A 118,546-nucleotide genomic window follows, 5' to 3' on the forward strand; every position below is an offset into this window, starting at 1 on the left:
AGTAAGCATTGTTTGTATCTCCCTCTAAATTTCTTCTGTCCCTAGATCTCTGCCATAAGGCAGTCTCTTCTTTTTCCCAAATATCATCAAGCTCTTTTGACATTTTTCATCCTCTCCAAATCATCAGCAGAGAGTAGAGCTGCAAACGAGTCGAGTTCGAGCGAGTTGGACTAGGCTCAGCTCAGATTATACTAAAATTTGAGCGAGCTCAAACTAAGTGAAGCTCAAGGTCGAGCCGTAAAAAGTGGCCCGTGCTTAGCTTGTATCGATCTCGAGCCGATCTCGAGCTATTTTCGAGATAAATAATAAGATGATTTTATGAATAGTCTAAGGCAATTTTTCAAACATTATAGCCAACAACACAATATAGAAAGCCACTATAAAATTTGACTTATTCTCTCTCAACCGACGACTAGCACTTGATAAGTAGGGACCAATGAAGTAGAAAGATAGAAAAATGAAGGTGCATCCGCTCTTAAACTTTGGCTGAGAATAATAGGATATTTGACACACGACTGACCACGCACTATATTGAGGCTAAGTTTCTCATGCTTAATTAGGCCTCCATGTTTCCTACTAGGTAAAATTGAGAAAAACTGTGCACGACATATAAGAAAATAAATTATCTTTTTAAATAAATATCAAGATTATTTAATATAATTATATAACATCGAGCTATCAATCTAAAATCGAGCGAGCCAGTGTTAGCTCAAGATTAACTCGTTTCTCTATCGAGCTACATAAAGTGTTCATACTCAACTCATTTCTTTTTGAGCCGATCTCGAGTCGTCAAAATACGAGTCGATCTCGAGCGGCCCACGAGCCTCGAGCTTTTCTTGCAGCCCTAGCAAAGAGCTGCTGAGATTCAGAGAGGACATCAAGAGCATCAAACTCCATAAGGAGTGCCTTATTTTTCTTTTTCAAAGCAACTTCTCTGTTAATACTCCACCCCTTGATTTTCTTTTTAAGAACCCTAGCTTTATTCATCCAGTTGTCAGCAGAAGAATTAGAAGAGGCCACAGAGTTCCAAGCTTCTGCAACCATCTGGTGGAACCCAGGCTGAGACAACCACCATTTTTCAAACCTAAATGGTTTGGGGTTAGTTGGAGCTCTAGCACCAGTGTCAAGGACTAAAGGTGTGTGATCACCCCCAACCCTGGGTAGCGCAGTCAGAGTTGAAAAGAGAAAATGTGCATCCCAGTCCACAGAAGTGAACACTCTATCAAGAACGGCAAAAATTGGGGAACTCTGGTTACTAGACAAGGTAAAGACTCTATTGGAAATAGAAATCTCCATCAGGGCCCATCTATTGATCCAATCATTAAAGAAAAAAGTAGTTTGTTGGTTAATTTGCCCACTACCTTTCTCAACTTCACTTCTAACCAAATTGAAATCCCCACAAACCATAATAGGATAAGAAGCATTATCCAAAGTATCATGAAGTTCAGCCACAAAATCCATTTTGAATTCCAAATAAGCAGCACCATAAACCAACACCATCTGCCAAACAAAGCCATCACTTTTATTTTTGATAGTAGCCACAATAGAAAATCATTGGTTAATAAAGCCAATAACCTCAAAAACACTTTCCTTAAAAGCCAAAAGGATCCCACCAGCAGTATTATCAGCAGGCAAGAAGTGCCAAACAAAATTATTAAATTTATCAATAGTTTTGAGGAAACCCTCAGAAATAATCTCTCTTTTACTCTCTTGAAAACCCAATAAAGTCAGGATTAGCTTTGGCAATAGTATCACAAAGGCACTGTATTTGTCCAGGTTGTCCAATGCCCCTAATATTCCATATAAGACCTATCATAACTAAGCAATTTTAAAAGGATGGGATAAGCCACAAGGCTTGGCCTTAGTTAGAACAGTGGGTGTTTTCCTGCAAGCACCAGCAGTTTCAACTGGCTTACAGGAAGAATCACTCACAGGTGTGCTAACTAATTCATTGACTTCAATATCAAGGTTCTCATGAAGAACTATTTCAGGATTATTACTGGCAAAAACCAGACATCTCTCTCTCTCCTCAGCCACCATCTCATCAATAATGTTATTCTTTTGAGATTCACCACCACCAATAGTTAAGTTCATTTGTCCCAATTGGTCAGCAAGAGTAGATTTATCAACACTGGAAAAAGATTTACCTTTAAAATTTTCAGGAATCTCCAGATTTTTCTTCCTTTTGTATGCAGCAGCTTTCTCCATAATGTTGATGTTTCCATGCCCTCTAGTGTTAGGTTTTTGAGCAAGAACAGGTCCCCATTTAGATCTTTTCTCTTCGTTAAGTGAATCTAACAAGGATCTCTTCAGTATCTCACTTTGCAGGATATGAATGGCCTTAGGGGGGAGAACCCCCAACTCCTCCTCCTTAGGTTCCTCATTTTCAGAATCAGGTAGGTCCAAAGACCTAAGCAGGTCCTCACAGTAGTCCATGTTGCCAGATCTCTCCCCATCTGTTATTGCATTCCCATTTTCCCAAAAGTGGCAGGGGTTTTTTTGGATCAGATTCTCTCCCACCACTGTATCATCCTTGCCTACACATAGATCATCACTTTTTTGTTTCACCAGAAGTTGGTTTTGGTGATTGTTCTGTCCTTCAACACCATCAGAAGATGTAATAGTATTATCAGCTTTAGATAAAGCACATTCCAGGACAATGTTCTCCTGGTCAGAGTCAGGATAAAGATCCATTGGTGAGAACACCAAACCCCATGTCACATGTTTGTTGGCAGTCCCATGTTTTGTTGAAAAGTTGGCTTTGTCCAGCTCATCAATAGCCAAACCACCATCTCCTGATCCATCAGAAGTATGTTCTCCATGAGCCTCTCTATCCTCTTCCGTTTGATCCTCTTCAGTTTTTTCTTCTTCCTCATCACCATCCTCATCATCCTCAATATCAATGACAGAATCTACTCCACCCACATGTTTAAAGCCCTCAACAGTAAAACCCAGCAGGAAGAGTTTCTTCTTCATCTCAATCAGCCTCTCAAAGGGTATCTTAGTGGGATCTCTATAGGCAATCTTAATCCTGACATTTTCAAAGAAAGTCCTGAACATACCATTCCAATCAACATCAGTTAACACCCCAAAAGTGAAGCAATTTGAGCAAAAACTTTCCATGTGCACCACTTGAGAGGAATGCCCTCAATTAGAACCCAAGCTTCAATCAGTTCCCCAAAAGGCTCACACCCACCCTTCCATTCAGTCAGGGTGACATTCAAATCTTGAGGCAAGGAGAACCCAGGCAACTCAATGAGATCTTCCACTTTCTTCCAAGGGGGAAACCTGACCAAAAAAGTTTTGCTAGATAGCCCCCTAATTTGCCATGGCCACTGCCTAGTCTTGCAGAATGTTGCAGTCAAGAGTTCCATCAGCTTGGGACAATCCACTTCTCCTTTCAATATGTTCACCACAGCACAGTTTTGGAAATTCAACCATTTTGACTCATTAGCTATGGGTACATCAACATGGTAAAAACCAAAGAAAACAGCAGTGGGTTGTACCTTTGACCAGGCTGCACAGTTGTTAACGTTGTGATCTTGTTGGCAGATAAAACAGGCCTTTGGCTTCACACAATTTCCAACATAGTGACCCGGACCCCCACAGTTGAAACAAATCATATCTTTATACCTTGGATCAAGGACTTGCTCCACTTCTATTTCACCAGATTGAGACGACTGTACCTGAGCTGATCCCTCAGTCGAGGTTGTGGATCTGGTAGGTTTCGGGGCAGGGGCCTGCTCTTTCGCCGGCGGAGCAGATGGCTGCTTGCGCCCAGTGAACGAGGCAGCCTTCTGCCCAGGCACCTTGGGCTGACCAGCACCAAGGTTGCCGCTACCTCCAGCCCGGCGCTCAGCCATCTGTGCACCTTGCTTCACTACCTCCACAAACGAAAGAGACCCTGGGCCAATTCCTTCTCTAGAAACCTTGATATTCTTCGGCGGTGGGTCGAAAGGCCGGATTGAAGCGGGGAAGCAGTCGGCAACCGTGAACGAATTGTTACCAATTAAGTCTTTCCGGATCCAGCAGATGAATCCGGAATTGGTTTCGTACTGAGGCTGGGAAAGGTGGGCTTTATGGTTGCGGCGGCGCGGGGGGGGGGGAGGGATAAGCCATAGCTGGCCAAAGTACTCCTCCACACTTTCTAGGTTTTCCACTTTACGTAATCTACCCCCACTCCCCGCTTTCTCACCCTGGACACGCACTCTGAAGGTGGGCCCAGTCAACGCTGGATTTGAAGGGGAAGAACGGCAGGGGTTCGCCGCCCCTGGCACGGTACCCATGTCAGTTTTATGATTGAGCACCTCGCCGGAGCCCAACTCCAACAAGGCCTCACCAGCTGTACAAACAGCGGCTCGTTCCTTAGTAGGTACAGATTGACGAGGGAGAACCCCCAAATTCACTACCAAATCCTCATTCAAAGACCTATCATCTGAAACACTATGAATCGCACCCCTCCTCTGACGCAATCATAAATCCCTCAATCGAGCCTTCAACGATAAATTAGCATGAATAAGATTCATACCTATCTCACCTGGCCAGGGCGGAGGCTTGATGGGTCGTTGCTTGAAAGATCATGGATGTCGCCTAGAGGGGGGGTGAATAGGCGCTTTAAAATAATTATGGTTTAGGCTTGAAAAAATGCGGAATAAACCTAGCGGATAATTTGTCAAGCACAAAACCTACAACAACTAGGCTCACCTATGTGCACCAACAACTTATGCTAAGCAAGATAAACAACTAGGTGATAGCAAGATATATGACAAGAAACAATATGGCTATCACAAAGTAAAGTGCATAAGTAAAGGGCTCGGGTAAGAGATAACCGAGGCACGCGGAGACAATGATGTATCCCGAAGTTCACACCCTTGCGGATGCTAATCTCCGTTTGGAGCGGTGTGGAGGCACAATGCTCCCCAAGAAGCCACTAGGGCCACCGTAATCTCCTCACGCCCTCGCACAATGCAAGATGCCGTGATTCCACTAAGGGACCCTTGAGGGCGGTCACCGAACCCGTACAAATGGCAACCCTTGGGGGCGGTCACCGAACCCGTACACTTTGGCAACCCTTGGGGGCGGTCACCGGTACCCGTCAAATTGCTCGGGGCGATCTCCACAACCTAATTGGAGACCCCGACGCTTGCCCAGAGCTTTACACCACAATGATTGAGCTCCGAACACCACCAACCGTCTAGGGCGCCCAAGCACCCAAGAGGAACAAGCTCAAGGGCACCAAGCACCCAAGAGTAATAAGCTTCTCAACTTGTAACTTCCACGTACCACCGTGGAGAACTCAAACCGATGCACCGAATGCAATGGAAAGGGCACACGGAGTGCCCAAGTCCTTCTCTCTCAAATCCCACCGAAGCAACTAATGCTAAGGAGGAAATTGAGAGGAAGAACAAGAAGGAGAACACCAAGAACTCCAAGATCTAGATCCAAGGGGTTCCCCTCACATAGAGGAGAAAGTGATTGGTGGAAATGTGGATCTAGATCTCCTCTCTCTTTTCTCTCAAAAACTAGCAAGAATCCATGGAGGGATTGAGAGATAGCAAGCTCGAAGAAGGTCAACAATGGGGGAAGAACATGAGCTCAAAGGATAAGGTTCATTGGGGAAGAAGACCCCCTTTTATAGGAGGGGGAAAATCCAACCGTTATGTGCTCAGCCCGCACACGAGCGGTACTACCGCTCCACGAGCGATACTACCGCTCGGGCGGAAGAAGCAGGGAAACGGATCAACAAAACATGAACCTTGGGGCGGTAGTACCGCTTATAAGCGGTACTACCGCTCGACCGGAGCGGTACTACCGCTCGCCCCAGCGGTACTACCGTGCCTTACTGCCGCATGACTACCGCTGAACCCGACACGAAAAGAGCAGACCCAAAATCGAGGCGGTAGTAGAGCGGTACTGGAGCGGTACTACCGCTTGACGCTACAAGCGGTCCTACCGCTGCCACCGCGGTACTACCGCTTGACGCTACAAGCGGTACTACCGCTGCCACCGCGGTACTACCGCAGGGAGAAAAACAGAACTGCCAAAACTTCTTCATATGAGCTCCGAATTGAGCAAACTCAAGCTTGTTGGATAGAGGAAGACGAGTAGCATCAAAACAGCGACTGGTTATAGTAAGAAGAGGCAGGGGAGGTATGCCAACAAATAGAGGAGTGAAACCTCCAACCGAGAAGAACCGGCATAACCTCCAACATCGAAAACATCATAGAAGATGTGAGTGAACTCTGTTTTCGATGAACTCGAGCTTGTCATCAAGATGACCATAAGCTCCAAAACTCACAAAGAGAAGAACCAAACAATAACCAATAAAGATGATGCAAGGATGCAATGGTTTGAGCTCTCTATGAACGATACGATCAAGCTACTCATCGAGAGCCCCCCTTGATAGTGCGGCAATCGATCCTATAACCCGGTCTCCCAACTACCATCATGAGACCGGTAAAATAGAAAACCTATCAAGAGCAAACCTTTGCCTTGCACATGGTCCACTTGAGCTAGATGATGACGATCTTGACTCCCTAAAGATGGACCACCTTTCTTGATTGCGTTGGCTCGATGAAGACTAGTTGATTGCTCCCCCATACTCCACTATGGGTGAGCCACCCTTCCGCACATCTTCACAAGTCCATTGTCACCACAATGGACGGCAAGCTTCAAGCATTTGATCTCTTCATGATGCTTCACTTGAACTTGCATACCGCATAATCTTCACAAGTCCATTGTCACCACAATGGACGGCAAGCTTCAAGCATTTGATCTCTTCATGATGCTTCACTTGAACTTGCGCACCGCAACCTAACCCCACAAAGAACTCTCACGAAGATCATGGGTTAGTACACAAAGCGTAATTGACAATGCTTACCACACCATGGGATCGCTTGATCCCTCTCGGTACATCTTCTACACATTGTGAGTTGATCAAGTTGATTCACTCTTGACTTAGTCTTGATCAACCTTGAATCTTTTCAACTCTCTTCATTTGGATGATGTCTTGAAGATATACATGAATGATCACACAATCTTCTTCTCCAAGACATGCTTGCAATAAGCTCAACTCTCACATGACCAATCTTTGGATAATTCCTTAATAACACCTTGGTCACCACATAAACTCCTTGAAACCAACACATGGACTTCAAGAAATGCATATGGACAAATCCTTCAAATATAACTCAAGGCAACCATTAGTCCATAGAGATTGTCATCAATTACCAAAACCAAACATGGGGGCACCGCATGTTCTTTCATCGCTGAGCTTGAATCGGTCGGGGCAGACGATCTACTGGCGGCGCTGCAGCCAAACGGTGCCCGGCGGAAGGAATTTCGGCGGGATGTTGGCGATGCCCTCCCACGAAGGTGGCCTGATGTTGAGCCTGGATGGGTTCGCCGTCCTGAAGTTCTCCCACCGCGCGGCCTGACGCGGATCCGACGACTCCGCCTCCTGGATCACCCAGAAGAGGAGCTCCAAATCCTCGCAGTCGTCGTCTCCGATGAAGCGCGCGCGCTCGACGAAGTTCGCATGGCGGAGGATGTGGAGGTGGATCTCCCCCCACTCGTCCTGGTCGAGGAAGCGTTCCATCACCACCCGATGCATCTCACAGCGAGCCTCCGGCGAGTGCGGGTCGATCTCGGGCAGCGGCGCCGCCGCAGGCGGTGGAAGCTCCCGCGGTTCCACTACCCTCGCCACCGGCGCAAGCCAGCGAACCCACACGCCGCGGCGACGCGCTCCAGCCATGCGGGATCTGAGATGGGGATTCGGGGCGGGGAGAGCTCGGTGAGCTGCAGGGGTGGGTGGGAGGCTGGGGTTGGGGCGCTTTAATGGCGCCGTAGTTGCTTCGCTCGAGGGGGAGGGGAGGGGAGGGGAAGGAGAGCGAGCCATCCTTCTAGTTTTAGTGCTTGCAGACAACTTCTCACATGCAATGATGCACTCGAATCAGAACTGCTCGGGAGGGTTTTTCGCTGGCCTTGCAGTAGAGCAATCATCCGATTGTCGCCAAATGTGATAGCTTGGAGGCAGTCATGATGGTTAAGAGCAGAGATGGGAACAAATCGCTTTCTTGATAGATGACATCAAAAGAAGTTTGGAGGAACGTAATTCTTGTATTACTCATGTACGTCACTTCATGGCTAATTTTGGGAGAACTCAATGCCACACTGTTGTTTGGCTTGGGTCTGTCCCTGTAGGCGTTCTACGGATTGTCAAACACGATTGTAATTCCAGAGTTTATCTAATACAAGAGTTATTTCATAAAAAAATCATTTTTTTAATTCCGAGAACATTTTTTGAAATCCACAAATGTGTCCAAAGTTCGTGAACACTTTTTTTTGCAATCTTATATCATTTTTCACATCTATGAACATTTTTTGTTTACATGAAAAAAATTTAAAATTCATTTTTAAAATTAATAAAAACTTGTAATTCAGGAACAAAAATTCCGAACATTTTAAACTTTGGAGAAACTGTTTGAAATCTGAGAACATATTTTAAATGTATGAATATTTTATGAAGTTGTGAAGATATTGTACATTATTGAAATTTATGAACAATTTTATAAATTCATGAACATCTATTAATTTCTAGGAAATTACATAAATATCTGCACATTTTTATTTTGGAAAACCGACAGAAAAAACGAACAGCTGAAATATAATGTTTGTAGCATACCGAGGGAAAACTTTTTTAATGGATCGTAGAAGCCATGCAGGATGGTAATGGACTGGCCCACATAACCAGGGCAGATGCGCGAGTGTTATCTACCCAACGCTACGAGCGCGGTGTTGGTGCTCCCCCATGATACGGGTACCCGCTGCCAGCACTATATCTCGGAATCCACACGCGTTGGGCTTCGCATTTCCGCTTGATTGGCCCTCCAAGCAGCCTGCTCGACGCACCCTGGCCCACCATACAGATCGATATATCCATTCTGACTCCTATTTGGCGCCTTCAGCGCCGGTTAAAAGGCTATTTCGCCAACCGGCGCAACCCCCCCGCGTTGGGTTGGCCCATTTACTTTTTTCTGTTAAACTTTTAAAAAAGTAGATTTCTCAGAAGAAAACTTAAAAAAAAGTGCGAGCAACATGATTTGAACTCATGACCTCTTCATTGAGAGAGAACCACAGTAACCAACTAGGACACCTTAGTCATCAATCTTCTTTCTACGGAGAATGTATACATCTTTTGACAAATACATGTATATTTGAATAATAGATGGTGAACATTTTTTAACGAATGACCATTTCCATGAAACCGTGATGAAGAATTTAAATGCACAATGAACATTTCTTTAATACATGATCAACTTTTTTAGCACAGAATAAAAATTTAAATACATGAGAACATTTTCTAAATATATGTTGAACATTCTTTATACACGGTGAATATCTTTTAGTACATGATAGTCAATTTTGGTATTACACGATTAATATTTTCTAAAATATAGGAATAATACCTTTCAAATACACAATTACAATTCTGAGTACATGATGAACATTTTATAGATAAAAAATAGTACATGCAATACACGACGAACATTTTAAATTCATTGTGAATACTTTTTAAATATGCAATGATTATTTTTGGATAACATGGTGAACCTTTTATAAAGTACATGGCAAATAGTTTTTTATTGTGTACTCTTTCTAGATACACAATAGTCAATTTAAATACATGACTAATAATTTTGATACCCGAAGAACATTTTTTAAATACACGATGAACATTTTCTAGGTACTCGGAGACCAATTTCTTATAACCGGATGAGTATTTTTGAAATATCGTATGCATTTTAATTTCCTTGGATACATTCTGGAGATTTGCTAAAATTAGCTCCGACACTTGACGTTATGATTCGCTAAAATTGCTCCACCACCAACCGACATGGAACTTTTAATACACTGCTAAAATTTTAATAAATTATTAGGTCAAAATATTTTTCCAAACATATAAATCAGGAGAAATTGTAGATCCTTTCAGGTCAGCAAACTGCATGTAGCCTACAAAATAACAGCGATCAATTCTTCAAAAAAAAATAGTGGGATCAGACGGGATAATAGGGCAGCCCATCTACGCACACGGGATAATAGGGCAGCCCATCTACGCACATCCGGCTCGCACAAAGCAAGGTATAGATGGGATTTTCCTATTTGTCGCTCTCTGTGACAAACTGTCGCTAATTCGCACAGAGCTAGCGATTAGCGAGCAAGATGGGCCGGCCCAATGAAAGATAACGCACTCGCTACAGTTTAAGGTTTTGGGAACCTCCTAGAAGGTTTCTAATCGATTTCGGGAAGCTTTTAGAAGGATCCCGAACTGGTTTTCTGTGGTTTTCAGTTTTTCATTTGCGGCCTTTTCTTTTTCTTTTCTTCCTTTTTCTCTTTTTCTGTATAATTTTGCTCTTGAGTTAAGCTTGCGGGAGTTGATACGTCTCCGTCGTATCTACTTTTCCAAATACTTTTGCTCTTATTTTGGGCTCTAATTTTCATGATTTGAATGAAACTAATCCGGAGTAACGCTGTTTTCAGCAAAACTACCACGGTGTTGTTTTTTGTGCAGAAATAAAACTTCTCAGAATTGGACGAACCTTTTTTGAGATTTTTTATGAAATATATAAAACATTACTTGAGCGAAGATCCATCGGAGGGAGCCACCTGTTGCCCACAAGGCACCTAGGCGCAGCCACCCCCGGGCATGCCATGTTACCTTGTGGGGCCCATGAGGCTCCACCGGCCCTAATCTCAAGTCTATAAATTCTGTCTTCCCGAGAAAAAAAAATAAGAAAAGAAGTTTCATCGCGTTTTAAGATACGGAGCCGCAGGCACCTCATGTTCTTCATCGGGAGGGCTGATCTCGAGTCTGTTCGAGGCTCCGGAGAGGGGGATTCATCGCCATCATCATCATCAACCATCCTCCATCAACAATTCCATGATGCTCACTACCGGGAGTGAGTAAGTCCTTCGTAGGCTTGCTGGACGGTGATGGAGTTGGATGAGATTTGTCATGTAATCGAGTCAATTTGTTAGGTTTGATCCCTAGTATCCACTATGTTCTAAGATTGATGTTGCTATGACTTTGCTATGCTTAATCCTTGTCACTAGGGCTCGGATGTCATGATTTCAGATCTGAACCATCTATGTTTTCATGAATATATTTGAGTTCTTGATCATATCTGCTAGTTGTATGCACTTGTTATTGTTCTGATCCATAGACCCCCAAAGTGACAATAAGTGGGATACTCTCCGAGGATGACTATAATTCGAGAAGTTCATGAATTCACCAAGCATTAATGTTTTGTTCCGTCTCTCTATTAAAAGGAGACATTAATATCCCTTAGTTTTCTTTTGGACCCCGATGCCACGGGAGGGTAGGACAAAAGATGACATGCAAGTTTTTATTACAAGCATGTATGACTATATACGGAATATATGGGTACATTAAATTGATGAATTGGAGCTATTGTGTGTCGCTCTAGGTTGTGACTGTATATGATGAAAATCACCCAACACAAATATCCATCACTGGTCCAATGCCCATGCTTTTCATATATTGATATTTGCTAAGTTACTTTCGTTGCTGTTGCTGTTACAATCACTACAAAACTGCTTCTGTTACCGTTACTACTGCTACTCGGTTTTTTCTTTCTATTTTTATTATTCAGAATTACAATGTTTGGGCGAAATTTCAAAAAAATGTTTGGAACTTCAAAAAATGTTCTTGTTTTTATATTTTATTAAAAATTTACAAAAACAATGGTGATTTTAAAAAAATATTCACATATTTAAAAATATGTACAACTTTCAAAATAGTCATAAGTTCAGAACATTGTTCCTGCTCCAAATTTTGTTGAGACTTTATAAAAATTCATGATTTTCAAAAAATGTTCATAAGTTCAAAAACGTTCCCTGTTTACAAATTTTGTCCACAAATTCAACAAGTGCTCATCATATTCACATTTTTCAATTTTGTTCAGAGTTTCAAATTTCGTTCACAGATGCAAATAATGTTCCCTTTTTTTTTCCAAAATTTTCATGTTTTCAAAAAAGGTCCTTTTTCCAACATTTGTCCCAAGTTCAAAAAAATTATGTTTATAAATTTGTTCGCGAATTCAAAAGTTGTTCATTATGGTCAAATAAATTGGAACAAAATGCTCCTGTTTTTCATTTTTTTCACAAATTATTTCCATTTGAAAATTGGGTTACAAATTTAAATATTAGGTAAAAACAATTATACTTGTTTGGGTTTTTGAAAAAAATTAAGATTTTTTTAAAAAAGTATTCGGAATTTTCATTAGTTGTTTGAAAATGGAGAAAATATTTGGATCTACCGATATGGTTAGTTCTAAAGGTTTTTGCTCTGCATGTTTAACACTAGCGCTGATTAGCTCCACTACTTAGGTAGGTGTCTCTACTAGCGCCGACTCACGAGTTCAAATCCTTTGGCTGCTCTTGCGTGGGCCGGCCGGGGCGAAGACTGCCCTGTGCGAAGCCCCGTCAGTCTGCCGCATTTTTCTGCGTTGTTTTTTTACACCACTGGCTGCTGCTGCGTGGGCCGGCCCAGGTGAAGACTGCCATGTGCGAAGCCCCGCCAGTCTGCAGCAGCTAGGAGATCCCTATAGATGCTGCCTATGAATATTTGCGAAAATGTGACCCGTGGAAGCTTGCTGGTCGCCCACATGGAGCCTAAATGGGACATGATTATTACAAAAACGACAATATTTCTTCATTTTCAATTTTTTATGAGAAATATACAATATTACCTGTTAGTAAACAAAGAAGTAATAAAGATATTAATTTTAAAAATAATACCCAACCATATTAAAAATAAATATTCATTTACTCCTAAAAATATTGATGTACATTTCAAAAAGTGTACATGTATTTTTAGAAATGTCTGTGTAACTAAATAAAATTTTCATATGGTTTATCATATTCATGGAATGTCAAAGGAGTGTTCATGCATTTCAAAAGTATTCATGTAATTAAAAGAAATCTTCATGTAATTTTTTTAAAAAGCCATATTCTTTTCTAAAGTGTTCACGACCTTTAAAAATATAGTCATGAAACTATAAAAAAATCCATGCATTTTAGAAAAATCTTCATATAATATTCCAAAAAAGTGTTCACCTATTTAAAAAAAATCATGTAACTTTAAAATGTGTTTACATACTTTTTCAGCATGTATTTATATTAGTTTGCTTTTAAAAATGTTAACTTGTTTTTCAGCATATATTTATATTACTTGTAAAAAATAAGAAAATTTGAAATAGAAATGAACAAAACAAAATAAATGGAAAAACTAAAAAGAAAAAAGAAAAAATAAGTAAAAAGTAAAAAGTAGAATTGAAAACGGAAAACCGACGACATAAAAAATCAAGGGAAGAAAAAGGAAGCAAAACCGGCAAAGCCAGATGCAAAAGATAAAATAAAATAAATGGAATGCACATTATCCAGTCCTATGCTATTGGGCATTGGCCCACACCGAGTACCAACAGCTGATTCCCGTGCTAGATACTACTATAGGCGGTATATAACATTTAGGAAAAAACAATATATCATTTTTGGCAACGAAGAAGCTACTGCATGATCTACATGATCTACATTTTGGAAGAAGCTTTACTTTGAGGCCAACTACATGTCATACTTGGGTGCACAACTTGGCCTTCTTTTGTGAAATAGTAAGTTGACTGTATTTTCCCTAACAGAGCTAATCCTCTTTCCATTAGTTGTTCAATGGAAATACTACAGGTCTTACAAGTAGCAGAAAAAACGGACATGAAAGAGAATTGTGAGTTGAGAACATCATTTGAAGCTTCAGCCCCGAGCAACATCACAAAGATGGCGTTCCACATGGTAAAGTAGGGGGCGCGATGAAGATGATGTGTGTCATTGTGAGGAGTGAGAGACGGGGAAGGAGCCAACACCATTTGCGAGGAGGTATTTGTTAGCAATGATCACAAACTAGGATGTGGCTTAGCCAGGGACGGAGCCAAGGGAGGGGGATACATACTACTAAAATTTAGACGGGCCCAAGTAGAAATTGTTTCCTTTTTACATATACAATTGAAGGGTATATGTAAAAAAAATCAATCTTAGTGGGCACAATGACCACACGCTCAATGGCACCCTCTCAAAATGAACCACTCATTGATTGACAATGACTATTTTTTAGGGATCATATTGACCGATACCTGGTTTTCTCGATGGAATCCTACACAGGCGGTCTTGGGTTTTTACTACGGCACAACAATGGACATCATGTATTTTTCTCGATGGAAATCTAGATCTAGTGGTCCTCCTTTTACTTTAAAGATCGGTGTGTCCACCGAGCGCCACACATATGGAGACCAGTGAGTTAATTGGCTTCTTGCGATGGAGAGAGGCTTAGTTAACCTATGGGCTATAATTTTTCCTATGTAATATGCAAGTCGTGGCTGGAGCCCAAGGGGAGACAAGATATTAGAATGCTCTACGAGGGTAAGACCATAAAATCCGACAGCCGAAAGTGCACAGCTTGTAAGAGGGTTAGGACGGTGCTCAGTATTGATGTCATCAAAATATATGTGCAAAATACCAAACCAGCCCACAGGTTTTGCAAAATCTAGGGGTGGCTTCTCTACCCAACCAGAAACTGAAATTACAAACACTTTCGTCTAGAAGTGAAATTACGATATACCAACATCGGATATGGCTGCACTATATGGAAGCTTCCTAGTGTTTTTTCTTTGCGAAGAGGGAAGCTTCCTAGTTGAGCTCAAACCATATAAAGTAGGTTGCAATGCTTACATAGGCTCAGCCTTGACGATCCTGGAACAACCAACGTCATATATGGCAAAACCTTTTGTTGTCTCCTTTTCTTTTCCTCGATCCTTTTTTTTTGTTCCTTTTTCTATCTGGATTAATAGTGAGGGCGTTGTGATTGCAAATATTGCTGCCTGTTATATTGAAAAAGCTAGCTAGCGGTGCGGGTTCTCTTCAAAAAAAAATGTGATTGGCTTTGTTGTACTTGAACTAATTTTGCAGGTTTGACTTTAGCCAAACATTTATAATTATTTAAGAGGGGAATTTTTTATAAGGTTATTGTCTATTAGGTAAAAATCAGCTCTGAGACTTGATGGTATGAGAGGGTAAGGGGAATACGAACTGAAAAAAGACTACAAGTAAACAAACTATTTCTCTCTTTCCAGATGTTTCATATATAGGCAAAGTTTTAAATAGCGCGCTAAGCCTCTTAGCGTCGGACCTCTTCTAAATGCTATAGCGTGCTATTTAAAATGTTTGCTCAAGTGTTTGAACAAAAGACTCTTAGCGCAGGACCTTTTCTAAATGCTATAGCGTGCTCGTGCTATAGCGGGCTATTTAAAGCCATGTATGTCAAACACACATAAATAGGATGGCACCTGCACTCACTGCACATATATAGATTAATAAAAGGGAAATGTTTCTTAGAAAAGCTTAGTCTCCTCACCGGTGACACTAATATAGATTAATAAAGACCACATAGAACTAGATAAACAGATACTCTAAGTACTAGTACATTGATAGATGGTGCTGCGGCGGTGCGGCCCACCTACTCAGCAGTCCCAAGCCGCTATATATGCACAAATACACAGTGCATCTAGAGTGTCCCTACACAAAGACAGAAACGGCAGCCACAACCCACAACATGCTCAACGGATCGAGCTCCCAAGTGTTCATCATGCCCGCCGCCGGCCATGTCGACTACCTCGTCGCGGGAGGCTCCGGAGGAGGCGACGACCCCAGGTACCCCTGGACCTTCAAGTCCCTGCACGAGGTGGACGCCGTCGTCCCTGCCATCGCCCGTGGCAGCAAGAGGCCGGCCGCCGTCCCCGGTGGAGCACAGGTAGAGCCCTACGGGTGCCCCATCTGCTTCCGCATGTTCGCCACTTCCAAGGCCGTCCATGGCCACATGCGCAGCCACACGGACCGCACCTGGCGCGGCATGGAGCCGCCCCGGCCGCCGCCCCTGGACGGGCCACGTTACCCGTATGCGTGCGATCGCTGCAAGATGCCGTTCCAGACGCGGCAGGCGCTCGGCGGCCACCGCGCCAGCCACAATGGTAAGAAAGGCTGCTCCGGGCTCGAAAGAGAGGAGCTCGCCGCCGCCGAAGAAGCTCGGAGGCCCGTCGTGTTCGACGTTGATCTGAACCTTCCGGCTCCCGAGGCAGATCAGGAACAGGGGGAGTAGTAGGAGTGATCAACAGATCGATCGAGCAGCTTGCTAGTGTTCTCAGTTGACAGTTGTTCGAGCTGTGCTTGCGTGTGCTATATTTGGTGTTTAGCTTCTCCGATATTATATTCTGCCTTCCCTCTCTTTGACTTTGTGTTTCGAGACTTGGGTTGCAAATAGCTCTCGATCGATCGATCCCCGCTTAATAGATAAATAAATGAAGACTACAATTAAGCTGCTATATATATGTGTGTCAGATTGTGTTGGATACTTTGATGCAGCTAGAACTAATGTTTCAGGTTATTTCATGTGATACTTTGTTTCTTGATCTGATTTAGTGCTGTTTTACTTGAAATTAGCCGATCTAAAATTAGATCTATAGGTTAACGACCTTGTGTCCAGCTCCAGCAATTTTGTATGGTGAACGAAATTATTTAACGACCTCGTGTCCAGCTCAATTTTGCACGCATATATCTTATTTCTAAACAGTTCCAAAGAGAATCACATGAGTTTTTTTCCCAGGTGTTGTGCCTATATTATATAGAGATGGGAAAAGGAGGAAAAGGGTCACAATGTATATGCATGCGATTAATGGATGATAAAAGGGTCGAACCAGTCCTAGTATGATATACTCTCATTAATTGCACTGTGATTTCCAAATATTTTCTTCCTTAGCAGAAAAAAAGTGGCTTTGCGAAAAACAACAGAATTAGTTTGAGTATTTATGTCTTCTAGTGAAACATGAAGTGTGTCGTGTGCTTTACATACCATTTCCCAAGTTAATGATTTTGCTTCACAATGTATATATTGGAGGTATATATATTGGCATCATTGGAGTAATTAATGCACTCTATTTCGAATCTATATGCTATAAGAGTGTCCCTGTTCCTATATAGGAAATCAGAAGAACAATGGGGCCAAAAAATATTTTTGAAAAACAAAATCCATATTTTCATGAAACAAAACCATGTATGTCAAACACATTGTTACTCAAAACCAATGTTTCATTTACAATGTAGCGCACAACAGAGCATTACACACAGGCACAACTGTCCGAATCCGAGTCGGATTCGGATGTCTAATTTGGCCATCAGATATTTCCGCATAGTGGAAGACAATTGGACCTGGATATGTCTGTTTAATCCATCGCATTCCTAGAGGATTGGGTATGACTGAGTTTGACATGAAAATTATCAGTCGGACATGGATACAACTGTACACATTAGACTTAATGATGTTGCTTCACATTGTATATATTCAGGATATATTTGCATCATTTGAGTAATTAATGCATTGTATTTCGACTCTATATATGTTATAGGAGTCTCATTGTTTCTATATAGGAAATCGGAAGAACAAAGGGGCCAACAAATATTTTTTAAACAAAAAAATCATATTTTCATGAAACAAAACCATTATGCTGAATACAGTGTTAGTCAAAACCAATGTTCCATTTTCAGCAGCATGGATATACATTTATAATGCTAGTGCACTGCACAACATCATACACAAACACAACTGTCCGTATCAGACTCGGATTCGGGTGTCTAATTCGACCATTAGAGATCTCCACGTAGCCGAAGACAATCTGACATGGATATGTGTGTTGAATGTATGGCAATCCTAGAGGATTGGGTATGACTGAAAGGCTGACATGACAATTACCAGTCAGAACTGGATACAAGTGTAACCACCGGACTTATATTTATTTGATCATCTGACTTTTTTTTGAGAAACTATGTCATAAAGCCTATATTGGTTTTATATAAATTTATGCCTTATAGATTTTTTTGTAATAATTACCCAAGAAAATTAAGAATTATATCACACTTGCAACTTAAAACAAAACAGAATAAATAATTGCTCGCTATTACAGAATACTATTACAGAAATGCTAGTTAGATAGTATGTAACCCTCACCTACCATTCCCTAATCACGTCTATAGCTATATAGTCCTAGTACCACCGAGGTGTGTCAAGCATCGGGTGCCTTGCATGGATAGAAAGACATAAACCACAACCCATGATGATGAGGAGGTCAACGTCACAGGCCTTCATAGGTCACATGGAAATGTAATTAGCTCAATAACGCCAAATGGAGGCTTTAATTTTGTAAATTCAAATTCATACTTTTACATTTCAAAAATTATTTGAAATAATAGACATATACCAAAAGAGATATTGTACATGTGTGCAAATTTTCATGATGACCTAGGTTAAAATGAGAGCTAAATTAAAAAATGTGGCTTTTCAGAACATGTATTGTTCATCCCCAAAATTCATGATTTGTTTTGTGCAACTAACAATTCAATATATCTCATCATAAAATTTTACACACATATACATTACATCCTTGTGTCCTTGACCATATGCAAATACATTTCCAATGCAATATTAACCAGACTGCAGTGTCACATTCATGCAAGATTCCACATTTTACATGCCCATGTTGATGAGGTTCCCAATATTATATAAGATCATGTTGAATAACCTATAAGTGTCCTGTTGTAATCTTCCTAGCTTTGCTGAGAATACATTCTCCCTTTTGATGTATGCAAAAATTCCGCAATGGAAAAGGTAGTGTGCATCAATTGATGCAGTAGCTGAGGGTGTACCTGCGTTTTCAAAAAGGAAATATCAAATGGGGGCAGATTCTGTATTAGGAATCAAATTTGAATTCATGTACCGTACACAGAGTGTTACGATTTTTTATGTTTCCAAAATAGTCTTTCTAGAATGGACACCTAAATCCGAAAAGGATCGCAAGACAAGAATGGGTGTCGATACAATGTAATCTTCATGTTTTTTAAGGATATGTTCTTCATAGTGATCTCATTCAAAAGATACTAACACGTGCCATGGGGAGGATGTGGTTAGACTGGGCACCATATGAAAAACAATTGGTCTAATATCTCGCCAGGCTCAACAGCCTCATGTTTAGTGAAGGCATGAACACCCCCCCCCCCCCCCCCATCGCCCGTCCTTGCACCTTGCCAGCATGCCATTGGTGTTGAAGTTGTGTCGAAAGATCTATTTCCCAAAGGTGGCATTCAGACATGTTGGACGAGGAACCAAGGTCGTTTTGCAACACAACATTAAATGCATCAAGCATTACTTGATACCAATTCAGATCCTATAGAGTGCTACCTTATAAGAAGTAATAGACGAAATGGCCAAGAAAATATACATTGGAATTTTTTTCTATGGCATAAAATAGCCCGATATTTCCCATAGGTACTGTTCATCTCATGTGCATTGTGTGGTGTATCTAGTAGGATGGAATTGAGTACGAAACAGGGTTGAGGTGGCACGTACGGATAAGCTAGCATAGACCGACGGGAAGATGCGGTCAAAGACACAAAAGACAAAACGAGTTGGTGTGGTGCCGGAGCCAAGGGTGATGTTGCCGAGCGGGAAACAAGTGATGTTTGACTGAGTCCAGCCGACGTGCCCGGAAGGGAGTGGCGCATGCATGTCAGAGTTAGAGGCAATCCTGGAGTGGACGTGGGTGTCATACACAAGGGTACGAGGTAGATCACGGTCAGAGCTCGAAGTAGACTAGGAGAAAGGACTCAAGAGGCACATGATTCGCTACAGGAGGCATGTGTGTAGGTTATTGTGTTGTATAAACATATAAACAATGTTAATAAACAATTAACATGGGAGGACACTAACTTTATGAGTTTTAAGATAAAGACACCGATACCCTTGTGCATGATATCGCTAGTGGACCGAATGAGATTCTCGGCTTTGCCATTTTGAAGGGAGGTGCTGGGCACACAATGCAAAGAACTCATCCATGGAGTCCTCCATGTCGCAGTCATGGAAATTTTCCTACGAAAGAACTCGTCTTGGTTACATGTTATTGCGTGTCAAAAGATTATACATATATATTTCACATGTTCTTGTGTGTGAGAATATTTCACGATTTTGAAAAGTGTGTGCATGTATCTCAAAAATGAAAAGGAAACAAAGAAACAAACGAAAAAGGAAAGAAAAAAGAAAACCAAACTTTAATACATTGATAAATAGATAATAAAATTAACTAATATTGAATAATAGAACCATAAAACCTAAAAACAATGGAAAAAGTAAAGAAAAAGAGGATCATATATAATGAAAATGAAACAAATAAAAAAGGAACGGAAGAAAAGAACTAGTGTTACTGGCCTCCGCCTACACTAGACGAGAGGTCCCGTATGACGCCCACGTGTGTAAAACAGCTGCACCTTCGCCGTGGTGCGAAACATCTGGGCGGTCCATTTAGCAACATTGTAGCTTTCGATACACTTTAACTTTAACATGCCAGTTTTAAATACGATTTTCCAAATAATTTCTTAAAATATGAATATTCTTTAAAAATACTAAAACAATTCCTAAAATGTAATTTTTTTCGAAATTTTAAACAACTTCCAAAAGTATCAACAAGTTTCTAAAACTATTTTAGAAATTTGAATAAAAAATTATTATTTGTTTAAAAAAATTAGTGTATATTAAAAATGTTCACGGTATATTGAAAAGGAATCCGCCATATATAAGAAAATATGATCAGTGCGTATTAAGAAATGTTCATCATATATCTTAAAAAGGTTGGTCTGATATTAAATTGTTCAATGTATATTACATAAAAGTTAAGTGTGTATTCAAAATATTTACATCATATATTAATGATTTTTTGCCATGTATTAAATATATTGTTCCCATGTATTAAAACGGTTTAAAAATTAAATGTTCACTATTCTATTTTGAAAAAAATGTTTAACATATGTTGCAAAAACTCTAAAAATTAAATGTGCAAAAATAAACCGAAAACCAGAAGAAAAACCAAATCTCAAAAGAGAAATAGAAAAACATAAATAAAAATAAAAATAAAATTGAAACAAAAAACCACACATAGAAAAAAGAAAATAATACAGCCGAAAAATGACAGAAGAAAAAGGGCGGCCCAGCTGGAGGCTCGGCCACTAGAATGCATCAGGACATCAATATCACGAAATCTGAGAGCCGAAAAGCACACATGTCATGAGATGGGTTGGAGAGTGCTCAGTATTGATGTGCATAAAATATATTTGCAGAATGCCAAACTAGCCCATGGTTTTAGCAAAACCAGGGGTGGCTTATCCTCAATGAGAAACTGAAATTATAGCCCGGCAAAAAAAACTGAAATTATAGAGTTTTATCTCCATGTGAAATTACAAGAATTGTATTGTGCTACTTTTGCAGTCAAATCTATTTTCTTTTATTTTCATCCATTTAAGATGTTAGGGATATACCAACGTCAGACAAGAATGTACTATGTGTCATGGGAAGCTTCCTAGTTGAGATCAAACCATATAAACTAGGTTGCAATGCTTACATAGGCGCACCCTTGACGATCTTGGTAGAACCAACGTCAGATTTGACAAAACCTTTTTGTTGTCTCCTTTTCTTCCTCGATTCTTTTTTGTTCCTTTTCCTATCTTCATTAATTATTAGGGCGTTGGATCGGCATCGTCTCAAAAAGAACCGGTCGTCGATTGAACACGGCTCTTTTCTTGACAGAGCACAACAAAGGGTACTAGGTTCCATCCAGAACTTTTGGCCTGCGAATCTACAGACGGTGGCCGGATGGCCCGTGTGAAAGTGGACCCCATATTAGAAACCTTCACGACGGCAAGATTACAAAATCCGACCGCCCAAAGCGTGCTGGTTGTGAGAGGGTTAGGAGAGTGCCTAGTTTTAGTAAACAGCCCACTGTTTTTGCAAAAACCAGGGGTGGCTTCTCTTCTCAAACAGAAACTGAAATTGTAATTTTTTTTGTCTCCATGTGAAATTACGCAAAGGTTTGTTAGCAAAGCTTACAGTCTCCCCACCGGTGACACCAGTATGAATGAATTATTAAAGACAAGACCGAACTAGATAAACAGATACTGTACTCACCACGCCTACCGCCCATCTACTCACAGTACTCTCCACGCCTACTGCAGCAGTCCCAAGCCACTATATATACACAAATACAAAATGCAGCTAGAGTGTGTTGTCATCTTCGTCTACATACACAAATACAGAAACGGCAGCCACAACCCAGAACCCACAACATGATGACCGGATCGAGCTCCCGAGTGTTCATCATGCCCGGCGCCAGCCATGTCCACTACCTCGTCGCGGGAGGCTCCGGAGGAGGCGACGACCCCAGGTACCCCTGGAGCTTCAAGTCCCTGCACGAGGTGGACGCCGTCGTCCCTGCCATCGCCCGTGGAGCACCGGTAGAGCCTTACCGGTGCCCCATCTGCTTCCGCACATTCGCCAGTGCCAAGGCCGTCCATGGCCACATGCGCAGCCACACGGACCGCAGCTGGAACCTCTCGGTGACCTCGGGCCGGACCTCTCTTTGACTTTGTGTTTCCAGACTTGGTGTGCAAATACCTCTCGATCGATCGATCCCCGCTCAATAGATAAATAAATGAGGACTGCAATCTGCAATTAAGCTGGTTTGCTATGTATGTGTGTCACTTTGTGTTTGATACTTTGATGCATCTAGAACATATTCTTCAGGCTATTTCATGTGATTCTTAGTTTCTTGAGCTGATTTATTTGGTGATGTTTTATTTCACATTAGCCGATCTAAAATTAGATCTATACGTTAACTATACCATGTGTCCAGCACCAGCAATTTTATATCGTGACTTCAAATTATTTAATGAGTTGCATTAATACACAGCTAGCTCAATATTGCAAGCATCTACTATCTGATTTCTCAACAGTTCAAAAGAGAATAACATGTACCTTGCTTTATACTCCAAGCAGATCATGTACTCACTATATATACGCCCACGAGGCTCAAGCAATACAACGAACTATTCCATCAATCCCCCTCTATCCTTTCTAACATTTTGAAGGAAGAACCTACCAATTAAAATATATATTTGTTACATATAAATTTACCTCTTATAGATATTGTGAAATAAATACCCAAGAAAAAATTAGAATTATGTCACACTTGCTACTTAAAATAAACACACAATTAATAATTGCTCGCTGTTAGAGAATACTGCTACACTAATGCTAGTTAGAGAATATCCACGTAACCCTCACCTACCATTTCCACACACTCATAACATCTCCAGCTATAGAGTCCTAGTACCACCGAGGTGTGTCAGGCGTCATTGCCTTGCATGGATATAGAGATATAAACCACAGCCCATGATGATGAGGGGATCAACGTCACAGGCCTTCACAAGTCACTTGGATATGTAATTAGGTCGATCAACTGACAAATAAACAGTGCTAGCTTGAGCAACAAATTACAAATGGAGGCCTTAATTTTGAAATTTTCAAACCATGCTTTTACGTTTCAAAAAATACACATATACCCAGAGACATAGTGTACATGTGTCCAAATTTTCATGATGAAATACAATAAAATGACGGCTAAATAAAAGAACAAATTTGTGCTTTTCAGCACATGTTCTGTTCATCCCCAAAGTCCATGATTTTTATTTTTTGTGCAGCTCACAATTCAAGCTATTTCATCATGAAATTTTACGCACATACCCCAAAAGGAGTGTGTGTGTGTGTGTGTGTGTGTGTGTGTGTGTGTGTGTGTGTGTGTGTGTGTGTGTGTGTGTGCGTGTGTGTGTGTGTAAAATAAGGTAAATAATCTTATTTTTGTGCAGCTCACAATTCAAGGTATTTCATCATGAAAATAAAGTACACAAAAATTCCGCAAGAAAGGTTGTGTGCATCAATTGATTGAGCAGCCAGAGAAGTACCTGTCTTTTCAAAAAGGAAAAAGGTATTTTACCAAATGGGCAGCTTATGTGTTAGGATTCAAATTTTAATGCATGTACCGGACCCGGAGTGTTATGATTTTTTATGTTTCCAAAAAGTCTTTCTAGAGCGGACACCTCAATCCGAAAAGAATCCCTACACTAGTATGTGGGTCGATACAGTGTAGTTTCACTTTTTTTTAAGAATGTGTTTCCAAAACAATCCTTCTAGAGCGGACACCTCAATTCGAAAAGAATCCCTACACTAGTATGTTGGTCGATACAGTGATCTCATTCAAAAGATACTGCCACGGGGAGGATGTGGCAAGACTGAGCACCATATGAATAATGGTCAATTTGATAATCGGACTAATATGTAGGTATGCTCAACACCCTCACATTTATTGAATCCACGAACACCCCCTGCCCCTCCTTACCTTGTACCTCGCCAACATACCATGTTGGTGTTGAATTTAGGTCGAAAGATGCATTTCCCAAAGATGGCATTCACACATGTTGGACGAGGAATCAAATACCAAGTGTTATTCTACAACAAAGCATTAAATACATCACATACTGCATGATAGCATTTCTGACCATGGAGTGATATTTTATATGAACAATTAATAGAAGAAATGGGTGAGAAAATACACAATGAAATTTTCCTTTCAGTCATGAAATAACTAGATATTTCCCATGTGTCCATCTCGTGTGCATTGTGGGGTGGCTCTACTAGGATGGAGCTAAGGGGGAAACAAGGCTAAGGTCGTGCATAGAGAGAGGGTGCATAGGTCGACAGAAAGATGCGATCAACGGTACAAAAGACAAAGTGAGCTGAGTGTGATGTTGTCGAGCAGGAAATTGGTGATTTTGGGCTGGGTCCAGGCGACGTGCTGGGGGGGGGGGGGGGGGGGTGCGGGTGTGTTAAGAGTGAGAGGCGGTTTCGCAGTGGTTGTGGTTCTCAGGCACAAGGGTACAAGATAGGTTGTGGTCAGAGCTGGAATTAGACCAGACGAAAGGGCTCAAGAAGCACGGATTCATTGCGGGAGGTATGTGTGGTTTGTGTGTGATATAAACACAAGATAACAATCTTAATAAAAATTAACATGGGAGGTAACTCAACTTTTGAGTTTGAAGATCAAGACACTGATACCCAAGAAAAAATAAGAATTATGTCACACTTGAAAAATTAAAAATTATGTCATCACAACTAGAGAATTCTGCTACATTGATGCTAGTTAGCAAATATCCATGTAACCCTCACATACCATTTCCTACACACTCATCTTGTCTCTAGCTATATAGTTCTAATATCACCGTGGTGTGTCAAGCGTCCGTGCCTTGCATGGATATAGAAACATAAACCACAGCCCATGATGATCAGAGTAGGTGCATGCGGTGCAACTTCGTAGAACCCCCAAATCGCAGTGCACCTCCTAGGTTTTTAATTATCGAAATTACTATTAAGGAGTATTCTTTGCAAAAATGAGTATTCTTTGCAAAAATCACTCTCACCTCCCCAGGTTGCAACAAGTGTCACACTGCATATACGCCACTTTTCGTAACCCGGGAGTTTTTTCCTTTTTTCCATATATTTATTTATTCAAAACATTTTATCTCTCAAACGGCACATCCAGATCTCGAACCGTTTTCACTGGTGGATTCCTCGCGTCGAGATCTTCAAAACTAGATCCCATGTTGATAAGTTTCAACGAACTTTTTTCCACGAAAAAACCAGACGAAAAAACCCGAATAGGAAGCACGTGCCTCTCGCGGAAGCAAATCCGTGCCTTCACGAGAAGTAAATCCGTGCCTCTTACAGAAGGAGAAAAGAAGATGCCTTTTTTTTCTTTATGTGAGGCACGGTCGTGCCTCTTGCAGAAGCAAATATGTACCTCTCGTGAAAAAACGCGTTTTTTTCCTTTTCCGAGAGACACGGCGGAACAAAAAACATCTATTTTTCTTTTTCGAGAAGCACCACGGAAGCAAATCCGTGCCTCCAGGAGAAGTAAATCCGTGCCTCTCACAAGAAAAAACATGTTTTTCCCTTTTGCGAGGCACGAGAAGTAAATTTATGCCTCTCGCAGAAGGGAAAAATGCATTTTTTTTTCTTTACCAAGAGGCACGACCGCGCCTCTCCCCGAAGAAAATCCGTGCCTTCACGAGAAGTGCATCATGCCTCTCATGGAAGAAAAAAGAAAAATGAAAACCCATTTTTCCCTTTTGCGAGAGTCACGGTCCTGCCTCACGCGTAAGCAAATCTGTGCCTCCACGAGAAGTAAATTTGTGCCTCTCTCGGAATAAAAAAAATCACATTTTTTCGCAGATTTTTTTGGGTCCAAAAGCTAAAAAAACAGGAGGAAAAACTATAAGCCGAGATGAACCAGCCGAAAGCGCGCATAGAGAAAACACCCAAAGAGAACGCCCAAAGCGCAATATGTGACGGCGACTGAGAGCGTGCCACTTGGCATCCTCCAGCTCACCCCAAGTCATTCTTGAGAGGGCTCCAAAAAGAGTACTCCTTAATTAGTTAATGCCATTTATTATACCATGGGACATATAGATTGGCTAGCAGTAGTAGGCCTAACCTGTTAGAAAAAACAAACTCGGACTGAAAATCTCATAGTAAGCTAGCGGCTTTAGAGCATCAACAGCCGGGCACCCCAAACCCTCCTCAAACACCCGTGCGGCCCGTCCGGTAACTGATCAATCACGAAATTTCGACCCAGTCGGGCGCTTTAAACGGGCCTCAAACGTCCGGGTTGACCGGTACCACTCATATTCAGCCCAAATATGGGGCGGATATGGGGCACCCGAGCACGCCCGCCACGTCGGACCCGGCCCACGCTAGCCCAACCAACCCCACATATATTCCTCCCCGTCCGCTCACCAGACAAAACCCTAGCCACTTCACTCCACTCCCCTCCGCTACCCAAGCTTGTCTCCGGCGCCATACGGCCGTCTCTGGCATGGCGGGCAGCGGATACGAGTCCTTCACCTCTAGCTTAGTCGAACCTGAGCTCATCCCACGCGGCCTCCGAAGAGGAGATGGTCCTCCGGCTTGCGCTCCGCCGCTCCCGACAGGAGGCCCGTGCACGGCATCGCTCGACTCCTTCCGTCGGGAATCCATTGCATCCACCCAAATGGCGCATGAATCCAGCGCTAGGGCAGCTGTCGTTGCCTCACCGGAGGCGGTGCGGTCTGTCAGGCGTCTGAACACGATGACGGACGCGCAACCCCTCCGTTGGCGCGTCAAGGTCATACACGCACCGTGAGCGTCGTCTGACGCAACCATGGTGCGGCGTGCCCGCCTTGCGAGGCAGCGGGCGTGGGAGGCGGCGGCAGCGCTCGAGGCAGTAAACGTCGGCGAGGCGGAGTCGCATTCTCCGGTGCCCCTTATGGTGCAACACTCCGGGCACCACAACCGCGTCATGCTGGATATCGCCGCTCATCCCAAAACGGATCCATCATCGATCTGGCGTCCACCAGCACCCAACGGGTTCCGGCCTCCGACGAGAAGGAGTAGGGCATGGAGACAGCGGCGCCTTGAGTCCCGTGAGCCGGCTCGTGTCCCATGCCCTACTCTACATTGCCGGCGACCGGACCAACACTCTGGGGAGCACAGCCAGCCGCCGGACATGGCCACGGCGACCGGACGAGCTTCGCTTAAAAATCGCTCGCTCCATTGCATGTAATAATATGGATTTGAGATATCTAATTTAAGGTATCCAAATGTGGATTGCATTATTTAAGGCGTGACCGGTCAGTGTCGGCGAACGCGTCCGGACACGCCCGCGGGCGTTTAGGGACACCGGATTTGTCCATCACGGCTGTAGATGCTCTTAGGCCCTTGACTTGTTGGTGTGTGCAACCAATTTTAATCGAGAGACCAGCGAGGCCGTCGCGCGTCGCCTCTGTCCTCTACTCCTCTCAGCTTCTCATTCCATACTCCCGTTGCCCGATGAAAACAGTATCGCCGACGACGGCGTGCTCGCTGCCGTTTCCACCAGTTAATGGGGACGAAATTTCCCATTCGTTGCTTTCCAACAATTCACATCTCAATTTGCAATGGTTAGTACAATTCTCTTCTATTTCACCCATAGATTCTTTTGTTTTTCTTCATCAGATCCTATTTGGTTCCATCGTGGCATGTTCCTGTGCATTCTAGTGCTCACCGTGATCCCTATTCCGGTATTCCCAATAGGATTGAGAGAGCGCGAAGAAGTATACTAGTGTACTTCTCGAGTACGACACTGAACCTTTTTTTTTTTAGACAACGTACGACACTGAACTAGATGCGGATGTGCTTCGTGCTCGTAGAGACATCACCGGGCTGGACATCAGGCTGAAAATAGTGATGCTCATTTTTTTTCCCTGCGCCTGCTTTCTGTTACTTTCGAAGGCAGAGCAACTAATTGCGATGCTGATAGGTTAGCCAAGTATTCACATTCGCTACATCCGCAAAAAAAAAAGTATTCACATTCGCTAGATCGAGGCCCATACATCTGGTTGGTCGAACCTCATGATCCTTTTTGTATACCACTCCATGTGGATTTCGATCAATAAAGCTTGACTTAACCCCTCAAAAAAAAGTGCAGACGTGCAGTGCAACATGTTTTGTTCTCTTTCTCTACTCTTTTTAATTCTTCATCTTTTTCTGTTTATTTTCCTTTGTCAAGAATAGTCTCTAAATTAACAAAGAATGTGTAAATACTTTCTTCAAATCTCGTAAACCTTTTCTTTAATGCATGAACACTTTTCAAAACAAACATTAACGGACTTTTTTCAAACACATTATGACAACTTTTAGTATGCCATAATCCTCTTTTGTATTACGCGGTAAACACATATTTGATAAATGTTTCTTGCATATTTGGAAAATATTCCTCATTTATTTGGAAAATGCTCGTTGCATTTCAAAAATGTTTTCATGTATTTAGAAAATGTACATCCAGTTTTTTTTTAAATGTGAACCACATATTCAAAGCATGTTCTTCCTGTATTCCAAAAATCTTCGTCGCGTATTCAAAAAACTATTCACAACATATTAGTAGAAGTCTTCTTTGCATATTTTTAAAAAAATGTTGTGTATTTAAGAATTTTTCACCGTGTGTTCAAAAAAATATTCACCGCGTATTTAATGAAATTTCACCGTATATTGTGAAAAGTTTCATGATGTATTTATTAAATATTTCATCGTGTATTTTATAAATGGTCATCACATATTTATTATTCATCACATATTCAAAAAATGTTCATCGCGTACTTAGAAAGACGTCCACCCAATATGGATAAATGTGCATCACGTCATTCAAAATTATTCTTATATTAAAAAATATTTGAACATATTTTAAATATTTATGTATCCTAAATAATATTTAGAAAAAGGAAATGGAAACAAAAATAGTACAAAGGGAAAAAGACAAAACAAAACAGATAAATGGAAAGATGAGAATAAAACATAAAACTAAATTAGAAAACCAGAAAAAAAGAAAAGATATAATCAAACCAAAAGAAGAAACAAAAAGCAAAATAAGCAGTACACAATAAAGGGGAAAAAAAAGAAAACTGGAAGTTTGTCCCGGAGCCCGACATCCGGGCCAGGCTCGGGCCTCCCTTTATCGCCCATGGCCCTGCCCAAAGTCAGGGAAAAGCCCAATGAAACATGTTTTTTTGAGGTATATTAACAAATATAGGTATAATATAGTTTATATAGCACCGAAATTTGGTATTTTATTAATCTGAAATGAGAAAACAGCCATTTACCTGGGCTACGAACTAGGCATAGCGAGGCCCAGGCGTGTGCAATTTAGGTCGGGCTTTGTACAGCCCGGTCTGAACCCAGCTCATCCCGGAGAATGCCCAACTTTTTATCTGAAAACAAGTGTTCAGGATGTCCGCCCATGCGCAACATGAGCCCTGCATGCGTGAAGGAACACGGGCCCATGTTGTGATTTTCACTTCATATTTTTGGGAGACTGTTCCAACGTGTTCAAAAAAAGTGCATCTTGTATTTAATAAAAATTCACCACATATTGAAAAACGTTTCATCTCTTTTTTATGAAATATTCACTGTGCATTTTGTAAATGTTCATCACAAGTTTTAAAATTATTTACCACATGTTCGAAAAATGTTCGTCATGTACTTAGAACAATGTCCACCCCATATGAAAACAAATGTGCATCACGTAATTCAAAGTATTCTTGTTTTAAAGAAATCTTGTATCCTTTCCTAAGTAATTATTTATCGTAAACAGTATTCAGAAAAGGAAATGGAAGCAAAAATAGTGTTTAGTAAAAAAGACAAAACAAAAGAGATAAATGGAAAGAGATAAAAAAATGGAGAGAAGGGAATAAAAGATGAACCTAAATTAGAGAACAAGACAAATGAAAAGTAAAAAAATCAAAGAATAAACAAAAAAGGTAAAAACACAAAAAGGAAAACTGAAAACAAAACAAGAAAAGAAACAAAAAAACTGCACAAAGAAATAAAGCAGAAAAAATGCGTTAATAGGCCTGGTCCGTGGGTGGAACCACAGGGGTGGTCACTCATTGTACATCGCAGTAAGTGAGATATATCTTTTGTGTGGTAAATCAACAGGTTGAGGGACCATGTGTCCCCGTAAACTTTAGCCCAATCAGGCATATGAGTCTTAACCCCTAGTTTTAGTAACATTTATAGCCCAAGAAAATAATGTACTTGTTGCCAATCGTGACCCCGACAAGTATAAGTTCAAGCCAATTAATTAGGCAGCTAGAAACAGCCATCCCTCGTTGTATTGAAAAGGAAGGCAGCTCAAGATCATCATTTAATTTTTCAAAAAAGATCACCGTTTACCGTTAAAAAATACAAAACCAAAGAGGGCCAAACATAAATACTGATCGACCCTTTGTATTCAAAATTAAACGGGTTACATGTATTTCTAGCTCATCAATTCCCTCTTTCTCCGACTCACATATCACAGTGAGTTTCATGCGCCCAGCAATAAACCCCATCAAAAAAGCTCAGGTGATGGAATTTGGTGTGAATGCCCAATCTATTATGCATGTAGTCATGTACTTGATCGGATATGTAAACACACCTTGCACCGATCATGCATCCATCAAATCTATGAATTCTGGACAAACTCCATTGAACTAGTAATTAATAGAGCAGTGAAAATTTGGCTCCTCTATCTGTACTATAAATGGTGAAATTTCACCATTCTTTTTCTCTAGTTGTGTCACATATTGAGTATCATTTGACAACCAGTAGACTCCATTCCAAGAGCGCCTGTTGCCAGATTCGACGACCGCTACACACTCCTGCTGGCTGATGTATTTTATCTCTGAATTTTGGGATGGCTCCATGGATTACTGGACTAGTGATTAGTAATAATTTTTGGTTCATGCTAGAAGTTGAGGACGCTGGCGTAGTAGGGAGACAAGCAGAGGCCCTCCATCCATGGGCTCCTCAGCTGCGTCAGGAACGGGTCCTGCATCCACTCCAGCCCGCCGTTGGCCTTCGCGGTCTCCAGCTGCGGCAGCCGCATGGCCGGCGGCCTCGCCACCGCCACGGCCTCCTCCTTCTTCACCCCGTGGTGGACATGGTGGAGGGCGGCCTCGTGGGCGAGCTCGGACGCGGACGAGACGTCGGGCGAGCCAGCGCTGCAGTGGGAGTGGGAGTGGGAGTGGGAGGCCGTGGTGGGCGGGGAGGACCGCGCGCGCGCGAGCTCCTCCATGGCGACCCGCTGCTCCAGCTCCTTGAGCGACACGGCCTTGCGGTACACCTTGCAGAGCACCACGTCCTGCTGCTCGCCGGCGCCGGCGCCGGAGAGGTCGGGCAGGCGGTACTCGTTCATGACCCAGTCCGTCTTGGTGCCCCGGGGCGCGCGGCCCTGGTAGTAGACGAGCGTCTTCTTGAGGCCGACGAGGCGCTTGGGGTCGGCGGCGCACCGCACGGCGCGGTCGGACCCCGTGGCCTTCCAGAACCCGCGCTCCGTGGTGCGGCTGGGGCGCCCGCCGCCGGCAACGCCGGACGCGTGCTTCCGGGCGCCGTCGCGGGGCACGAAGAAGTACCACTCGCGCTCGCTGGCGATGGCGGCGAGCCCCGGGAGGTCCCAGGGGTCGTGCCGGTACAGGTGCACCGTGGGGATGATGTCGAACGGCGCCGCCTTGAGGTGCTGCTGCTTGTTGTTTCGGGTGACATGGTGCTTGAGGTAGAACTCCAGCAGCTCCTCCTCCGTGGGGTGGAAGCGGAACCCCGGCAGCTCCAGCGACGGCGCCGCCGCTCCTCCTCGCCGCTCCATGGCTCAGATCAGCTAGCTAGCTTGAGTAGATAGATTCCAGTGTGGTGAGCAAAGCTAGCAGAGGATGAATGTGTTGGGAAAGAGCAGAGGAGGTTTGCAGCATATATAGGCCGGCGGCGAAGCTCAAGAGGGAAATGGGGTCGCTTTCTGTCCAAATTCCAAGTCTTGGCACGACTTTTACTGGCCAAACTGCAGACAGTGAGTGAGTGTGAGTGTGTGTGGACTTGGAATTTTAAGTGGTAATTTGTGTTGATTAATTGACCGGGGGTTAATCTTGGATAGCTACAAGGTGTGAGTGTGGTTTGTATGTGATTAAATAACTGCCAACTTGGGGTAATGGTGATTTGTTTAGTGGTGGTAACCTAGGAATCAATGGTCTGCATCTACTGTTGTGGATGTACCTTCTAGTACTTCCTGTGTGATCTCATCTCAAGTTGATGATGGCAAGGCTTTAAAAAATGGATTAATTAAGAAAGGAAACTGGTAGGAAGTTATGTTTGTGTGTAGTGGTTCCTTATTAAAATCCACCAAGTTTTACATGATGAAGTTTCCCCTTCACTAGTCCAAGTTAATGGGAGAATCATGATTGGTCAACCACTGGAGAGCAATCCGCACAGTAAATTTGACTTTGAATCAGAAACTTGCGATATTTTTTTTACTTTTGGACATTGTGAATACATTTTAGCTTCATAACTTTACCTGAATAAATCAAAGAATATGTAATAGAAGTTGGTTACCCCGCAGCAAAACCGCCCAAAAGGCAGGCTGGCAAGTTGTCATAGAAACATACTCCCTCCGTCCCATAATATAAGAGCGTTTTTGGCACATCAAAAACGCTCTTATATTATGGGACGGAGGGAGTAGCAAAGATTGGGCTCAATGAGAATTTTCATTCCATGCAAAGTAGATCATAGGAAAATTTATATAGTTTTTTATCCTACAAATCAAACAAGGCCTATAGATAATAAAGATCTAAAGAATGGGCTCAATTTGTATTTTTTTCATGACAAAAAGATACCTTTAAAGGCTGGCGTAGCAATGCTAAAGGTACCCGGCGCTCCTAAGATATTGTCACACGTAATGCCTTAGCATTGCCATGTAGGAAGAAATACATTTGTTGTCATAATGGAGCCATGCCTTGTCACAAGATGCATATGTAGGAAGAAATACATTTGTTGCAAGGAAAAGGGCACAAATCCATTATAAAAGTTCACTAGAAGTAAAACGCACACTAACATATAATGAGCTGCCGACATGCCGATGTAGACGTTCCCTTGCCAGAGTCGGCTTGACCTTGCCACTGATCGCCGGGAAATCATCATGCACATGTCTCTAAGGACAAGTGCCCTAGAGCCCTAATCCTTGTTGAACCCTTGAATTGACATAAATCTCGCCGTCACGTACGCCTTGACGAGAAACCCTAACCTCGTTGCCAAGGAGACGACAATGATCTATGCTGGAGCTCCATCGACTCCGTCCTGGCAGATGTACTCGAGGAGGGATCGGAGCCCGTAAGACCATTTTGAAGATGAAGCATCACCATCCACCCGAGTGCCGGACTTGCTAGGACTAAAAAACCTAACCTAAACTACAAGCCGGAGCTGAGACACCGGGATTCCCTTCACGCCATCAACCGCTGGAGCGGCGGGAAGAGGGGACATGAATCCACGGGCTGGCCGATGGAGTGTGAAGGGGATGTGGTCTTCACCAGCCAAGGGTAGGAAATAACATGGAAATGCCTACATCATCAATGAAACAAATGTGTTTTAAACACAAGTATGTCAATGTACAAACTACGAAGCACGTTGTAATTTAAAGCAAAATCATTCATAATTAAACAATTGTTAATACTTAAACACCTTAAGCACACACAGAAACAATATATATATTGGCAAAAAAGAATCATATCCTGGCAACTACCCCACACACACACGCAAAACATTTCCTGACAGCTAGGTTGCAGTCCAAATAAAGTTTTTTTGTATTTCAGATATCTTTTACTATATCCTATGCCGCTTTAGCCGAGAACGGCTTTGGTTGGTAGTTATTTAACCGTGTTCACCCTAGCTAGTGAGGATTTTCTTTTTGAGAAACACAACACTAACGGACATTCACGTGCGTGCCGGCACAATCCCCCCTATGAATGCATGCATGTACACCCTTCCCTGTGAACACCTTCAAGAGATTGAGTCGGCATGCATGCCATAAACAAATATCATCGAAAAGCCTGAAATAAATTTAGAATAATGTGACCACTCGTGTTAACCCGATTGGGCACATTCCACCACAAGGAACCTAGGCATATCAGTTTTCTTAATGGTGGTGATTAAAATGATAAATAGAAAGGAAACAAATTTTTTTTGAGCATCAGTACAGACACAGACGCTCATATACACGCGCATACACTCACCTATATGAACGCACACACGCACACCCTACCCCTATGAGCACCTCCGAGAGACCGAGCCGGCATATCATCTTGAGATTTACGAAGCCACCGCAGGCGCCTCGTCGTCGACGGGAACGTCTCCTCCCACTGAAAGCGCATCGCCGGAAATCCTGAAATAAATCCAGAAATAATGCGAGCACCAGGATCTGAACCCTGGTGGGTTGGGGATACCACTATCCACCTAACCATCTCAATTACAGGTGGTTCGCAGAAAGGAAACAAATTAGAAGGTGTAGGTTGTGTTTTATGTAGTGCTCCCCTGTTGATGCCCGCTATGGTAGCCTTTGAGGTCGATTATGCCAAAAAAAGGGAGCATTAAGGAACAAGTTTCGCAGCCTCCCTGACAGCAACCATCAGGGAGTAGAATAATTAAATACTCCCTCCGTCCCATAATATAAAAGCGTTTTTGACACTAGTATGGGACGGAGGGAGTATTTAGAAAAAAACTATGTGTACGGAGCAGCATCCATAAACAGAGTTTTGCAGGAGCCGCCCTGACAGCTCAAGGTCGTGGAAGAATCTAGAAATCAATCAAGAATGGTTAAATTTGCCTGCTATGCTCACAATTAAATAAAACTTTGTAGAGTCACCATTCCAAAAAAAATTAAAAAAATCAGGCGAGTGTGTGATTGGATAATTAGAAGATTAGCGTAGCTAATCTGATTGGGCTGACGTCGCTCTCAAGAGGCATCGGCAGAATAATCTCTGACCAGCAAAGTTCATATATAGTAACATTCCAAGAAGCCACTCACTCTTGACCCTGGGTCAATCCTTTCGCAGCCATACTTATTTTATGAAAAAAGATGCGGTTAGGCAAAAATAAATAAGCTGTTGAACACAAATCTTTGACCTGTTTTATCTTGAACTAGGGCAGTGCTAATCTCAGGAAACCCATTAAAAAGCACAACTTGTATATGTAATTTGACTGAATTTACAATTTGGATAAATCAATTTTGTAGGAGAAGGAACGGTTGGAAAGAGAAGAAAGCTAAAGGAAGAAGAAAGAAGGAGAAATGCTAGATCATTTAATCTAATAGCCCAGATAATTGACTTACCCAAAATAAAATTTTCAGGTGACTTGCGTATAGCCTATCCCATTTAAAAGAGCCGAATAATCCAACAAGATGAATCAGATTACCATTTGTGAATAACATATCCTAACTCTCAAATGTATAACATATCCTATACCGTCTGATTACAAAGGGCTTATGTTCGGGGGTTTTTTTATCGGAATCACCTGACGTTTCGTAGGAGTGGTTTTTGAGGGAATGCTCTCTGGTATGTTCAATTCCGGTATGTGAAACTCAAAGTGACACACATGACACCTATGTTCGGGGTTTTTTTTTATCGGAATCACCTGACGTATGTTCAATTCCGGTATGTGAAACTCAAAGTGACACACATGGCAATCTCTGCTAGCTCGCATGTAGCCTCTCGAGGAAATGACGCGAATGTTCGCTTCCATACACCATTGAGAGGGAACGGCTTCATGTATAACAATGACACCTATGTATGGCAACTCCTCCATGCAACATGGCAGTCCGGCCTATTGCAGCACGACATATTCCCAGACATGTGGTCGAATGTTTTGCTTTTAGCCTGGCAGTTCTCTATGTGGTATCATGGCAAATCCCTTAACCACATGGCGATTTACTCTGCCGCGGGGTGGCAAAGTCGTGAGAATTCTTTCTGCTAGCATGCAATCTTTTTTCTTTTCAACATGGCAGATATCTCTGTTATAGAATGACAAATATTTCTGTTATACCATGACAATTCATGAACGCTCGTCGAGAGTGGTTTTCTGAGGTAACGCTCTCCAATAGCGCGTTCGCTCAAACAAGGGAACGTCATCTCGTTGGTGGCCGTCTTCTTTATTCACTTCCACCCGTAGTACAGCTAAGCAGGAGAGGCTTTTTTTCTTAAGGATGTGAGGCGAGTTTGTGATTGGATAATTAGAAGATTGGCACAGATAACCAGATTGGGCCAAGGTCGCTCTCAAGAGGCATGAGGAGCAGAATAATGTCTGACCAGCAACTCCAAAGCACACATACTTTAAAAAGAAATGAAGCCACTCTTGACCCCCACGGTCAATCCTTTCGCAGCCACACATACTTTACAAAATAAATATGGATGCGGTTGAGGAAAAAGAAAACAAATTGCTGTGCTCAACACAAATCTTTGACCAGTTTATATATCTTGAACTCGAGCCAGGCCGGTGCTAATCAAGCCCATGAAAAATATTTCGTCCCAAATGAAAATGCCGGAATTTCGCGCCAGCATTTCCCCACTGTTCCAAGCAGAAATCCATCCATGCGTTCAAATCAGGGAGATCCAGACGATTGATCCAGCAGGCAAAGTGAGCAGTGAAGGTGAAGCATTGCCTCGGTCGCAGGTAAACTAAGCTCCACTGAAGCTGACGTCGTCCCTCGGCTTTGAAACGGTAAAAGGTTAAGTGATGTGGATCGTCACAGGCTCAACAAAATTCACCAAGATTTTCCAAGGAAGTCGCTCTGCGTGCGTGTCCACTAGCGGCGAGCGGCCGTGACTTTCCACAGCAAATTCCAAAAGGGGGTGACACACCGCACCACATATCTCCAAATATCCTTTTCCGTCCGTCCCTCCGGCCGTCGGTGTCGCTGAATGCAGAAAACCGTGTTGAATTGTTCCAAAGCCTTGAACTTCCTTCCTCCTTTTCTTTTTTTCCCTGTGTTGACGAGAGGGAATTCAAGGTGGAAAATCATTACACAAAGACTAATACTAAAACAAAATAAAATAACATAAAATATACTGTAATAATAATGGTTTTGATGAAAGTGGTTCCACCTTTTTAGGCGCGTTGCATTTGCATTTGGGCCACTATCTCTGGCCAAATCTAGTGCTCCATGTTGGTTGACACCATAGAGGAAAAAAGGGTAAAGGAAGTTGCCTTCGGCTTCAACGTCTTCGTGTGCCTCTTCGCCGGGAAGCACCCTCGGAACCCTCCCAGAAAACAGCTCGAACAGAATTAATTCTCTCCTGCAAAAGGTGAAGCGATTAGGCTGCTGAAATGCACATTATTTTCTGTGCTGCAGAATAAAACATGTAGGGACTAGTGTGTGTGTGTGTCACTGTCACAACAAGCCACAGCCATAGACTGGAGACTGGACCGTCCGCTGCTGAAAATCAAGAGAGGGACGCCCTGCAGCAGCTTGAACACCAGCAAGCACCCATCCGTCCATCCAATCCACATCACGTAGAATCTAGACCGTTTCCCCTTCCATCCGGCCCAGGCCGCTGTCGACCTCATCTCGGCCGGTCAAGTCCATGCCCCTGCGTCGCCTCTGTTCATGCCAAAGGTGCAGTGCAGCCTTTGGCAGAAGATGGCCATGGCAGCTTGTGATACTTTGAAACGGTCCAAGTCTTGGGCGATGCGCACTTCTCATGCCCACCGTGGCTTCGATGGTCAGTGCTGTGAGCGATGATGACGACGATGGTCGCCTTTTGGTTGTGGAGGAACCAACACCTGGAACAAGTTAGTGATGGGTTTCTTTCAACCAGAGAATTTTGGGACTTGATAAGATGATGGCTTACCTTTGTGCGCCAAACATGACGCCTTGTCTCGAGAACGGAAACAAGGACTGAAGCTTCCCCAGCACTGCAGTTATTAGCAAAAAAAGATACAATCTAGGCTTTCTTGGCCCTGCAGTTATTAGCAAAAGAAGATGCAATCCAGGCTTATAGCAATATGCATCAATTATCATGTAACTATGCAAGACAAAAAGAAATTGCAAACAGACAACTGTTTTTATTCTGGGATGGAAGCCCGAAACTTTCTTTATGACAGAGGACTCGGGATGGCGCATATTTGGCACATATAGCTGGACTCGACCCGCACCATCACCGCTTATTTATCTTTCTATATAGTAGGTAACCTCAGCAAAGTCCAAGCCAGAATCTCAAGTCTGCACAGTTTGACAGTATTGCTACTACTAGCAATAGCAGGAGTATTACAAGGACGTCGGCACACGGTCCTGATCAAGCGTTGATATGGTGCTTATTTGTTGTCTTTGTCGGGTGACAGAAAGACAAAGTTAATTCCCTTCTTGCTGGAGTCACCTCCTGTAGACGCCTTTTCGGAACCAGAAGTCGCCTCACCATCTGCTGCGTCTTTGACGCCAGTGGCTTCAACATCGATGTACCCGAGAGCAGTTTTCCCCCAAGAAGCAGCTCCTTCATCCTTGGGCTTTTCCGCTTTCTCCTCGACGCGATAGTAAGCCTGGCAAGAGAGCATTTTGTGAGATCGTACTGCAGATATCTTTTGCTGTTATTTATTTATTGTTACTAAATCCTCCTAGTAATTAGCATTACCACACAAGTGCGGGATGGAGACAGGATTTTGAATGAGTTAGGGCGGTTGTTGAAGTTTGTTTCAGGTACTCCTGGTACTCCTTCAGGTGACGTAAAGTGATCGTTGTCATGGGCCACCTGCGATGCAGCACAGATCAACACTGCAAATAAGATTATCTGATGCAGCCTTGATGGCCCCTTCTATAGAAGAACATAGGTGTGCAAAACAGATCTTGAACATCATTAACATTGCTTACTCTTCCATGTCCACCAAACATCAGAGCATCAGAGTCCAGAGCTACCTTGTACTTCCCAGGCAAGTCACATCCGACTTTGTAACTGCGTGTTTTAAAAGTGGAAACGAGATTAAGCACATTAGTCATTAAGCAGAAGAAATATTGAAAGGCAAAGCTTGCAAGAGATCAGTTACCCATCATAAGTTTTACTGGGATGAAAATTGAAGACGAAGACCAGATCTCCACGTTCAAATACAATAATCTGGAAAGGAAGTTGGATTGAGTCCATAGCCCATTTTGAGACAACAATGGTTCATATCAAACAGATACGGTTTCAACTTATTTGGTAACATAAAACGCACAAGTCAGAGTTGCTATTCTTAAGAGTAGGAGTGAATCAAATGATGCAACAGCTGCCCTGACTAAACATTGTATAGTTAACTACCTTCTTTTCCTCATTCATGTCGCTGACAATCTGCTTTGATGATGATAGGAAGGAAAATTTGTCGTCGAGCGCATTCATTGCTTGATCAAATGCGTTCATGTACTGTTCAAATTATATATGTTAGGCGAGAAACAAAAAATGCTTGAATGCAGAAAAGTTGGATAAAATATGAGAAAAATCGTGAAAGGCTATTATTATTTATCAGATGCAGAGAAAATAACTTCCTGTTAACAAAAGAACACAGCCTTCAAATAATATTTGGGAAATTGCAATGTCAATTTATATGGATAATGTATGCACTGCATATCACTAATGTGTAAGAATCAAGAAAATTACTAGGTTACCACAGGCAAGATTTGGTCATCGTACTGAGCAACTAGTAGTAGATCAGCAATTTAGTTTAGTTTGAAAGGCTTAATATGAAACGTTAGAAGGGAGAATTTATCCACAAGACAGAAGTTGGAACACAGTGTAAATAAGCTACAGTCAGAGATGAAGGAACTAAGTGAGGTCAAGATCCCAAGAGAGCTACCAGACCAGAAACTGTAAAAATATACATAGGCATAACCTTGTATCGTAGGTGATCAATGTCTGCGAGGCTCCACTGGCGTCTGCATTTATCATAACTCCAGTTGTTGCCTTCTCTTGGAAAGTCAATCCATTCTGGGTGGCCAAACTAAAAGGAAATTGCACCGTCAGTATGAGTTAGAAAACAGATATAAACGTTGTCAGGTTGCAGCAATTTGCCATATACTGCTGATTTTCTGCAAGAAGCTTGTCGTGATATGTAAAACATGAGTAGGTTAAGAAAGACATGCTAACATCTCTATCATGTTTGCATCATTTACGGAGAAACATTGGTATAAAATAAAAATCTTTTAAACAGGGAATATTCATAAGTGTGTGATGTCGGCATATATGTAATTGGAATAAGAGGATCCAACAATAGACTGCCACGCTAAAAAACAACAATGAATTAGAATAAAGATTAACTACCGGCACAGCTAAATGATACGTGATAACATGGAAATAGCTGGGGAGTACTTGGCTATCATAGAAAACAGATGTTTAAACTTTTCGCCCTGCCCAAAGGATTTTTTTCGAGGAATCCCGAAACATATTGATCAGAAATAAGTTTTGACAGATAACCAGATATTACCTCATTACCCATAAAATTCAAGTAGCCATCACCTCCAAGGGCCATGGTGATGAAGTGAATCATCTGAAATATTTGTAACAAAATAAGCCAAATGTACCAAAAGGGACTGGAATACATTATCTTCAAGGACTAAGCAGAACTCTGAGTAACAACGAACATTACAATACTCGTCTGGAACTAGAACATCAAATTCAGGAATACTTAAAACGAATCGAACCTTTTGAAGTGCAATTCCACGATCAATTGTAGGCGAAGCAGGCTGCAAGTCTGACATGCCAGTATACATTTCCTTGTCCATCAAGAGAAATGCCATAGTCTTGTCGCCAACAATAGACTGAAAATTTGCGTGAAAGTTAACTACTAAGTTGTTTCAATAGATGAACACAAAGTCAACGATATATAACTGCAGTCTTCGGACATTCTTACATGGTCCGTAATAGCTGGTTAGTGGGTACTATCACTAGTTATCAGAATATAACTAACTTAATTCGAACTTGTGAAGCAACTAAAAGTCATCAAGCGAAATGTTTATTTCTCAAATTTGTCTACCAGGCAAAGAAAGTGTCTCACCTTTGAACTGTATGTTCTTAGACCAGTGCCCCATAAAAAAAGAACACATACTCACGCACAGCGACAAAGGAGGGAAAACATACCTGATCATGGCTCTCAGCATATGCAATGCACTTTTCCGTATATCTCCTGTTGGTCAGAGTATGTGCTATTCCACTCATTGACCATTCAAGGTCATCTTTGTTCTTCAAGTAGTCGATCCATCTATCAGGAATAGCCATAGCCAGGCGATAGTCAAACCCTACTCCACCTTCATCAACTGACCGACAAAGCACTGGCATGCCTGAAACATCTTCTGCAACAACAGTTGCTTCTGGCAAGAGTTTGTGCATTAAATGGTTCGCAAGCATCAGGTAAACAACTGCATCTACATCAGTATCCAAACCAAAATATTCCTTGTAACTTCCAGCGAATGACATATTGATACCATGGTGATTATATAGCATGGATGTTACCCCATCAAATCGGAAGCCATCAAACATGAATTCGTCCATCCAATATCTCAGATTAGAAAGAAGAAATCGTAAGACCTCCCAATTGGCATAGTTGAACAGGCGGCTATCCCACAGTTTATGATAGCCCCTTTCTCCTGTGTGGAAATAGGACTCCTGTGTGTTTTGCCCAACATCATAGCCATTAAGACCATCTGTCTTATTACTGCTCGCATGGCTATGGACAACATCCATCAGAACACGCAACCCTAAACTATGTGCCTTGTCAACAAGATATTTGAGGTCCTCTGGCGTTCCTGATCTGCTGCTAACTGCGAAGAAATTCGTCACATGGTACCCAAAAGAAGCATAATATGAATGTTCCATGATTGCCATCAGCTGAACTGTGTTGTAGTTGTTTGCCTTTATGCGCGGTAACACATTGTCTGCAAATTCTCTGTATGTGCTTACTTCAGGCTTTTCACCACTCATCCCCACATGAGCCTCGTAAATACGTGGAGCGTCAGGCTTTCGAGGCCGAGGATGCTTAAACACATACCTGCAAAACGAGCAATAAAAGTATCATGTCTCCACATTAATGTAAGTTAATTGTGTGGGTTTTACTTAGATTTCTTGCTCTCGAGCCACTAAAAGTAGACCTTTCACCAGAAGGTGGATCCCAGTGAACACCGTCATATGGAGCTCCAAATTTAGAGGCATCAAAAGTTGCATAACGAATCCATGCAGGAACCCGATCGACCCATAGTCCATCTCCACGGTGAAATCGAAATTTAACCTTGGAATTATGGGGGATGGCAGGTTTCCCATTGACATGGGAAATCCTGATTGACCAAACACCATAATTATCCTTTGTCATCCTGTGCCCAGAGCCATTCCAGTTGTTGAAGTCACCAATAAGTTGTGCATCCCTACACCCATAAAGTAATGACTCACAAGTAAATACATGAATCTACTAAAGATAGTTAGAAGCAAGTATTGCCATAAAAGAAATGAATACCAGCCAACCATGACCATAACTAGAAAAGGGAAAACATATTTCATATTTATCTACTCTTTACTAGCTAGAATCAGAAAAGACAAGCCATAAACTCTTAAGACAGTTTCATCAGCACTTCATAAGTTAACCAACGACCATTGCAATTAGTTGCGTGACAACACTAGAACTTACATTGCTGCAGGGGCCCATTCCCGGTACACAGTTGCGTCATTTTCTGTGTTGATCCCAAACTTCAAATAGCCTACAAAACAGAGTCGCATTATGTCTTTTGTGCTGCGGACGCCACAAGATGTAACTATTGTTTCAAACACATGAACAAAAGCTAACCTTTAGAGAACTCTTCAAGGCCTCCCTCGTGCTTCTCAATCGAATGTTTCTGGTCAAGGTACTTTTTCATCCTATAACTGAAGTGTTCCTTGAAGCCGGCAAACTTCGGATCCAGATCGTATATCGGAAGGTCGCCAACACCATCTTCAGCTGTTGCCATGGTGTAGTCTCTTGGCGCAGACACGGGAACAGAGAACTTGCTCTTGGCCTTCCATAAATGAACAAAAGTTAGGATAAGCGGCAGATCAGGACTGAACAAGTAGTAGAGACACAACACAGGATTATGTTTTCACAATGCAGCAATTATTTGGTTGATACATTCAGCACAGATTATACACATTTGGGTTGTACATCCAGTAATACGGTTGAGACACTGCAGGAGGGGATATTCTGCGTACGGATCGCATAAAGGCAGAGAAATCCAATCGAAATCGCATCCACTTGTTCCTCAGTGGACGAATCCCAGCCTCAAGTTTATTAGTAGTATATACTATTTCCAATAACCACCGTGGATCAGATTCCGTTTGCCCGGCGACAACAGGGGATCACGGTCGCAAATCTGGGTAGACAGGGGAGAGGGCTCACCTTCCGCGGCCACGACCAGCGGAGCGAAGAGGGCGCGGGCACCGCGCTCAGCCGCACATTGCCGCCGCCCTGCGCGCGCGCGGCATCGCATCAGGGAACCCCGGCAGAACGGAGGCCGGAAACGAAAGAAAAGAAAAGAAATGAAGATCCCGACTGACTCACCGAGATCCCCGGTCCGGGCCGGTCAGCAGCGGGACGGGAGGGGCGCGGCGGGAGAGATGGCGAGCAGGAGGGGGCGGTGAGGCAGAGCATCTTCGTCGATGGCGGCGGACGGGAGTCCCATTTTGCGCGGGGCCCGTGGCCCGGCGCGCTTTATAGCGGCCGGAGGAGGAGTGTGGCGCCGGAGACGCAACGGAAAGGCGTGATTTTTTTCCGGTCCGTGGCCGCTTTGGACAGGAGAGGAGAACAGTGGAGTGGAAGCAACGAGAGGGAGGGAGGGGGAAACGGGGGCGAGGGAGAAGCGGATCTGCGGGCCCGGGAGGGCCGGGGTGCACGTGGACGGTCGTGCGCCGCTGGGCCGGACGAAAGCTATGGGCCCTCACGTGTCTCGCCACTTTCAGCCTTCGTCAGTTTTGTGAAAAGTGGAAGATATTTGCTCTTTTCCCTAAAAAAAAAAGAAGATATTTGCTCTAAAAGAACATCCCAATCACTATAAAAGCATTACTTTCACAAAAGAACTATAAAAGGATTGCTTTTTCTAGAAATGAAAACTAACAAAAGTTTACTCTTTGCGCTGTCCAGCAAGAACAATTACTTTTTGCAAAGACCAGAGGGACATGTGGGACTGCGATGGTTGGTTGTTGCTTGTCAGGGTGGGGGAATGAAATGAGGTTTTCGTAGGGCAGAAAACTGGTGTACCATGTTTTGCAGGCTACTCCTCTTCTTCCTCCCCCGGTCCTTCCCCCTCCCCCCTACCTGCCAGCCCGACGTCCGCCTCGCCACATGTTGCCGCACACGCATCGCAGCCCCTCACCGCTCTCGTGTCAACTGCAATGTCCCCATCTCCGGTGAGGTCTCTGTAGGGACGTTGTGGTCATCCCCATCTCAGCGTCGAAGCATCGCGTCACCTCGACTCTCCTTCTTCTTTGAATAGAAAAACGGCTAACATTACTTTCGGTTTCAGGCAACTGCCCAATAGCAAACATGGTTTCATATGGAGCAAGTGTATAGCATGTGGTTTGGCTGGGTTGGAGTTATTTCTTATATTTTTTCTAAAAAAACAATTGTTCACATTTTAAATGGTTGCGTTGCTCATATTGATATATTCAAAACTATATCTCATATTGGCAGGTTTTGATGATGTTTTTTTGACCACGCAAACATACTTCTCAAGTTAGTATTTATACTTTATATGTTTGTGTGTGCACCTCCATATGCAAGTCTGGACTTCTCATAAGAGACACAAATTAATAATAGAAAAATATGAAACTAGAATATAACAACAAAAAATAGCGAGAAACAGAAAAATGGTATATAAATTTGGGAAACCTACAAAAGAGAAAAAAAATAAAATAGATTTCAAAGAAATGAAAAAAGGGGAAACGAACAGTCCAACTACCCTCACTCCCTATGGGCACCACTGCACGAAAGGCGCTAAAAGCGGCCTTAGAGAACCTCTAGTAGAGTCTTCATATGTATGGTTGTCGTATGTCATATGGAGTACGCTTCATATGTACTTGGCAGCTGCGGCTCAAACACATAGTCGCGATATGCGGCTTTCATATTTGTGGTCTTACTTGTTTCTTTTTTCATTTGCTAAAAATTTGTATGTTCAATTTATGGTACATTTAGTTGAACCACACCGGTTCAAATCATTATCAAATGTGATAAACTTATATTGCTGGCCAAAAGTAGTCACACTACATTTTATTTGCGACTTCAAAAGTCGTTGAGCGACATTTTCAAAATATGCAATGTCGCCATTCGACATTGCTATGTTCTACTACCTGCAGTACCTTCGCCGCCGCCGCCGTCGTCTAGCCGTTGTCCTCCTAAGAGAGATCGTCGAGGAAGGCGTAGGGGAGAGCTATCGTTGCTCCTCCTTATAGATGGTTGCGGGGCGGAACTCCTAGAGGACGTACTCCTCATTGTGAGCTTTGAGTTTGGAGAGTCGCATTGCGACATCGAACGGGTCCTCAGGATCCGACTGGGGGGCAAGGGGACCAACGACATCAATGGGGATGACCTCGTTAACATGTATGATGGACCCGAAGCGCCAAATCAATGATGCACGCCATCATGGGAGCCGACATATCAGCCTCGGGAGGAGGAAGCGCCACACGCGCCATTCTAGGAGGAGAATATCCTACCATCGTGGAGGAAGGTGGGGTTCGCACTGCCGGTAAACCATGATTGGGTATGCGGTTTAGCCAGTAGGTTGTGTCTCTCCATAATGATGACATTGTGGCATAGAGGGGAGGAGATGTCTTGGGGAGGTGATGCCGAGGAAGGGGGAGGCGGCAGCTATGGTTTTGGTGATGCCGTTGAGATTTTATAGTCGGAGCTTATGCCACGCGATGACCATCCAAATGGCTGCCTCATGAATTTGAGGGGAGTGGGCGCACCACTAATGGGAGGGTGCTTATCCTTCTTGTCACCCCACTCGTCGGTGATTATCTGTGCATGCTGGTTCATGTACCTGTAATGCGCTGTGTAAAATCCCGGCGTTGGCGCAAGGAGGAAGAAGCTAAAACTTCCCTCATGCATGCGCTTGCGGTTGGATATGGAGTGAGTGCCAAACAACGAATCCATGGCCTCCATATTTGGAGGCTCGAAGCTTGTTTGTGGAGCGAGCTCCCTAAATTATGGCTATCCGAAGGGATATGGTGACTCTTCTGAAGTGCCATTTTGGGCCAAAAATGCCATATTGGCATTATGGCGATTGGGCATATCGCGACTCTGCTAGAGTTGCTCTTACTTGCCTCACTTTAACCTTCCCTAAGATTACCTTCCCCGACTCATTCCCAGAAACAAGGAGGATAGATTAAATATTTTGCAACAAAGAGATATATGGTTTCTAGAGTAAACATGAGAGAGCGCATGGTCATGCATGGTGATATCCTTTGTTTATAAATCTATGTTTGAATAACTTTTAGCATAAAAGAAAGTAGTTTTCTTTACGACTGCACCAAAAAAATAATCCTTTTTAAGTTAATGTTGTGAGAATATATCTTCCTATCAGTCCCACATGCCATATATGAGGCACATTGTCAAATTCAAGTCAAGTAAACAAAAATCCAAGAAACTAATCATGATTAATAAGTCCATGATGAAGAATGGGCTAACAGAAAAACAAATCAGAGGATGAAGACCTAATAGAAAAAAACTTGTTAGGTGGGTGGGGGAGGGGTAAATATATGGGCTAGTCCACCATGTATCATGCACCAGCCTCTCCTCCCTACTCTAGCATGTATGGTGCAGAATACCAACAGCCTTTATATCCCACCTCCTATGGGCATATAATAATTCACTCTCACTTCAATAAAATGTAACAAAAAGACATCCAGGGAATCCAATGAAGGGCTTGGAGAAAGGGCTCAGATCCGAGGGACCTACAAATGCACAGGATTACGACAAGGGAAGCAAAGATTCAAAGTGACATTTTTTAAGTGGGTCTAACCTTTAGTTGAAGCACTTCACTCTTCGGGAGAAGGGGAGTCTAAGGAAGAATTTCCTTAACTAGGCCTACTTGCTAGCTATGGCATTTCTCATTTCACCTCTTCTAATACATGGTAGTACTTTACACTCCCACAAGGCGCGTCCAAATGTATCTTAAAAAATCGATGTGTCAACTATGTCTGGTGTACGATGTACTTCACATAAATCTCCATACATTCTCTCCCTCTTGATAATTTTACATCATGAGTACTACCACAAGATCTACCGCCTAATAATTTGTTGTCATGATGATGACACCAAATCTTCTGATTTTATTTCAGGATCAGGTCGGTCACTTGGGCTAGGTGACTTTAGTGGAATTGTATTATGAGGTATTATCTTTTGACAATCATATTTTGTGGCTACATGCTGGAATCTAAACCATGTAAAAACAGAAGAACTTTCCATAAAATGAACAAACAAACAGTGCCAAGTATGCCACTTGTTGGCAACTCATACATTTGAAAATTGTTAGTTAAATGAAACTAAGGTTCTATTCTTTTAGCATGCATTGCATTGCATTACTAGTTAGACCCGTGAATTGTAGAAACATCTATCAAGATATTTATTGATATTACCATAGGCACTCACGCACACATACACACATACAACGCTATTGTAATAAATCTATGTAACACAAGTTATTTCATATGTGAATTTGTCATTTTTATGCTTTGTTTTATTTAAAGGTTTGATTCAAGTTCACGAAATGCTCTAGACTAAATTCTAAAAAATAATACAATTTCAAAACAAAATAGAGTTCTACATTAATATTTCTGTGTTCATAATTATAGAATTTGAGTTATATGTAACATCCCAAATTTTCAATTGGAATGTTATACATTAGATCATCATGCATATCATATTTTATTGCATTTTGATTTGTGATCCTAGAAATTTCACGCAACTCAAGGACCCACGGAGAGAGTTGGGGATTTCGTTATTTTCATATTTGGGTTTTCTCAAATTTTGAAAATAGGATCATTTGTTTTAATTATTTTTCTCTCCGAAAATATTTCATATCAAAATATATGAGATGGGATAAAATGACTTCTTCACAAATAATGAAATATTGGAGGAAAAATATTAAAAACAAATATTTGATTTTATTTGGATTTTATTTGATTTTATTCGAATTAGGAAAAATACGCATTTTTCAAAATTGCATTTTAGGCCCAAATAAATGTTCATCTTGTCCGGCTTATTTTTAGAGGATGGGGAAAATTTACTTCGGGATTTTTGGAGTCCGTTTATTATTTCTTTTCTTACTTTTTTGCATGTCCGAATTATTATTTTTTAAAGTCAACCGCCTTACGGGCCGTGTCCGACCCGGACACCTCAGCCTGGCCGGCCTTTAAAGCCGCAGCCCGTGCCCCGCCTCAGCCCAAGTCGCCGCCGCCGCGAAACCCTAGCCGCCGCTGCCGCCCGCGCCGCCGCCGCCGCCCCGCGCCGCCCCGCCGCCCCGCGCCTTGCCGCCCGACCCGCCACCCGCCGGAGCCCCGCCGCCGTCCGCCGCCACCCGCCGGAGCCGCTCGCCGCCGTCGCCGTCACACGAACCGAGGTAGCCGCCGGTTTTTCTTGAAAAACCGTTCGGTTTATTTCGAAACCGAGATGCGTTTTTTTATATTAGATCGGTTTATTTTTTCCGGTTTAGTTAAATAGCGAACGCCCGTTCGTTCGTTCATTTAAACGAACGGTTTTCGTTTTTTTACAGACAGCGAATGCTCGATCGTTAGCCTGTTCGTCAGTTTTTCTTTTTCTTGGATTTTTCGCGATTATTCCTGATCGCGATTTCCGATCTGTTTTTCGTTTTAGTATAACTTTTCGCTCATTTATCGGAATCAGGCGATTCAAGCGTCTAGAGTTTTGTCTCGAAATTCTCTTTCCGTTTAACCAACTCAAACAAGTTTTTGCTAATGTAAAATTTGACTTAGATCCAGATTAGTAAACGAAGCTTGTTTCTTTCGCCGTTTGACCTTCGTTGCTTCGTTTGAATTGATTCTTTTTGCAAACCGGAGTTCTTAAGTTGAACTTTCTGGTTAGATCTCTTATTTTGAGTTTTATTTCATGCACCCTTGCTTGATTGCTTATGTATGTATTGTTTGTTTGCGATAGAGTACCCGGAGTGCGAAGCGTGCTACTACGAGTCTCTAGGTTTCACGGATCATCAGCAAGGCAAGTAACACTTTGATCATACTTTTCATCATCCAGTTTTATTGCATTAGATCAATCCTCAAACAGTTGCATGATTAGGATCTGATTAATATGTGGGTTTTGGGAAGTAGATGAGGTAGTACCTATTGTCCTGTTTACTATCAAACCTTTGGGAGTTACTTCTACGTTTGCTTATATTGCTATGCTATGCTATGCTCGTAGACGTGGATTGGGTTTGAGTGAATTCTTCATGACAGATGTGAGATTATTAATTTATGGTTCAACTTAAGGTGGCTACTTTAATTTACATCTGGGTGGATTGAGGCACCTGGAGAAACCAGTGTTGTCTGTATTTTTGGATATCCCGGAGTACCCGTGTGATCATTCTATGGACCGCCACCCAGACTCAAAGGGATCATGAGATTATTCATGCTAGAAACTTCCGTGTGCAGCCACAAGCTATTATGGGCTCTAGCATAGTTGAGTAGGTACATGACCTCTTGAAGAGGTGGGCTAGCAGATGTAGGGGAAAGTAGGTGTAACTGTCCACCCGGAGTAAAGAGTAGTGTTTCTGAAAGACTGTGTCTCGGTCATCCGTTTCTCAAACACCATGTAGTGCGAGAAATCAAGCGGAGGCGATCGAGTCTTGTGGGGAAAAGTGCACAAACCTCTGCAGAGTGTACAAACTAATCATGATTAGCCGTGTCCCCGGTTATGGACATCTTGAGTATCTAATTCTTGGATTATCATGTGAATCTCATCATCATGTTACTTAATTTAATTTGATTGGGTTAATCACGTTCTTAATTGGGATTGAGTTGGAGGTACCTTCTCAATGTTTAACAACCACCATGATAGTTAAATAAAATTTATTCCTTTGTGGTAGGGAAAAATTGGCTTTTCGCAAAACTGTAACCATAGAGCTTTCCACCAGCCAAATATGCATGTAGTGATAGCATTATTCTGTTCATTACTCTCTATGTGTTACCTTGCCAGCATATTCCATGTGCTGACCCGTTTTCGGGCTGCAACGTATCATGTTGCAGACTTTTCAGGCGATGAGTAAGGACCCTTAGGTCGTGGTCTTATACTCAGTGATGCTGTTGGAGTTGATGGACTCACTTTATCTTCCAAGCCTTCCGCTGTTATCGTATTTTAGATGGCCTTAAGCCATATTTATTGTATTGAGTTCTCTTGAACTATTCAATGTAATAAGTGTGTGATTGCTACTCTGTTATAAATCCTTCAAAGTACTGTGCGTGTCAGCATTACCGATCCAGGGATGACACTGATGCACAGAGACTAGACTGTTTGAGGTCTGGTCGCTACAGAGATGGTATCAGAGCACATGCTGACTGTAGGACACGACCACTAAGCTAAAGCCCTAGATCACTACTCTCTTCTCATTTCTGACTCCTCTCCTTTCTTCCACTCTTTTAGGATGGCGGATGCAAGGAACAAGTTAGCGCAACCAGATGAGGATACACCTTTTGGACGACACTTGAAGGAAGTTACTAAGTACCTGAACATCGGAATACCAAGCTTCACCGGAACTTACAACGCCACACTACCAGAAGAGGAGCGCTGGATGATTCAAGTTCAAGTTCCAGGAAGGACGTTCACGCCAATCACTGAGCCCATAGAGTTTTCCTTTGATGCACCAACCTGGAGTCTAGGAAAGAGCATGGCAGCCCACATCACCATGGGACGCATTGGAGAAGTGTAACACAATGATCTCAAGGATACTATCTATCAGATTTGTGGGCGCCGAGACGAGCAATGGGAGATGATCAATACCAGGAAGGATAGATCTATTGCAGCTTTCATCCAGGAGTTAAACCAGCACATTCGTCGCCAGGAGAACCAGATGTGCGCAGACATGATAGAACTGAAGAAGGCAAAGACTAGGATCATGGAACTGGAGGAAGAACTCAAGGCTACACGTGAGGATTATATGGAGGAAATCGTCGCACCGGTGGAGAAGAATGACGACCTGACAAAAAAGCTAGGAGTTTTCATGGGAGACCCAGCACCAGGAGGAGATGATGACGATTCTACTTGCCCGGAGAATTACATCATCATTGATGACACCAACTCGGACCCCAGTGAGGATGATTTGGAGGATGAAGCCGGAGCAGATATCATGGAGTCTTCGACTGAGCAATTTTTCTAGTAGACCACCAAATTAGTAGTATTATTCCACCATGTATATATTATAGTCCAAGCACTTTGTAACGATAGTTAGATCGATTGTATGCCTTGTTTGAATTGATTGGAGTGATATGATTGTGTTTGTCTCATGTGCATATGGGTAGTGTTTTCCCTCTAGACCTCATTCTATTCTATTTTCTCATCTTTTCTAAACCATCAGATGCCTCTGAGACGCGACACCGGATTTGTTTTCCCACCGGAGATCACTCAGTTGATTCAGCAGCAGAATGCCCTGATGCAAGTGCTAGTTCAAAACCAAGGCAACAACAACAACAACCCACCACCACCACCACCTGTTGATCACTTAGCCCGATTTCTTAGGCTGAATCCGCCAGTGTTTTCCAGTAGCACCGAGCCGATTGTGGCAGATGATTGGCTACGCAAGGTTGGAAGCGGAGAGAGTGCGTTTTGCCGCACATCAGCTTGATGGACCCGCAGCATCATGGTGGGAGAATTACACAGCCACTCACCCCATTGACACTGTCACATGGGACCAGTCAGCAAGCTTTCCGTACTGCCCATGTTTCAGTAGGAGCTATGGCCATGAAGAAGCGTGAGTTTCGCAACTTACGCCAAGGAGGACGTACCGTTGGCCAGTACGTGGAGGATTTTAGTAAGTTAGCACGTTATGCCCCAGATGACGTTGCTACGGATGCAGCTAAGCAGGAGAAGTTTCTGGAAGGACTGAATGATGAGCTGAGCATGCAGTTGATGGTGGCAACTTTTAACAACTACCAGGAGTTGGTAGATAGAGCTCTCATGATTGAAGGGAAGCAGCAGCAGATTGAGAGTCGTAAGAGGAAGTATGGACAAGGAAAGTACAGTACAGGAGTTCACCAGAAGCCTCGTTTTACCCCGAACTCGGGAGGACACCTTCAGCATAACCATGGAGGTCACATTCACAATGGAGGAAGTTCGCACAATCATAGTGGCCCCGAGAATGGCAATGGGAACGGAGGAAGCAACGGACAGAACCGTACCAACCCATCAACCCCAGCCAAGAGGGATCTAAGCCACGTTACCTGTTTCAAGTGCTAGGAGACTGGACATTATGCCACTGATTGTCCAGAAGCAAAGAATGGAAATGGCAATGGAATCTCGGGGAAGAAGCTGAACCCTTTCAACAGGGGATAGGTGAACCACATTAATGTGGAGGAGGTTGAAGCACAGCCTGATGCAGTAATAGGTAAGTTCTTGGTTAAGTCATTTACTGCAATCGTTCTTTTTGATACTGGTGCATCACATTCATACATATCAAGGGGATTTGTGGATAAGTTTAAGTTGCCCACCAAAGTTCTTAGAACACCTATCTTAGTAACCTGGCCAGGAGCAGAGTATATGGCAAGCCAAGGATGTTTTCAGTTGCCATTGGCCATAGGTAGGCATGTTTTCCCCTCAGACCTAATAGTTTTGGAGTCACAAGGTTTGGATGTAATTTTGGGAATGGATTGGCTATAGATGTATGGAGGAAACATCAATTGCTCTAGTAAGACGATTTTGCTTACTACCCCAGAAGGAAGAAGGATTAAGTATGTATCCCGACATGTGCCGAAGAGGACTCAAGTGAATTCCTTATCAGGAGTTCTACAGGAGGAAGTACCAGTGGTGAAGGAATTCCCTGACGTATTTCTAGAGGAGTTGCCAGGCATGCCACCGGATAGAGACATCGAGTTTTTGATTGAGCTTTTGCCAGGCACTAGGCCAATATCTAAGAGACCGTATAGGATGCCCGCTAAGGATTTGGAAGAAATTAAGAAGCAGATTAAGGAGTTACTGGATAAAGGATATATTCGCCCAAGTTCGTCACCTTGGGGATCACCCGTACTTCTAGTGGAGAAGAAAGATGGATCGTTGATGATGGTTGTTGATTATCGTGGATTGAATGAAGTAACAATCAAGAAGAAGTACCCACTGCCGATGATCAATGATCTGTTTGACCGACTACAAGGAGCTAAAGTATTTTCCAAGATTGATTTGCGATCAGGATACCACCAGTTGAAGATTCAAGAGCAGGATATACCCAAGACAGCTTTTACCACAAGGTATGGGCTATATGAGTACACCGTTATGTCATTTGGCCTGACTAATGCACCTGCCTAATTCATGAACATGATGAACAAAGTGTTTATGGAGTTTTTGGATAAGTTCGTCGTAGTGTTCATTGATGATATTCTGGTCTATTCGAAGAATGAAGAAGAGCATAAGGAGCATTTGCGTTTGGTACTTGGAAAGCTTAGAGAACATCAGTTATATGCCAAGTTCAGCAAGTGCGAGTTTTGGTTAAAGGAAGTTGGATTCCTTGGACATGTTATATCCGGAGAAGGAATAGCAGTAGATCCCACCAAGGTTAACACTGTGACAAATTGGGAAGCACCCACGACAGTTGGAGAAATCCGGAGTTTTCTTGGACTCGCAGGATATTACCGGAGATTCATCGAGAATTTCTCGAAGATTGCAAAGCCTATGACGGAGTTGTTAAAGAAGGACACCAAATTCATTTGGACTGAGGAATGTGAGGCTAGTTTCCAGGAATTGAAGAAACGTTTGGTTACAGCGCCAGTGTTGATTCTGCCAGATCAACGCAAGGATTATGAAGTATATTGCGACGCTTCTCGTCGAGGACTTGGAGCAGTGCTAATGCAGGAGGGAAGAGTTGTTTCATATGCCTCACATCAGCTTAAACCCCATGAGTTGAATTATGCTACACATGATTTGGAGTTAGCAGCCGTAGTGCATGCGTTGAAGACATGGAGACATTTTCTCATCGGAAACCATTGTGAGGTGTACACGGATCACAAAAGTTTGAAGTACATTTTCACGCAGAAGGAGTTGAATCTCAGGCAAAGGAGATGGTTGGAGCTCATTAAGGATTATGATATGAGATTGCATTATCACCCAGGGAAGGCTAACATAGTAGCCGATGCGTTGAGCCGCAAGAGCCATGTCAACACGCTCATGACCGGAGAGTTACCCAAGAAGTTAGCAGAGGATCTTCGTGAACTATGTTTGGAAATAGTTCCAAGAGGTTTTGTAGCAGCATTGGAGATTCAGTCTACTTTGATGGATAAGATCAGAGAAGCTCAGAAAACAGACAAGGAAATTGCTGAGATAAAGGAAAGGATGAGTAAAGGAAAAGCCAAGGGATTTCGTGAGGATGAACACGATACCTTATGGTTTGAGGACCGCGTTTATGTGCCCAATGATCCGGAGATCAGGAAGTTGATTCTGCAAGAGGCCCATGATTCACCATATTCGATTCACCCAGGAAATACCAAGATGTATTTGGATTTGAAGGATACTTTCTGGTGGACCGGAATGAAGAAGCATATTCCAGAGTATGTAGCAGTTTGTGATGTATGTCAGAGAGTAAAGGCAGAGCATCAGAAGCCAGCAGGATTGCTACAACCATTGTCGATACTCGAATGGAAGTGGGATAAGCTAGGCATGGATTTTATCATAGGATTGCCCAAGACTCGTTCAGGCTATGACTCGATATGGGTTGTAGTCGATCGTTTGACAAAGGTAGCTCATTTCATCCCAGTATAGACCACTTATACAAGTGCTAAGTTTGCAAAGATATACATGACCAGGATCGTATGTCTGCATGGAGTTCCGAGGACCATTGTATCAGATAGAGGAACCCAGTTTACTTCAAAGTTTTGGAATCAGTTGCACGAGACTTTGGGTACCAGGCTAGAGTTCAGTACAACCTTTTATCCACAGACAGATGGACAGACCGAGAGAGTCAATCAGATTTTGGAAGACATGCTGAGAGCTTGTGCGCTAGATTATGGATCTAGTTGGGACGACAATTTGCCATATGCAGAGTTCTCTTACAACAACAGTTATCAATCCAGTTTGAAGATGGCCCCTTTCGAAGCTCTGTATGGAAGGAGGTGCAGGACACCGTTGTTGTGGGACGAAGTTGGAGACCGCCAGTTGTTTGGACCAGATTTGATTAAAGAGTCTGAACAGAAAGTGAAGTTGATTCGCGATAGGCTCAAGGTAGCCCAGTCCAGGCAGAAGAGTTATGCAGATTCTAAACACAAGGAGACAGTTTACGAAGTCGGAGACAGAGTTTATCTTCGAGTATCACCACTTCGAGGAGTAAAGCGCTTTGGAGTTAAGGGAAAGTTAGCGCCACGTTTTGTAGGACCATACAAAGTTTTGGAGCGTATGGGGGAAGTTGCTTACAAGTTGGAATTGCCCGAAGGATTGTCGGGAGTTCACGATGTGTTCCATGTTTCTCAGCTAAAGAAGTGCCACGCAGAGATGGCTGAGATACCACTGAGAGATACAGTGCCATTGGAAGCGATTCAGCTGGATAGTGACTTGACCTATGAGGAGAAACCAGTTAAGATTCTTGAGTATGCCAGCCGAGTCACCCGCAGCAAGGATATCAAGTTTTGCAAAGTTCAATGGAGTCACCATACCGAGGATGAAGCCACCTGGGAGCGAGAGGAAGATCTACGGAAGGACCACTCTCACCTATTTTCTAGCCAACCCGAATCTCGAGGGCGAGATTCATCTTAAGGGGGTAGGTTTGTAACATCCCAAATTTTCAATTTGGAATTTTATACATTAGATCATCATGCATATCATATTTTATTGCATTTTGATTTGCGATCCTAGAAATTTCACGCAACTCAAGGACCCACGGAGAGAGCTGGGGATTTCGTTATTTTCATATTTGGGTTTTCTCAAATTTTGAAAATAGAATCATTTGTTTTAATTATTTTCCTCTCCGAAAATATTTCATATCAAAATATATGAGAGGGGATAAAATGACTTCTCCACAAATAATGAAATATTGGAGGAAAAATATTAAAAACAAATATTTGATTTTATTTGGATTTTATTTGATTTCATTCGAATTAGGAAAAATACGCGTTTTTCAAAGTTGCATTTTAGGCCCAAATAAATGTTCATCTTTTCCGGCTTATTTTTAGAGGACGGGAAAAATTTATTTCGGAAATTTTGGAGTCCGTTTAGTATTTCTTTTCTTACATTTTCTACATGTCCGATTTCTTTTTAAAAGTCAACCGCCTTACGGGCCGTGTCCGACCCGGACACCTCAGCCCGGCCGGCCTTTAAAGCCGCGGCCCGAGCCCCGCCTCAGCCCAAGTCGCCGCCGCCGCTGCCCGCGCCGCTGCCGCCCCGCTGCCGCCCCGCGTCGCCCCGCCGCCCGACCCGCCGCCCCGCGCCCTGCCGCCCGGCCCGCCACCCGCCCGAGCCCCGCCGCCGTCCGCCGCCGCCGCCGAAGCCCCGCCGCCTCTCGCCCGACGCCGCCACCTGCCGGAGCCGCTCGCCGCCGCCGCCGTCACACGAACCGAGGTAGCCGCCGGTTTTTCTCGAAAAACCGTTCGGTTTATTTCGAAACCGAGATGCGATTTTTATATTAGATCGGTTTTTTTTCCGGTTTAGTTAAATAGCGAACGCCCGTTCGTTCGTTCGTTTAAACGAACGGTTTTCATTTTTTTACAGACAGCGAATGTTCGATCGTTAGCCTGTTCGTCAGTTTTTTTTTCTCGGATTTTTCGCGATTATTCCTGATCGCGATTTCCGATCTGTTTTTCGTTTTAGTATAACTTTTCGCTCGTTTATCGGAATCAGGCAATTCAAGCGTCTAGAGTTTCGTCTCGAAATTCTCTTTCCGTTTAACCAACTCAAACAAAATTTGACTTAGATCCAGATTAGTAAACGAAGCTTGTTTCTTTCGCCGTTTGACCTTCGTTGCTTCGTTTGAATTGATTCTTTTTGCAAACCGGAGTTCTTAAGTTGAACTTTCTGGTTAGATCTCTTATTTTGAGTTTTATTTCGTGCACCTTGCTTGATTTCTTATGTATGTATTGTTTGTTTGCGATAGAGTACCCGGAGTGCGAAGCGTGCTACTACGAGTCTCTAGGTTTCACGGATCATCAGCAAGGCAAGTAACACTTTGATCATACTTTTCATCATCCAGTTTTATTGCATTAGATCAATCCTCAAACAGTTGCATGATTAGGATCTGATTAATATGTGGGTTTTGGGAAGTAGATGAGGTAGTACCTATTGTCCTGTTTACTATCAAACCTTTGGGAGTTACTTCTACGTTTGCTTATATTGCTATGCTATGCTATGCTCGTAGACGTGGATTGGGTTTGAGTGAATTCTTCATGACAGATGTGAGATTATTAATTTATGGTTCAACTTAAGGTGGCTACTTTAATTTACATCTGGGTGGATTGAGGCACCTGGAGAAACCAGTGTTGTCTGTATTTTTGGATATCCCGGAGTACCCGTGTGATCATTCTATGGACCGCCACCCAGACTCAAAGGGATCATGAGATTATTCATGCTAGAAACTTCCGTGTGCAGCCACAAGCTATTATGGGCTCTAGCATAGTTGAGTAGGTACATGACCTCTTGAAGAGGTGGGCTAGCAGATGTAGGGGAAAGTAGGTGTAACTGTCCACCCGGAGTAAAGAGTAGTGTTTCTGAAAGACTGTGTCTCGGTCATCCGTTTCTCAAACACCATGTAGTGCGAGAAATCAAGCGGAGGCGATCGAGTCTTGTGGGGAAAAGTGCACAAACCTCTGCAGAGTGTACAAACTAATCATGATTAGCCGTGTCCCCGGTTATGGACATCTTGAGTATCTAATTCTTGGATTATCATGTGAATCTCATCATCATGTTACTTTATTTAATTTGATTGGGTTAATCATGTTCTTAATTGGGATTGAGTTGGAGGTACCTTCTCAATGTTTAACAACCACCATGATAGTTAAATAAAATTTATTCCTTTGTGGTAGGGAAAAATTGGCTTTTCGCAAAACTGTAACCATAGAGCTTTCCACCAGCCAAATATGCATGTAGTGATATCATTATTCTGTTCATTACTCTCTATGTGTTACCTTGCCAGCATATTCCATGTGCTGACCCGTTTTCGGGCTGCAACGTATCATGTTGCAGACTTTTCAGGCAACGAGTAAGGAGCCTTAGGTCGAGGTCTTATACTCAGTGATGCCGTTGGAGTTGATGGACTCACTTTATCTTCCAAGCCTTCCGCTGTTATCGTATTTTAGATTGCCTTAAGCCATATTTATTGTATTGAGTTCTCTTGAACTATTCGATGTAATAAGTGTGTGATTGCTACTCTGTTATATATCCTTCAAAGTACTGTGCGTGTCAGCATTACCGATCCAGGGATGACACTGATGCACAGAGACTAGACTGTTTGAGGTCTGGTCGCTACATTATATATCTATGAAATTCCGAGCATAAAACATTGTTAATGCTATTATGTGCTATGTTTTGTTATATATAGTTACTGATAGCCGTTTCAATTATAAGATGAAAAATGTATTTGTGTTAAAAAGCAAGCATCGATTTAAAGGCAGTGATTTATAAGGAAGTAAGAAAAATTACTATAAATAAGGAAGAGCACTTTGTGAATGATATGTTCTCTCCACATTCGAAAGTGTCATATAATTCAAAATTGATTAAGCTAACCGCTTGTGATTAGGCTTTGGTTTAGAAGAAGCACGATTCATGAGTAGAGTAGATTCTTATGAAAATGGAAGATAGTGATGGAGTATATTTTGTCTTTGTATAAGAGATTTTTCAAAATATTGTGAAATTTTCTGTTATTTGATTTTAATAGAAGGCAACCATGTAATCCCATTGATGTTGAGGACCACATTAAACTATAAATATAATGCGCCAAAAATCAACATATATCATTTGCAAACGTCGGTTTATTCCCTAGGTCTTTATGTCCCTAGTTGACCTAAATATGCTATGGTTCTGATCTTGATGACTTCAAGTTTGATTACAAAAGTATCAAGTTCAACCTACGATAATCATCTCGGTCATTGTTTTACTGATGTCAATATATATCGAATTTATCTTCTTTAGCAAAATTAACAAGTCACACCATCAAAAACTAATCAAGAGCAAAATATATATTTTGAAATCTGTTGGAAATAGAGCATTAAAAAATATTTTATGAAGTGCACATTATCCTATAAAATTGAGTAAAGGGTGTAGTTGATATCGATGCAATTGACTACGACAAAGATGTAGTTGAGAAGCACAAATTTGCCTTGACAAAAAGACAAATGTGCATTTGAGAATACAAAGATGCAGTCACCCGTGTTTGCATGTGTCAACGGTATCATCTCAACTGCATCGCGTGTCTCAAGTACATCATGTGCTTATTGTGTTTTGCATGTTTACTATATCTCACAAGTTTGGAGCATTTTGTTTGTTTTATTATATAATGTTTACTAGTTAAGAAAGTAGTAAATGTTTACTAGGGAGTCATACTTGTAAACAGAGGCAAACATTTGCATCAAAATATATGTGAAGTAGATATGCCGCGATGAGATCAAACATTAGATACCAAGGACTCCGATGAGCATAATTTCCTTTCAAGCTTTCGATTCACCATACCATTTTATGATTTTATCGTAATAAGCGTTTTATTTTGGTACATGCATACATCGCGTCTAGACCAACATAATCATGAATCTTTTTTGTAGCAGTTAATTTAATGCAATCAACAACTGGTAGAGAGAAGTTATGATAAACAAGACATGATATACTAGTCTACAAGTTGGCAAACCTGAGCTTTGCGAATAACAAAAAAACAAGGCGAATGAGAAGAACCGAAGGAAGAATATGAAAACACTAGTGATTGTTTTCTTTTTCATTTGAGAATAAGAGAACCAAATAAAACGAGGGACTGATGAAAACATCGTCGAGAGATAGGTCGGGTGTTGTTATGTGGGTTCTCTAGGCAATTATTTTGGTAGTTGAGCTCAAGTGGTTTCTTTATTTTGAAAAGAAACACACACAAAAAATATGTACATGCGTCATAATAACTATCACGTGTAGATATGAGAATACACTATGGATGAATGAACAAAATTTAGCGGGCTGGGAGAAGCATTTATCCGCGAGGTTCAAGGGAGAAACAAAGCTTGATGATCTACACTTTTAAATTCAAATATCATCTTCATTATTTCTATTTTAGATCACCATATTTCTTTTGCAGGCGGCATTTGAAATATTTTTCGTAATATCTAACAGGCAGCTTGGAGTGCATTCTAGTAGAAATTCTTTGGATCCTTTAACTTATTAATTTATGTTTTTTAATATTTCTAAAATTAAAGAGCTTACTGGAGCTCAGGTGCTAAAATCCTGTGCTCGTGTTTTACAGCATAATATATAGTCTTTGGCTTGAAGAAACTAAAAGCTACAAAAAAAAAATTTTGCAGCCATCTACGTGCATGTGATTGCATCCATGAACAGAAAACGCTAAAATCATTGGTGGCTTGTTTATTTCTTTCATTCAAGACAACACCATAGCCAACAGCTGGCCCAGAGTAAAAGAGGGGATAGTTTTTCCATAGAAAGCTCACAAGAGGAGAGATGATCGAGAGGGGTGTTGTGCTAGTTGACAGTCCAGGAGAGCCCGTACGCATCTGACCATTGTTACTTGGAAGATGTTTATTGTGATCCACTAGCTTGTGTACCAAAAAAACAAACATTAAAATGTACCTTTTCTACAACTGCTTATTTCTTTTTATTTTATGTTTTGTACATGTGGCTGGTGCTGTTTTTAGTGCAAAGTGGTCGCCATCTGTTCAAAGCTTTTGGTGACTCTTGATGATGGAGAGAAACAACTAGCTGCTCGCGTCGTCGTCCGTCTAAAGGTTCCAAACAACTGGAGATGAAACAAAACGGGAAGAAGATTGCCCCTGCAATGCCACTTAACAGCTTGCGAGGTGTGGCTGCATGCTCAGGGCACAAATGAGGGACAGAACTGGTACCTCATTGTTTAAACATCTGCTGATTCTTTTATATCATGGCTTCGTTCTTTAGCTACATAGTGAGCTAAAGCAACAAAAAGAAAGGAAGGAGGCAAGGTAAGTGTGCACTGCCTCCTCAGGAGGTAGGGCTGTTGTTGAGGCGGGCAATGGCTCCTTGCTGCAACCGGCTCATCGTTGAGGTCATCCAGACTATGCGTAGGGCAGGACAGTCGACAAGACTGGTTGCAACAATATATATGGAGAATGAAACTTTGTGAAAGCGATTAGGTTCGAACACTTTCTGAGAGAGAGACTTATGTAAAGGCGGAACTGTACGTGTTGTGTATTCTATCAATGTCGGTAGACCACGCAAGACCATATAATGGATGCTCCTTTGACAAAAGCAGATATTATCACACAGAGTTCTTATATGTACAAGAATTACACACACCTAGGTACGCAGGAACCAGATCATCAAAGATTAAGAATTGACATGTTAGAAACATATCCTAGTAATCCAGAGGTGGCCCCAAACCCGAAAAAAGGGAAACACAAAAGGAAAGAGAGCAAAACTTTAACAAAAACAAAAGGAGAAAAGGAACAATGAGCAGTGCATAATCATTTTCTTGCATAAGTTTTACTATGATAAGAACTGAAGACGGACACCAAATCTACACGTTCGAATCAAATAACCGTGATGTAGTAAATGCATAGGCCATTTTGACACAACAAGTATTCATATGAAATGGATACGGTTTCACCTTTCTCAGTCACATTAAACGCACAAGCAAGTTAGTGGTTCTATTCTAAAGAGTATAAGAGTGAAACAAATGATTCAAACAAGTGCCTTGACTGAAGATTGTATAGTTAAGTACCTTTTCTTCCTCATTCATGTCGCTGGCAGTCTGCTTTGATGATGATAGGAAGGAACATTTATCGCTGGGCGTGTCCACTGCTTGATCAAATGCATTCATGTACTGTTCAAATTTATATATTAGGTGACAAATCAATAAAATGTTGTATTGCAGAAAAGCTAACCATAACATAAAAAATGTATTGAAAAAATAACTTCATGCCAACAAAATAATGCAGCCTTCAAATAAATTTTGGAAAATACAGTGCCAATTTATGTATCGGTAATGCATGTACTACATATTAGTAACATGTAAGAATCGAGAAAAATAGTAGGTAAACACAGGCAATGTTTGACCATTGTTCCACCACCAAAAAAGATAAAAATATTTGATCATTGTATTGGCAATTTCGAAAGGAAATTTGAGCCCAACTGATTTTCCACGTTGACAAAATGATCAGCTGTTTTAGAAGGGACATTTGAGACCAACTCAGTCCATTATAGGTGACCAAACTGAAAGTAAACTGCACGTAATTGCGCATCAGAAAAGAAATATAAATGTTATGGGATAGCGTCAATTATTTGATATATACTGCTAATTTTGTGCTAGAAGCTTTCCTTATTTGTGAAACATTACCATCAGAATGACGACTTTTTTAACCAATGATAATAAGGACTTGAGAAATATCTCTATCTTGTTTACATCAGTTGCGGAAAATGCTTGTACTCACAAAACAATTTTGAAGGAATCATGAAATAGATTAATCGATAACAAGTTTTTACACATCACTAGATATTACCTCATTACCCATAAATTTTAAGTAGCTATCACCTCCAAAGGCCATCCTGATGAAATGAATCATCTGAAATATTGTAACACAGTAAGTCATATTTACCTAAAGGGACTAGGACACCTTATCTTCAAGGGCTAGCCAGAAATCTAAGTAAAGCTAGAAGGAATGCAATACTTAGAACTAGATAGAACAATTAAATTCACGAATACTTAATAGGAATTTAACCTTTTGAAGTGCAATGCCACGATCTATTGTAGGTGAATCAGGCTCCATGGCCGACATACCGGAATACGTTTCCCATCCCATCAAGAGAAATGCCATAGTCTTGCTGCCAATAATAGACTGAAAATTTATGTGGTAAAAATAACTATACGGTTGTTATTTCAAATAGATGAACACAAAGTTGGCTGTATACAAATGGGAATCCTTGCCCCCTCCCCTCCCAACAATTATCTAGAACCTGTGATGGCTTGTGCTATTATCTGGAGCTTGTGAAGTAACTAAAAGCCCCCCTCCCATCCCCAATTGTTTATTTAATAAAATTGCCAACCACGCAAAGAAAGTGCCCGACATTAGAATGACCTCCCCACCCCAAAGAAACCACACTCACGCACAACAACAAAGGGGAGAAACATACATGATTTTGCCTCTCAGCATACGCAATGAACTTTTCCGGATATCGCCTGTTAGTCAAAGTTTGTGATATTACACTACTCATTGACCACTGTTGATCACCTTTGTTCTCCAAGTATTCAATCCATCTATCGGGAATAGTCATAGCCTGGCGATAGTCAAACCCTAATCCACCTTCATCAACTGGCCAACAAAGAACTGGCATGCCTGAAACATCTACGGCCACAACAATTGCTTCTGGGTAGAGTTTGTGCATTAAATGGTTCGCGAGCATCATATAAACAACTGCATCTACATTGGTATCCAAACCAAAATACTCTTTGTAATTTCCAGTGAATGACATATTGATACCATTTTGATTATATAGCATCGATGTAACCCCAACAAATCGGAAGCCATCAAACATGAATTCGTCCATCCAATATCTCAAATTGGAAAGCAGGAATCTTAGGACCTCCCAATTGGCATAGTTGAACATGCGGCCATTCCACATCTTATTATAGCCCCTGTCTCCTGTGTAGAAATAGGATTCGTGTGCACTTTGTCCAACATCATAGCCATTGAGACCATCTATCACATTATTGCTCGCATGGCTGTGGACAACATCCATCAGAACACACAATCCAAGACTATGTGCCTTGTCAATAAGATATTTGAGGTCGTCTGGTGTGCCTGATCTGCTGCTAACTGCGAAGAAATTCGTCACATAATACCCAAAAGAAGCAGCGTCAGAATGTTCCATGATTCCCATCAACTGAACCGTGTTGTATGTAGTTGCCCTTAAGCGCGGTAACACATTGTCTGCAAATTCCCTGTGTGTGCCTGCTTCAAGCTTTCCACCACTCACCCCCACATGAGCCTCATAGATACGTGGAACATCAGGCTTTGGAGGTCGAGGATGGTTAAATACATACCTGCAAAATGAACAATAAAACTATCATAACACTGCATTATTTTTTGTATTTTATTTTAATTGGGCTTTATTTCGAATTCTTGCTCTCAAGCTACTAGAAGTAGACCTTTCACTAGTTGGTGGATCCCAGTGAACACCATCATATGGAGCTCCAGATTCAGAGGCAGTAACAGTTGCATAACGAATCCATGCTGGAATCCGTTCAACCCATACTCCATCATGCCTAAATCGAAATTTAACCTTGGAATTGTGAGGGATGGCAGGTTTCCCATTGACATGGGAAATCCTGATTGACCAAACGCCAAAGTTATCCTTCGTCATCTTGTGGCCAGAACCATTCCAGTTGTTGAAGTCACCAACTAGTTGTGCTTCCCTAAACCCATAAAGGAGATTTGCAGGTAAATACCAGGATCAACTAAAGATACTGAAGGTGTACCATTGACGGATAGTTGCATGGCAACATGCTCTGTGTTGAACTTACTCTGCTGCAGGGGCCCATTCCCTGTACAGAGATGCACCATGCTCCGTGTTGATCCCAAACTTCAAATAGCCTACATCACATTGAAGGCCAGAAACACAGAGCTAGATATAATGCCTGTACTGGTATAAACAAGTCATTTCGTGATGTGAGCATTTTGAATGCATGAACAAAGGCTTACCTTTAGAGAATTCCTCTAGGCCTCCCTCATGTTTCTCAATCAAAAGTTTCTGTTCAAGGTACCTTTTCATCGTATAGTTGAAGTGGTCTTTGAATTCAGCCAACTTTGGTTCCAGATCATACATGGGAAGGTGGTCAGAACCATATCCATTTGCTGCCGCAATTTTGTTTCCTCGTGCAGTCACGGAAACAGAAGACCTGCTCTTGGCCTTCCATAAATGAATTACAGTTAACTAAAGCAAGTGGCATATTTTGTTTGCGAGTAAAAGCAAGTGGCATATTTGACTAAACAAGCAATGGGGATACAACAAGACCGCTGCTATACACACGACGGTGTGCGGCCGATGTTTGCACGATGGTACTGATCTGACCGTACATGCGTGGCACAAAGTGAAGGCCATCCGCTGGATCACAGTGTCGTCCCATGTTCGGCTAGTGTGTGTCGGCTGCTCGGTAGTACCGATACAACAAATGATCATGTGTGGCCAGTATCCATGAATTAATTATTTGGTTAGTATTGCACAGAATTCTGAAATGAGTTTCTAGATCATGGATCCACCCACACCTATGCTGAAAACCATTGGATCTTAAGCTTAGCAGAGTCTAGGACAAGTAGTTTTCTTTCGGTTCTTTTAGTGCTACTTGCTTCTAAAATAATGCTACCATATCACTTCATACCATGTGGTCATTAAAAAAAAAGACATGCTTGTATTTTTGCACATCACTAGGACTTCCAGGATATTAACAATAGTGAAAAAATATATAAACTAACCAAACTATTATTTCACATGTTCATGTCAACTCCATGCAAATAATAATAATAATTCACCCTTAGTGAAAAACAATCCCTGGTGCTCTAAAAAAGAAAGATGTTGAATACTAAACTTGTTTCCTAACACAAGTCAGATTTTTTGTTCTTTACTTCATGAAGATTTGATCTTTGTGATTTTTACGTCATATTTTTTCAATGACACATTGAGGCACATTAAAAAAATCCAAACAAGTCAAAAGATATGGGGGCGATATTGGATAATGTGTTCAAATAAGTTAAGAGTTATATAGGTATGTTAGTCATCACTTAACAATAAAAAGGGACACGTATATCTCCAAAAAGTCGTCAGAGAATGTGTGATCCGACTGTACGCACAGGTGGACTAGGACACAGAGCAATATTTTTGGTATTGCACATAATCATGTGGCTTGTATCAGACAATCAATTATTTTGACATGATACGTATATACACACATTTAGGTAGTATTGCAACTTACAAATAGTACCCCTAAAGAAAAACTTACAAGTAGTACGGCTGAAAACTTCAAATACTGCAGGATAAAATATGAATCTCAGAAATGTAAAGAAATATAATGGGAATCTCATTCACTTGCTGAACCCAGACCCAAAGCAGTATCCTGCCCAGAAATAAGGAAGGAAACGATGTCTACCTTCCGTGGCCACGACCAGCGAAGTAAAAACGGGACAGCCGGCACCACGCTCAGCCGCTTGCCGCCGCCGCCCTGCTCGAGAGGAGACCCACCGCATCAGGACCTCGCCGGGGCCATGCCGACGGAGAACGCAGAAACAACTAGTAAAACATAACAAATCTCGGCTCACCGCGATGATCCCGGGAGCCGGCCGGTCAGCAGCGGCAGACGGGCGCGGCAGGAGAGAGGAGCTGAGGCAAAGCATCGTCGTCGACGGCGCAACCGAGGGCGGTGGAGCTGTCAGCCTTGGTGGCGGACGAAAGTCCCATCTTCGGTGAAGCTCGGGACCCGGCGTGTGCCTTATAACGGCCGGAAGAGCTTTTCTTTCTGCTTGGCCGCTTCCGGCAGAAGAGTGGAGTAGAAGCAACGAGCTGGAGGCACGAGGACGACGGGGCCAGAGTGCGAGTGGACGGCGGGGGAGAGCCCGTGCTGTTTCTAGGCACGAAACTGCTGTGCACACGACGAGTAGTGCGCACGACACTTCTGGGCGAGCCTGGGCCCTCACTTGTCTAGAACAGCAGAAAAATAAATACAGGCTTTGTCAGATAGCGAGGGCAGGTTGTAGAACAACGTACTCCCTTCATCTGGAAAAACTTGTCCCTCAAATGAATGTTGGTGCTAGATACGTCCATTTGAGAAACAAGTTAGGGACAAGATTTTTCGGACGGAGGGAGTATAAGATTGGATTGAGAAAGAAACTAGGCTTTCGTCCCGCTATACACACACAGGGAGTCCACCGGAGAGTCGACCGGGTAGCCCACCATCTGAGGCCGCTGTCCCAACATCATGTGCCAAACTTCTCACCCATGCCAAAACGAGTTGACGCCACTCACCAGGAAGGGAAGCAGTCACCTCCCATCGAACCCATGGGCCCACTCCATAATAGAAGAGCGGAAGAATGCCACAGCCGCCATGGCACCCTCTGGTAAAAAGCACCCGACGCTCATGGGGATATCCAGATCAGGCAGGGGCAGCGCCCCGCCCTGCACGACGACTAGACGCGTGTCACTTCAGATGGAGCATCGACCAGTGCCCCGTCAGATCTGGCCACTCTAGATCTAGAACGGGGGGGGGGGGGGGGGTAGCCTTGCATCGACAGTCATCACCACCCCCCACGCCTTCGTCAGCCTCTGCCGCCACCTACCGTGGACCACTACCTAGTTGTCGACCCAATACCAAGACGCCCGCATCGGCTGCCCATAGCCACCCTAGCCTGCTAGACCAATGAGGTGCTAGAACAAACTGGCTCGCATGCTTGTAACCTGACACCGCTTCGCTACTTTTCGAAAGTGAAAGAGAAGTTGCTTGTACGAGATTGCGCCTCCCGGCTGGAAACTCCAAAGCCCAACCCACCACCACTGCGCCGCCGCCTCCACCACCCAGATCCATGGACGCCCGCAGCTCCCGTCGCCCGCAGGGCACATCCAGCCGCACCCGCCGCCGCTGCCACCCCAGGCACGCACCGCCACCACGCAGCCCATCACGCCGCCGTCACCCCCTTGCGTCATCACCTCCCTCTTGCGTCATCACCGCCCTGGCACACCATCATGACCCTACACATGTGTTGCATCGGCAGCACCGCCCCGCATCGATCCCACCTTGCGAGGAGACGAGGACGCCCCGCCGCCGGCAACGCCCGTCGGGTTTAGCCCAGCCGTGCCCTTTGGCGGAGTCATGGGAGGAAGAGGGGAGATGACTGGGGGAGGGGGGTTAGACGGCGGGTAGGGTTCCTTCCCCGTTGCAGGTGGGGCAACATGAGAGGGGGCGGTTTCCTTTTTGTTAGTATTATGATGCACCATTGAGAAAAAACATTATCACCACTCGCCATGAGAGACACACCAGTATCCGAAAAGGAAAATCAACGCGTAAGTTTCATGAAACAGTGAGATACATACACAAATTGGGTCTTTATTTAGATACATACAAAAAATTGGGTCTTCTCGTCCTGCGTCTATTGGGAATTCCCCATAGAGAGAAGGTGCACGCTCCATATTCTGCTTACAACATGGAATTAATTGCCACCTCCACAATGAAAATGTCGCGTCATAGATGATTTTTTTGGATGAAACATCTTTTTTCTCGTCATAGGCTCCACATCCACATCATTGCCACCTCCACATCATTTTTGTCAGTAAGTAATTTGGAGAATCAATAATTTTTAGTTCATCCCGTATTACACTCATATACGTTTGACATACATCTAATAGTTCATGCATACACATCTTCACATGACAAGCCCACAAAGAGAACCAACATTTCAACTAAGATTATGAAGTGGGATTACCCTGAGCTCCAGATATTAGAAGCCTAAGAATTTGGTCGGTCTTTGCTTGCTTCTTTCTAACTTCATCCATCTCTTGTTTGGTTTTGGTGAGGAGTGCATCTGATTGCTCTATTTGCCTCCTCATGATGTCAGTTGCATCTCGGAGTGCAGCTGCACCCTGTCTTTCAGCCAGTAGTAGAGCCTCAAGCGCTTGAATAATTGGCAACTTCGATGGGCTTGTCTCTAATTGGGAATTATGTTCAAAGGTGCTTGTGGGACTTATGTGGGAGGGTATCTCGGAAACGGCATCAAATGTTGATCTTGGGGTCGTATGTTGTGCAATCGTAGTTTCAATTGCATCCTATTAAGTTTCAGTTACTAGACATGAGTAAGGTTGAAATAAGTTACAACAGTGAATCATGAAAAACATACTAACTTCTATATGGTAAATTAAATATTAAATATTTTGCATCCTACAATTAGACATGGGAAGCTATATTTCTATACTTGAACTTGCATTAGCTTAAAATGACACGATGCATCTAGACCAATAGGGATATACTCTTTTTAGAAAGGATTGCCTAGACTTTATGTGCTTGTACGTCTAAAACGTAGCAACACTTACCAACCTAGACCTCACATTATACATTGCTGGACATCAAATGAATGCATATTCTGTGTTGCTTGAGTTTTAAGATTTTCATATATCCGCAGACACATAAAGCAAAGCATCGTCAAACATTCATTATGCCAAGGTTTTAAACATCATCATTGGCCTATGGACATGATGCAAAGTTGCTCTAACATGATAAAGAGTTTATATACAATAATACAAGAGGGACACACATTTACAAGATAATAGTCATATGCTTGAGTCTAAGATCGTTTTGCTTCTTCGAGGTTTATACCAACAGTAAAGCAACGGATCCCATCAGAATAGCAAAGTTAAGCATGCTTGGATGAGAGTAGTATTAGAATGGGTGATGCCCTGGAAAGTCATAGTGTTGCATGCTCATTTTTTGGTCAAAGGTTTCCTCCATGCCATCGCCTCGGTCCTGCTCTTCTTCCCCCTCCAGTGGCCTCATCGACGGCAAGAGGAGTGGGGACCCATCTGTCTCATTTTTCTTTTCCTTCACTTTTGTATACCTGGTTGCATCAACGGAGTGTTGGCGGTGATGGCATGTTGGAATAAGGTCTCTTCAGCATGTCTCTACATCAACGACGTTCGATTAGGCACCGATAAAGGGCCTCTAAGAGTTTGCGTCGCCAAATTTGTTGACTGTCTTCGGATTTTGACAATTGATGTGCCTATCAATGAGAGCAAATGGTTGGCTATTTGTGCAGAAACTTCGACATCTTCTTACGTGTTCTTCTACGGCATGATTTGGTATCTCCAACTCTTGTACTGCATGGGGTGATGCACCGACCGATGCTTCTTCAGCGTGTTTTAGATCTTTTCTCAAGCAGAGAGTGGCTATTGCAGTCTTTAAAGCCTAGTATGGCGAGGGTGTTTGTAGGCATCCCTTTCCTTTATTGTCGGTTGAGTGCAATTTTTAATCTCCGAAATATGGTGTACAATCTGAAGAAGGGGGCTAGTATGACTTTTAAGGTAATTTATTTTCTTCTTGTCATTCTGTGTCTAGTTGTCATTCCATTGTACTATTTTTGTTGATAATTATCGGATCTAAGATGCCTTTTGGGTGTCTTTTTTTTTAAAGAAAGATAGTTTTGCTTCTTTGAGGTGACAACTCCAAAAAATTATCTGTTTGCTTGTTCCAGTTGCCAACTAAAATGACATCTTTAGCCCAAAAGTAGGATTTGGTGATAATGACGGGTTATTGGGGTACTAATGATATTCTGGAGTGGATGAGTCGTTTATTAGTCCCAAGGAAATGAAGCAAGGGTGGTTAGAGACCACTCAAGGAAAACAATATAAAAGAAGACTACGTCTTTAAATTTAATCGTAGATTTTTTTTTTCATATCTTTGAGTCATAGGGAAGCTGTACTATTGACAGGAGTCTACCAGACAAGAGTGGAGATTGACGACGTACAAAATCCTACACACTCCGAAAAAGCCTTGTGACAAACCCCAAAAGATACCCTAGGAATTGAGGAATTGCCATTCTTGCCAGCAAAAGGACCCCAAAACATCCCGACCTGCTTGTGTGTGTGTGTGGGTGGGGGGGGGGGGGGGGGGGTCTAGGTTTGGGCTTAATCCTGCAAGTTAAGAGAGTATTTCCCAGAAGGACCCAAGATATCTGGGATGCACGGGAGGCTACAAGCTGATCTGGATTGCCGAGTAACGTTCAAAAATCGAGGACCATACGAAAGGTTGCCATTCTTCCCCAACTGAAGGAGGCGACCACACATTAGCTTTCTATCATTGTTGAGCACTCTGAGCTTCTATCCTCCCTCTACAACCATCAATCCTTGATTCGAGTGAGAGAAAAAGGAACAGTAGATTTGTGATTCCACTTGGCCTCTTTTGAATTTCCCTTGAGTTCTTCCTGAAACTTGTCACTCTAAAGTTTGTGGGGCAACCCTGGATGGTTTGAGTCATCCAAAAGCTTCCAAAGTTGTGGATTTTTTACGATCAATTATAGATGATCGAAGCAGGTTCCAAGTCCGACATACCAACATATGTTTCCATGCCCATCCAGAGAAACTTCATAGTCTTATGGCCAACAATAGACTGAATATTTGTGTGAAGATTAAAGTTGTCGTTTCAACAGACCAACACGAAGTCAATGATATACAACACTGGATCCTTGGACATGCTATGGTCCGTAATACTCCCTACGTCCCAAAATAATTGTCTTTGATTTAGTACAACTTCAGTACAAAGTTGTACTAAAGCAAAGACACTTATTTTGGGATGGAGGGAGTAGATGCTTAGTGGTTACTATGATCATTTGTCTAAACAGAATTGTGATAGCCTATGCAAAGAAGGTACCTAAAGTCATCTACCCAAGTGTTTACATTTATTAAAATTTCCAAACATGCAAAGAAAGTCCCCCACCTTTGAACCATAAGTCCATAGAATAGCTACCCCACCCGAGAAAACATGCACCCATGCACAACAACAAATGAGAAAGAACATACCTGATCTTTGTCCCTGTTATTCAAAGTCTGTGATATTCCACTCATTGACAATTCCTGGGCATCTTTGTTTTTCAAATAGTCGACCCATCTCTCTGGAATAGCCATAGCCTGGCGATAGTCAAACCCTACTCCACCTTCGTCAACTGGCCGACAAAGAACTGGCATGACTGAAACATCTTCAGCAATAATAGTTGCTTCTGGCAGGAGTTTGTGTATTAAATGGTTAGCCAGCATCATATAAATGATTGCATCTACATTTGTATCCAAACCAAAATACTCCTTATAATTTCCAGTGAACGACGTATTGATTCCATGGTGATTGTATAGCATGGATGTGACCCCATCAAATCTGAAGCCATCAAACATGAATTCGTCCATCCAATATCTCAGATTGGAAAGAAGAAATCTTAAGACCTCCCAATTGGTATAGTTGAACAGGCGGCTATCCCACAGTTTATGATAGCCCCTGTCTCCTGCGTAGAAATATGACTCTTGTGCGCTTTGTCCAACATCATAGCCATTTAGACCATCTGTCACATTTTTGCTTGCATGGCTATGGACAACATCCATTAGAACACGCAATCCTAAACTATGTGCCTTGTCAACAAGATATTTGAGGTCCTCTGGAGTGCCTGATTTGCTGCTAACCGCGAAGAAATTTGTCACGTGATACCCAAAAGAAGCATAGTAGGAATGTTCCATGATTGCCATAAGCTGGACTGTGTTGTAGTTCTTTGCCCTTATGCGTGGTAACACATTGTCGGCAAATTCTCTGTATACTTCAGGCTTTTCACCACTCATCCCCACATGCGCCTCATAGATACGTGGAATATCAGGCCTTCGTGGCCGGGGATGCTTAAACACATACCTGCTAAACAAAGATAAAAATATCATGTCACGGCATTATTTATTTTACTTTATTTTAATTGGTTTTACTTAAGTTTCCTGCTCTCAAGTTACTAAAGGTAGACCTTTCACTAGTTGGTGGATCCCAATGAACACCATCGTATGGAGCTCCAAATTTAGAGGTATTAACAATTGTATAACGAATCCATGCAGGAATCCGTTCAACCCATACTCCATCGTGCCTAAATCGAAATTTAACCTTGGAATTGTGAGGGATGGCAGGTTTCCCATCGACATGAGAAATCTTGATTGACCAGACGCCAAAATTATCCTTTGTCATCATGTGCTCAGAACCATTCCAGTTGTTGAAGTCACCAACAAGTTGTGCTTCCCTACAATAAAGTAAAGCCTTGCAAGTGAGTACATGGATCTACTAAAGATAGTGAGAAGTAAGTACTGTCGAAAATAAGAAATCACCTTTAAAAAAACAAGAAATCAGATCATATTTTCTCTGTAGTGCATCATGGATCTGCCTGTTTTAATTGTACGTTAACCCTGGACCATTAACAAGTAGCTGCATGACAATATTTGAACTTACATTGCTGCAGGGGCCCATTCCCGGTATACAGTCGCACCAGGTTCTGCATTGATCCCAAACTTCAAATAGCCTAGATATGTTCACACCAAAGGCCAGAAACAGAGTTAATTACTATGTGCTGTGGGCATCACAAATACCAGCATCTCGAATGCATGAACAAGAGCTAACCTCTGGAGAATTCTTCAAGGCTTCCCTCATGTTTCTCAATCAAATGTTTCTGGTAATGATACCTTCTCATCCTGTAGTTGAAGTGGTTCTTGAATTCGGCCAACTTCGGGTCCAGATCGTATATTGGAAGGTGGCTGACACCATCTTCTGTTGCCACAGTTTTGTTCTCCCGCGCAGTCTCGGGAACAGAAATCTTGCTATTGGCCTTGCATATATGAACGACTAATGACAGTTAAAGCGAGCGGCAGATTAGAACTGAACAAGCAGTAGTAGAGATACAGCAGATAATCATGTGCCTATATCAGTTAACTATATTTATGTCACAAATGCAGCAACTAATTGGTTGATACATTCATCACAGATTATGCACATTTCGGTTGTATAACAAGTAGCACGTCTGAAATTTTATACTGCATCAGAGGTTATACTTCTATGTATTGATCCCACATACATAAAGAAATTTGATTGAAATCACATCCACTTGTTGAAACATTTTAGACCCAAAACGGTGTTTAGTGGACGAATTCCGGTGTATTAGTAGTACTCCGTATTACATTTTGCACAAGATTTCCAGCGGATCTTGATAGGCAGAGAAGAGGTTTACCTTCAGTGGCCACGACCAGCGAAGCGAAGACGGCACGGACACCACGCTCAGCCGCACACTGCCGCCGGCGCCGCCGCCGCCCTGCAGGCGACCGGTCAGCATCGTCGCATCAGGGCCGTCAAGAACCTCGCCATGGGCAAGCATAAAGGAGAACGTTAAAAGAATAAAACAGAACAGATCTCTGCTCACCGAGTTCCCCGGACCGGGCCGGTCGGCAGTGGGAGAGGTTCGCGGCCGGAGAGAGGGCAGGGAGGAGGAGGAGGCGAGGCACAGCATCGTCGTCCACGGCACGGCGGGGGTGTCGGCGGAGCTCGTGGCCCGGCGTGCTTTCGAGCGGCCGGAGGAGGAGCGTGGCGCCGGAGACGGAACGGGAGAGTGGAGTGCAGAGTGGTAGCAACTGACGAGGGGAGGCACGAGGAAGACGAGGCGGATCTGTGGGCCCGGGCGGGCCGGGTGCCACGTGGACGGTCGGGGAGTGCCCGTGCGTAACAGGCAAGCGGTAAAGCCAGTGAAAAAGTCTGGGCCCTCACGTGCCTCTCTCCCAGCTTTCGTCAGTTTGCGACTTGCCTAAAAAAATTCACTTTGCGACATTGCGAGAGGTTTCTGAAGAAAAAAAAGTTTGAGAGAGAGAGAGAGAGAGCCTTTCTAGAACAGACAGGATGCATAGTGACATTCCTTGTTTGGATATCATATGATCATGTTCTGATGAATTTTTAGCATTAAGGAAAATACGATTTGAACTAGAGAATCTCTTGTTTCAGCTATTACTTTGCTACTATTATGCCAAGCCACCCGAAAAAGTGATTTTGAGTCGGTTGTCGGGCTAGGTGCCTTATTTGGCGTACCTAATGAATATGTATTGTTTTTTTTAAAGAAGATTGCCACTTATTCATTTATCACATGATCACAAGTCGTGATACAACACGCGCAAGTGGAATCACTAGAAAGGGCGAGGGAAGATATGAGTCCAAAAACATTTGCTGAACATCCCTCCAAAAATGGAAAATACAAGAAAGTCCCTAGTGTTTTGCAAGCCAATTGAGAGGCCCGTCGGTTGCGGAACCAAAGTCGTTATGACGCGTCGACTGGGCGACGTCCCAGTACTCCTTCTATCGTGGAACCGCTGCTTGTCGACAACGTCATCGAGGCATATCACATGCACTGCCATACACAGACCACATCCTAGTTCTTGGATTGTCGCCTTCCCACTCAAATGGACGATGCCATCTAGGGAAACCACCACCGGCTTACCAAGGGACACGAGATCTACTGCACCAAGGGAACAACCAAAGACAAAGTCACATGGATCCCTCGACCTTTTTGTCATGGCGTCGCCAAGATGGAGCCAGGACCGGTGGAAATTTATTCCAACTGCAGACGTCACTGCCATCTAAACGACGACAAGGGAACACATATCCTGACCCCAACTACACAGCTGAGGCTGAGAACTGGGGTCCCCTCCCCAACTTACCGTCGGAGCGGGAGAGAGCCCGTGGCCTCGCCGACAGATGTAGGAGGAAACTGGGTCATGGTTCTTTCACCTTATAGGGAGGAGAGAAAGGATACACTCAGTACATGCGAAAGAGGGATGGTTAGTGTGTTAAGATATGCATGTTATGAATCTGTATTGTTAGATATTAAGCTAAAACTTATATTTATTTTAAATTTGAAAATAATGTATTAGTTTTTGTTTTATCTTTCTAACGAAAACCATAATTCAGTTAAGAAATATATAACTTAGTCCATCATACTTTCATTTTGTTTTGCGGAAAGGCTAAATACCATATATTAAGTAACATAGACCTTTTCAAAAGCACCCTTATAAAATTTGAGAAATACCCCCTTGTCATGGGGTGCCCAACTCTTCTTACTCTTGCATCCATCGGCGAAGCGTCGTGAAGAAAGCTCATTGCCATCAATGAATCTCCGTCTCAGTGAAGCGGACTTGTTCAAACCCAGTAGCTTGTAGAAGCATCAGCAGGAAAGTCGTCGATGTAGACCAGATTACTTGTCGTGGTTGATCTACATAGAAAATTGCCGCCCTGGAGAAATAAACGTCGATGAGTACGGACCTGGGAAATACAAATCTCACACGCTCCTGATGAGGCCGAGGTTGGCCAACCTTCGTTGGTCAAAACTGGATCAACTGGAATACCAAGACACACAACCACGTGGTCTGCTCCGCGGGACAACATGACCGAGACAAATTTGCATAAGCAAATGCCAGACCCAGAGCATCAAGACGCAAAATCACGTTGTTCACTTTGCAGGACACTACGACTAAGAGAAACCTGCAAAAGACAACGCTAGACTAAGACAAATATGGGCACATATAATCTTCCACCAGCCTCGCAATGATACCAAGAAATGTCATGGGAGAGAGAACAAGGTCGACGACGACATCATTGTCTCACTACCACCGAACGGAAAACACTACATATGAGTTAGGCCGATATAAATCTTCTTGAGTATTGCCGAGCATAGGTTAGGACAACAAGTAAATCCACCCTAGAACCTCCCTACCTATAGGGACATGATGTATATGTCTATGTCACGCCAGCTTACACATTCACTGCTTTTTGGTACTGGTTTCCACCAGAGGGGGTGAATGGGAGATTTAAAATTTCTTTCAGGAAATTCAAATCTCTTAGAACATTGCAGCGGATAAGGGTACTAAACAGATACAAGACAACAAAATAAAATTACTGAATCACATCAAGTATGACTACCAAAGAGAAATCACATGACTGAAACTTAACCGAGGATAAACAACCGAAGGAATAGAGGGTTAAGACGAAACCAGTGATGCACGATGGCTACAAGTGATTTGGTAGACCAATTCACTCTTCTGCAAAAGAAATATGTCTGGTTGGATGGGCTTGTGATTTATCACAGAAGATAAACTCTCTTCCTCCTGTACTCTTCGACAACAAGTTCGTCAACTTGTGTCGATCCCTCAGGGTAGATACTTGAGGCGATCTTCCATAACCTTCACAGACTTTGTCTTCGTTAACCACAATTACTCTTGATTACTGAGGAACTTTACACCTAACCGTCTAGAGAGTTTGCAGCTCTCAAGAGTAATAGGTGGAGCATGCTAAACATAGATTTATGTGATGCTAAACCAGTATCTAATTTGTTGGCTTTGGGTTTTCTCTCGATGGATTTTAAACTCAAATCTTTCGGAGAGTGGGTGCTCAAACAAACTAGTCAACATGACACGGAGTAGTCAACAGTCCACATTGGAGTGGGGTGGCTATTTACAACCACGGTCCTTCTGAGAGGGAAAAGACCATTTTGGACGTGACAACTAGCCAATGACCAACTGACATGTTTCCAACGGACGTAATTCAAATGCACCCAACAACTTTACTTGAGAAACAAGTAACTTGACTCCTCGGTCCGAAGCATATCTCTCACAACCCAGAAGATCAATCGTCTCTGGCTGGCAAGTGATGGTTTGGAACACAAAGAGATTTCTCTCAACTCTCATAGGTTTCGGTTTACCATCAGAGAAACAAAATTTTCGAACACTATGCCCCTCTTGGTAGTCCGATGGTCCTATGACTCAAGAATGAGGAAATGAACTACGAAAGAAAATACTACGTTTTTTCTCCGTCTTCATTCTTCCCAGCCGCACTCAAATCATTCAGACCAGGCCCCGAAGCAATTGCTTCACTTCAGCAATTTTTGGGGGTCAACTTCCTCACGCATAATCTTCGATCATAATCTTCACTACTATGCAGGTGATTATCTTCGGAGTTTGTACCAAAATCCTCTTGACTCCAGGGACCTATAGTCTCTATGTGCACTAGCAAACACATTAGTCCCTCACTGTTTTTGAAAACAATCTCCAAAACACAACGAGGCAAATTATTGCATCAACAAGTACAATAGTAAGTTTTCAAGCCATCTCAAATGCACAAATTTGGGTACATCTAGGTTGGGTTGGTTTCCATTTGTTAGCGGTTAAGTGGTTTTCCTAGTTTAGTTGCAAAAACTAGATAGGCACGCTAGCCATATGTAGATTGAACCCAATTGGAAATAGAAGAATTTTCCATGGAAGGGTGGAAAACAATGCCAAGTAGCAAGGACTAGAGGGGAATTTAGTTTCATACTTCTTGTTGACACCTTGTACGTTTTTCAAATATATATTTGTTAAAACTAATCTAAACTTCCTATTCTACAAACTTGTATCAGACTTTTATTGCAATATTTGTTAAGTCACGTGGATCGTAGAACTGTCTATCAAGATATTTATATATATTAGTATAGACACAAATAAGCACATGCACCCCCCAACCAAGTCCCAAACACACACAATAAATCAAAGTGACACAATATTTTTTATATGAATATTATTTTTCATTGTTTTATGCTTTGTCTAGATTAAGACATAATTATTGTATCGGTGTATTTGTAATGATAGAGTTTTAATTTTATATCAATAAACTTGAGTTTAAACATTAATATGTTATGTCTTAATCGGTGTTATACATAGTGCAAAAGTTGTTGTTGAGATTGCGTGATGAAAGTTGTGCCATTTATAGTGTAAATTTAACAACAATGGGTTATAAAGAAGTAAAAAATATTGGTATAAATAGGTGCGATCTATTTTCCTCACTACCCATCTTCTCAAATCATAAGCACAACATGATCAAAATCGGGAAAAGTGGGAAGGCAGTAAATCTGAGAATGGTTTCAAAACTGAATCATACCTGAACCATACTATGATCTCTTTGAACTATACCTGAACCATACCCATTTAATTATCATTTTCATCCCAACCAAAACTGAAGCCGCTATGTTTCCACTCAAACTGGTTTAAACCCAATACACTTTTCTTACTAAACTAAAAAACTTTACTCTCATTTCACAGCCAACCCACCCATTGCTTTTTCGAGCTCAATAAAAAGGAAAGTTCATGTGACAATCCTTACCATTGGTAACTGTAATTACCCAGCCTAATCTTTCACTGAATACCGACTAAAGCAAACAAGAAAAAGGGAATAGGCTGCTGTTTTTGAGCCAAGGGTTTAAAACCAATGCATAACCGTGGGTTTCAACACTATGATAGCTACTACAACAAGCACATGGTAACACAATAAAAATATGATCTTTATAATACATGAGAAAACCACAAGATGAAGTTCCACAAATGTAACATGATAATTGTTGCATGAGTAACAATAATTAATTTAAACTAGATGATGCCCCGCGCGTTGCTGCGGGAATGTGTCAAGGATTTTTAGAGTAACATCGACATAGAAAAGAAGAAAACTAATTTGAATCAATAATATGATACATTATATGTGGTATAATCTTTGTTAAGAAGTCAACTCAGAGTCTGAGACGACAATAATCGGCAACATTAAGAAGTCCTGGGTAGCTGGACAAATGAGGATAAGCTTAAATCTTTACCATTCAGATTCTTTGCATTCTTAGTAGTAACATAATGGCCTACAAATAAAATATAGAAATAGAAAAGCTAGTTTGCAATGTTGCACGGAAAATTAACGTATCTACAAATGGCTTTCAAGACAAAATTGTTCGGCATCATATCTGAACCAATTGAAGCTAAATAAAATGCACTCCTACTTTTCTGCTCACTACTACAAACTGAAAAAATGGTGTGATGGGCATGATTTTTTAGTATAGGTGACACTAAATTTTTCTGCATGTTTAGTTTACATGCAAAGCTTGACAGCCTTATCAGCATTACCTATTTCCAGAACTTAAAATCCATAGGCATAGCCGGAAAATAGTATTAATGTGCGGTAGAAACATATGAGGAAAATGAACTAACTGACACATGCTGGTGATATATGAGTACATGGAAAAATGAACTTTCCATTGGCTACATCATAGCAAGTTCAGCATACCTTTCCATCGGCCAAGGCATGAACTTTCCATCAAGCAGTAGCATAACGAAGCAAGACATTTCACTTAGGATTCATGAACCGGGTCTATAAAACAACAATTGTAGCATAATGGACAAACAGTTTTTTGCTCTCTCGCAGCAGAAGATCAAAATTCCAAAATTCCACTTTCTAGAACACCTGAAACTGTACTTATAACATATCATTTTTTGCAGATTTAGCAATGTGAAATAACTAAAAAAACAGAAATAATATGGGAGGCTTAACTGAAAGAGAGCTAACAAACCTGATTTTGGAATAAAGAATGTGAGGTATTCCATTTGCAGCCTTGAAAGAAACAATGTCCAAATTACGGTAGAAATTGCTCTTCTAATTTCTGTCAGCAACCCGTATCTCCTCCATGCAAATTCATAGCAGCAAGAACAGAAAACGTAAATCATTATGTACTTATGTAGACACGAAGCAAGGGATGAAAACAAAAATATTGATCCCAAATGTCCAATGTCGTTGAAACCTGCCAAAACAGAGTTAAGGGCATGAACACCATGATTAGACGAATCAAACATAACCTAGACACGGCAGGCAAATCCCTACACCAAAATCCCTACGTCCAAAAGCAACGATGGCACATGAGAAATTCGAAAGCTAGGGTGTGGAATCAGCTTGAGGCGGCAGAGACTCACCTGTATTTAGGAGGTGCAGATTTGTACTGGCCTCCTTACTGTCACCATTCTCCTCTTCGGCCTATCAACATCCCATGACAGCAGCCTTGTTATTCCCGGCGTCATAACAGTGATGGTGGAGCATGAATATCGCCATGGTCCACGAGCGGATTGGGAAGGGAGAGGGGCTCATGGGGTGGATTTAAGATGACGGAACCATTGGAGGGAGTTGCTCACCACTAGTAGCTGTATGAGTAGTATGGCAAAACGGCCACCCGTATGGAGGACGACGGGAATGAAATGAGTTGTGGAGCACCCAATTTAAATGGGAATCCATCATTTTCTTGTGGACATAATGGGGAGAGGAAGTGAAGTGTCAATCATCAATGACGTTCAGCAGAAGGGTTTCTTTGATTTTTAGGAGAATAGTTTATTGGATGGCCGTAAATGGCAACTGATAAGATAAAAGTGTGGGTCAGTTGAGGGGCTGCACAGACGTTCAGGCAGTGGACTGTGTGGTTAGTATCAGCAAACGAAGAATTACTGAAGAACAACATGATTACATGATCTCCACATCGAGAAGCTTAGTCCAGACTCAGTAGCAGTGAAGTAAGCTATGTGGCAAACCAGAATGTGGTGTCCCTTGGAAGACGACGCTACTGATGGAACCGGGCTCCTCACCAATGATGACGACAGCAGAGCAGAGCAACGGTGCCAGTGACCAAACGGCGGACGGCCCGCGTCCAACCGCGCCTAGAAGATCAGAGCAGAGGAACGGGTGCGCCCAGCCCGATTCATGTTGCTCCTCAACGACTTGGGGTCGCAGCAACGGAATCGCGCCCGGCCCCGCCCCACCGCCCAGGAGACGTCGTATCGGCGGCCGCCGGTCGGTCGAAGCAGACGGCTGATGGCGGCAGCGCGCGGTGGTGGACGGGTGCTACCTCTTGAGCACTGCGTTGGTTTTCTCTTAAAGAGGAAAGGATGATGCAATAAAGTAGCGTAAGTATTTCTTTCAGTTTATGAGAACCAAGGTATCAATCCATAGGGCTGGACACGAGCCGAGCCGAGCCGAGTTAGGTCCGAGCCACGCTTTAGCTCGCTCTGGAGCGGCTCGGCTCGGCTCGGCTCGTGAAACCAACGAGCTGCATATGGGTGGCTCGTCTCGTTTTTTCACTGACTCGGTCCAACCCGAGCGGCTCGTGACGGGACGGCAAGTGACGTGGGCAGTGTGGCGGCACAGCTTCGGGAACGCAGCGGCCAACGTTGGGGAGGACTAGGAGCAGAGAAGGACGTGGGTGGGTAGCGCGCGAGCACCGGCGTGCGTGTGTGCGCGCCGACGACGGCATGCGTCGGCGCGGCGTCCAGCGTGGTCGCGTTGTCCTGCCCCAGGTGCCCCTGCGGCATGTTGCCCAGCGCCGCCGCAACGTCAGCCCCTCCTCAACTTGCTTGGAAAGAGAATGGCAGATCGATGGATGGCGTCGGGAAGAAGAAGAGATTGCAAGGAGGGAGGCTGGGGGCGACCGATGGGTGCAGCGGCGGCGGCGGCGGGGATGGTGCTGGATGGGGTGCATGGGTGCGTGCTGCTCGTGTAGGTCAGAGAAAAGCGGTTTGCTTTGTATTGGGCTTGGCCTGCTCGTGTAGCGCTGGGCTGCGGAATCTTAAAATTTGAGTGTGCGACGAAACGGGCCACCGAGCTGGACCGAGCGAAAACAGGCTCGGCTCGGTCGCTGAACGGGCCTATATTTCCAGCTCGGCTCGTCCTTTTTAGTTGTCGGGCCGAGCCCAGTCGGGCCGAGCTAGAACGAGCTTCGAGCCGAGCTAAAATGCTCGCTCGTACGTCCAGCCCTATCAATCCAGTAGCAGACCACGCTCAAGTCCCACACACCTACACAAACAAATAAGAACCTCGCAACCAACGCGATAAAGGGGTTGTCAATCCCTTCACGGTCACTTACGAGAGTGAGATCTGATAGAGATGATCAGATAATATTTTTGGTATTTTTATGATAAAGACTAAAAGTAAAGAAAGCAAAAATAAACGGCGCCAGAAATAGCTTGTTGACGGGAGATTAATATGATGGTAAATAGACCCGGGGGCCATAGGTTTCACTAGTGGCTTCTCTCAAGAGCATAAGTATTACTGTGGTTAACGAATTACTGTCGACCAATTGATAGAATTGAGCATAGTTATGAGAATATCTAGGTATGATCATGTATATAGGCATCACGTTCGTGACAAGTAGACCGACTCCTGCCTGCATCTACTACTATTACTCCACACATCGACCTCTATCCAGCATGCATCTAGAGTATTAAGTCTATAAGAACGGAGTAACGCTTTAAGCAAGATGACATGATGTAGAGGGATAAACTCATGAAATATGATATAAACCCCATCATTTTATCCTTGATGGCAACAATACAATACGTGTCGTTTCCCCTGCTGCCACTGGGATCGAGCACCACAAGATTGAACCCAAAGCTAAGCACTTCTCCCATTGCAAGAAAAATCAATCTAGTAGGCCAAACCAACCTGATAATTCGAAGAGACTTGAAAAGATAACCAATCATACATAAAAGAATTCAGAGGAGATTCAAATATTGTTCATAGATAATCTTGATCATAAACCCACAATTCATCGGATCTCGACAAACACACCGCAAAAATAAGAGTTACATCAAATAGATCTCCAAGAAGATCGAGGAGAACTTTGTATTGAGATCCAAAGAGAGAGAAGAAGTCATCTAGCTAATAACTATGGACCTGAAGGTCTGAGGTAAACTACTCACACATCATCGGAGAGGCTATGGTGTTGATGTAGAAGCCCTCCGTGATCGATGCACCCTCCGGCGGAGCACCGGAAAAGGCCCCAAGATGGAATCTCACGGGTACAGAAGGTTACGACGGTGGAAATAGGGTTTTGGCTCCGTGTCTGATGTTTCCTGGGTATATGAGTATATATAGGCGAAAGAGGTCGGTCGGGAGAGCTACGAGGGGCCCACGAGGGTGGGGCGCGCCTAGGGGGGCGTGCGCGCCTCCCTGCCTCGTGGCTTCCTCGTTCGTTTCTTGACGTCCACTCCAAGTCCTCTGGATCACGTTTGTTCCGAAAATCACGTTCGCGAAGGTTTCATTCCGTTTGGACCCCGTTTGATATTCCTTTCCTTCGAAACACTGAAATAGGCAAAAAAACAGCAATTTGGGTTGGGCCTCCGGTTAATAGGTTAGTCCCAAAAATAATATAAAAGTGTATAATAAAGCCCATTAAACATCCAAAACAGAATATATAATAGCATGGAACAATCAAAAATTATAGATACGCTGGAGATGTATCAAGCATCCCCAAGCTTAATTCCTGCTCGTCCTCGAGTAGATAAATGATAAAAACAGAATTTTTGATGTGGAATGCTACTTAGCATAATTTTCGATGTAATTCTCTTATTTGTGGTATGAATATTCAGATCCAAAAGATTCAAGATAAAAGTTTAATATTGACATAAAAGTAATAATACTGCAAGCATACTAACAAAGCAATCATGTCTTCTCAAAATATCATGGCCAAAGAAAGTTATCCCTACAAAATCATATAGTCTGGCTATGCTCTATCTTCACCACACAAAATATTTAAATCATGCACAACCCCGATGACAAGCCAAGCAATTGTTTCATACTTTTGGTGTTCTCAAACTTTTTCAATCTTCACGCAATACATGAGCGTGAGCCATGTATATAGCACTATAGGTGGAATAGAATGGTGGTTGTGGAGAAGACAAAAAGGAGAAGATAGTCTCACATCAACTAGGCGTATCAACGGGATTGTCATGCAACGGATGCATTAGAGCTATAAGTGTATGAAAGCTCAATAATGGAAACTAAGTGGGTATGCATCCAACTTGCTTGCTCATGAAGACCTAGGGCAATTTGAGGAAGCCCATCATTGGAATATACAAGCCAAATTCTATAATGAAAAATTCCCACTAGTATATGAAAGTGATATCATAGGAGACTCTCTATCATGAAGATCATGGTGCTACTTTGAAGCACAAGTGTGGAAAAAGGATAGTAGCATTGTCCCTTCTCTCTTTTCTCTTTTTTTTGGATTGGGCCTTTTCTCTTTTTTTATGGCCTCTTTTTTTTAGTCCGGAGTCTCACCCCGACTTGTGGGGGAATCATAGTCTCCATCATCCTTTCCTCACTTGGGACAATGCAATTGTGGTTCCGAATCTGGCTCTGAAGCTGATGTGGGGTTCCGATAGGCATGAATGGCCTCCAGAGCAACAAGGTACTTGCCTGCAGATAAGTCAAACAAGGAAGGAGTAGGAAAAGTAATAGTCTCAGGGTGATTTTTATCAAATAACAGTCTATAGTTAAGCTCCTTTTTCTTGTTCTTAACAATGAAATCATGTGCAACCATACTCTTGTAGTCTAGAAAAACAGTAGGCAACAACTTTTCTTCTTTCTCATAATGCCTAATAGGTATGTTAAAGTACGCAGCGAGGCGCAAGGTGAAGATGCCTCCCAAGATGGGGCCCTTAGTACGGTTAAGATTTAACCGCTTTGCAACAATAGCGCCCATACTAAATGTGTCATCACGAAACAGGGCATGGCTCAAAAGAACAATATCTGGGGCACTAAGGTTGCCACAGTTTCCGTGACCAATTAAGCATCTACTAGAAAAAATTGCAAAGTAACGTAAAACAGGAAAATATATGCTAGTAATTCTTGCATCGGAAACCTTCCTAGTTTCCCCTATAGCAATTGTATCAATAAACCCCTCCACATTGTTGTTGGGAATCGTAGCATAATTTAAAATTTTCCTACGCTCACCAAGATGCATCTATGGAGTGTACTAGCAACGAGGGGAAGGGAGTGCATCTACATACCCTTGTAGATCGCGAGCGGAAGCGTTCCAATGAACGTGGATGACGGAGTCGTACTCGCCGTGATCCAAATCACCGATGACCGAGTGCCGAACGGACGGCACCTCCGCGTTCAACACACGTACGGTGCAGCGACGTCTCCTCCTTCTTGATCTAGCAAGGGGAAAGGAGAGGTTGATGGAGATCCGGCAGCACGATGGCGTGGTGGTGGATGTAGCGGTTCTCTGGCAGGGCTTTGCCGAGCTTCTGCGCGCGAGAGAGAGGTGTTGCAGGGGAGGAGGGAGGCGCCCAAGGCTGTTGTGTGCTGCCCTCCCTCCCCCCCCTTTATATAGGCCCCCTGGGGGGGCGCCGGCCCCAAGAGATGGGATCTCAAGGGGGGGCGGCCACAAGGGGGAAAGGGGTTGCCTTGCCCCCCAAGGCAAGGGGGAACTCCCCCCCCTTAGGGTTCCCAACCCTAGGCGCATGGGGGGAGGCCCAAGGGGGACGCCCCAGCCCACTATGGGCTGGTTCCCTTCCACTTTCAGCCCACGGGGCCCTCCGGGATAGGTGGCCCCATCCGGTGGACCCCCGGGACCCTTCCGGTGGTCCCGGTACAATACGTGTAACCCCCGAAACTTTCTCGGTGGCCGAAACTGGACTTCCTATATATAATTCTTCACCTCCGGACCATTCCGGAACCTCTCGTGACGTCCGGGATCTCATCCAGGACTCCGAACAACTTTCGGGTTTCCGCATACATATTGTTGGAAATATGCCCTAGAGACAATAATAAATTGGTTATTATTATATTTCCTTATTCATGATAATCGTTTATTATCCATGCTAGAATTGTATTGATAGGAAACTCAGATACATGTGTGGATACATAGACAACACCATGTCCCTAGTAAGCCTCTAGTTGACTAGCTCATTGATCAATAGATGGTTACGGTTTCCTGACCATGGACATTGGATGTCGTTGATAACGGGATCACATCATTAGGAGAATGATGTGATGGACAAGACCCAATCCTAAGCATAGCATAAAAGATCGTGTAGTTTCGTTTGCTAGAGCTTTTCCAATGTCAAGTATCTTTTCCTTAGACCATGAGATCGTGCAACTCCCGGATACCGTAGGAGTGCTTTGGGTGTGCCAAACGTCACAACGTAACTGGGTGACTATAAAGGTGCACTACGGGTATCTCCGAAAGTGTCTGTTGGGTTGGCACGGATCGAGACTGGGATTTGTCACTCCGTGTGACGGAGAGGTATCTCTGGGCCCACTCGGTAATGCATCATCATAATGAGCTCAATGTGACTAAGGCGTTAGTCACGGGATCATGCATTGTGGTACGAGTAAAGAGACTTGCCGGTAACGAGATTGAACAAGGTATTGGGATACCGACGATCGAATCTCGGGCAAGTAACATACCGTTTGACAAAGGGAATTGCATACGGGATTGACTGAATCCTCGACATCGTGGTTCATCCGATGAGATCATCGTGGAACATGTGGGAGCCAACATGGGTATCCAGATCCCGCTGTTGGTTATTGACCGGAGAGGCGTCTCGGTCATGTCTGCATGTCTCCCGAACCCGTAGGGTCTACACACTTAAGGTCCGGTGACGCTAGGGTTGTAGAGATATATGTATGCGGAAACCCGAAAGTTGTTCGGAGTCCCGGATGAGATCCCGGACGTCACGAGAGGTTCCGGAATGGTCCGGAGGTGAAGAATTATATATAGGAAGTCCAGTTTCGGCCACCGAGAAATTTTCGGGGGTTACCGGTATTGTACCGGGACCACCGGAAGGGTCCCGGGGGTCCACCGGGTGGGGCCACCTATCCCGGAGGGCCCCGTGGGCTGAAAGTGGAAGGGAACCAGCCCTTAGTGGGCTGGGGCGCCCCCCTTGGGCTTTCCCCATGCGCCTAGGGTTGGGAACCCTGGGGGGGGGGAGTTTCCCCTTGCCTTGGGGGGCAAGGCAACCCCTTCCCCCCCTTGTGGCCGGCGCCCCCCCCCCTTGAGATCCCATCTCTTGGGGCCGGCGCCCCCCAGGGGGCCTATATAAAGGGGGGGAGGGAGGGCAGCACACAACAGCCTTGGGCGCCTCCCTCCTCCCCTGCAACACCTCTCTCTCTCTCGCAGAAGCTTGCGAAGCCCTGCCGGAGACCCGCTACATCCACCACCACGCCGTCGTGCTGCTGGATCTCCATCAACCTCTCCTTCCCCCTTGCTGGATCAAGAAGGAGGAGACGTCGCTGCACCGTACGTGTGTTGAACGCGGAGGTGCCGTCCGTTCGGCACTCGGTCATCGGTGATTTGGATCACGGCGAGTACGACTCCGTCATCCACGTTCATTGGAACACTTCCGCTCGCGATCTACAAGGGTATGTAGATGCACTCCTTTCCCCTCGTTGCTAGTATACTCCATAGATGCATCTTGGTGAGCGTAGGAAAATTTTAAATTATGCTACGATTCCAAACAGTGGCATCATGAGCCAGGCCTATGCGTAGTTACTATGCACGAGTAGAACACAAAGCAGTTGTGGGCGTTGAGTTTGCCAATTCTTCTTGCCGCTACTAGTCGTTTCTTGTTTCGGCGGCATTGTAGGATGAAGCGGCCCGGACCGACCTTACACGTACACTTACGTGAGACAGGTTCCACCGACTGACATGCACAAGTTGCATAAGGTGGCTAGCGGGTGTCTGTCTCTCCTACTTTAGTCGGAACGGATTCGATGAAAAGGGTCCTTATGAAGGGTAAATAGAAATTGGCAAATCACGTTGTGGTCATACGTAGGTAAGAAACGTTCTTGCTAGAAACCTACAAACCACATAAAAACTTGCAACAACAATTAGAGGTCGTCTAACTTGTTTTTGCAGCAAGTGCTATGTGATGTGATATGGCCAGAAGATGTGATGAATGACATATGTGATGTATGAGATTGATCATATTCTTGTAATAGGAATCACGACTTGCATGTCGATGAGTATGACAACCGGCAGGAGCCATAGGAGTTGTCTTTATTATTTTGCATGACCAGCGTGTCATTGAATAACGCCATGTAAATTACTTTACTTTGTTGCTAAACGCGTTAGCCATAGAAGTAGAAGTAATCGTTGGCGTGACGACTTCATGAAGACACAATGATGGAGATCATGATGACGGAGATCATGGTGTCATGCCGGTGACAAAGATGATCATGGTGCCCCGAAGATGGAGATCAAAGGAGCATGATGATATTGGCCATATCATGTCACTATTTGATTGCATGTGATGTTTATCATGTTTTGCATCTTATTTGCTTAGAACGACGGTAGTAAGTAAGATGATCCCTTATAATAATTTCAAGAAAGTGTTCACCCTAACTGTGCACCGTTGCGAAGCTTCGTTGTTTCGAAGCACCACGTGATGATCGGGTGTGATAGATTCTAACGTTCGAATACAACGGGTGTTGACGAGCCTAGCATGTACAGACATGGCCTCGGAACACACGCAATACACTTAGGTTGACTTGACGAGCCTAGCATGTACAGACATGGCCTCGGAACACGGAGGACCGAAAGGTCGAGCATGAGTCGTATAGAAGATACGATCAACATGGAGATGTTCACCGATATTGACTAGTCCGTCTCACGTGATGATCGGACACGGCCTAGTTAAACTCGGATCATGTTTCACTTAGATGACTAGAGGGATGTCTATCTGAGTGGGAGTTCATAATCAGATGAACTTCATTATCATGAACATAGTCAAAAAGGTATTTGCAAATTATGTCATAGCTTGCGCTTTAGTTCTACTGGTTAAGATATGTTCCTAGAGAAAATTTAGTTGAAAGTTGGTAGTAGCAATTATGCGGACTGGGTCCGTAAACTGAGGATTGTCCTCATTGCTGCACAGAAGGCTTATGTCCTTAATGCACCGCTCGGTGTGCTGAACCTCAGCGTCGTCTGTAGATGTTACGAAACATCTGACATACACGTTTTGATAACTACGTGATAGTTCAGTGCGGTTTAGAATTGTGGCACCCAAGACGTTTTTGAAACGTCGCAGAACATGTGAGATGTTCCGAAGACTGAAATTGGGATTTCAGACTAGTGCCCACGTCAAGAGGTATGAGACCTCTGACAAGTTTCTTAAGCCTGCAAACTAAGGGAGAAAAGCTCAATCGTTGAGCATGTGCTCAGATTGTCTGAGTGCCACAATCGCTTGAATCGAGTGGGAGTTAATCTCCCAGATGAGATAGTGATAGTTCTCCATAGTCACTGCCACCAAGCTAGTAGAGCTTCGTGATGAACTATAACATATCAAGGATAGTTATGATGATCCTTGAGCTATTCGCGATGTTTGACACCGCGAGAGTAGAAATCAAGAAGGAGCATCAATTGTTGATGGTTAGTAAAACCACTAGTTTAAGAAGGGCAAGGGCAAAAGGGATACTTCATGAAACAGCAAGTCGTTTGCTGCTCTAGTGAAGAATCCCAAGGTTGAACCCAAACCTGAGACTAAGTGCTTCTGTAATGAGAGGAACGGTCACTGAAGCAGTACTACCCTAGATACTTGGTAGATGAGAAGGCAGGCAAGGTCGACAGAAGTATATTGGATATACGTTATATGAATGTGTACTTTACTAGTACTCCTAGCAGCACCAGGGTATTAGATACCGGTTCGGTTGCTAAGTGTTAGTAACTCAAAATAAAAGCTGCGGAATAAATGGAGACTAGCTAAAGGTGAGATGACGATATGTGTTGGAAGTGTTTCCAAGGTTGATGTGATCAAGCATCGCATGCTCCCTCTACCATCGAGATTTGGTGTTTGCGTTGAATATGATTGGATTATGTTTACCGCAAAACGGTTATTCATTTAAGGAGAATAATGGTTACTCTGTTTATTTGAATAATACCTTCAATGGTCTTGCACCTAAAATGAATCTCGATCGTAGTGATACACATGTTCGTGCCAAAAGATATAAAATAGTAATGATAGTACCACATACTTGTGGCACTGCAATTTGAGTCATATTGGTATAGAACGCATGAAGAAGCTCCATGTAGATGGATCTTTGGACTCAGTCGTTTTTGAAAAGATTGAGACATGCGAACCATGTCTATTGGTATATATGCATGAAGAAACTCCATGCAGATGGATCGTTTGGACTCACTTGATTTTGAATCACTTGAGACATGCAAATCATACCACATGGGCAAGATGACTGAAAGGCCTCGTTTTCAGTAAATTGGAACAAGAGAGCAACTTATTGGAAGTAATACATTTTGATGTATGCAGTCCAATGAGTGCTGAGGCATGCAGTGGATATCGTTATGTTCTTACTTCACAGATGATTTGAGTAGATGCTGAGTGTATTTACTTGATGAAACACAAGTCTGAATTATTGAAAGGTTCAAGTAATTTCAGAGTGAAGTTGAAGATCGTCGTGACAAGAGGATAAAATGTCTGTGATATGATCATAGAGATGAGTATCTGAGATACGAGTTTGGCACACAATTGAGACATTGTGGAAAGTGTTTCACAATTAATACCGCCTGGAACACCATAGTGTGATGGTGTGTCCGAACATCATAACTGCACCCTATTGAATATGGTGCATACCATGATGTTTCTTATCAAATTACCACTATCATTTATGGGTTAGGCATTAGAGACAACCGCATTCACTTTAAAAGGGGCACCACGCAATTCCGTTGAGACGACACCGTTTATAGAAACCTAAGTTGTCGTTTCTTGAAAGTTTGGGGCAGCGATGCTTATGTGAAAAGTTTCAGGCTGATAAGCTCGAACCCAAAGCGGATAAATGCATCTTCATAGAATACCCAAAAACAGTTGGGTATACCTCCTATTTCAGATCTGGAAGCAAAAGTAATTGCTTCTAGAAACGAGTCCTTTCTCGAGGAAAAGTTTCTCTCGAAAGAATTGAGTGGGAGGATGGTGGAGACTTGATAAGGTTATTGAACCGTCGCTTCAACTAGTGTGTAGCAGGGCACAGGAAGTTGTTCCTGTGGAACCTACACCAATTGAAGTGGAAGCTTATGATAGTGATCATGAAACTTCGGATCAAGTCACTACCAAACCTCGTAGGACGACGAGGATGCGCACTACTTCAGAGTAATGCGTGATCGTGTCTTGGAAGTCATGTTGCTAGACAACTATGAACCTACGAGCTATGGAGAAGCGATGGTGGGCCCATATTCCGACGAATGGCTCGAGGCCATGAAATCCGAGATAGAATCCATGTATCAGAAGAAAGCATGGACTTTGGTGAACTTGCCCGTTGATCGGCAAGCCATTGGGATAAATGGATCTTTAAGAAGAAGACGGACATGGACCGTAATGTTACCGTCTATGAAGCTCGACTTGTGGCAAAGTGTATTTTCACAAGTTCAAGCAGTTGACTACGATGAGTTTTTCTCATCCGTAGCGATGCTTAGGTCCGTCGGAATCATGTTAGCATTAGCTACATTTATGAAATCTGGCAGATGGATGTCAAAACAAGTTTCCTTACCAGTTTTCGTAAGGAAAGGTTGTATGTGATACAATCAGAAAGGTTTTGTCGATCCTAAGGATGCTAAAAGGTATGCTAGCTCCAGCGATCCTTCCATGGATTAGAGCAAGCATCTCGGAGTCAGAATATAAGCTTTGATGGGGTGATCAAAGTTTTTGGGTTTATACAAAGTTTGTTGGAAACTTGTATTTACAATAAAGTGAGTGGGAGCGCTACAACATTTCTGATAAGTATATGTGAATGACATATTGTTGATCCGAAATGATGTAAAATTTCTGGAAAGCATAAAGGGTTGTTTGAAAGGAGTTTTTCAAAGGAAGACCTGGATAAAGCTACTTACATATTGGGCATCAAGATCCATAGAGATAGATCAAGACGCCTGATGATACTTTCAAAAGACAGCACACCTTGACATGATTTTGAAAGAGTTCAAAATAGATCAGCAAAGAAGGAGTTCTTGGCCGTGTTACAAGGTGTGAGTATTGAGTGAGACTCAAGACCTGACCACAGCGGAAGATAGAGAAAGGACGAAGGTCGTCCCCTATGCTTTAGACATAGGCTCTATAGTATGCTATGCTGTGTACCGCACATGTAGTGTGCCTTGCCATGAGTTGGTCAAGAGGGTACAATGGTGATCCGGGAAAGGATCTCATGACAGCGGTCGAACTTATCCTTAGTACCTAGTGGATTAAGGAATTTTCTCGATTATGGAGGTGGAAAGGAGTTCGTCGTAAAGGGTTACGTCGATGCGAACTTTGACACTAATCCGGATGACTCTGAGTAGTAAACCGGATTCGTATAGTAGAGCAATTATTTGAAATGGCTCCAAATAGCGCGTGGTAGCATCCACAAGATGACATAGATATTCGTAAAGCACACGGTTCTGAAAGGTTCAGACCCGTTGACTAATAACCTCTCTCACAAGCATAACATGATCAAACCAGAACACATTGAGTGTTAATCACATAGTGATGTGAACTAGATTGTTGACTCTAGTAAACTCTTTAGATGTTGGTCACATGGTGATGTGACCAGTGAGTGTTAATCACATGGTGATGTGAACTAGATTATTGACTCTAGTGCAAGTGGGAGACTGTTGGAAATATGCCCTAGAGGCAATAATAAATTGGTTATTATTATATTTCCTTATTCATGATAATCGTTTATTATCCATGCTAGAATTGTATTGATAGGAAACTCAGATACATGTGTGGATACATAGACAACACCATGTCCCTAGTAAGCCTCTAGTTGACTAGCTCGTTGATCAATAGATGGTTACGGTTTCCTGACCATGGACATTGGATGTCGTTGATAACGGGATCACATCATTAGGAGAATGATGTGATGGACAAGACCCAATCCTAAGCATGGCATAAAAGATCGTGTAGTTTCGTTTGCTAGAGCTTTTCCGATGTCAAGTATCTTTTCCTTAGACCATGAGATCGTGCAACTCCCGGATACCGTAGGAGTGCTTTGGGTGTGCCAAACGTCACAACGTAACTGGGTGACTATAAAGGTGCACTATGGGTATCTCCGAAAGTGTCTGTTGGGTTGGCACGGATCGAGACTGGGATTTGTCACTCCGTGTGACGGAGAGGTATCTCTGGGCCCACTCGGTAATGCATCATCATAATGAGCTCAATGTGACTAAGGCGTTAGTCATGGGATCATGCATTGTGGTACGAGTAAAGAGACTTGCCGGTAACGAGATTGAACAAGGTATTGGGATACCGACGATCGAATCTCGGGCAAGTAACATACCGTTTGACAAAGGGAATTGCATACGGGATTGACTGAATCCTCGACATCGTGGTTCATCCGATGAGATCATCGTGGAACATGTGGGAGCCAACATGGGTATCCAGATCCCGCTGTTGGTTATTGACCGGAGAGGCGTCTCGGTCATGTCTGCATGTCTCCCGAACCCGTAGGGTCTACACACTTAAGGTCCGGTGACGCTAGGGTTGTAGAGATATATGTATGCGGAAACCCGAAAGTTGTTCGGAGTCCCGGATGAGATCCCGGACGTCACGAGAGGTTCCGGAATGGTCCGGAGGTGAAGAATTATATATAGGAAGTCCAGTTTCAGCCACCGGGAAAGTTTCGGGGGTTACCGGTATTGTACCGGGACCACCGGAAGGGTCCCGGGGGTCCACCGGGTGGGGCCACCTATCCCGGAGGGCCCCATGGGCTGAAAGTGGAAGGGAACCAGCCCTTAGTGGGCTGGGGCGTCCCCCTTGGGCTTTCTCCATGCGCCTAGGGTTGGGAACCCTAGGGGGGTTAGTTTCCCCTTGCCTTGGGGGGCAAGGCAACCCCTTCCCCCCCTTGTGGCCGCCGCCCCCCCTTGAGATCCCATCTCTTGGGGCCGGCGCCCCCCCCCAGGGGGCCTATATAAAGGGGGGAGGGAGGGCAGCACACAACAGCCTTGGGCGCCTCCCTCCTACCCTGCAACACCTCTCTCTCTCTCTCTCGCAGAAGCTTGCGAAGCCCTGCCGGAGACCCGCTACATCCACCACCACGCCGTCGTGCTGCTGGATCTCCATCAACCTCTCCTTCCCCCTTGCTGGATCAAGAAGGAGGAGACGTCGCTGCACCGTACGTGTGTTGAACGCGGAGGTGCCGTCCGTTAGGCACTCGGTCATCGGTGATTTGGATCACGTCGAGTACGACTCCGTCATCCACGTTCATTGGAACGCTTCCGCTCGCGATCTACAAGGGTATGTAGATGCACTCCTTTCCCCTCGTTGCTAGTATACTCCATAGATGCATCTTGGTGAGTGTAGGAAAATTTTAAATTATGCTACGATTCCAAACACATATATCTCTACAACCCTAGCGTCACCGAACCTTAAGTGTGTAGACCCTACGGGTTCGGGAGACATGCAGACATGACCGGGACGCCTCTCCGGTCAATAACCAACAGCGGGATCTGGATACCCATGTTGGCTCCCACATGTTCCACGATGATCTCATCGGATGAACCACTGTGTCGAGGATTCAATCAATCCCGTATGCAATTCCCTTTGTCAATCGGTATGTTACTTGCCCGAGATTCGATCGTCGGTATCCCAATACCTTGTTCAATCTCGTTACCGGCAAGTCTCTTTACTCGTACCGCAATGCATGATCCCGTGACTAACGCCTTAGTCACATTGAGCTCATTATGATGATGCATTACCGAGTGGGCCCAGAGATACCTCTCCGTCACACGGAGTGACAAATCCCAGTCTCGATCCGTGCCAACCCAACAGACACTTTCGGAGATACCCGTAGTGCACCTTTATAGTCACCCAGTTACGTTGTGACGTTTGGCACACCCAAAGCACTCTTACGGTATCCGGGAGTTGCACGAGCTCATGGTCTAAGGAAAAGATACTTTGACATTGGAAAAGCTCTAGCAAACGAAATTACACGATCTTTTATGCTATGCTTAGGATTGGGTCTTGTCCATCACATCATTCTCCTAATGATGTGATCCCGTTATCAATGACATCCAATGTCCATAGTCAGGAAACCATGACTATCTGTCGATCAACGAGCTAGTCAACTAGAGGCTTACTAGGGACACTTTGTGGTCTATGTATTCACACATGTATTACGATTTCTGGATAATACAATTATAGCATGAATAATAGACAATTACCATGAACAAAGAAATATAATAATAACCATTTATTATTGCCTCTAGGGCATATTTCCAACAGTCTCCCACTTGCACTAGAGTCAATAATCTAGTTACATTGTGATGAATCGAACACCCATTACGTCCTGGTGTTGATTGTGTTTTGCCCTAGGGAGAGGTTTAGTCAACGGATCTGCTACATTCAGGTCCGTATGTACTTTACAAATATCCATGTCTCCATTTTGAACACTTTCACGAATGGAGTTGAAGCGACGCTTGATATGCCTGGTCTTCCTGTGAAACCTGGGCTCCTTCGCAAGGGCAATAGCTCCAGTGTTGTCACAGAAGAGAGTCATTGGGCCCGACGCATTGGAAATCACCCCTAGGTCGGTAATGAACTCCTTCATCCTGACTGCTTCCTGTGCTGCCTCCGAGGCTGCCATGTACTCCGCTTCACATGTAGATCCCGCCACGACGCTTTGCTTGCAACTGCACCAGCTTACTGCTCCTCCATTCAAAATATACACGTATCCGGTCTGTGACTTCGAGTCATCCAGATCTGTGTCGAAGCTAGCGTCGACGTAACCCTTTACGACGAGCTCTTCGTCACCTCCATAAACGAGAAACATATCCTTAGTCCTCTTTAGGTACTTCAGGATATTCTTGACCGCTGTCCAGTGTTCCTTGCCGGGATTACTTTGGTACCTTCCTACCAAACTTACGGCAAGGTTTACATCAGGTCTGGTACACAGCATGGCATACATAATAGACCCTATGGCCGAGGCATAGGGGATGACACTCATCTCTTCTATATCTTCTGCCGTGGTCGGGCATTGAGCCGTGCTCAATTGCACACCTTGCAATACAGGCAAGAACCCCTTCTTGGACTGATCCATATTGAACTTCTTCAATATCTTGTCAAGGTATGTACTCTGTGAAAGACCAATGAGGCGTCTTGATCTATCCCTATAGATCTTGATGCCTAATATATAAGCAGCTTCTCCAAGGTCCTTCATTGAAAAACACTTATTCAAATAGGCCTTTATACTTTCCAAGAATTCTATATCATTTCCCATCAATAGTATGTCATCTACATATAATATGAGAAATGCTACAGAGCTCCCACTCACTTTCTTGTAAACACAGGCTTCTCCATAAGTCTGTGTAAACCCAAACGCTTTGATCATCTCATCAAAGCGAATGTTCCAACTCCGAGATGCTTGCACCAGCCCATAAATTGAGCGCTGGAGCTTGCATACTTTGTTAGCATTCTTAGGATCGACAAAACCTTCCGGCTGTATCATATACAACTCTTCCTTAAGGAAGCCATTAAGGAATGCCGTTTTGACGTCCATCTGCCATATCTCATAATCATAGTATGCGACAATTGCTAACATGATTCGGACGGACTTCAGCTTCGCTACGGGTGAGAAAGTCTCATCGTAGTCAACCCCTTGAACTTGCCGATAACCCTTAGCGACAAGTCGAGCTTTGTAGATGGTCACACTACCATCTGCGTCCGTCTTCTTCTTAAAGATCCATTTGTTTTCTATGGCTCGCCGCTCATCGGGCAAGTCAGTCAAAGTCCATACTTTGTTTTCATACATGGATTCTATCTCGGATTTCATGGCTTCTAGCCATTTGTCGGAATCCGGATCCGCCATCGCTTCTTCATAGTTCGAAGGTTCACCATTGTCTAACAACATGATTTCCAGGACAGGGTTGTCGTACCACTCTGGTGCAGAACGTGTCCTTGTGGACCTACGAAGTTCAGTAACTTGATCTGAAGTTTCATGATCATCATCATTAACTTCCTCCCCAGTCGGTGTAGGCACCACAGGAACATTTTCCCGCGCTGCGCTACTTTCCGGTTCGGAAGGGGTGACTATCACCTCATCAAGTTCCACTTTCCTCCCACTCAATTCTTTCGAGAAAACTCCTTCTCTAGAAAGGACCCGTTCTTGGCAACGAAGATCTTGCCTTCGGATCTGAGGTAGAAGGTATACCCAATAGTTTCCTTAGGGTATCCTATGAAGACGCATTTTTCCGATTTGGGTTCGAGCTTTTCAGGTTGAAGTTTCTTGACATAAGCATCGCATCCCCAAACTTTTAGAAACGACAGCTTAGGTTTCTTCCCAAACCATAATTCATACGGTGTCGTCTCAACGGATTTAGACGGTGCCCTATTTAAAGTGAATGCGGCAGTCTCTAAAGCATAACCCCAAAATGAGAGCGGTAAATCGGTAAGAGACATCATAGATCGCACCATATCCAATAGAGTGCGATTACGACGTTCGGACACACCATTTCTCTGAGGTGTTCCAGGCGGCGTGAGTTGTGAAACTATTCCACATTTCCTTAAGTGTGCACCAAACTCGTGACTTCAATATTCTCCACCACGATCTGATCGTAAGGATTTTATTTTCCTATCACGTTGATTCTCAACTTCACTCTGAAATTCCTTGAACTTTTCAAAGGTTTCAGACTTGTGTTTCATTAGGTAGACATACCCATATCTACTTAAATCATCAGTGAGAGTGAGAACATAACGATATCCTCCGCGAGCCTCAACACTCATTGGACCACACACATCGGTATGTATGATTTCCAATAAGTTTGTTGCTCGCTCCATTGTTCCGGAGAACGGAGTCTTGGTCATCTTACCCATGAGGCATGGTTCGCACGTGTCAAATGATTCGTAATCAAGAGACTCCAAAAGTCCATCTGCATGGAGCTTCTTCATGCGCTTGACACCAATGTGACCAAGGCGGCAGTGCCACAAGTATGTGGGACTATCGTTATCAACTTTACATCTTTTGGTATTCACACTATGAACATGTGTAACATCACGTTCGAGATTCATCAAAAATAAACCATTGACCAGCGGGGCATGACCATAAAACATATCTCTCAAATAAATAGAACAACCATTATTCTCATATTTAAATGAGTAGCCATCTCGAATTAAACGAGATCCAGATACAATGTTCATGCTCAAAGCTGACACTAAATAACAATTATTGAGGTTTAAAACTAATCCCGTGGGTAGATGCAGAGGTAGCGTGCCAACGGCGATCACATCGACCTTGGAACCATTCCCGACGCGCATCGTCACCTCGTCTTTTGCCAGTCTCCGTTTGAGTTACAAATATGAGCAACCGCACCGGTATCAAATACCCAGGAGCTACTACGAGTACTGGTAAGGTACACATCAATTACTTGTATATCACATATACCTTGGGTGTTGCCGGCCTTCTTCTTGTCTGCTAAATATTTGGGGCAGTTCCGCTTCCAGTGACCACTTCCCTTGCAATAAAAGCACTCAGTCTCGGGCTTGGGTCCATTCTTTGACTTCTTCCCGGTAACTGGTTTACCGAGCGCGGCAACTCCCTTGCCGTCCTTCTTGAAGTTCTTCTTACCCTTGCCCTTCTTGAACTTAGTGGTTTTATTCACCATCAACACTTGATGTTCTTTTCTGATCTCCCCTTCCGCTGATTTCAGCATTGAATATACCTCGGGAATGGTCTTTTCCATCCCCTGCATATTGTAGTTCATCACAAAGCTCTTGTAGCTTGGTGGAAGCGACTGGAGGATTCTGTCAATGACCGCGTCATCCGGGAGATTAACTCCCAGCTGAGACAAGCGGTTGTGCAACCCAAACATTCTGAGTATGTGCTCACTAACAGAACTGTTCTCCTCCATTTTACAGCTGAAGAACTTGTCGGAGACTTCATATCTCTCGACCCGGGCATGAGCTTGAAAAACCAGTTTCAGCTCCTCGAACATCTCATATGCTCCATGTTTCTCAAAACGCTTTTGGAGACCCGGTTCTAAGCTGTAAAGCATGCCACACTGAACGAGGGAGTAATCATCAGCACGCTGCTGCCAAGCGTTCATAACGTCTCGGTTCTCAGGGATTGGTGCTTCACCTAGCGGTGCTTCTAAGACATAATCTTTCTTGGCTACTATGAGGATGAGCCTCAGGTTCCGGACCCAGTCTGTATAATTGCTGCAATCATCTTTCAGCTTGGTTTTCTCTAGGAACGCGTTGAAATTGAGGACAATGTTGGCCATTTGATCTACAAGACATAGTGTAAAGATTTTAGACTAAGTTCATGATAATTGAGTTCATCTAATCAAATTATTTAATGAACTCCCACTCAGATAGACATCCCTCTAGTCATCTAAGTGAAACATAATCCGAGTCAACTAGGCCGTGTCCGATCATCACGTGAGACGGACTAGTCAAGATCGGTGAACATCTCCATGTTGATCGTATCTTCTATACGACTCATGCTCGACCTTTCGGTCCTCCGTGTTCCGAGGCCATGTCTGTACATGCTAGGCTCGTCAAGTCAACCTAAGTGTATTGCGTGTGTTCCGAGGCCATGTCTGTACATGCTAGGCTCGTCAACACCCGTTGTATTCGAACGTTAGAATCTATCACACCCGATCATGACGTGGTGCTTCGAAACAACGAACCTTCGCAACGGTGCACAGTTAGGGTGAACACTTTCTTGAAATTATTATAAGGGATCATCTTACTTACTACTGTCGTTCTAAGCAAATAAGATGCAAAAATATGATAAACATCACATGCAATCAAATAGTGACATGATATGGCCAATATCATCATGCTCCTTTGATCTCCATCTTCGGGGCACCATGATCATCTTTGTCACCGGCATGACACCATGATCTCCATCATCATGATCTCCATCATTGTGTCTTCATGAAGTCGTCACGCCAACGATTACTTCTACTTGTATGGCTAACGCGTTTAGCAACAAAGTAAAGTAAATTACATGGCGTTATTCAATGACACGCAGGTCATGCAAAATAATAAAGACAACTCCTATGGCTCCTGCCGGTTGTCATACTCATCGACATGCAAGTCGTGATTCCTATTACAAGAATATGATCAATCTCATACATCACATATATCATTCATCACATCTTCTGGCCATATCACATCACATAGCACTTGCTGCAAAAACAAGTTAGACGTCCTCTAATTGTTGTTGCAAGTTTTTACGTGGTTTGTAGGTTTCTAGCAAGAACGTTTTCTTACCTACGTATGACCACAACGTGATTTGCCAATTTCTATTTACCCTTCATAAGGACCCTTTTCATCGAATCCGTTCCGACTAAAGTAGGAGAGACAGACACCCGCTAGCCACTTTATGCAACTAGTGCATGTCAGTCGGTGGAACCTGTCTCACGTAAGCATACGTGTAAGGTCGGTCCGGGCCGCTTCATCCTACAATACCGCCGAAACAAGAAACGACTAGTAGCGGCAAGAAGAATTGGCAAACTCAACGCCCACAACTGCTTTGTGTTCTACTCGTGCATAGTAACTACGCATAGGCCTGGCTCATGATGCCACTGTTGGGAATCGTAGCATAATTTAAAATTTTCCTACGCTCACCAAGATGCATCTATGGAGTGTACTAGCAACGAGGGGAAGGTAGTGCATCTACATACCATTGTAGATCGCGAGCGGAAGCGTTCCAATGAACGTGGATGACGGAGTCATACTCGCCGTGATCCAAATCACCGATGACCGAGTGCCGAACGGACGGCGCCTCCGCGTTCAACACACGTACGGTGCAGCGACGTCTCCTCCTTCTTGATCCAGCAAGGGGAAAGGAGAGGTTGATGGAGATCCAGCAGCACGACGGCGTGGTGGTGGATGTAGCGGTTCTCTGGCAGGGCTTTGCCGAGCTTCTGCGCGAGAGAGAGAGGTGTTGCAGGGGAGGAGGGAGGCGCCCAAGGCTGTTGTGTTCTGCCCTCCCTCCCCCCCCCTTTATATAGGCCCCCTGGGGGGGCGCCGGCCCCAAGAGATGGGATCTCAAGGGGGGGCGGCGGCCACAAGGGGGAAAGGGGTTGCCTTGCCCCCCAAGGCAAGGGGGAACTCCCCCCCTTAGGGTTCCCAACCCTAGGCGCATGGGGGGAGGCCCAAGGGGGGCGCCCCAGCCCACTATGGGCTGGTTCCCTTCCACTTTCAGCCCACGGGGCCCTCCGGGATAGGTGGCCCCACCCGGTGGACCCCCGGGACCCTTCCGGTGGTCCCGGTACAATACCGGTAACCCCCGAAACTTTCCCGGTGGCCGAAACTGGACTTCCTATATATAATTCTTCACCTCCGGACCATTCCGGAACCTCTCGTGATGTCCGGGATCTCATCCGGGACTCCGAACAACTTTCAGGTTTCCGCGTACATATATCTCTACAACCCTAGCGTCACCGAACCTTAAGTGTGTAGACCCTACGGGTTCGGGAGACATGCAGACATGACCGAGACGCCTCTCCGGTCAATAACCAACAGCGGGATCTGGATACCCATGTTGGCTCCCACATGTTCCACGATGATCTCATCGGATGAACCACTGTGTCGAGGATTCAATCAATCCCGTATGCAATTCCCTTTGTCAATCGGTATGTTACTTGCCCGAGATTCGATCGTCGGTATCCCAATACCTTGTTCAATCTCGTTACCGGCAAGTCTCTTTACTCGTACCGCAATGCATGATCCCGTGACTAACGCCTTAGTCACATTGAGCTCATTATGATGATGCATTACCGAGTGGGCCCAGAGATACCTCTCCGTCACACGGAGTGACAAATCCCAGTCTCGATCCGTGCCAACCCAACAGACACTTTCGGAGATACCCGTAGTGCACCTTTATAGTCACCCAGTTACGTTGTGACGTTTGGCACACCCAAAGCACTCTTACGGTATCCGGGAGTTGCACGATCTCATGGTCTAAGGAAAAGATAATTTGACATTGGAAAAGCTCTAGCAAACGAAATTACACGATCTTTTATGCTATGCTTAGGATTGGGTCTTGTCCATCACATCATTCTCCTAATGATGTGATCCCGTTATCAATGACATCCAATGTCCATAGTCAGGAAACCATGACTATCTGTCGATCAACGAGCTAGTCAACTAGAGGCTTACTAGGGACACTTTGTGGTCTATGTATTCACACATGTATTACGATTTCCGGATAATACAATTATAGCATGAATAATAGACAATTACCATGAACAAAGAAATATAATAATAACCATTTATTATTGCCTCTAGGGCATATTTCCAACAATTGTCACGATGTGGTTCCTCTACGCTACCCAAAGAGGGCAATTTGCAAACCTCCCAAAATTCAGAGAGGGGCATCTCCTTATACTCATCATATGAATAAAAATCCACCGAAGGTGGTGACCTCCTAGCATGGAAATGAAAATTGTGCACAAAGATATTAGTCAGTAAGAGATACTGTTCGTGTTGGTCGCGGAGGAAGTCGGTGAGGCCTGCATTATCAGCCAACTCATAAAAATCATCATAAATCCCGGCTGCTCTCATGAAATCATCACAAGGCCATTCACACGGCCGAACTTCCGCGGTGCGAGGGAGATTATATTTGGGCCTCTCTTCTTCTTCTTCACTTTGCTTATCCTTCGAGCTTCGGCTCGAAGAGCCCCTCAAAAATCTCTTCATCATTCTCTGAAAATTTCTGAAATTTTTAGTAACTTCAAATAAAAGTGAACCAAGCTCAACAAAATTGATAGAAACTACTCCCACAAGTGCCTAGAGACTATCACATGCATTAGAACTACTTGGAACCATATAAATTTGACATGCAAGCTCAAGAACATGGTCACCTAGGCAGCAAAAATTTGCAATGAATAAAGCACTAGAACAAAAACTAATTGGACCATTGGAGGAGTCACATACCAAGGAACAATCCCCCAAAGCAGTTTTGTGAGAGGGGCTTTGAGCAAGGAGATCGAAAATGGCAGAAAAATGAGCAAGAACTCGTGCTTGAGCTGGTTGGTGATTTTTTGGGAGGAAGAAGGAGTGTGTGGTTGCTAGAATAAGTGGAGGGGAGCCACCATGGGCCCACGAGGCAGGGGGCGCGCCCAGGGGGTGGGCACGCCCTGGACCCTCGTGGCCAGGTGCTTGCTCCCCCTGTTGTGTTCTCAGTGCCAGATATTCTCAAATATTCCATAAAAAATCATATTTCAGTTTCGGGGCATTTGAAGAACTTTTATTTTTGGGGTATTTTTTTATTACACGGATAATTCAGAAAACTGACAGAAAATATTATTTTTGCTTTATTTATTCTAAATAACAGAAAGTAAAAGGAGGGTACAGAGAGTTGTGCTTTCTAACTTCATCCATCCCATGCTCATCAAAAGGAATCCACTAACAAGGTTGATCAAGTCTTGTTAACAAACTCATTCCGAATAACATGGAACCGGAGAAATTTCGAATAACACTATGTTACCTCAATGGGGATATGCACATCCCCAACAATAATAATATCATATCTCTTTTTGACAGTAGGAAGAGGAAATTCAAAACCTCCAATAATAATCGATGGAATTTTTCCAATAGAATTGATACTGTGGACTTGAGGTTGTTTCCTCGGAAAGTGTACCGTATGCTCATTACCATTAACATGAAAAGTGACATTGCCTTTGTTGCAATCAATAACAGCCCCTACAGTATTCAAAAAGGGTCTTCCAAGAATAATAGACATACTATCGTCCTCGGGAATATCAAGAATAACAAAGTCTGTTAAAATAGTAACGTTCGCAACCACAAAAGGCACATCCTCACAAATACCGACAGGTATAGCAGTTGATTTATCAGCCATTTGCAAAGATATTTCAGTAGGTGTCAACTTATTCAAATCAAGTTTGCGATATAAAGAGAGAGGCATAACACTAAAACCGGCTCCAAGATCACATAAAGCAGTTCTAACATAATTTCTTTTAATGGAGCATGGTATAGTGGGTACTCCTGGATCTCCAAGTTTCTTTGGTATTCCACCCTTAAAAGTATAATTAGCAAGCATGGTGGAAATTTCAGCTTCCGGTATCTTTCTCTTATTTGTAACAATATCTTTCATATACTTAGCATAAGGATTCATTTTAATCATATCAGTAAAACGCATACGCAAGAAGATAGGTCTAATCATTTCGGCAAAGCACTCAAAATCCTCATCATCCTTTTTCTTGGATGGTTTGGGAGGAAAAGGCATGGGTTTCTGAACCCATGGTTCTCTTTCTTTACCGTGCTTCCTAGCAACAAATTCTCTCTTATCATAACGTTGATTCTTGGATTGTGGGTTATCAAGATCAACTGCAGGTTCAATTTCTAGATCATTGTCATTACTAGGTTGAGCATCAACATGAACATCATCATTAACATTATCACTAGGTTCATGTTCATTTCCAGATTGTGTTTCAGCATCAGAGATAGAAATATCATTGGGATTCTCAGGTGTGTCTACAACAGGTTCACTAGAAGCATGCAAAGTCCTATCATTTTTCTTTTTCTTCTTTTTAGAAGGACTAGGTGCATCTACATTACTTCTCTGAGAATCCTGCTCAATTCTCTTAGGGTGGCCCTCAGGATACAAAGGTTCCTGGATCACTTTACCTCCTCTAGTTGCAACTCTAACAGCAAAGTCATTATTCTTACTATTCAATTCATTGAGCAAATCATTCTGAGCTTTAAGTACTTGTTCTACTTGAGTGGTAACCATAGAAGCATGTTTACTAATGAGTTTAAGTTCACCTTTAACTCTAGACATATAATCACTCAAGTGTTCAAGCATATCAGCATTGTGTTTCAATTTTCTACCAACATAAGCATTGAAGTTTTCTTGTTTGACAATAAAATTATCAAACTCATCTAAGCATTGGCTAGCAGACTTATAACGAGGAATATCACCTTCATCAAATCTATGGAGAGAATTTACCTTTACTACCTGTGTCGGGTTATCAAGACCATGTATTTCTTCAACAGGCGACAAATTAAGACCATGTATTTCTTCAATAGGAGGTAAATTCTTACCATCTTCAGCTTTTATACCCTTTTCTTTCATAGATTTCTTTGCCTCTTGCATATCTTTAGGACTGAGAAATAGAATACCCCTTTTCTTCGGAGTTGGCTTAGGAGTTGGTTCAGGAAGTGTCCAATTGTTTTCATTGGTCAACATATTATTCAATAGAATTTCAGCTTCATCAGCTGTTCTTTCCCTGAAAACACAACCAGTACAACTATCCAGGTGGTCTCTGGAAGCATCGGTTGGTCCATTATAAAAGATATCAAGTATTTCGTTTTTCTTGAGAGGATGATCAGGCAAAGCATTAAGTAATTGCAGAAGCCTCCCCAAGCTTGTGGGAGACTCTCTTCTTCAATTTGCACAAAATTATATATTTCCCTTAAAGCAGCTTGTTTCTTATGAGCGGGGAAATATTTAGCAGAGAAGTAATAAATCATATCCTGGGGACTACGCACACAACTAGGATCAAGAGAATTAAACCATATCTTAGCATCACCCTTTAATGAGAACGGAAATAATTTAAGGATATAATAGTAGCGAGTTTTCTCATCATTAGTGAACAGGGTGGCTATATCATTTAATTTAGTAAGATGTGCCACAACAGTTTCAGATTCATAACCATAAAAATGATCAGATTCAACCAAAGTAATTATATCAGGATCAACAGAGAATTCATAATCCTTATCAGTAACAAAGATAGGTGAAGTAGCATAAGCAGGGTCATATTTCATTCTAGCATTCAGAGTTTTTTCTTTCAGCTTAACTAATAATTTCTTAAGATCACTTCTATCATTGTAAGCAAGAAAGTCTCTAGCAGTTTCTTCATCCATAACATACCCCTCGGGCACAACAGGCAATTCATATCTATTGGGAGAATCTTCATCATCACTTTCATCAATATTATCAGTTTCAATAATTTCATTCTCTCTAGCCCTAGCAAGTTGTTCATCAAGAAATTCACCAAGTGGCACAGTAGTATCAAGCATAGAAATAGTTTCATCATAAGTATCATGCATAGAAGAAGTGGCATCATCAATAACATGCGACATATCAGAATTAATAGCAGAAGCAGGTTTAGGTGTCGCAAGCTTACTCAAAACAGAAGGTGAATCAAGTGCAGAGCTAGATGGCAGTTCCTTACCTCCCCTCGTAGTTGAGGGATAAATTTTTGTTTTCTCGTCTTTCAAGTTCTTCATAGTGACCAGCAGATATAAATCCCTAGTGACTCAAAGAATAGAGCTATGCTCCCCGTCAACGGCGCCATAAAATAGTCTTGATAACCCACAAGTATAGGGGATCGCAACAGTTTTCGAGGGTAGAGTATTCAACCCAAATTTATTGATTCGACACAAGGGGAGCCAAAGAATATTCTCAGGTATTAGCAGTTGAGTTGTCAGTTCAACCACACCTGGGTAACTTAGTATCTGCAGCAAAGTATTTAGTAGCAAAGTAATATGGAAGTAACGGTAATGGTGGCAAAAGTAACAGTGATAGTTTTGTAGTGATTGTAACAGTGGCAACGGTAAAGTAAATAAGCGAAGAACAATATGTGAAAAGCTCGTAGGCATTGGATCGGTGATGGAGATTTATGCCGGATGCGATTATTCATGCAACAATTATAACATAGGGTGACACAGAACTAGCTCCAATTCATCAATGTAATGTAGGCATGTATTCCGAATATAGTCATACGTGCTTATGGAAAAGAACTTGCATGACATCTTTTGTCCTACCCTCCCATGGTAGCGGGGTCCTAATGGAAACTAAGGGATATTAAGGCCTCCTTTTAATAGAGTACCGGACCAAAGCATTAACACATAGTGAATACATGAACTCCTCAAACTATGGTCATCACCGGGAGTGGTCCCGATTATTGTCACTTCGGGGTTGCTGGATCATAACACATAGTAGATGACTATAGACTTGCAAGATAGGATCAAGAACTCACATATATTCATGAAAACATAATAGGTTCAGATCTGAATTCATGGCACTCGGGCCCTAGTGACAAGCATTAAGCATAGCAAAGTCATAGCAACATCAATCTCAGAACATAGTGGATACTAGGGATCAAACCCTAACAAAACTGACTCGATTACATGATAAATCTCATCCAACCCATCACCGTCTAGCAAGCCTATGATGGAATTACTCACGCACGGCGGTGAGCATCATGAAATTGGTGATGGAGGATGGTTGATGATGACGATGGCGACGGATTCCCCTCTCCGGAGCCCCGAACGGACTCCAGATCAGCCCTCCCGAGAGAGATTAGGGCTTGGCGGCGGCTCCGTATCGTAAGACGCGATGAATCCTTCTCTCTGGCTTTTTTTCCCCGAACACGAATATATAGAGTTGGAGTTGAGGTCGGTGGAGCTCCAGGGGGCCCACTCGTGGACAGGGTGTGGCCCCCTGGCCTTGATTCTTTCGCCAGTATTTTTTATTAATTCCAAAATAATTCTCCGTTGATTTTCAGGTCATTCCGAGGACTTTTGTTTCTGCACAAAAATAACACCATGGCAATTCTGCTGAAAACAGCGTCAGTCCGGGTTAGTTCCATTAAAATCATGCAAGTTAGAGTCCAAAACAAGGGCAAAAGTGTTTGGAAAAGTAGATACGACGGAGACGTATCAATGCCTATCATATTAGGACTAATTTCATAACCAAAGCAAATTGCCATGCTGTTCTAAGGACTCTCAAAATTATATAAGTGAAGCATGAGAGATTAATAATTTCTATAAAATATAACCACCACCGTGCTTTAAAAGATATAAGTGAAGCACTAGAGCAAAATTGTTTAGCTCAAAAGATATAAGTGAAGCACATAGAGTATTCTAACAAATTCGGAATAATGTGTGTCTCTCTCAAAAGGTGTGTACAGCAAGGATGATTGTGGTGAACTAAAAAGCAAAGACTCGAATCATACAAGACGCTCCAAGCAAAACACATATCATGTGGTGAATAAAAATATAGCTCCAAGTAAAGTTACGGATGGTTGAAGACAAAAGAGGGGATGCCTTCCGGGGCATCCCCAAGCTTAGACTTTTTGGTGTCCTTGGATTTTACCTTGGGGTGCCTTGGGCATCCCCAAGCTTAGGCTCTTGCCACTCCTTGTTCCATAATCTATCAAATCTTTACCCAAAACTTGAAAACTTCACAACACAAAACTTAACAAAAAATCTCGTGAGCTCCGTTAGCGAAATAAAACAAAATACCACTTCAAAGTACTGTAATGAACTCATTCTTTATTTATATTGGTGTTAAACCTACTGTATTCCAACTTCTCTATGGTTTATAAGCTCTTTTACTAGCAATAGATTCATCAAAATAAGCAAACAACACACGAAAAACAGAATCTGTCAAAAAACAGAACAGTCTGTACTAATCAGATTTTTTCTAAAACTTCTGGAACTCCAAAAATCCTGAAAAACTAGGACAACCTGTACAATTTGCGTACTGATCTACTGCAAAAAGAATCGGTAATTTATCATGCTCTGGTGAGTTTAAACAATTGTTTTCGTGAGCCGAAAGTTTCTGACTTTTTCAGCAAGATCAAATAACTATCATCCAAGAAGATCCTATTGGTTCTACTTGGCACAAACACTAATTAAAACACAAAAACAAATCTAACCAGAGGCTAGATCAAATATTTATTCCTAAACAGAACCAAAAAGCAAAAAACTAAAATAAAATTGGGTTGCCTCCCAACAAGCACTATCGTTTAACGCCCTTAGCTAGGCATAAAAACAAGGATAGATCTAAGTATTACCATAATAATGGTACGGCAAGTCATGAAAACTTCTCTCGTATTCTCTACGTTCAGCAGCAAGTTTTCTTTGAGGCAAGCAAAAATAATCAAAATGGCTAAATTTAATGGGACAAAAGTCCCCAAGATCAATCTCGGGAGGTATGGGTTCCTCCTTTGGCCCCTTATATTCCACAACTAAATCATCATTACAAGCATTTTTTTTGGCAAAAAGTCACAGGCCTTTGTTCAAGAGAAAAACCTAACCCATTATTCTGAATGGCAAAATCATCATTAAGCTCAGAAATTCTATCAATTGGAACATCGGCTGGAACCTTCTTTCTAAGATTTTCATTATAAGCAGCATGATCCAAAGATTGTAAACGCATCATGTCTTCTTGGTTAAAAAGGATAGCTTCTATGGGAGGATGACTAGCATCTACCCTATAATGTGCAAAAAATTCTCTAGCCTCTTTCATTATAAATCTGAAATCATGAGCCAAAAAGATAGTAGCGGCACGCTTAACAGAAGAATGCTCAATATTAGAAAATTCTAGGAAAATTCTTTGTATGCAAGGATGCATATGAAGAAATTGCCTTTCAAGTTAAACTACGAGCAAAGATATCGCATCCGCAAGGCTACTAGTTCTATGAAGAATAGAGCCACCCATGATGGGCAAAGCACCGACACAAGTAAAGAAATCTTGAATAACTCCTTTCCCAATGATATTACCACTACCGACTCAGAACTTTTTAGTATGCAAGATAGTAGGTTCCTGAAGAGGATCATCGAAAGCATCAAAGTTTCCCATGTTATCATTATTGCCTTCATTAACGATGGCCTCCCCAGATTCAGACATAATGGCTGCAAACTCAAGAAACACGAGAAGAAAGAGAACGGAAAGAGAGGGCGAATAAAACGACAAGGGTGAAGTGGGGGAGAGGAAAACGAGAGGCAAATGGCAAATAATGTAATGCGAGGGATAAGAGTTTGTGATGGGTACTTGGTATGTCTTGACTTGTGCGTAGACTCCCCGGCAACGGCGCCAGAAATCCTTCTTGCTACCTCTTGAGCACTGCGTTGGTTTTCCCTTGAAGAGGAAAGGGTGATGCAGTAAAGTAGCATAAGTATTTCCCTCAGTTTTTGAGAACCACGGTATCTATCCAGTAGGAGACCACGCTCAAGTCCCACGCACCTACACAAACAAATAAGAACCTCGCAACCAACGCGATAAAGGGGTTGTCAATCCCTTCACGGTCACTTACGAGAGTGAGATCTGACAGAGATGATAAGATAATATTTTTGGTATTTTTATGATAAAGACTAAAAGTAAAGAAAGCAAAAATAAACGGCGCCAGAAATAGCTTGTTGACGGGAGATTAATATGATGGTAAATAGACCCGGGGGCCATAGGTTTCACTAGTGGCTTCTCTCAAGAGCATAAGTATTACGGTGGGTAAACGAATTACTGTCGAGCAATTGATAGAATTGAGCATAGTTATGAGAATATCTAGGTATGATCATGTATATAGGCATCACGTCCGTGACAAGTAGACCGACTCCTGCCTGCATCTACTACTATTACTCCACACATCGACCGCTATCCAGCATGCATCTAGAGTATTAAGTTCATAAGAACGGAGTAACGCTTTAAGCAAGATGACATGATGTAGAGGGATAAACTCATGCAATATGATATAAACCCCATCTTTTTATCCTCGATGGCAACAATACAATACGTGTCGTTTCCCCTGCTGTCACTGGGATCGAGCACCACAAGATTGAACCTAAAGCTAAGCACTTCTCCCATTGCAAGAAATATCAATCTAGTAGGCCAAACCAAAGTGATAATTCAAAGAGACTTGCAAAGATAACCGATCATACATAAAAGAATTCAGAGGAGATTCAAATATTGTTCATAGATAATCTTGATCATAAACCCATAATTCATCGGATCTCGACAAACACACCGCAAAAAGAAGAGTTACATCAAATAGATCTCCAAGAAGATCGAGGAGAACTTTGTATTGAGATCCAAAGAGAGAGAAGAAGCCATCTAGCTAATAACTATGGACCCGAAGGTCTGAGGTAAACTACTCACACATCATCGGAGAGGCTATGGTGTTGATGTAGAAGCCCTCCATGATCGATGCCCCTCCGGCGGAGCGCCGGAAAAGGCCCCAAGATGGGATCTCACGGGTACAGAAGGTTGCGGCGGTGGAAATAGGGTTTTGGCTCCGTGTCTGATGTTTCCTGGGTATATGAGTATATATAGGCGAAAGAGATCGGTCAAGAGAGCTACGAGGGGCCCACGAGGGTGGGGGCGCGCCCAGGGGGGCAGGCGCGCCTCCCTGCCTCGTGGCTTCCTCGTTCGTTTCTTGACGTCCACTCCAAGTCCTCTGAATCACGTTTGTTCCGAAAATCACGTTCGCGAAGGTTTCATTCCGTTTGGACTCCGTTTGATATTCCTTTCCTTCGAAACACTGAAATAAGCAAAAAAAACAGCAATTTGGATTGGGCCTCCGGTTAATAGGTTAGTCCTAAAAATAATATAAAAGTGTATAATAAAGCCCATTAAACATCCAAAACAGAATATATAATAGCATGAAACAATAAAAAACTTATAGATACGTTGGAGACGTATCAACGGGTAGCGCGAGCGGACGGTGTGTTGTGAGGCGGGCGACGCGCGCGCGAGGGCGGGGGCCATGGCGCGGTGAGGAACGGCACTGACCTCGAGGTGGCAGCCAGATTTGGCCGGGCTGCAGAGGAGGCCTACAGCGGCGGCGACGCGCATGTGAGGCGCGAAGGTGTGGTCGCCGTGGGCGTGCAGGAGAAGGAAACTGGATGGAAGAGAGGAGGAGGGCAGCGAATCGGCGGCGCTCCAGTGGTGTCAGGTTGGGTTGGTATCGCCTGCGCGGGAGGACCGGCGGCCGTGCGGGAGAACGATGGGCAGATTGGGTTGCCCTGTGCTGGATGAGCGGTGGTACTGCAGGAGTTTTTTTCTATTTCTACCCTCGTCCGTTTAAGACTCTGAAAGCGGGGGAGATGGGCTGGGCTGGATGACGTGTGTGCGGAGGCTCTCTCGTGGGTCCAAGAGATAGAAACTGAAGCAAACATGTCTGTTTTGAACTGTGGTTGGTCCCATATGTAAGTCTCTAACTAATCGTTGACGTGGCAGTGCTGCTGATGTGGATAGGCTGCATGTCAAGAGAAATAACATAGTGGGAATGAACTATTCAGGTATTATAGATTAGTTAATAATGTCTAAGATGCATAACATGTTACATTTCTCAAGCACGGCCACGAACAAATGCAGCTTCTTGGGTGATATGTGAAGACTTGTTAAATCTTGTATCTATGAAGACCGGCATGAACAAACCCAGCAGCCATGAATATAATCAACCGAAAGGATGAAGTCTCAATTAGCAAACAAAACAGAAGGTAATGTTCATTTCTGAATTCATAGCTTGACATAAAGAATATTGCACATATGTGGAATCCTACATCTACAAAAATATAAATTACTAGTTTTTATGTTATATGAACATATACTATAATTGTAGAGCGATACATGATATGTAGAGCGATACATGATACTGTAATTGTATGAAAAGATAAGTAAAGATGACCAATAATTCCCAAACTATGCAGAGAAAATGCTATCCAATCAGATCAAATAGCATAAATTTTACTATATAAAATGAACCACATGAGCAGCAAACACCACACAATTAGCTTTCTGGTTGTTGAACTGCTCAAGTTTCATTGATGATATTAGGTAACAGTCATGATTAGGCAACAACCATGTTCATGATCAAAATAAGTGATCATTGGTAAGACGACAAATTAGAAAGTATTAAATATTTAGAGCTAAGCATGGTAGAAGTCGAAGAAAACAAGTGAAATAAGATTGCATATCTGAAGACAAAGGTAAATGAAGGATGGAGAAATCATTCATGATCATATCATATTTTAATCATATCTTTATGTTAAAGTACATGAGAGAGTTGCCAATGTTGAAAGCCAAAAAAATAATTGGTCCCTGGTTGCTGTTTTTCATGCAATTTCGGCTTATATTATGTTGTTGCCAGCTGAAAACAATGTGTTGATGTGTGATTGGGTTAGTGTTGTGTTGCCTGGTCATTCATGTGTGGGCACTGTAGCTACATGTGGGTGTGCCAACAGGGCCCACATGTCAGACTACTAGGTATGACATGTACAAAAGTGGTCAGGCATCAAGAATCACACAAGAAAAAAAATATCAAATCGGATTTGCAGTGGCTGGTGTACACCCACATTTCCGTCTAAATTAATGTGTTAAATAACATGGCATCCGGATGAACAAGTTCATAATATGCTACATGCGCATAGGCTTGAGATCATGCAAGTTACAACTACATGCTGCTTGTGTTGTTCTTAGTACCCCCTCCCTCCTGACATGCTACTTGTGTTGTTCTAAGTAACTCAGTTTCTGGAGTCAGGAAGGAGATGGCTTTCTCTTTTCTTAGCGTGGTCGCTTGCTCACTGGGAGTTGGAGGCGACGAACAAATACCAGAAACTGGTTTGGACCCATATTTGTAGCCCCTAATACACCAAACTGTTTAAGCCCATAACCAACCATACCTAAGCCGGTTCCTCCACATACCCAAACAAAAAAAACTCAAAAATCTTAGCCCAATAAAACCTGAACCAATCAAGCATAGAATAAGAACTGAACCATTTCACTTGGTTATTTAAAATCATTCTCGGATTTAGAAGGCAAATGATTTTGTCGCGTAACACCGATGCATTACCCAATCTGTGCGCACTAGTACGGGCGACCAATGGTTCATAAATCGAAGAAGCTATGAGTACATAACTGAATGGATTGGATCAAAAGTTGAACATATTTTTTGTTGTTAAATGATATTGGGATTGTAACACTTCAATTCGATCACCTAGTATACTATAAAGAGAAAAATCAACTTCACTTTAGTGCTTCACTACTTGATCATAATTGACTCAATTCTCCCATGACCATATTGAGTTTCCCCTTGACATCATTTTGGTCACCACTCAATCTTGTTCATGCTCTAGACACTCACTTGACGGACACAATGAATCATTCATTTGAACCATTTGCACCAAGACTTGTTCAATTATGGTTCTACATACAAGCCCACCATGGACTTATCTTGAATTCTTCTGTTCAATACATTCTATAAATATGTTTGATCCATATCTTGTTGGCATTTATTACAAATCCATCAAATGCACTCTGATGGAACATTTCTTTATATGTAACTTCATGAAAGTTAGTTCATAGGGGTTTCAGTTCATCACAAAACCCAAAGCATATCATTATCTTGATGAAATTCACCCTCGAATCCAGCAATCTTGAAGCAACACATATGGAATGTTCCTACAAATGTATCTTGCTAAAATCATTAGTCCATATGTATGGTAATTAATTACCAAAACCACACATGGCGGCTATATGCAATTTCACCTGGCTTCGGATGTGTGTGTGTGGGGGGGGGATCCTCTAGTTGATCTAGGCTTTGATGGTTTGATAAAAAAATCACTTTACGCCAATGATGAGGGAATATTTGATACCTAGGATAATGAAGAGCTACTTACGGTTAATGCCATTTTGAAATGATTTGGAGAAACCACCAGCTAGCCTTGTCACAAGTCTCTCCAAAAACTAAAGTTTTCCCCATCTGATACAAAGGTCTTAACCTGTAGGATATGCTCACTACCTTCCCAATGAAGATTGGTTATCTTGGTCTACCACTGTACTTAAAAGCTATGATAAAATTATATCCAACCGCTCATGACAAGATCCATAGAAGACTACAAGGATGGAAAGTAAAGAACCTGCAAGGACCAAGAGGAACACTCCACCTAGTTAGTTTTCACGTCCTCAACAACTTATATTATGTATGTGGTCCCTCTCCCGAGATGGCATGCTCATTGGTTGATAGAATCTCCTATAGTTTCTAACGACTAGAGGTCAACCCCTCTGAATTGGAAGATTTTCCCTTGGTTTGGATATTACCGATCTTGATAGGTTCTGTTTGGACATGATGCCCTCCAGTTGTGGCGTCATTAGCATCAATGGTTGAACCCTAAGAGGTCATGGGTAGGATCCCAGCTCCCATGCTCAAATATTGATATGGATCACTTTACTGCTTAGAAGAAGACCATGATGGGAGATGGAACCAAGAATTTTCTTTGGCATGATGACTGGACAAGAGGCCCTATTTTACTTCACTACCTTGTATGTGTGGTTCTCCTTGGGAGCTCCTTCGAAGCAGGTGGTCTATTCGGTGGTCTTCCACGGCGCCAGCCGTGCATGGTTCTCCTTCGGGGCTGTCCGTCAGAGTTGGAGCTGCGCTGCCTTCAATGCGGGTGGCTGGGTTTGGCATGAGCCTTATTGGGTTTCCACATAGCCTCTACGGGTGAGGGGTTGGATCGAGGTTGTCTTCGTTGAAGTTTTAGTCGCCCCGTTGGAGTTGCTCTAAGTTGCCTGAAATTTGAATTTGGTTCAGTCGATGAGGAGAGGAGGCGCACTTCGGAGGGCGGCCCTAGGGCCACCCAAAGCCGGGGACAATGCAGCAGAGGCATTGTCAGAAGAGGGGAGTCCGAGTTGACGATTCAGGAGTGGATCATCAATTCCGTTGATCACCCTGTGTAGGGACCATGGCGAGTCGATGCAGTTGTTGTCATTCGTTCTCTTCTCCTTATCATGCTTCTTCATGTTCTGGGATATCTGGTGGATCTTCTCATTGATCGGCTCCACCGCGTGGTTCACAGTGAACTTCATGTCGTTTACAATCTGCGAGGGGGGTAACAGAACAAATGACATCTTTTCCTTACATATTCGCGTCCTGCGAGTACAACATCACAGACACTTTCTTTTATGGCAGTGGAGCATCTGACGTGATCATCTGGCTGAGGAAGCCTAATTTTGGTTGGGCGCTCGCTGTCGGCAGTCAACCGAAGCATAATCTCCCAGATCCGAAAGATATCGTCTCTGTTTATGATGATGAACTATGTTGGTGATGATAGCCGTTGAACAATTTCTAGCGCGAACTTTTTTTATATATTTGAAAGTATATAGAAGGTGAAATTTCAATATGAAAAGGAAAAACGAAAAAGCTTCAAGTTATGGCGCGAACTTGTTTTTTTTTTTAGAGTATATAGAAGTTAAAAATTCAATATAAGAAGGAAAAATGAAAAGGCTCCAATTTCCAGCGTAAACGTGTTTTTTATATTTGAAAGTATATAGAGCTAAAAAATAAATATGAATATGAAAAACTAAAAGCTTACGCACATCCGTGACGGGGTGCGGTGTGACATGTGCGGCAGTCCGGAAGCGCATGGCAAAAGTCGCGAAGCCATGCAACTTCACTTGAACCCCCGCAGAAATGAGAGAGTCACCTTCCCATAACAAGTTGACTAATTTGTCTGTTTGAAATTGCTTCTACCACGCTCGCCGCGTGGTGAACGCTCTGGCCGGGACCCGGCTTATAGGCAGCTCCGAGGCGGCCTCCGCGGGCGATGTGGTACTAATCAAATCATAAGCAGCCACCACACGCCGATACAATGCAACACCGTGCCATAGCTCAGCCACCTTGTTCGCTTGGATTGCGCTCCGTAGCTGCTGCGAATGTACGTTGTTCATGGGATCCGATCGAGTCATACATTTTTTTTCGATAAAGGGTGAGTTTTATTGACTCAAATGGAGCATCGAGGAGATACAATATGAGCACACACCCGGCCTCTGCATAATTAGAATGCACATAGCCAACCCAACACACACATCAAAAAAATAAAAACGCCAATAACTAGCAAGGTCAGAAGACCAAAAGCTATGCAAAGGCGTGGAGTAGAGAAAATAAAAAAGGAAAAAACTCCAAAGCGATCAGATCAGCAATGGACAAACTACAACTAAGACCATATCCGCACCAACCATTGACATCACATGGAGGCCGATGTTCTTCAACAGCAACGCCTTCAAGAAGGAAGCGACACTCAAGCGCCGCCATTGCCGGATCCAACCACAAAGGCCGGAATCAAAGTTTTCACCCTAAAAGATAGTCTGAACATATCTGAACAATGCCTCCAACAAGGTAACGACATAGAAAACATCGCCATTGCCAGGTATGACCACTCGGGTCTGACCTAGGCTTTCACCCCGGAGCTCGAGACCAGGTGCTCACAACACCACCATCAAAGCCACCCATGTGTTGTCGCCACCACTTTTCCGCAATACCAGCAGCTACAATTTGACCGCCGCCGCCACACAAAACATCCATGTGCGTCAAGTCGTTGTCCATAGTTTGTAACACACCACAGAAAGTCATCCACGGGATCAAGAGATAACACCTCCTGAAGTCTTTTCGATAACCTCGCTGTCGTGGATCCAGAGGAAGTCACTGCAGAAGAGTCAGCAGTCACCACCGTCTGGCCAATTTGATCTAAATCACCACCATCAACTGAGGATCGCAACAACGGCGGCCCGCACCGCACACGCAAAAGGCCACCTCATCGCGGCAACCCCACATGTCCAGAGACCGTCATGGTCGGAGCAATGTCATGAAAGATGCACCGCCAAAAGTAGCCGCCGCAGTGGAACGAGCAACGTTGCGACAGCAACCACGATGCCAGAACCACCACCCCCGATCGAGGGAGTAGGCGGGGGACCGGAGTAGTGTCGACAGAGAACCGCCGCGAATCTTTAACCCTCTGCCAAAGGCACACTGTGACACACAGACCATGGACAGAGGATGGTCAGCCAGATCCGATCTGGAGCCATGAGAGGGTGGTCCGCCAGATTTGATCTGGAGCCATCAGGGGGTTCCTCCAGCTCGTCGTGGTGAAGGAGGCGAT

The 118,546-nt window shown here is 43.2% G+C and overlaps 3 protein-coding genes across 3 annotated transcripts; all 3 read right to left on the reverse strand.

Moving 5' to 3' along the window:
- Positions 1 to 30,821: 30,821 nt before the first annotated feature.
- Positions 30,822 to 32,295, reverse strand: LOC123170467 (NAC domain-containing protein 22). The gene has a single exon (XM_044588335.1). The coding sequence runs from the start codon at positions 32,235 to 32,237 to the stop codon at positions 31,341 to 31,343; it is 897 nt and encodes a 298-aa protein (XP_044444270.1). The 5' UTR covers positions 32,238 to 32,295; the 3' UTR covers positions 30,822 to 31,340.
- A 6,155-nt stretch (positions 32,296 to 38,450) lies between these two features.
- Positions 38,451 to 67,152, reverse strand: LOC100270653 (1,4-alpha-glucan-branching enzyme, chloroplastic/amyloplastic). Its single transcript, XM_044586367.1, has 21 exons — positions 67,063 to 67,152; positions 66,894 to 66,965; positions 65,452 to 65,659; positions 65,274 to 65,343; positions 64,899 to 65,165; positions 63,884 to 64,793; positions 63,472 to 63,588; positions 63,253 to 63,315; positions 62,475 to 62,576; positions 43,199 to 43,406; positions 43,043 to 43,112; positions 42,513 to 42,782; positions 41,506 to 42,412; positions 41,070 to 41,186; positions 40,853 to 40,915; positions 40,262 to 40,369; positions 39,694 to 39,795; positions 39,443 to 39,510; positions 39,270 to 39,351; positions 39,034 to 39,150; positions 38,451 to 38,941 (listed from the first exon to the last, which is right to left on the reverse strand). The coding sequence occupies exons 1-21, from the start codon at positions 67,135 to 67,137 to the stop codon at positions 38,720 to 38,722; spliced, it is 4,218 nt and encodes a 1,405-aa protein (XP_044442302.1). The 5' UTR covers positions 67,138 to 67,152; the 3' UTR covers positions 38,451 to 38,719.
- Positions 67,153 to 68,887: 1,735 nt separating this feature from the next.
- Positions 68,888 to 74,887, reverse strand: LOC123168481 (1,4-alpha-glucan-branching enzyme, chloroplastic/amyloplastic). The gene is made up of 7 exons (XM_044586368.1): positions 74,704 to 74,887; positions 74,515 to 74,595; positions 73,911 to 74,115; positions 73,743 to 73,812; positions 73,270 to 73,536; positions 72,299 to 73,166; positions 68,888 to 69,556 (listed from the first exon to the last, which is right to left on the reverse strand). Exons 1-7 carry the CDS (start codon positions 74,788 to 74,790, stop codon positions 69,200 to 69,202), a joined length of 1,935 nt encoding a protein of 644 aa, XP_044442303.1. The 5' UTR covers positions 74,791 to 74,887; the 3' UTR covers positions 68,888 to 69,199.
- Positions 74,888 to 118,546: the final 43,659 nt, after the last annotated feature.

Source organism: Triticum aestivum, chromosome 7D, assembly GCF_018294505.1.
Source record: "Triticum aestivum cultivar Chinese Spring chromosome 7D, IWGSC CS RefSeq v2.1, whole genome shotgun sequence".
Classification (NCBI taxonomy): domain Eukaryota; kingdom Viridiplantae; phylum Streptophyta; class Magnoliopsida; order Poales; family Poaceae; genus Triticum; species Triticum aestivum.

What these genes read in the sequence shown, in the direction of transcription:
- LOC123170467 (XM_044588335.1), bottom strand. Translation starts at nt 32,237, where the DNA reads ATGGAGCGGCGAGGAGGAGCGGCGGCGCCGTCGCTGGAGCTGCCGGGG.
- LOC123168481 (XM_044586368.1), bottom strand. Translation starts at nt 74,790, where the DNA reads ATGCTGTGCCTCGCCTCCTCCTCCTCCCTGCCCTCTCTCCGGCCGCGA. An exon ending in GGCCCGGTCCGGGGAACTCG is followed by an intron (nt 74,596 to 74,703) that starts GTGAGCAGAGAT and finishes GGTCGCCTGCAG; the next exon opens with GGCGGCGGCGGCGCCGGCGG. An exon ending in CCTTGAAGAATTCTCCAGAG is followed by an intron (nt 73,813 to 73,910) that starts GTTAGCTCTTGT and finishes GAACATATCTAG; the next exon opens with GCTATTTGAAGTTTGGGATC.
- LOC100270653 (XM_044586367.1), bottom strand. Translation starts at nt 67,137, where the DNA reads ATGCTTTGCCTCAGCTCCTCTCTCCTGCCGCGCCCGTCTGCCGCTGCT. An exon ending in CGGCTCCCGGGATCATCGCG is followed by an intron (nt 66,966 to 67,062) that starts GTGAGCCGAGAT and finishes CCTCTCGAGCAG; the next exon opens with GGCGGCGGCGGCAAGCGGCT. An exon ending in ACATGAATGAGGAAAAGAAG is followed by an intron (nt 39,511 to 39,693) that starts GTAGTTAACTAT and finishes CTTCCTTTCCAG; the next exon opens with ATTATTGTATTTGAACGTGG.